This window comes from Schistocerca nitens, chromosome 7 (assembly GCF_023898315.1).
Source record: "Schistocerca nitens isolate TAMUIC-IGC-003100 chromosome 7, iqSchNite1.1, whole genome shotgun sequence".
Taxonomy (NCBI): Eukaryota; Metazoa; Arthropoda; class Insecta; order Orthoptera; family Acrididae; genus Schistocerca; species Schistocerca nitens.
The window spans coordinates 353,349,191-353,493,369 of record NC_064620.1 but is presented as its reverse complement, the minus strand read 5'-3'; the positions used below and the strand labels follow the sequence as shown (position 1 = coordinate 353,493,369).

Sequence of the window (144,179 nt, the reverse complement as noted above, 5' to 3'; positions counted from 1 at the left end):
GGGTGTAATTTGAGCCCCATCTTAGATGTTTACAGATGATGCTCTCATCTATCGTCTAGTAAAGTCAAAAAAAGGTTTAAATGGCTCTGAGCACTATGGGAGTTAACATCTGTGGTCATCAGTCCCCTAGAACTTAGAACTACTGGCAAAGTGGCATAGAGAAAATAGTTGTATTGTGCGAAAAGTGGCAGTTGAATCTAAATAATGGCAAGTGTGAGGTCATCCATAAGAGTACCGGTTGTTGTTGTTGTTGTGGTCTTCAGTCCTGAGACTGGTTTGATGCAGCTCTCCATGCTACTCTACCCGGTGCAAGCTTCTTCATCTCCCAGTACCTACTTCAACCTATATCCTTCTGAATCTGCTTAGTGTATTGATCTCTTGGTCTCCCTCTACGATTTTTATCCTCCACGCTGCCCTCCAATGCTAAATTTGTGATCCCTTGATGCCTCAGAACATGTCCTACCAACCGATCCCTTCTTCTAGTCAAGTTGTGCCACAAACTTCTCTTCTCCCCAATCCTATTCAATACCTCCTCATTAGTTACGTGATCTACCCACCTTATCTTCAGCATTCTTCTGTAGCACCACGTTTCGAAAGCTTCTATTCTCTTCTTGTCCAAACTGGTTATCGTCCATCTTTCACTTCCATACATGGCTACACTCCATACAAATACTTTCAGAAACGACTTCCTGACACTTAAATCTATACTCGATGTTAACAAATTTCTCTTCTTCAGAAACGATTTCCTTGCCATTGCCAGTCTACATTTTATATCCTCTCTACTTCGACCATCATCAGTTATTTTACTCCCTAAATAGCAAAACTCCTTTACTACTTTAAGTGTCTCATTTCCTAATCTAAATCCCTCAGCATCACCCGATTTAATTTGACTACATTCCATTATCCTCGTTTTGCTTTTGTTGATGTTCATCTTATATCCTCCTTTCAAGACACTATCGATTCCGTTCAACTGCTCTTGCAAGTCCTTTGCTGTCTCTGACAGAATTACAATGTCATCGGCGAACCTCAAAGTTTTTACTTCTTCTCCATGAATTTTAATACCTATTCCGAATTTTTCTTTTGTTTCCTTTACTGCTTGCTCAATATACAGATTGAATAACATCGAGGAGAGGCTACAACCCTGTCTCACCATTTTCCCAACCACTGCTTCCCTTTCATGCCCCTCGACTCTTATAACTGCCATCTGGTTTCTGTACAAATTGTAAATAGCCTTTCGCTCCCTGTATTTTACCCCTGCCACCTACAGAATTTGAAAGAGAGTATTCCAGTTAACGTTGTCAAAAGCTTTCTCTAAGTTTACAAATGCTAGAAACGTAGGTTTGCCTTTTCTTAATCTTTCTTCTAAGATAAGTCGTAAGGTTAGTATTGCCTCACGTGTTCCAACATTTCTACGGAATCCAAACTGATCTTCCCCGAGGTCCGCTTCTACCAGTTTTTCCATTCGTCTGTAAAGAATTCCCGTTAGTATTTTGCAGCCGTGACTTATTAAACTGATAGTTCGGTAATTTTCACATCTGTCAACACCTGCTTTCTTTGGGATCGGAATTATTATATTCTTCTTGAAGTCGGAGGGTATTTCGCCTGTCTCATACATCTTGCTCACCAGATGGTAGAGTTTTGTCATGAGTGGCTCTCCCAAGGCCATCAGTAGTTCTAATGGAATGTTGTCTACTCCCAGGGCCTTGTTTCGACTCAGGTCTTTCAGTGCTCTGTCAAACTCTTCACGCAGTATCTTATCTCCCATTTCATCTTCATCTACATCCTCTTCCATTTCCATAATATTGTCCTCAAGTACATCGCCCTTGTATAAACCCTCTACATACTCCTTCCCCCTTTCTGCCCTCCCTTCTTTGCTTAGAACTGGGTTTCCATCTGAGCTCTTGATATTCATACAAGTGGTTCTCTTCTCTCCAAAGGTCTCTTTAATTTTCCTGTAGGCAGTATCTATCTTACCCCTAGTGAGATAAGCCTCTACATCCTTAAATTTGTCCTCTAGCCATCCCTGCTTAGCCATTTTGCACTTTCTGTCGATCTCATTTTTGAGACGTTTGTATTCCCTTTTGCCTGCTTCATTTACTGCGTTTTTATATTTTCTCCTTTCATCAATTAAATTCAATATTTCTTCTGTTACCCAAGGATTTCTACTAGCCCTCGTCTTTTTACCTACTTGATCCTCTGCTGCCTTCACTACTTCATCCCTCAGAGCTAACCATTCTTCTTCTACTGTATTTCTTTCCCCCACTCCTGTCAATTGTTCCCTTATGCTCTCCCTGAAACTCTCTACAACCTCTGGTTCTTTCAGTTTATCCAGGTCCCATCTCCTTAAATTCCCACCTTTTTGCAGTTTCTTCAGTTTCAATCTGCAGTTCATAACCAATAGATTGTGGTCAGAATCCACATCTGCCCCTGGAAATGTCTTACAATTTAAAACCTGGTTCCTAAATCTCTGTCTTACCATTATATAATCTATCTGATACCTATTAGTATCTCCAGGATTCTTCCAGGTATACAACCTTCTTTTATGATTCTTGAACCAAGTGTTAGCTATGATTAACTTATGCTCTGTGCAAAATTCTACAAGGCGGCTTCCTCTTTCATTTCTTCCCCCCAATCCATATTCACCTACTATGTTCCTTCTCTCCCTTTTCCTACTGACGAATTCCAGTCACCCACGACTATTAAATTTTCGTCTTCCTTCACTACCTGAATAATTTCTTTTATCTCGTCATACATTTCATCAATTTCTTCATCATCTGCAGAGCTAGTTGGCATATAAACTTGTACTACTGTAGTAGGCATGGGCTTTGTGTCTATCTTGGCCACAATAATGCGTTCACTATGCTGTTTGTAGTAGCTAACCCGCACTCCTAATTTTTTATTCATTATTAAACCTACTCCAGCATTACCTCTATTTGATTTTGTACTTATAACCCTGAAATCACCTGACCAAAAGTCTTGTTCTTCCTGCCACTGAACTTCACTAATTCCCACTATATCTAACTTTAACCTATCCATTTCCCCTTTTAAATTTTCTAACCTACCTGCCCGATTAAGGGATCTGACATTCCACGCTCCGATCCGTAGAATGCCAGTTTTCTTTCTCCTGATAACGACGTCCTCTTGAGTAGTCCCCGCCCGGAGTACCGGTACTAAAAGGAATCCAGTCAATTTCGGTTACACGATAAATCGCACCAATATAAGGATTGTCAATTGAAGTAAATGCTTAGGAATGGAATTATGATTACGAACAGCTAAAATAGAAACGATCAGCTATATAATGTTGTGAGGGAGGGGGAGGGGGGGGGAGAAACACTGCTTGTTACTGGCAGAAAACTAGAAGATTCAAGAAGTCTACTGCTAAAGAGACTGTCTACACTACGCTTGTCGCTTGTGCGTCCTCCTCTACAGCACTGCTGTGCGATATGGGATCCTTACCAGATAGGACTGGCGGAGGAAGTCGAAAAAGTTCAAAGAAGAGAGCTAGTTTTTTACTATCGGGAAATAGAGGAAGAGTGACATGGTTATGATAGAAGGTTTGGGGTGGATATCATGAAAACCAATGCACATTTCATTGCGGCTAGATCTTTTGTCAGTTTTAATCTCAAAATTCCTCCTTCGAATGCAAAAACATTTTTTGGCGCCAATCTACATAGGGAGAAATGATCATCGTTATAAAATAAGAGAAATCGGAGCTCGTACGGAGAGATTTAAGAAGTAGCGCTCTTTGGAAGCATGAAAAATAGGTGATTTTCGTGATTTACGTAAGTAAAATAAAAAATTAATGTTAAGTTTGGTGATATAGTTTTATTTCTTATACTTTTATCTTCAAGACATCATTTTGTGTCCACATCGGAGGCCCCTGAAATGGTTGTGTCATGTGGAAGGGACCATTGCTGCCGGATGGCTTGTCATCAGCAGGAATTCCCGAAGCCCTTCTGTTCAACCTGTAACGAAATAGGATATGAAATCACCTTTCAGCCATCTAATTTCCAAACTTATTTTATTTGGCTACTAGTTTCCTCGAATTACGGACGACTTCTTCAGGCCCTGTGTACAGACAGCAACGGTATCAGTATGAAATAGATAACTAAAAATGGGGGTGGTGCAAGTTACATACAGTGGTAATATGTAAAAACATAACAATACCAAGCAGTACAGGACGTTACATAAAGTAATTTTATTTAACTTCCTGTACGTAAATAAACTTTATGTAACTTCCTGTACTGCTTGGTATTGTTATTTTATTACATATTACCACTGCTGAAAGTCGCGAGCTCTATATCTTCTTATCTCGTATTTTCTACTGAAAATCTCGTGATTGTACTCTTGTTAACTTTACTGTTACAGAGATTGCCTGAACTTTATTTTTTTAAATTGGTCCTGTGCGCAACAAATAACTTACTTGGTCTTTCTGCTGCCACTGCTCGATCTGCTGCATTCCATTATTTAACAAAAACTTAAAAAAACCTATTATTCATGCTGAGTGCAATGCATGTTCTGTATGGCGTCTCCTGCTGTTGCTGCTGCTGCTGCTTACTACAATTACATATAATTCAAGAGGAAGGGTTTGGTCAAATCTAAACTCGATAAATGATAACCCAAAAACTACATTCTGAAAGCGATTCTTTCTCATTCAATTAATAAAACGCTTCGTATGTAAATCTGCCTCCAGTGGCATTACAAATTAATCAAACTCTTGAGACAGACTGAAATACTTCTCAATTAAATACATAGTGAAACAATTCCCTGACAATTACAAAAGAAATCAGTAAGAAAAATCAATACTTAATCTATTCGCCTAACAATGGTTTCCCTTAAGAACTCAACTCCTATCATTATCAAAATTACCGTTTGCTGCTACGCACATACACAAACCCTTTTCTTTAAATTAATAAGCGTGCTGCAAATTATAAAAAAATATCAACTCAATACCGAATACTGTGTCGCTGCTGGCGGACACAACAGTACGGCAGCTCGGCGACGACCCCTCGCCCAACACACGTGTGCACCACAGCAGGCGGGCTCCTACACTGGCTTAATCCATGCGCTGCGGACCGCGACAACAATATCAGATTCCAGAGCTTGTGTATGCGCGCTGTAGCCAACCTTTAAATCCTAAGAGAGTATTGCCAACTTTCACTGTATATAAGACTTGCGCCACAACCCTTTTGTTGTTATCTATTTTATACTAGTACCACTGTTGTCTGTTCGCAGGGCCTGAAGATGGCGTAGTAAATCGCCGAAATTGGTACCCAAGAAAAAGTAAGTTTGGGAATTAGACGGCTGTAAGGTGTTTGATTTGACATCCTGTCGCGAACAGCTGAGACCCGCAACCATCTATGTCAACATACGTAGGATAACAGAAAAATATTAAGTTCTAACAAAATGGTGACGTACCCAAACAAATGTCAGTTTCTTCGCCCACGGAATGGAGACAAAAGCGTGCACAGAAAAATACACTTTTGAGGACATCGCAAAACGACCGCTTACGCGGATGGAGAACGAAATTAAGAATGTCGCAATCCAATTCCGATCAAAATAGCATGTACCGTCCTCGGGTTATGTTCCACCCCCTAGCCCCAATTTGAAAAATGAAGTTTAAAGAAAAGCACCTTTAAAGTTTTGGATTACATTTTTTGTAGTTACGTTACACATACCCCTGGTCAAAGACTCTGGACCACTCAGCTGTCCTTCCAGACCCAAAAGGAGGTCCTCCTCCATTTCCTTCGTGGCCATGGTGGTCCTGCGGCCGTTTGTGGTAGCTTCTGTCATCTGCTGCTCTGCTCCCTCGACACGCTCTTGTGCAGAAGCTGTAACAGGCTGGTCCGATCTCAAGTTCGAGCTCGTGATTAATTTCCATAATGACTGCGAGGGCGTCGTTGAAATTACATGTTGTCAATTTTTTCCTTGCTGTGACTGGTTTACAGATACACTTATCCACAAATCGGCTTTTAACTCAATAACAGTGTTCCCGGTGAAGTTAGGATGACCACTACAATGAAGTAGGCATCCCAGACAAGAATTTCATCTAAAAAAAAATATAGAGTTTAGGAAATTATCAAAGAGGACTACTGAGCCGAGGTAAAAAAATTTGCTGTTTTGAAGAGCGCGCCACAGTTCGTTGTGTGAAGCAGTCGCCCTCCGTTTCTGGCGGTGGCTCCGCTGTGGTAATCGCAGCTTTCGTGTCTCTCTCTGGTGGGAAAGCGGAAAGGTTGCCTATTCACGTGCATTTAAGGGGCGCGATGAGCTCTTTAGTGGAGATCTGGAGGGTTGGATCCCCTCCTTCGAAAGTGTCAGATTGCAAAGCCTGGGCTACTCTCAGGGTGGAATCTCCGAAGATTGTGTCTGTCTGTCAGTCGGTCGGTCTGTCTGTCTGCCCGGCCGCCCTTGCTGCTCTAGCTGTTTGTCCGTCCGCCTGCCTGCTCACTGTCCATCGCTGTCGCCGTAGCCGCTGCCGCTGTCGCCGCTGCCGCTGCCGCCGCCGCCGCCGCCGCTGCCTGCTGTCCGTCCGTCTGTTCGTCGCCGACCATCGCCGCTGCCACCGCCGCCGCCGCCGCCGCCTGCTGCCCGTCCGTCTGTCCGTCGCCATTCGTCTGCTATGAGTGCTCCCACCTCCACTGTCACCTACACCTCCCCCTCCCCCTCTCCCACAATCACTTCCTGGAGTGCCGCCCCTGGCCTCCCTCCTTACACCTCCCCTCCCCTTCCCCCACTTACCCATCCCCCTATCTCCTCCCCTGCTGTATACCCACACCTCTATACCCTTCCTCCAGCCGCCAAACCCTCAACAGCTCCCACTACTACCCCGGCCTTCATGTACGCCTCTGTTGCCGCCTCTGTTGCCACCCCTCAGGTGGTCGGCCTCCCCTCTCTCACCCACCCCATCGCTTCGTCACCTGCATCTCCTGCACGCATCGTGTTGCGCCGAGCTACCGTCGCCACCACTGAACCGGCTGCTTCTCCCGGCACCTCCACTACGCCACAGGGATCTGCCACCCACCACCTCCCTCTCCTCCCCGTCCCTCTCCCCTCCTCCCAGCCTCCAGTCTCCAAAAAACCCCAAAAGCGCGTCATTACCGACTCTGCTCCCGCCACTTCCCACAAAAAGTCAACACCAGCTCCCCCTCCTCCTGCCGTCTCCACGGACACCACCCCTCCTCCTGCCACCCATACCCCAGCCCCCACCCTCCACACCTTTGTCCTGTCAACTCCCAATCCCAAGTTCGTCGACACTCGTACCCTCACAGTGGAGATACGAAAGTACTTACCTGGTGCTCCCATCTCCCAACTCATTCCCCGCAGGGACTCAGTCCTTCTCAAGTCCCCGTCCCCGTCCTTTCACACAGACCTCCTGCGAAAGCTCCCACGAGTTATGTTTGGCCCCCACGTCTCTCTGACATCCTTCCTTTCCGCTTCCACTCCTCGTCAGCCGCAGCCTCCCCGTCGCCCCCCCCCCCCCACCTACACTGCTGTGATCACCGAGCTCAGCCCAGTGATCACAGAGGATGAAGTGTTGGCAGAACTGAACTCCCACCCGGACTTCTGCTCTGCCCGCCGTATCCACAATGCCTCTGGTCCCACCTACCTCATGCGGGTATTCTCCGAGTCCGCCCCATCCATTGACCATCTCCTCACCCAGGGTGCCCTGATATACCACCGTCGCCACCCTGTTGAATCCTCCAAATCCCCTCCCCAATCCTACCGTTGCCAGCGGTGCCTGATGTACAATGACCACCTGACTCCCAACTGCAAAACCCCCCCCACCTGTCCCCATTGCAAGGCCTCCCACTTTCTTAAGAACTGCTCCAACCTCGCTGCTCCTCCTTCCTGTAATAACTGCAATGGCCCCCATCCCACCTACTCCCACAAGTGTAAAGCTAAACCCCCTCCAGCCACCCCTGAGCTTACAGTCCCAGTTCGTCCTGTCGATCCCCCCATCCAACCCAACAATTCCTTCCGTCCACCCCCCACGGCTGAGGACATCATCCGGTTCCTTACCATTGTACTCCAAAACATTCACCCTTTTCAGCGCCCCCACACATTCAAACAAATCTCCCTTGCTGCTTGCTCCGTATTCCACCTGAACACCTTCGCCACTTACTCCCAGAACCAAGCCCACTTCACCTTCACCCACCTCGACACCCTAGTTTAAGTCTCTTCCCTTCCCTCTCTTCCCCCCCTCCTTCCCGCCATGGCGCGGTACTGGTATCGCATCCTCTTCCAGAACATTCGCTCCTTCTGCTCCAACAAATACCTCCTCATGCACACCCTCTCCCACCACCAGGTCGACATCTTCCTCTTGAACGAAACCTTTCTCCAGCCCCACCATTCTATCTGCACCTCTACCTATATCCTCCACCGCACTAACGATCCTGGTCCTCGTGTGCAGGGTGGAGTCGCGATTGGCCACCTTAAGCATATCCCCGTCCGGCCACAACCTCTCCTCAATGACCCCACTGAACACCTTATCCTTAGCGTCTTCTTCCCCTCCCTCACCATTACCTGTGCCACCATCTATGTCCGCTCCACTGCTCCTCTTCCTTATGACTTCATCTCGCACATTGACTGCACCTTCTCCACCTATGTGATTGCCGCCGACCTCAACATCCATAGCCGCACTCCTGCTGCCCTTCGGCGGTGGCATCAGTTCCTCTCCACGATCCAAGGTGACCTTGTTCCCCTTCCCCAGCACACCCGACCCGAAAATGACACCACCCCCAATGTTGTCATTGCCTCCACCAAACTTTTTGGGCGTATCGCTGTCGCCATCCTTGACCCCACAGGTAGCGATCACCTCCCTGTCCTTCTCACCATAATGTCTGCTCACCGCCCTCTGGCTCCGCACCCTGCACCCCCTCCCAAGGTCGTCCATGACTATCGCCGTGCCAACTGGGATGCCTACCGGGACTCCATCTCCACCCAGGTCGAAAGTCACCCTCTTACCTATCGCCATCCTGACGACATCATCCACGCCTCATCCTTCCTTCAGAAGGTAATTACTGACGCCGTGGAGGCACATGTTCCTACTAAAACCATCCACCCACACCGTCCCACTCTCCCTCCATAGGCAGTCCTCCTCCTCCGTGAATCCCGCCACCTCTATCGCTACTTCCTGCACACTCGTGACAGGGATACATTCCAACGCCACCGGCAAATACAACAACACGTACGGAACCTTATTACACCAACGAAACGCTGAGACTGGCGCCAGACCTGTACATGACTCAACGCCACCCTCCCTATCAACTCCTCAAAGTACTGGTCCGCCTTCCATCGCCTTACTGGTTCCCTTTCCGCTCCCCACTACCCCCTTCTTCATAACGATCGCCCCCTTCCCGCCACCTCTATCGCTACTTCCTGCACACTCGTGACAGGGATACATTCCAACGCCACCGGCAAATACAACAACACGTATGGAACCTTATTACACCAACGAAACGCTGAGACTGGCGCCAGACCTGTACATGACTCAACGCCACCCTCCCCATCAACTCCTCAAAGTACTGGTCCGCCTTCCATCGCCTTACTGGTTCCCTTTCCGCTCCCCACTACCCCCTTCTTCATAACGATCGCCTTCCTGACAATCTCAGTAAGGCCAACCACTTCGCTTCCCACCTTTCCGAGGTCTTCTCCATCCCCAAAGATCCCCACTTTGATTATTCTCTTTTCCCCACTGTCATGGAACGTGCCGATACCTCGGTCGCTCCACTTGCTCCTAGTCTCCAGTACTTGGGGCAGTTGCCCCCCTCCGACATAAACACTCCCATCACAGCACAATACATTAAACTTATCCTCCAGTCCAAACGCAACACGGCCCCTGGTCACGACTGTGTCACCTACCATCACCTTCGAGAAAGCCCCTATTTCTTCCTGACTGTCCTCGCCCATCTCTCTAATGTCATCCTCTCTACTGGCTTCTAGCCTGACCTGTGAAAGACCTCCTGCGTCCTCTTATTCCTCAAACCCAACAAACCCCCTTCTGATGCCTCTTCCTATCATCCCATCTGCCTCACTTCCGTCTTCAGTAAGGTCTTTGAATCCATCCTCTCCCACCGTATCCATCAGCACCTTGCTCAACATTACCTCCTCCCCCTTACCCAGTGTGGCTTCCGACCCTCCTTCTCTGCTGAAGACCAACTCCTCAACCTGTTCACCATCTGTCCCTCCAGCTCAACTCCCGTTGTTCCACCATTTTTGTTTCCCTTGACCTCCAAAATGCCTATGACCGTGTATGGCATCCCGGTCTCCTATTTAAACTCCAAACCTACGCCCTGCCTATCAATTTTGTCTGTCTGGTCGCTTCCTTCCTCTCGCACCGTCCTTCCTATGTCACCCTCCACAACACCAACTCCCGTATGTTTTATCCCTTGGCTGGCGTCCCCCAGGGTTCTGTCCTCTCCCCTCTCCTTTATCTCTTGTATACAGCTGATATGCCCAAGCCACCCCCACCAGTCCACCTTCTCCAGTATGCTGATAACACCGCCTTCCTGGCTCTCTATCCTACCCTTCAACGGTCCCAACATACCCCCCAAACCCACCTTAACCAATTCACCACTTGGTGTAACCAGTGGTTCCTCCGTCTCAACCCCTCCAAAACCCAGGAAATCATCATAGGCCGCACCACTCGCTCCTTTCGCCTCCATGATTTCTACCTCACCCTTTATGGTCGTCCCATCCAGCTCACCCCCACCCTGAAATACCTTGGCCTCACCCTCGACTGACACCTCACCTGGACCCCTCATCTCCAGACCGACCAGCAGAAAGCCCATTCCCGCCTCCGCCTTCTGAAACTCCTGTCTGGCCGGACATGGGGATTGCATCCTTCTACCATACTCCACACCTACAAATCCCTCATCCGTCCTATCCTCTGTTATGCCAGTGTTGCCTGGATCTCCGCCCCCACCCGCTTTTACAAGGCCCTCCATGAATGCCATGCGCTCCGCCTTGCCTTCCGTATCCGCCTTCCTTCCCCCACACGGCTCCTGTATGAACTGATCCTCTTCCCCCACCTCCTCCTGTTCCGCATCCTTTACATTATCCGCAGGTTTGATCCCCCCTGCCCTCTGGTTTCCTCCTTCCTCTCCACCCGCCGCCCGTTGCTGCGCCTCTATCGCTGTATCCCTCCCTCTCTCCACCTCCACACCCTCCATCTCCTTCATCGGGGCAATTTCCAACGCCTCCCCCTCCCGGATGACGAACTTCGCCACGACATCTACCCTTCCTTCTAACTGTAACCTGGCCTTGTTCCCCCCTCCCCCTTTTTCCTCTCCCCTCCTCTCCCGGAGCGGATTTTCCTCCTTCCCCCCCCCCCCCTGAGACCCTGCACCCCATACTTGCCTCTTTCCTCCCCACATCCCTCCCTACCTGGCCCTCTTCAGCGCGCCCCCCGCTCATCTCCCCCCTCTCTTCCCCTCCCTCCCTCCCTTCTTCCGGTCTCCCTCATCTCCTTGCGCCTGGCAGATAGTCCATTTTGATCATCGTCAGTTTGCCACATCAGTGTTGTGTTTAGTGCTGTTTCTCCTGTGCGTCAAAAGGTGTGATTTTAATTGTGTACTGCCTTGAGGTTCGCCGTCAGTGTTTGTTATGTCCTACGCTATCCATCGATACCTTTTATGCTCCAGTCATACTGTGCCTTGTGTTCTTTTAATTGTCACAGTGTATGGCTTTTTGTGTGTGCTACTTTTAAACGGGTTTTTATCTCCATTTTACAGTCACCCCGTTTTTTGTCTATAGCCTTCCATGATGTTCCCCCTTTTTTTATATCTATGTTCACCATATTCTCTCCTTTGTTATTTTTAAATGTCTTCTATTGTTTGTTCTATGTCTTTCGGCTGAAGATCAGCGCATATGCTGCTGCCAGCCTGCCCCGATGGGGAATTTAAATACAATAAAGAAAAAAAAACTCTTTAGTGGAGAGTCAGTCAGTCGAGGTGAGTCTAGTCAGTTGGTCAGCCGGCTCAGTGTGAGGCAGTCAGTGTCTGTCTGTCGTCCGGAGTGCTAGTATGTGTTAGGCCGCCAATCTCCTCGAGTTTCCTCAGGCAATGGGCATTGGCAGTTCGATTGGTCGGTTGGTTGGTCGCGCACTGAGACACAAGATGACTTGTCCGCCTTGAGCGTTGGCACATGTGAGGTCCCCACGTGAGTCCAGTGGGCAGCGCCGTATTGAAAGGGGTAGTGGCTTCGCGGTTCACAAGAGAGCTACAGGAGCGGAACCACGACATCGGGCTGGCCGGGGCGAGCTGCGACGCCGTTAGACGGAAGATCGGCCCGCCTTACTGCGTCCGTTGAAGCGGCTTTCAGCAGACGGTTAGGGAGAGCGTTGGGGGTGCTACGCCAAGTCTTCGCCAGCAATCGCAGATTATTAGAAGTTAAGTGACTGGAGATATGTTGTTTCTTTTAATTGTTAAATTCTTCTTGTTTTCTTGGTGAGGTCATTAGCCGCTTTGTTTTGAGGTCGTCCCAGCATCCTTCTCTGTTTGCCAACCCGCGGGAAAGTGGTAATTGTGAATTGGGTGGCCCTTTTATCCCCCTGTGGAATTGGGGAGGTTTAGAGCAATCTGCATTTCGGGTTGTTTAGTAAACCCCTCCCCCCCTTGTCAATCTGCCATACATTAATAGCTGCCTCTGTCATGTTTGTGCCGGCCGGTGTGGCCGTGCGGTTAAAGGCGCTTCAGTCTGGAACTGCGTGACCGCTACGGTCGCAGGTTCGAATCCTGCCTCGGGCATGGATGTGTGTGATGTCCTTAGGTTAGTTAGGTTTAATTAGTTCTAAGTTCTAGGCGACTAATGACCTCAGAAGTAAGTCGCATAGTGCTCAGAGCCATTTGAACCATTTGTCATGTTTGTAGGATTCGGTGTTAACGAATTTATCTTGCCTATCATCATGTGAGGCTGTATATGTGTACTGTAGAGCCTGTTGTACACTTGATCTAAGTCTGACTTTCATGGGTTTTATTTAAATAGTCATTTTTATAAAGCTGACACCCTTCCACCGCAAGAGACCTTTTAAAAACAACTTGCACTTTTGGTGGAAAATAAGTTCTTAGTGTGAGTGTTTGTACCATTTCCATCCCTCTTACGGGGTGCATAGTTAATGTATTTGTGCGAGTTGTAAAAAAAAATTAAGTTTAAAGTAATCTGGTGTGTTGCAGATTTGCACCAGTGTAGTTTTGCAGAGGTCGTTGTGAGCGGTCGTGACTACGGCCATGTTGAAGGGGAGCGGAAGCTTCTCAGCCCGAAGGCTCCTACTGTAAAAAAAAAAAAAATATATATATATATATATATATATATATATATATATATATATATATATTCTACCTAAATTTTAACTTGATATTTCGAGGTTGCTTTTCTGCTTATAATTTTAAAACTGTTTTGAAAAAGCTCTTAGGAATAAAATTCACATTTGTTAAATTGTAACGATATTTTGAGGGTGCTTTTCTGCTTATAAATTTTAAATCTGTTTTTGGCTTTTATAAATAAAATTTCCATTGGTTGAAATTTAATTTGTTTCCATCAGTTACTCCTTGGCAACTACTTCTATGCTCACATAGTGTGTTAATGTTCTTGATGAATCGCTAGTAAATAAAGTAAATTCTTTAAGAAAAGATTTTGAAAGTATATTTTCACGGTTAAACTACCCCCTTAAGATCTCGTTATTCGCAAGCGTCGGACGGTAGAAATATAGAGTGGAAACGGTTCGATTAACCCCCTGTCAGGCCCTTATATGTGAATTGTAGAGAAGTCATGTAGGTGTAGAACAGTTACGAACACCAATGGTAAAGAAACAGACCTGAAATTCTGAAGTAGCACCTTCTCCTCTTTTTATCCGTTTTCACCCGAACCCACACGATCGTGCGGGTTCGGTTTTTGTTATTTTACGACAAACTGAATCTCTTGCCTTGTTTCCAACCAACCTGCAACTGTCGTGCAGATTGTGCGCTACGCGTTTCTCGTGTTTGTGTTGCCAGTCGGCGCCAACAGATTGCAGCACATGTTGTTTAAGTTGATCGAGAAGTGAGCATTATGCTGGCGCCTGGTTAGTAGTTCATAATTAAGTTAAATTAGTTTTGGCGATTTGCTGGATCTGGTTATTTGTAATAGTGGGTACAACGTTGTGATACTGATAATTATTAGTAACTTCATATCTTTGCACAGTAATTGTCCGTTAAATTTGTACTAGCACAATTGTGTGGGTTAGGTGTTGACTGTGTAACTTCATCCTCGAGTGGGTGTTGTTGATTGTGTTATTGTCCTCCCTATATTACTGCTTTTCATGCAGTTTTGAATGGGAAAGTTTTTATGCACATTCCCGTTATTTTATGCAGGTTTATCAGACAATCAAGTCCGTTCTCTATTCGAGGATTGGGATTTGAGTGGCATTTCGTCAGATGAAGACGACGAGTTTGTTCCTTCTCCTTAAAATATTCAGCAGGCAGACGACTCGTCTGATAATGATTTGAGTGCCTAAGAGGTTCCTGAAGTTCCTGAAGAGCGCAGTTCACACAGTGTCACAGAAGGTGTCACACCACTGCTTTTTCGGAGATCAAATTTTGTTCAGAAGTTTCATCCACCAAACATTAATTACAGTGCTGTTGGGGTCAGTGACAAAGAGGTGCAATCTGAGTTACCTATTTCGTGCATCATTCCTATTTTCTTACAAAAATATTTTCTTTTTAATTCTAGAGTCCTTCACTAATTGGAACTCCTGCTGAATATTTCTGTGAATATTTCAGTGAAAAGTTTTTTGATGCGGCAACGAAATATACAAACATGAATAGTGTTGCAAAAACAGGGAAATCCCTGGGGACTACAGCTCATGAACTGAAGGTGTGTTTTGGGATAAATTTAATGATAGGGTGATAAGGTATCCTAGGCTACCCATGTACTGGAAGAAATCTATTTCTTTATCAGCTATTAATGACACTATGTCTAGAGACAGGTTCCTTGCACTCAGGAATAATGTGCACTTTGTTGATACTATAAAACCACCTGAAGAGGCTAAAACTAATAGGCTGTGGAAAGTCCAGTCAGTGATCGACACAGTAAGAAGAAGATGTCACAGTTTGCCTCGTACCTTTAACTACAGGGTTATTACAAATGATTGAAGCGATTTCACAGCTCTACAATAACTTTATTATTTGAGATATTTTCACAATGCTTTGCACACACATACAAAAACTCAAAAGGTTTTTTTAGGCATTCAAAAATGTTCGATATGTGCCCCTTTGGTGAGTCGTCAGACATCAAGCCGATAATCAAGTTCTTCCCACACTCGGCGCAGCATGTCCCCATCAATGAGTTCGAAAGCATCGTTGATGCGAGCTCGCAGTTCTGGCACGTTTCTTGGTAGAGGAGGTTTAAACACTGAATCTTTCACATAGAAAGAAATCGCATGGGGTTAAGTCGGGAGAGCGTGGAGGCCATGACATGAATTGCTGATCAAGATCTCCACCACGACCGATCCATCGGTTTACCAATCTCCTGTTTAAGAAATGCCAAACATCATGATGGAAGTGCGGTGGAGCACCATCCTGTTGAAAGATGAAGTCGGCACTGTCGGTCTCCAGTTGTGGCATGAGCCAATTTTCCAGCATGTCCAGATACACGTGTCCTGTAACGTTTTTTTCGCAGAAGAAAAAGGGGCCGTAAACTTTAAACCGTGAGATTGCACAAAACACGTTAACTTTTGGTGAATTGCGAATGTGCTGCACGAATGCGTGAGGATTCTTTACCGCCCAGATTCGCACATTGTGTCTGTTCACTTCACCATTAAGAAAAAATGTTGCTTCATCACTGAAAACAAGTTTCGCACTGAACGCATCCTCTTCCATGAGCTGTTGGAACCGCGCCGAAAACTCAAAGCGTTTGACTTTGTCATCGGGTGTCAGGGCTTGTAGCAATTGTAAACGGTAAGGCTTCTGCTTTAGCCTTTTGCGTAATATTTTCCAAACCGTCGGCTGTGGTACGTTTAGCTCCCTGCTTGCTTTATTCGTCGACTTCCGCGGGCTACGCGTGAAACTTGCCCGCACGCGTTCAACCGTTTCTTCGCTCACTACAGGCCGACCCGTTGATTTCCTCTTACAGAGGCATCCAGAAGCTTTAAACTGCGCATACCATCGCCGAATGGAGTTAGCAGTTGGTGGATCTTTGTTGAACTTCGTCCTGAAGTGTCGTTGCACTGTTATGACTGACTGATGTGAGTGCATTTCAAGCACGACATACGCTTTCTCGGCTCCTGTCGCCATTTTGTCTCACTGCGCTCTCGAGCGCTCTGGCGGCAGAAACCTGAAGTGCGGCTTCAGCCAAACAAAACTTTGAGTTTTTCTACGTATCTGTAGTGTGTCGTGACCATATGTCAATGAATGGAGCTACAGTGAATTTATGAAATCGCTTCAATCATTTGTAATAGCCCTGTACTACGGTATTGATGAGAAAATGATCCATTTTATTGGGCGTTGCAAACTGAAGCAATATGTTAAAGGAAAACCAAGGCCTGTAGGTCTTAAAAACTTTATCATGACCCCAGCATCAGGTATAGTGTTGGATTTTGAAATTTATCAGGGGGCTACTACACCTCTGGGTTATAAGTCATTAGGATTAGGCCCTTCTGTTATTTTACGACTAACACAGACTGTCCCACAAGGAAGTTTTGTTTATTTTGATAGGTACTTTACCACAATTCCTCTCGTAGCAAAGTGTAAGGAGAAATGAATTGAGGCTACTGGCACAATAATGGTAAACAGAATTAAGAATGTTAATTTGAAAGAGGGAAGAATGAAAAGAGGAGAGTGCCATTCATATGTTAGAGCAGATGAAGCTGTAGTAATTACTGAGTGGCAGGACAGTCAGAGGGTCGTGATAGCATCCACTTGTGCTGGCATTGAGCCATAATGTAAAGTTCAAAGGTGGTGTAAGCAGGAGGGTCCCTATCTGGATGTAGATTGCCCTTTTGTAATTCAGCAGTACAATGCCAATATGGGTGGTGTAGACATTCATGACCAGCATGTTGAGTGTTACCGAACGTGGTTCAGAACCAGAAAATGGACACTCAAGTGCTTGCTGCATTTCATAGACCTTTCAGTGGTGAACTGCTGGTTTCTCTACAGAGAGCACTGTCGTGAAAACCAGACTGCTAAAAAGAACATTATGGATATGTTGAAATTTAGAATGTCTCTAGCTCAGGCTCTTCTGTCATGTCCAGACAGAAAGAGGAGAGCTGAAGAGTTTGAAATACCGTTAGATGATACGTTAAGTACCTCCACACAGGCAAAAGTTTAGAAACCCCGTCCGAAACCAGGTTTGGGCAAGCGATATGATGGGTATGATCACTGGCCGACAGTGGATGATATTTTGTCACATCGAACATGTCAGTATGAGCGCTGCAGTTCCAGAGCAAAGACAAAGTGCATAAAATGCAATCAGTACTTATGTCTTGGAAAAGGCAAGGATTGTTTCAATTATTTCACGAAAAGTGAAGCTGTCTGAACCATGACTTTGTGTTACAAAATAGATAAAAAAAAGTTTATCATTAATGTTTTTTTGCCACAGAATATGATTTGCAATCTATGTTACATTTTTTATAATAACTAAAAATAGAAGTAATGAAGAATAATTTTTTATTCATAACTGTTCCTCAGGTAACTTATAATATCAAACAAATATCTGGAAGTCAGAGAATAATTTTGGTGAAATAAAACCTGACCCTCACGATTGTGCTAATTGTTTTCCCGCTACATTTTTTATGGAAGAGTTTTTTATTATTTTTCCCAGTGTCTACTATGCCCAAGTATACAGAGAATTCAACTTTATTCACCATTTTCAAAAAAAAAGTTGTTCAGGGTGGAAACGGTTATAAAGCGGTTTCCCTACTGCATACTTTAATCGTAAGTTACCAGATCATCTAGTGGCTGGTTGTGGTTGCCCCTGGTGCAACTATAGCGCGTTAACTCGCTCGTTCATTACCGAATGTACTTGGAATCGAGATTGTGAGCACACAGCATCAAAACGAGTTTTGCGTTCTCCATTCCAAAAGGTGCAATTCAGGTAAACTGCGATGTGTGTTTTGCTTCGAGTGTGCGACACTGCACCTTCTACAGTTCAGAGCATTCGATGGTTCTGCCAGCAGTTTGAGAACATTCTTTGTGTAAGAGATAAACTATAGATCGTTCCTTACGCTATTTCAAGGCGCATAGCGCACTCAATAGAATTCGGAACGTACTATACGGCCATGAGTTATTCAGTCGTCATGTGTCTGTTTAATGTCTTGGGGGGGGGGGGGGGGGGCGACATTCATTATTTTAACCATACAGGATTCATCGCATACAAGCCCTTCGTGAATGCATTATACGACAATGTGTGTGAATTCATTTCGGCCGTGGAGATGTAAATAACAATTTCCATTCACCTATGATTTTCAGAAATGTGGCCATGCTCCACTTAAGTGGAAAAGTGGACCGCCACAACGTAAGAACACGGGGAACATGCAGCCAAAGACCAAAGAAGAGCACGGGAGACTCTTTGCAAAGTTTCATGTGTTGTACATCATTGTCAGAGAAGCGATTTATGGCCCGTCGTTTTTTGCACAAAAGACCTTTACAGGACTCAAGTATGTGAATATGTTCTGGCGTTGTATAAAATTATGCAGAACATTCAATTTTTCAACACGGCGGAGCACCACCACACCGACGCACGGAAAAGCATTTTTAGGGATCTACATCTCAGTCGGCAGAAACGGAACCCCTACAGCATCGCTTTCTTGTCCGTCTATCTACCTATGTGCCTGTCCGACAGTTCAGAACTCTTTTCCTTAGAAAGGGAAGACGCATCAAATTTATATCACATACGAGGTCTGTTCAAAAAATACAGAACTTTGTCCACAAAATTCTTATACGCTTACCCTTTACTTATTGCGCATGGTCTCCTTCGAAATACTCTCCTCCACAATTGATACACTGCTTCCAACGCCGTTTCCAATTCCGGAAGCAGTCTTGATACGCCTCTTGCGATGCGCCGACTGCGAATTTTCTGTTATCTCGTGTATCGTTGCAAATGTTCGTCCTTTCAACGAGGTTTTCAACTCTGAAAATAAAAAAAAAAAAGACCGCAGGACCCAGGTGAGGAGAGTACGGAGGATGAGTCAGCACAATGATTTCTTTTTTTTTTACAATATTCACGTAGCAATAGAGATGAATGTGCTGGTGCGTTATCGTAATGCAAGAGCCATGACTTAATTGTCTCGCCACATTTGACGCCCTTTCCTTCTCACATTTTTTTTTGTTTTTTTCGCAGGCTTCCAAATACGTCTCAAAAGTACCATCGATTAACAGTTTGTCCCTGTGGCACGAATTCATGAAGACTTAATCGTTCGAAGTCAAGGAAAGCTACCAGCATGACTTCCACAGTTTTTTTTTTTTTTTTTTTTTTTTTTAAGATCCTTTCCCGACCCCTTGTGAAGATTGAACTTTGGTGCCAACATCATAACTGTAGACTCACTTCTCATCTCCAGTTACGGTTCTCTTAAGGAACATGTCGTTCTCATTTGCGAGATCCGAAAGCTCTTGACAGACATCGAGGCCAAGGTCCTTCTGGTCTTGACTCACGAGCCATGGGACGAATTTGGCGGAAACACAATGCACTCGAAAATGCTGTGTCAGGACTTCATAACATTATCCAACTGAAATACATTCTTCTGCAATCTCTCGGAGAGTCAGTCTTCCATTGGCACGCACAATTTCGTTGACGTTTCTGACTTGAGCGTCGTCGGTAGACGTCAAAGGGCGTCCTGAACGAAGGTCATCTTTAACTTGTGTCCGGACATTTTTAAACCGTGTGAACTATTCGTAACACAGAGTACGGCTTAACCACTCATCACCGTAGGTTTTCTGCATCATTTGGCGTGTCTGTTTAAAGGTGTTCTTGAGTTTCACGCAAAACTTAATGCAGACATACTGCTCCTCTAACTCTGCCATCTCGAAATTCCCAAACTGTACAACATACCGTTCTGCTCAATACAGCACTAGACAATAACTAACAGATACATAATAATGAAACTTTCGGCAGTTACACATGAAACGTAGGTGTGTCCAGGGATGCCACCGCATTTCGCTCCAACACACCATTGGCGCGAAATTACAAGTCTTCCGGAATTTTTTGAACAAACGTCGTACAAAGGTCCACGGTGCCTTGTTGGTGTAAAACATGAAAGCTTCTACGTCAATGCAATCAGAAGATTTTTTTTTTTTTTGTCGTCAGTCTACTGACTGGTTTGATGCGGCCCGCCACGAATTCCGTTCCTGCGCTTACCTCTTCATCTCAGAGTAGCACTTGCAACCTACGTCCTCAATTATTTGCTTGACGTATTCCAATCTCTGTCTTCCTCTACAGTTTTTGCCCTCTACAGCTCCCTCTAGTACCATGGAAGTCATTCCCTCATGTCTTAGCAGATGACCTATCATCCTTTCCCTTCTCCTTATCAGTGTTTTCCACATATTCCTTTCCTCTCCGATTCTGCATAGAACCCCCTCATTCCTTATCAGTCCACCTAATTTTCAACATTCGTCTATAGCACCACATCTGAAATGCTTCGATTCTCTTCTGTTCCGGTTTTCCCACAGTCCATGTTTCACTACCATACAATGCTGTACTCCAGATGTACATCCTCAGAAATTTCTTCCTCAAATTAAGGCCGGTATTTGATATTAGTAGACTTCTCTTTGCCAGAAATGCCTTTTTTGCCATAGCGAGTCTGTTTTTCATGTCCTCCTTGCTCCGTCCGTCATTGATTATTTTACTGCCTAGGTAGCAGAATTCCTTAACTTCATTGACTTCGTGACCGTCAATCCTGATGTTAAGTTTCTCGCTGTTCTCATTTCTACTACTTCTCATTACCTTCGTCTTTCTCCGATTTACTCTCAAACCATACTGTGTACTCATTAGACTGTTCATTCCGTTCAGCAGATCATTTAATTCTTCTTCACTTTCACACACGATAGCAATGTCATCAGCGAATCGTATCATTGATATCCTTTCACCTTGTATTTTAATTCCACTCCTGAACCCCTTACACCCTTCTTAATACGAGCACTTCGTTCTTGATCGTCCACTCTTATTATTCCCTCTTGGTTGTTGTACATATTGTATATGACCCGTCTCTCCCTATAGCTTACCCCTACTTTTTTTCAGAATCTCGAACAGCTTGCACCATTTTATATTGTCGAACGATTTTTCCAGGTCGACAAATCCTATGAAAGTGTCTTGATTTCTCTTTAGCCTTGCTTCCATTATTAGCCGTAACGTCAGAATTGCCTCTCTCGTCCCTTTACTTTTCCTAAAGCCAAACTGATCGTCACCTAGCGCATTCTCAATTTTCTTTTCCATTCTTCTGTATATTATTCTTGTAAGCAGCTTCGATGCATGAGCTGTTAAGCTCATTGTGCAATAATTCTCGCACTTGTCAGCTCTTGCCGTCTTCGGAATTGGCAGTCCCCTCCCGGAGATCCGAATGGGGGATTATTCCGGAATCTTATGCCAATGGAGAGATCATCATGACACTTCTTCAATTACAGGCTACATGTCCTGTGGATACACGTTACGTGTTTTTAATGCAGTGGTTTCCATTGCCTTCTGCATCCTCATGTCGTTGATCATTGCTGATTGGAAGAATCAGCAATGATTAGGGGCAATTTCCCACCCGTAGGACAAGAGAGTGCCCTGAACCTCTATCCGCTCCTCCGCCCTCTTTGACAAGGCCGTTGGCAGAATGAGGCTGACTTCTTATGCCGGAAGTCTTCGGCCGCCAATGCTGATTATTTATCAAAATTTAGGCAGTGGCGGGGATCGAACCCGGGACCGAAGACGTTTTGATTATGAATCAAAGACGCTACCCCTAGACCACGGGTACAGAAGATACAGCCGCTTATTTCGTATTCTGATACTCTCAAACTTACTCATCAAAATGTATAGCGTACTTTCCGCTGACTTGAAATTTGACGAGAAGCAAAATTTCACGGTACAAATCAAGAGAAAAAAATCTTAAAATTGTTGATTTTCTTATTTTATATCACAAAAAACATATTTTTTGGTCATTTGTTATCCGAGTCGAAACTAAAAATTAAAACATTCTGGAAAGTCTTGGAATTCCACGGACCGATATCTTGCCAGTATCGATAACAGACAAAAATCTTCGAAATTATCGATTTCCGGGCTGGTCGATCTGTATATGTCTGTGTTTTTACGGAACACTCGGAGAACGAGTCCTATTCGCTCCTGGCCGGTTCTGTTTAACAATGAGCTATGCCAACGATGCAGTGGTCGTAAGCTATTGTATAACGTCGTGAAATCGGCTGAGTCTTCTTGAAATTGTAGGTCACCCAAATCCCCACCAGTTCAGGACTTGCCTTACAATCTCTCATCCATCTCACTCCTACCCATTTCAACGTTTCCTGGATCTCCTCTTCTCCAAAATTTTACAAATCCCTTGCAATCTTCGGGGGACACGTACAACATTACGCATTTCGTATCCTACGGCTTTGCCCAACTGACATCCTATACCATTTAGCAGTCGTGACTTTTTCTCTTACTGAAGCGCCTTCCAACTCCAAAACGTCAGTCGGAAAATCAGTACCCAATATACTACCCTATTACCGCAAATGAAAGTATACTGCTCTGCCATTAAGCAGCACTATACCTTCTACACACCTATACGTGTTGCCCGTTTTCTCCCGTCGACACGCCAACCGTCTCCCACCCCAAAACTACGAAATCTGTCGTGAAGTACACCCTCCAAACTACTCATACTCAAGAATGCCGCCTCTTGCCACCATTCCAGCGCATTACCTCGTTTCTTGCCACCATTCCAGCCCATTTCCTCGTTTCTTGCCACCATTCGAGCCCATTTCCTCGTTTCTTGCCACCACAGTTCCGCTCCCGTTCGCAAATAACTATTAGATACATCTTAAGGTTTCTTTAAGGTCCTATTACAGCAGCTTGTCGTCTCCATCGGAAGCTTTTAACAATGTTAGAAAGAAGAAGCAGAAGTGAAAAATGGTTCAAATGGCTCTGAGCACTATGGGACTTAACATCTGAGGTCATCATTCCCCTGGAACTTAGAACTACTTAAACCTAACTAACCAAAGGACATCACACACATCCATGCCCGAGCAGGATTCGAACCTGCGAACGTAGCGGTCACGCGGTTCCAGACTGAAGCGCCTAGAACCGCTCGGACACGCTGGCCGGCAGAGGTTAGAATACATCGAGCAAAAATTGAGGGCGTAGTTTGCAATTGCTACTCAGAGATGAAAAGGTTGGCAGTGGCGAGCCGCATCAAACTAGTCAGAAGACTGATGATTCAAAAAAATATATATTTTTTCGTGATCAGATTCTGATGAGCTAAAGCCTGTACGGCGCTCCAAAAAATGTTCAAGTTAGGAGCGAAAATCTCGTGAAAGTTCGTCTAAGCAGCTTCGGAGATTAGCGGGTTCAGAGATAAACAGACAGATACGGCGGTTTTACAAACTATATTATTATATAGATGTTCAATAATGCTCCAAATATGGTTTATGCCGGTGCCGGTGTCCAGCCCGCCCACATAAAGTAGAACCGTAAAAAACAATACGGGAAAAAAGCGCAGCAAGGTTCATCTGCACAATTTTTGAAAATACTTACTTTTGAAATGTAATATTGTCCTCCCTCAGGCAGGAAAGACAGGTCTATTTGGTATTACTACAAGGTGCACCAGCTCATGCATCGTGCCTATAATTAGTGCGTTTTCAGATGCCGAGGAAACGTGCAACTTGGGTCGCTGTCCTGATTCATCCCGAGCAGCGATGGTGTGTTGACTCACCGCCTTGACACACAGCTTATCTCTCTGTCAAGTGTCGTCTGAGCCACAGTGGATATACACCGCATCATGTTCCAGAGAAACACGTAGCAGTCGAATCAAGCTTTCCACGGTTCCTCATGCCCTTACACTTCATTGAAGGGCGGGTCAGCTTTACAACAGCCACGGCTGACGTCTTCTACGCCTTTATGGTACCTACGCTGATAACAGGGTCTTGAAAGCACATCTACAGAATTTCGTGTGAATAAAAGCTGCTTCCTTGAAAGCTTACCATCTGTGGTATTAGTAGGAGCAGTAATGGGAGGAGACGAGGGGGGGGGGGAGGGGGTTCTAGTAACCTTAGTCATTCGTGGATCACTTTTACAAGGACACTGGACATGTCTGGGCATTAAAATTTAAAAATAGCTAAACAAAAATGTAATTCGTATGTACAGTCATCCAAATACTTACAGGTTTATTTTGCCAAGGACGGCACAGGAAGTCTGTCGTGGCTTCGTAACTTCACCGGAAAAAAAGTCATTCCAATGCGCACACACTGATGAATCGTTAAGCCCTTACACGTGACGCAACGATTGATTCAAAAATGGTTCAAATGGCTCTAAACACTATGGGACTTAACATCTGAGGTCATCAGTTCCCTGGAACTTAGAACTACTTAAACCTAACTAACCTAAGGACATCACACACATCCATGCCCGAGGCAGGATTCGAACCTGCGACCGTAGCGGTCTCGCGGTTACAGACTGTAGCGTCAGAACCGCTCGGCCACTCCGACCGGCTACGCAACGATTGAGACACGTGCTCAACCGTGCGCGCATTTCCTCTACGAGAGCGTAAGGCAGTAGCGATCAGAGACATTTATTTTTCAATTGGACACTGCACATAAACATGTGTAAATGTAAAGACGTTACAGAGTAGAAGAAAGGGGGCGATCATCTTTGGCTGTACCCATGGCCATGTGGTGAGTGACGTTGCTGGATTTATTGGTGGTTCGCGGCGGAATGTTCAACGAGTCTACGAGCAGTGGTGTAACAGATGTGCCCACGAAACACGACGTCGTAATTGTGGTCGGAGAAGGTCCTGACTGAAATGGACCGGAGACGCATTTCACAGCTTGTAAATCAAAAGCCCTTCGAAACTCGGCAGTATTACTGCAGGCATAGAACGGAGATCCATCCCAAATTGTTAGCGAGAGAACATTGCGACGGAAATTGCATGCAATATACGTTCGTAGTCAGTCGCCTCGGAAGAGTCCATTTCCGACACAGGCACACAGAACACGACAACAGCGAAGTTCATCGGGCTGGAAGAATATTTGGCTGGTTTTCTCAACATTGTATTGTATGGAACTGGGGACCTAGAAGCGACGGAGGGGCTTCGTTCCCGCCATAGCCCTCAGTGGTTCACAACCCCACAACAGGCTACAGCGGACCAGTCACCGCACCGCCACCCTTTGCGTGGTAGATTAATTATGGTGTACGCTTACGTGGAGAAAGTATTTGCGCAGCAATCTCTGACATAGTGTAACTGAGGCGGAATAAAAGGAACCAGCCCGCATTCGCCGAGGAAGGTGGAAAACGGCCTTAAAAACCATCCACCGATTGGCCGGCACACCAGACCTCGACACTAATCCGCCGAGTGGATTCCTGCCGGGGACCGGCACGTCTTCCCGCCAGGAACACAGTGCGTTAGACCGCACGGCTAACCGGACGGGCTTTTCTGAACATTCTCCCACCCTGTTACATTTCGACTGGCCTGCAAAATCACCTTCACAGAAAATTTTTGGGTCGTATTGGAATAGCGGGAAAACACCTACACATGCATCCGTGCAGTTTGGTGCGCGATCAAATCCTCAGCGAATTGCTTAACTTGGATGCGACGTACCTGCACAACCTTGTGAACTCATTCCTTGTGAACTCATTCAAATCCAGGCGGTTATCAAGTCCATGAGCTGCATTACGCGGTCTTAAATGATCCTTGTGATGATTTCTCTAGCTAGGGGTGACTAATTTTTTGACCAGTATGCTTAGTAGGAACGGAGCGATGTGGAGCAGTCGTTAGCACGCTGGACTCGCATTGGGAGACTCGATTCAAATCCGCGTCTGGCCATTAAGATATAGATTTTCCCCTAAATCGCTCAAGACATATTGCCGGTTCCTTTGAAAGAGCACGGCCGATGTCCTCCCTCGTCCTCCAAACATTCCGAGCGTGTGCCCCGTCTCTACTGACTTCGATGTCGATGGAACGTTAAACCCTAATATTCCTTCCTGATTCACCCAAAGGGCCGACACATTTCCATTGATCGACGCGCAAATCCCGATGGTCACGTGCCCACTGCAACCGTAACTGACGACGTTGTTGGGTCAACACGCAAACACGCTCCATGTTCAACAATGTACGATAAACGCTGTGCTCCGAAACATAGGCGAGTGCATTGTACTCTTCCGGCAGAGATGCTACAGAGCACCATCTATCCTACAAGCCTCTGAACCGCACGTTCTGTGAAGAATCGTGGACGTCCAACCATTTATCGCCTAGTGATAGCTTCACTGTCCTCCTACCTCTTTCCGTAGATGCTCATCACCGCAGCACGTGAACATTCGACTAGCTTCGCCGTTTTCGAGATGTTCACGGGCTCTGCGTAAGAATGATCTTCCCTTCGTCGAAGTCGTTTATCTCAATGGATTTCCCCATTTTCAGTCCATATCTTCTCTAGGGTGATTCCCCGTCCGTGCCTGCTCCGCTTACATACTTTCGTTACCGCGTCACGTGCCCGCAGCGTCACCAGGCGGCATCCAATGTCGTAATGCTTTGTCTCATCAGTCTATTTTCACATTAAGCTGCTCTGTGAGTTGCAGTACAGCCGCGTGTTTGATATATTTATTTCAGCGTCAGCGGAGAAACCCATCTGAATCTCTCATCACTCGCAACACCTTTAATTAGAGAGCACTATGCTGTGAAGAGAGAAGCTATAACAAATGCAATCCCAGTAAACGCCAGACTTATCGTCGACCTCCGAAATGTTAAACTAATACTTTGGCTATATCGATCTTAAAACAGACTCCCGACCTCATTAAACGACAGATGGTGTTGTGATATAATTCTATTGAATTCTCCGCACTTTTCACAGATCAATGAACGACTACGAATACTTTGTCTGTAATTAATCCATAGCTTCAGAAGAAAGGCCCTTTGTTAATCGTACTCTACACGTTCCAGTCAATGAGAGCACCCCCTATGTTCAACGTCAACATGCTCTGTGAAACCTGCCAATGCAGCGCTAAATTACGGATATTGCAGTGCAGGTAAGGGCGTTTCTCCACCAGCTGGTTTTAGTGGCGTCACACAGGACATGACTTGAAGCCGTATACTGGCATGACAGATGACCTGCTACCTCGTACAATTAGCTTTAAATTTTGCGGCAGCTTGCTTCGCAGCCCAGCAGTTCTACTTGGACACAGGGGCTACGTCACTCACGGAAACCATATGGAGCTGCCAGCAGCAGCAGTCATTAGTTTGCGTGTCCACTCCCTTAGATGTCACTCACAGATGGCAGCACTAGTAGTGGAGGGGAGGCGCAGAAAAACAGTGCAGTCGTTGTCATAAAGTGGAAACGGAGCAATCTGTCCAGAGGGGCATGATCATTGGGTTTCGACCCAAGGGTGGATGCATTTCCAAAATGGATGAGTCTGTAAACTGTTCGCGTGCAGCTCTGGTTAAAGCATACCATGCATGGCAAAAGAACTCTATCCAAAACCGGCGCCGAGGCAACAGTGGTGTACCATGGGCCATAGATGACAGGCGTGAACGGCGGATATGGAGATGTGTACGGGCAAGTAGAAGTGCAACTTTGAATGACCGACCGCCCAAATGAACCAAGGGTCTCCAACAACGCGCGTTCAGCGATCGTTGATGCGTATGGCCCTCCACAGCAGATGGCTGGTTCATGCGCCCATGCTGTCTGCTGTTCATCACCGACGAAGTCTCGAATTTCGAGGCCAGTAAAGTGACTGGACGTACACTATATGGCTACAGCTGGGCTTTCCAGACTACTCACGTTTTACGCTCCATCGGAGAGATGGCCATTGGATCATTGGAGGGGTCAAGGCCGGATCAAGGAGTGTTATGGTCTGGGGAATATTTTCGTAGCATTCCATGAGTGTTCTCGTCGTTCTGGAAGGCACAGTGGATCAAACCAATTATGCATCTATCCTTGGAGATCATGTCCAGCCACAGATGCAGATTATTTTTCCTCTCCACCGTGGCATCTACCAGTAGGACAATGCAACGTGTCATACAGCTCGCATTGGTTCGAAGAGCGCCAGTGAGCCGTGGTAAAAAAATTGCTGCTTTTGAAGAGCGCGCCGCAGCGCGTTGTGTGAAGCAGTCGCCCTCCGTTTCTGGCGGTGGCGCCGCTGTGGTAATCGCAGCTTTGGTGTACCCCTCTGGTGGGGAAACAGAAAGGTTGCCTGTTCACGTGCATTTAAGGGGCGCTATGAGCACTGTAGAGGTGAGTCGGTCAGTCGAGGCGAGTCTAGTCAGATGGTCAGCCGGCTCAGTGTGGGGCAGTCAGTGTCCGTCTGTCGTCGGAGTGCGACTATGTCTGTCGTTTGGATAAAACAAAAGCCAGAAAATGAGTCTTACCACTCCGCCAGTAACAGAACTCAGCTAGTGGTCGCCCGGTCTGGGCTGAGTTCCTGCATCTGAATCTGCGCGTTAGGCCGCCAGTCTGCTCGAGTTGCTCGGGCAACGGTCATTGGCGGTTGGATTGGTCGGTTGGTTGGTCGCGCACTGAGCCAGCGAGATGACTTGACCGCCTTGAGCGTCGTCGCATGTGAAGTCCCCACGTGAGTCCAGTGGGCAGCGCCGTATAGAAAGGGGTAGTGGCCTCGCGGTTAACACGAGAGCAACAGGAGCGGAACCACATCGGGCTGGCCGGGGCGAGATGCGACGCCGTGCGACGGGAGATCGGCGCGCCTTCCTGCTTCCGTTGAAGCAGCTGGCAGCGGACGGTTCGGGAGAGCGTTGGGGGTGCTGCGCCAGGTCTTCGCCAGCAATCGCAGTTTTTTAGAAGTTAAGTGATTCGAGACATGTTGTTTCATTTACTTGTTAAATTCTACTTTTCTTCTTGGTGTGGTCACCAGCCGCTTTGTTTTGGGGTCGCCCCAACATTCTTCTCCGTTTGCCCACCCGCGGGAAGGTGGTTATTGTGAATTGGGTGGTCCGTTTTTTCCCTTGTGGAATTGGGGAGGTTTAGAGAAAGCTACGGTTCGGGTTGTTCAGTAATCCCCCTGTCAATCTGCCATACGTTAATAGCTGCCTCTGTCATGTTTGTCGGATTCGGTGTTAACGAATTTATAGAATTAAAGTAAGGGCCGAATTCCTGAAATATGTTTTTATGTTGCCTATCATCTTGCGAGGCGGTATATGTGTAATGTAGAGCATGTTGTACACTTTATGTAAGTCTGAATTTCATGGGTTTTATTTAAATAGTCATTTTTTAAAAGTTGCCACAATTCCACCATAAGAGCCTTTTAAAAACAAATTGCACTTTTGGTGGAAAATAATTTCTTGGTGTGAGTGTTTTTACCATTTCCATCCCTCTTATGGGGTGCATAATTAATGTGTTTGTGTGAATTGTTAAATATTTTAGTTTAAAGTAATCTGGTGTGTTGCAGATTTGCACCAGTGTAGGTTTTTAAAGGTCATTGTGAGCGGTCGTGACTACGGCCGTGTTGAAGGGGAGCGGAAGCTTCTCAGCCCGAAGGCTCCTACTGTAACAAAAAAAAAAAAAAAATTTCTGCCTCTGAATATTGTAATTTGATATTTCGAGGGTGCTTTTCTGCTTATAAATTTTAAATCTGTTTTGAAAAAGCTCTTAGGAATAAAATTCACATTTGTTAAATTGTAACTTGATATTTTGAGGGTGCTTTTCTGCTTATAAATTTTAAATCTATTTTTGGCTTTTATAAATAAAATTTCCATTGGTTGAAATTTAATTTGTTTCCATCAGTTACTCCTTGGCAACTACTTCCACGCTCACATAGTGTGTTAATGTTCTTGATGAATCGCTAGTAAATAAAGTGAATTCTTAAGAAAAGATTTTGAAAGTAAATTTACACGGTTCAGCCAGGATGGGTTTACTGTTCTATCCTGGTCACCAAACGTAAACTCGATCTGGATTCTCAACCCAGAAACCTAGCACAATGTGCTACGGCGCAAGAGTCTGCGTGGCTCCTCATCCCTGTCGGTAATATTCAATACCTCACTGACTCTCTTTCTGCACGTCTCGCAGAGGTCCGTGATGCGAACTGTGATTATTCAGGCTTTAACAGATGTTTACATTAATGTGCATGCACAGTGTATCTCCTGCCTCACTAACATCAAATCATGATCACCTCATAATCCCAATGACTTTGTTGTTAACAGCTTAAGTGATCTAATCCTGCAAAAGCCTATATGAGAGCACTGCTCAAAATAATTCTTGATACTATCTTTGAACAGCATTCTATAGCAATAAGTATCGCAGTCTATGTACAAGGTCGAAATGCCTCGATATATTTTGTTTAGTAATAATTAATGAATATGTGCCACTGTGGGGCCATGTTCCAGAAAGTCGATGAGCAGCGGGCCGATGCAGCCAAAGAAAAATGTTACCATAACTTTCCTGGAGCTAGCGTGCCTGTTTTTTCGACTACACTGCAGACGTTTCGTTGGAGAAGCCCTTACTCGTCTTCCATACAGTCCCGATCCGTCCCCATGCGATTTCCAGTTTTTTGGAACCTTGAAGAAAGACATTCATGGTCCTTCTGACGAATAGTTGCACGCCTGGGTACGATCACGGTTCCTTAGGCAAATGCTAATAGATTTCAACAAAGACAGTGAACCGTCGTATTTACTTCAAAATCTTTTCTTAATGAATTTACTTTATTTACTAGTGATTAATCAAGAACATTAACACACTACGTGAGCGTGGAAGTAGTTGCCAAGGAGTAACTGATGGAAACAAATCAAATTTCAACCAATGGAAATTTTATTCCTAAAAGCTTCTTCAAAACAGTTTTAAAATTATAAGCAGAAAAGCACCCTCGAAATATCAAATTAAAATATTCAGAGGCAGAATAAAAAAAATTTTTTGTTACAGTACGAGCCTTCGGGCTGACAAGCTTCCGCTCCCTTTCAACACGGCCATAGTCACGACCGCTCACAGCGACCTCTGAAAAACTACACTGGTGCAAATCTGCAACACACAAGATTACTTTAAACTAAAAATGTTAACAACTCACACAAACACATTAACTATGCACCCCGTAAGAGGGATGGAAATGGTACAAACACTCACACCAAGAAACTATTTTCCACCAAAAGTGCAATTTGTTTTTAAAAGGCTCTTACGGTGGAAGGGTGGCAACTTTATAAAAATGACTATTTAAATAAAACCCATAAATTCAGACTTACATAAAGTGTACAACATGCTCTACATTACACATATACCGCCTCGCAAGATTATAGGCAAGATAAAAACATATTTCAGGAATTCGGCCTTTACCTTAATTCTATAAATTCGTTAACACCGAATCCAACAAACATGACAAAGGCTGCTATTAACGTATGGCAGACAGACAGACAGACAGACCGACACTAACTGCCTAACAAATGCGGACGAGAGAGAAACGAGCAAGCTGGGGGCGAGAGACTGACCAACAACACAAGTAGAACAAGTAACTGAAACAACATATCACTAATCAGTCAGCTTCTAATAATTGCGATTTCTGGAGAAGACCTGGCGCAGCACCCCCAAAACGCTCTCCGAACCGTCCGCTGACATCCGCTTCAACGGACGCAGGAAGGCGCGCCGATCTCCCGTCTCACGGCGTCGCAGCTCGCCCCGGCCAGACCGATGTCGTGGGTTGACTCTTAATGCTCTCGTGTCGGCCGCGAAGCCACTACCCCTCGCTATACGGCGCGGCCACTGGACTTACGTGGCGACCTCATATGCGTCGACGCTCCAGGCGGACAAGTCATCTTGAGTCCCAGTGTGCGACCGACCAACGAACAATCCAACCGCCAATGGCCGTTGCCCAAGCAACTCGAGCAGACTGGCGGCCTAACGCGCAGACTCAGATGCTGAAGTCAGCCCCGACCGGGCGACCACTAGCTGAGTTCTGTTACTGGCGGAGTGGCAAAACTCTCATTTTCTGGCTTTAAGGTTTCATCCAAACGACATACTAGCACTCCGAACACAGACAGACACCAACTGCCGCACAAATGCAAACGAGAGCCAGACCAGCAACTGGTGACGCGACACTCACCTAGTCTCACTCCGACTGACAAACTGCCCTGGCTGACCAACTGCCTCCGACTGACTGACTCCCCACTACAGAGTTTTTTTTTTCCTTTATTGAATTTCATTTCCCCCCGAAGGGGGGCGGGCTGGCAACAGCTTAGTATGCCGCTCTTCAGCCTACAGACTTCGTTAGAAAGATGAAGAGAATAAATAATAAAAACAGGCGATAAAATCGGAGACTTAAAGACTAACATGGCGAAAAGAAATCGTGGAACTTAAAACAAAGAACAGAGGGATGATGACGCTAAGAAAATACATACAAAGCAGACAGGTAAAACAATAGACAGACAATTAAAAAAAAACACGGCGACAGTCTGGTTTCTGTTCGCAAAAGACATAAAATTCACACCCAGCGACAGCATGGTTTCTGTTCGCAACACGAGAAAGACGAACAACACTGAACAGTCACTGGAACACTGCACTAAAAAGTTGGCAAATGTGACATACCACAGCCGAGAGCAGGTGGGGGGAAACTGGACAGATGACGGGAAAATAAAAAAGGGGGGAGCCGGGAAAGGAGCTGATGGAGGATGAGGACCCATAAGAGGGGGCACTACAGAGCTCATAGCACCCCTTAAATGCACGTGAGCAGGCAACCTTTCCCCTTTTCCACCAGTGTGTGACATCAAAGCTACGACTGCCACAGCGGCGCCACCGCCGGAAACAGGGGCGACTGCTTCACCACACAACGCGCTGCGGCGCGCTCTTCAAAACAGCAAATTTTACTACGGCTCAGACAGTGACCGTCTTGTGTCACAGTGAGATAAATGTATTAAGAGTTATGGCGATTACTTTTGAACAAATAAACAGTTTACTTACTTTTTTCCATCTGTCTCGTTTTCATTTGGCTGCCCTGTATATGAAGCCATGGACCAGCAAGATAAGAAGAATATATCTATGAAAGTTGAATTTTAGAATCTACTGATTGGGATTCTCCTGTGCCAAAACTAGGAAACGGGGAAGTCTCATTAAGTCATTTGTTCTTTCAGGGGTGAGTACAGTGGCGAGCTGCTGTCGGCGGAGCTAAAAGTATTCGGAACAGGATCCACAATGACGCGCAGGCTTTTCAACAGCAGCCGCAGCAGGAAGTAGGTGGAAGAGCGGTGAGATGGTTTGAGTGCGTGCGCATCGCAGTCGCCAGCCTACCCCAAGCAGTAGCCGAGCCGGAGGGCGTGGCGCGCAGGTTGCGGCCACCCGCCGCTAGAGGCGCCGCTGCCGACCTGCCCTCAGCTGCTTCAGCGGCGCGTCTGCCACTGTCAGTTGGTCTCCGGCAGTCGCCCGCAGAGGACTTGGATCTTGAAAAGCGTCTCGTCTGCGCAACCGAATCACCATGCGGGAGATCGTGCACTTGCAAGCTGGCCAATGCGGTAACCAGGTTGGAAGCAAGGTAAGCCGGCTCACAAACTGCTCGTTTCGCGATACGTACTGAGATTGTAGTATATTCCTGACTAAATATTGGTTGTTGGACACTTGGTTGGAAGGCTTTCGCGGGAGAGTTAGAGTCAAAGCGTAAGCCAGTCAGCGCTTGCACCATCTCACTGACGCTCTCCGTGCGTCAAACAAACCTGTGGCCGCCCGTGTTGCACTTCAGGTCACTGAGCTGCCAGTTCGTGTTCATACTATTTGCCATAGTAGAATACTGACAGCAGCAATAAAGACGACAGGGCATGATTTAGCAGAAGAGCTGCTCTCTTTTGCTCGGGCAATGGACATTGCTGCATTTATTCATTCTGCGCTCGAGATAATTCATCTCCTGATGGATGTAAATTTTGATGCTACCATATTAGTACCATCTTATATTTTTGATGATTACAGTGTACACATGATGTTAAAACTTGCTCTTTGGGCCTGAGACAGCTTATTTGCGATCGACCTGTGTAATTTAATGAAATAAACAATGCCTGCAATCTTAACATTTCGTAGGTTAAGCTAACGGCGAACCGCTGCCGCATACCTTGTAAGGATGCTAATAGTTTTTAAAAAATGAAAAGTTTCCAAGACAGTAAAGACAAACCTAAGGGTATTCCCCGGTGATAATACCGAGCGAGGTGGCGCAGTGGTTAGCACACTAGACTCCCATTTGGGAGGACAACGATTGAAACCCACGTGCTGCCATACTGATTTAGGTTTTCTGTAATTTCACTAAATGGCTTCAGTTAAATGCCGGAATGGTTCGTTTGAAAAGGGCACGGCCGACTGCCTTCTCTATCCCTCCCTGATCCGATGGGACCGATGACGTCTTTTTGTCCCCTTCCGCAAACCAACCAACCAATGGGTGTTGATTTGACCGACTGCTGTGTTATGTCGGGTTATGTGAGGTGAGACAACTCGATGTTAGGCATTAAACGTTTTCAAACTACACGAATAGTATACTATCGGGCAATTATTAGAATGTGTGCAGTTAGCTTGCTGAAGAGTCAGTATTCGAACTATTAGATACTACACTTCAGGTAAAGTTTACGGAATTAAAAGTTTGCGTGAACACAGCAGTCGTGCAGTGTCATAAAGTGCTCACTAATTTTTACGATTTTGTGGGATTTGGTGCAGTGTTTCCTTGTATTTGGATGGAGGGATTGGGATAGGCGATATAGGATTATAATTGGGAACGGTTTGTAGATTTCCATAGGTTTCCTGGCCTGCCTTGTCTTGCTTACGCTTTAACCCTGCTGTTCTGTTCGGGTCTATATGACCCGAAACGAATATGAACGTTATTTTACATTATGTAAATACCAATATATATTTATGAAACTTTGTGACTTTGTCTGAAAATGGATGAGCAGCATGTGTTTTAAAAGGTTTTAAAAAAGTTTAAGAAGTTTGGGCTTCAACTGTAATAGTTGCATATGTAATGTTCGGGTCATAATGACCCGACACAAATATGTTTAGTGTAACTCGTATTTATTTCTAAAATCTGGAAATGGCGAAAATTATTTTTGTTGTGTTGTGTGGGAATAGTGACTGCATCATTCCAACTTACTCTCAACAATCACCTAAAGCTCCATGCGTTCACAACAATGGGCTTGTTTGTTGCTTTCCCCAGGAAATAATAATTGGCAGTTCTCAATAATTGGAATGCTTTGTTTCTGCCCAGTTTGACTTGTGACACCATGGCGATGAGACCATTGAATGATCGTGAGTTGGAAGAAATAGTAAATGCCTCACCAGATGAAGGATCACTTTCTGAGTTTGAAGATCACATCAGCAATGCATCTGAAAGCGAGTGTTCCGATGACAGTTACGACAGTCCACAGCCCATACAAAATAGTGTAGAGACTTTTCTTTCTAAAAATGGGAATATAGAATGGCAGTTGCATCCACCAGCACAACATGGTCGCCTACCAGCTTCGAACATCATCAAGAGTACCCCAGGAGTTACCAGGTATGCAGTCAGCAGAATATCTGATGTAAAATGTTCATTTGAAGCAGTATTTCACACAGCGCTTCAAAATGAAATAATAGAGATGACAAATATTGAAGGGCAGCGAGTTTATGGTGAACAGTGGACAGATATTGATGGTTCTGTTTTCCATGCATACTTAGGACTCTTACTCCTAGCGGGTGTATATCGATCTCATGGGGAGTCTACAAAAAGTTTGTGGGATAAAGATACTGGGCGAAACATATTTCGAGCAACCATGTCTCATGAAACATTCTGTAAGATATCACGTGTCCTGCGATTTGACAAGAAATCTACTAGAGAGGAAAGACGACGTACTGACAAACTTGCCGCAATTCGTAGTATTTGGGAGAAGTGGGTAGAGGTCCTTCCTAAACTGTATAATCCAGGAGAAAATGTTACTGTTGACGAGCAGTTAGTAGCATTTAGAGGTCGCTGTCCATTCAAGCAGTATATCCCAAGTAAACCGGCAAAATATGGGATCAAAATATGGACCATGTGTGACAGCAAAACTTCATACGTACTGAAAGCCCAAATTTATACAGGAAAGGTGAGTGGAGCGGCACCAGAAAGAAATCAGGGAATGAGGGTGGTATCTGATCTCACTTCTGAGTTACGTGGTCAGAATATCACGTGTGACAACTTTTTTACGTCGTACAATTTGGGGCAGCTGCTTCTGAAAAGGAAATTGACTATGTTGGGAACTATACGGAAAAATAAGCCGGAGCTTCCACACAAAATGACCAACAAGGAGGTACACAGCTCTTCATTTTACTTCACAAATGACACTACTGTGGTTAATTATATTCCTAAGAGACACAAGAATGTTGTACTTATGAGCACTCTCCACCATGATGCGGAAATCAGTGACAGGGCTGATAAGAAGCCAAAAATGATTTTGGACTATAATTCAACCAAAGGTGCTGTAGACACGCTTGATCAGTTATTAGGTACATATACATGCAAACGAAAAAGTAATAGGTGGCCAATGATAGTTTTCTACAATATTCTTGATGTTTCTGCTTATAATGCATACGTTTTGTGGATTTCGGTTGACCCTAATTGGAATGCAAGCAAATTGACTAGAAGGAGAATATTCTTGGAGGAACTTGGAAAGTCACTGATAAAAGAACATATTGCATCAAGAACGCATTTCCCAAGAACAGAAGATTCTTTGAGAATGGTCACAAGCATCCAAAACCCGAATGATGTGGGTGGTGTGTCAGAATCGGTAACAACAAGAAAATCTACAAAACGTGCACGCTGTAAGTTCTGTCCATCAAGTAATGACAATAAAACAAACATGGTGTGTGGAAAATGTAGTAAACATATTTGCAAGAAACATGTAACCTACTTGTGTCCACAGTGCAAGCAGTAAGAAAAGAACTGTAGTATTTTATAAGATGATTGTATTGAAAATTCTGTTGTTTCAAATTTATGTGAATACTTGTGCCTAAACTACAATCAGTAAGAAGAGAGGATTCTAAAGTTGTAGTGCTTTCTATGTTGGAATGTAATAAAAAAACTGTAGTGTGTTCTGTACTGTAGTGTGCTCTAAGATGAATATCTGTAATGACAACTGTCTGTTGTTAGAAAATGTCAATACTTACGTCTAAACTGTCAACAATAAGAATAGAAGTATGGAAAAACTGTAGTGCTTTCTAAGTTGAATGCCTGTAATGGAAACTGTCTGTTGTTTCAAATTTATGTGCATATTTAAATGAAAAATATCCCTCAATAAAGTTGTATGCATTGTTATTATTATTATTATTACCATTATTATTATTATTATTATTATTATTATTATTACTAACAAGGTACTGGAATAGAACAACAATGTCGATAGCTAAAACTGTACCAAAATTTATGTTTCTAAAGCATTTTGATATGTCGGGTCATATTGACCCGAACAGTATATATGTCAAGTAAAAGTGAACAGAACAGCAGGGTTAATAGGATGATGCGAAAGAACAACTGTGCGTTTAGACCGGCATAATGAACCGTAAAATCAAATGTAAATCTGACCATTGAATGTTAACAGTACTGTGTTACAATTTGGGTAATTTGATGCCAAATATTAGCTTTATATCGAACAAATAGGCTTCACCTAAAGTGGAAAACTAAGGAGTCCAGATGCTAAGGAAATTTGTATTAGCTGTATTTAACAGAACGGATAACCCACTTAGTATGCAATGGGTCTGTGACCAACCATCTGAAGATATTCATCAAACCAAAACACGATAAAATAACTTCAAAATAATCAGGCGGTGAACTGTCATGAATTCTATTCCATTTAAATCTGCCGATTTTAATGCAAACATTCAGATAATTTAATAAACAAAAACGTGAAAAAATAAACCATTACTCTTGTAATATCTGTGCAAGGAATGTTGGTGAACGTACTGCAGAACCAAGAATATTTGTTGAACACACTTTTAAGTCTTTCTAATATGCGCAGTATACAGTAAAATTAACTTCACAAGCGGAAATTAACATGTATATATAGAGTATCTTGACCGGTCTTCAAATTCCCTAGCATGTCGAACTTAACGGAAAAAAGTGATTCAGTGTAAGTGGCACCTGGAGAAACTTTTTCTCAAACCGATGAAAATTCGAATATTGGGCGTCCTACAGTGCATGACAATGTTGCTGTGAATGAAACAGAAGTAACCTTTCGGTTATTCTATTAAGTACGTTCTAGAATCTCTAAAAGATTTTCAGATATTCGAAGTAAATCTGTGGTGTGTCGATGGTACTACACCGAGGCCTTGAGTCTGCATGGTAATTATCCCTATCCGTGAGAGCAGTTTCTCGTTCGGAGTAAGTTGTGCTTCTCAAGACCTTGGAAGATGGCTCTGCTGCCGATGTTACGGGTGGGCACCTTGTCTTCGTTCTGAGGCAAAGAGCACAGTTGACTGCATGTAACTGTAATAATACTAAAATTTATTTTCGCTGTAGTGTTTCACAAAGAACTGTACGTGAGGTACACACTTCTGAGAATGATGTAAGTCTGAAGACGATGGCTAGAAGCATGACGCGTTACATGTTTCATGTGACTCGTTTTTATGCATTGTGCCAGACACTTGTTAAATATTTCATATAAACTGACGTTTGCGAAGTAAGAATTGGCAGGTGCTCTGCATCATGGGTCATGTGATACTGTTAGATTTTATTAGTACACAGCCATGACATTGTTAAACTTGACTGTACTGAAAGCATGGGAGGGTAGAAGCTGTAGCGGAGAACGTGGTACAGATTTTCTCTCGGCAAAGTCAAAGCAGTAAGAGGTTCGTAAGGATACTGTTCATCGTGCAAATGAAGCTCTTATTTCCGTCCATATATTCGATTTTTCTTGTGGAATATCTCCGGATAAAAATCAGGTCTTTCTCCCTTCTCTAAGCTTTCGGTTTTTGCCGATTCCATGAAAATCGGCAATAACTTCGTTGACTGTGGTGGCTGAAGTGTGCAGATACCGCGGGCATGCTGAAAAGTAACATGAAAACTCTTGAAACTTTTTAAATAAGACAAACGTCATTAACATTCACAATCTTTTATTATCTTATATCTGCAGGCGTGTAACATGGCGGTGTGTGAGGACAGCGTGCTAGTTTATAACTCGATATTCGTCCACATAGATGAAGCACTTTTCTCCTTCAGCGTGTCACCGCCAGAGCATACACGAGCGCTAGACATCGGCAGCAATGCGACGCCTTGGCTTCAATGTCATCGGTCATCCTCCGTATAGCCCGACTTGGCCCCATCCGAGTTTCATCTGTTTCCAAATCTTAAAGAACGCCTTAAAGGCTTCACTTCGAGATAAAGTGGTGTGTACAGACGTGAGGTTGTTGCTTCGTCTACAAAGTGAAACATTTTGCAGATACAGTATCAAAAAGCCGGTTTCTCTTAGAGAAATTTGTTCGTCGCTAGGATGACTGTTGAGAAATAAGTATGTAGACATGAAGAATAAAGATGGAGAATGTTCATAACATTTGTTTCATGTAAGAAGCTTCAAGAATTTTCACTTTAAAGTTCGGAGGCACTTCGTTTCAGCACGGCATCGTGTATAAAATGGTCCACTTACTTCTTCCCTTTAATTTTCGCTATTTCTCTGCTCCAGATTGTCAAAATCACACGAAGCGGAGCGATTACGTGATAGTAGTAGTTTATCGCAAGTGTGACCGAACAAAAGTAACAGTGGTTGTTGTTGTATTTATGACCGACTTTGTTAAGCAGTCGAGGCTTCAATTAATTCAGTCGTGATCAGACTAGGTTGATGATACTTGCGATAAGTGTCGGGGTTTACGAAAAGATGTTTATTGCTGGTATATAAGCGTCAGTATTCCCGGAACGAAGTGCAACGCGGCGTTGAGCTGTGTGTGAAGGCGATACGGTATTCCTCACGGCCAAGGGCAGGAGATTCAGCTGCTTTGTGTACAGGCGGGTCCGATAAGCAGAGAGCAGCTGACGTAACCACGAGTCAACATTTGGTGCCGGGTGCCTGGACCCTCATACTACATTTCATTATTTCTTTTCCTAGAAAGACTATACCAAATCGTGTTCTGTAGACTTCTACCCACCTGTCAGCTGAAGGACGTAAGTCTTTGCCTGAGACACACACCTTACTCATGTGAAAGGCTTTTTGGACTTGCCCAATATTGGAGTGCACTTTTCAGGATGCTTCCAGACTGACATTTGAATGATTTGAGAAAATCAGCCAATCAGTTGCAGGTATAAACGTATTTTAACAACTCTTGGCCATGGTTTCAACAATTGTAAAATTGTCTTCTTCAAGAAAACATGGACCTGTTGAGGCCGGCGGAGGTTAGTCCTCCCTCGGGCATGGGTGTGTGTGTGTGTGTGTGTGTGTGTGTGTGTGTGTGTGTGTGTGTGTGTGTGTTTGTCATTAGGATAATTTAGGTTAAGTAGTGTATAAGTTTAGGGACTGATGACCTTAGCAGTTAAGTCCGATAAGCTTTCACACACATTTGAACCTACTGAGGGAATTTTATGCGCCATCTTAAAAAGAATTATCAGGGTGTAAAGGATGTACAAAACCACTGGATAAAGCGAGCGAGGTGACGCAGTCGTTAGCACACTGGACTCGCATTCGTGAGGACGACAGTACAATCCCGCGTCCTGCCATCCTGATTTAGGTTTTCCGTGATTTCCTTAAATCGCTCCATGCAAATGCCGGACTGGTTCCTTTGAAAGGGCACGGCCGACTTCCTTCCCCGTCCTTCCTAATCCGATGAGACCGATGACCTCGCTGTTTGGTCTCCTCCCTCAAAACCACCCAAACTGGATAAAAGTGTAATAAACAAAAATTACTTACACGTAAAATGACATATTGGCGGCGACAAATTAGAGCAAAGAAGCTGATTTTAAGTAACATGGCCCATGTGATATCTGTAAAACCAAATAAAATCCATTAAAAACATTCCCATTAAAGCGTAAAAGTCTTCACATTAAATTGTGTGCACGAAATAGGAAACATCGGTAGATGACGTTCCTGCTCGAATACTTACGCGCGTAGCAAACAGATAAATTGTAGATTATCAATGCCATGTTATATGGGAAAGGGACAAAGTTTTTAGGTAGAAAAATGGGGAAGGTGGCATATACGAACAAGGGGAATGGTTAAAAATGAATTCACTGTAGAAAGGTGGATAAATAGAAGAGAGAAAATATTTAATAAGAAAAATAGAAATTAGATGAGAACGATTGACAAGTGGAGGCCACCAACGGACTATAACTACCGTAAAGGGTCAGAACTACAGGCTTAAAACCGTAAAGAAACTGTCGATTCGCATGTTGCAGCTGATCATTTAACATGTTACCATCCCTGTTGAGTGTGTCTGAATTTCCAGTTAACATGAGTTTAATTTCCGTTATTTAATCTTCTTACACCGAATTACGGTTTCTCCTAGATCTTTTACAAGATTTAACATGTATAAAATTTCCTCAGTAGTTCCATATACCTCGGAAGGAGACAATTTTCAACTGTGGAAACCCTGATCAAGGTTTGTTAAACCTTCACATCTGCAACTGGTTGGCTGATTTCCTCAAATCATCTGTTTATAATCACCGTTGCTGGACAGCACTATGTTCAGAATTTGATTACATTTCTAATATTAGGTTCTGTGCTTCGAATGGTAATTCTGAAATATAACGAAGTTGACAAAGTTTGCATTCAGAGAGAAACAAGTAAAACGCTGGTATCGAGTTTTTCGTCCTAACAGTGAAATATTGTATGGATGCCCCCGCAAAATTTGTTGTCGCATCTACTTCTACGTGAAGGCTTATGTAAATCACAGCATTAGCTGGGTTTGAAAAAGCTTTAATTACATTAAATGGAATACTTAAGACGATATAATACAGAAAAGCCAACAAGATGTTTTCTGTTTGTTGACACAGCGTTTAAATACAGGGTGATTCAAAAAGAATACCACAACTTTAGGAATTTAAAACTCTGCAACGACAAAAGGCAGAGCTAAGCACTATCTGTCAGCGAATTAAGGAAGCTATAAAGTTTCATTTAGTTGTACATTTGTTCGCTTGAGGCGCTGTTGACTAGGCGTCAGCGTCAGTTGATGCTAAGATGGCGACCGCTCAACAGAAAGCTTTTTATGTTATTGAGTACGGCAGAAGTGAATCGACGACAGTTGTTCAGCGTGCATTTCGAACGAAGTATGGTGTTAAACCTCCTCATAGGTGGTGTATTAAACGTTGGTATAAACAGTTTACAGAGAATGGGTGTTTGTGCAAAGGGAAAAGTTCTGGACGGCCGAGAACGAGTGATGAAAATGTAGCACGCATCCAGCAAGCATTTGTTCGCAGCCCAGGAAAATCGACTCGCAGAGCTAGCAGATAGCTGCAAATTCCACAATCAACTGTATGGAGGGTCCACCACATTGGCACTTCTGTCCGTAACTACCTGAACGTCAACTACCCGAGGCGATGGAGCGGCCGCCAGGCAGCCCGTGACAGAGCACTTCATCACTGGCTTCCAAGAAGCCCTGATCTTACCCCCTGCGATTTTTTCTTATGGGGGTATGTTAAGGATATGGTGTTTCGGCCACCTCTCCCAGCCACCATTGATGATTTGAAACGAGAAATAACAGCAGCTATCCAAACTGTTACGCCTGATATGCTACAGAGAGTGTGGAACGAGTTGGAGTATCGGGTTGATATTGCTCGAGTGTCTGGAGGGGGCCATATTGAACATCTCTGAACTTGTTTTTGAGTGAAAAAAAAACCTTTTTAAATACTCTTTGTAATGATGTATAACAGAAGGTTATATTATGTTTCTTTCTGATGTGTCGGCAGAAGTGCCGACACCGTGTGGTTAGAGGAGACAGATATGCACGCTATAAGCTCACGCAGGATGGCGTGATGTCTGAAACAGGATACGTAATGAATGCTATAAAGAAAAGTACGTAGCTTCTGGAATACTTAACTTTAATCCATCATTTGTATACATCGTTCTTGATGAGACATGATTCATACGATAACTATCAATTGCTATGGCGCTTTGCTAGGTCGTAGCCATTGACTTAGCTGAAGGCTATTCTATCTGCTCTGCAAATGAGCGAGGCTTCGTCAGTGTACATCGCTAGCTAAGTCGTCCGTACAACTGGGGCGAGTGCTAGTCCGTCTCTCGAGACCTGCCGTGTGGTGGCGCTCGGTCTGCGATCACTGACAGTGGCGACACGTGGGTCCGACATGTACTAATGGACCGCGGCCGATTTAAAGCTACCACCTAGCAAGTGTGGTGTCTGGCGGTGACACCACATTTTCATTAAATACACGTTTTTAAAGTTGTGGTATTCTTTTTGAATCACCCTGTATATGGAGTTGAGTCGCTTGCGAAACTAAGATGAGCAGTCGACTCACTTCGGTTTCTCTTCCCGTTCGTTACTGATGTTTATGTTAGACGGAATTCAAACACATGCTCGTGTGACGCAGCTACTAACTAAAATTGGAGCATTTGCAAACTGCAGCTGAAGTGATCCACGTACACCTTAATATTTTGGTTCTATCTTTTTGACAGGCTGATTTGTTAAGCTTGAGCAGCAGTGCAAAGATAATATTTCGTTCGGGAAAAATTAGTTGCAAGGCGTGGTGTCTACAAAACACAATTCTTCATTTCCCTTGCAAATTTCTTCAATTTGAGATTGCCGTTTTTTTTCAGTAGTCTTCTACCAATTATGATTTGAAACATCAGTTCGAGAGTTTAATAGCTACTTCCGGATAGATCAGCGATACAGTCTCCACGAAAGGTTTCAAATTAGCTATTTCAAAGTATGCGGTGTGAATGCCACGGATCGTTGTTACTGCTTTCCTGGCTCACTTCAGACGTCTGATAGCGGTGCTGTTGCTGTTTGCTACGGGGGAAATTCTAGGCCGTTAAGCCGTTTACAGAAAGATTGGAGGGCAGTGTTGCTTTCACTCTCTGCGCGCAGACGCTAGAATTTGTGTGAAGTTTGTGAGCAAGCACCTGGATTTTCTGCGCGTTGTTAAAAGTATGAGTCAGGTTACAATGATACATATCTGAATGTAAACGAAAACGTTTTTTTTCCGAAGGCGAAACTTGGGATCAGTAATATCACTAATTACTGTGCTGACCGTTTTTCCCGTTGCGTTTAGGTACATACAGCAGCGGAATCAGCGGCTTAATATTGCCACAGTTCTTTAGTTCACATGCTCATCGCATTCGTCATTCTTGGTATCAGTTCCACGTTTTCCTGCTTATGTGAAACATGAAAGATATGATCTTGATACGCTGAATTACTTCACCTTCCCGTTTCTAATAATTCGAAAGTAGATAAGAAAATAGATAAAGGTAGGGAACCAGTATGAGGAAGTCTGTAGTACATCAGAGCGCTAGGTTAATGTCCAGAAAAATATTCCGTGATAACCAGAATTGTGATTAACAGTCTGTTGACACACATGGCGCAAACAGCTGCAGTTATTTGTTAGTTAGATTTAGCAAGCAGCTGGTATGCTGCAGACCACCAACGGCGCCAGATGTACAACTGTAATGACGATGAACTGGCCATGTATCTCTGAAACAGGGCATCAGATATGCACGATAGGTTTGATTCGTGACAAGTATGATCACCATACGTAACTTGCTTTTTATTATTGGTCTCTTCAGACCACTTGAGAGTTTGTCTCGTGGAATGGACTTCATTGCAATGGCTATGAAGTCTTTCTTGGGAATCTTTGGGTAAAAAGTTCTTCGGAAACTTGCCGTATAAAATGTGGATAAAACTAAAAAACTAAAATGTTTCAACGATAGTCTCTATCGCCGTCTGGGGGTATCCTCGAAAGCACGAAATTAAATACGAAAAGGTGCCGTTAAGTGCAGACATCAGTCATGAATGGATGCAGGTCGTTGGCAACTATACCGCGGTAATCGAGAGTGCATGGTATTTCCTGTGACAGCAAGTGCCCATAACATAAATAAACTACCTGCGTATGCTCTATTGGATTCGACCATGGCAGGTGAAGAGCTGTCTGACAAAGAGGGTTATAGGATTCATCTATACAGGGTCTTCCAGGAGGATTGGTCAATATTCAGAGATACAACAGAAACCACCCTTCGAAGGGAAAAACTTCATATGGACATAGGCCAAACTCTGAATGGCTTGGCCGGCGTGGGTGGCCGAGCGGTTCTAGGCGCTGCAGTCTGGAACCGCGCGACCGCTACGGTCGCAGGTTCGAATCCTGCCTCGGGCATGGATGTGTGTGATATCCTTAGGTTACTTAGGTTTAAGTAGTTCTAAGTTCTAGGGGACTGATGACCTCAGACGTTAAGTCCCATAGTGCTCAAAGCCATTTGAACCGAATGGCTTGGAACACATTTAATATACATTGTTAATTTTGGTTTTCTCCACATATTACCAGGTTTGTACATGAGAAGAGGGTGAAACCAACGTCTTAGGTTGGGCTAGAATAAAACGTCAGAGGCTGGGTGAGTAAAACACACATAGGCACGCCACTAGCCCAAAAATATACATGTGTTCTATTACGAAAGCAAATCGGAATATTAATCATAGATAAATATCTAAACAATTTTATTTAAAACATTGCATAATTAACTTTCCTATAAAAACATCTTTCTTCATGGCATATTCCTAGATTTTCTGAGCAACAAATCGTACGATAAATCGTTCTTTACTGTTTTTGTGCTCATCTCACCTAACATCCCACAATGCCAACACCCAGCAGTGACTTACCTATTTCGATGCAGTCTAATAACGCTCTTTCGTCTTGCTCTGAACTCGTTTTCCCCACGACAACAACAAACCTAAGTTACTTCCGTGGTCTGTGTACCAGGTGAGACAGTCGAGGATATTGTCAATAATGCCCAAAGCCGCACAATACTTGCAGGCACCGCACTATTTTTGGTGTAATGTGTGTAAGCGTAGATATTTCTATTGATGACTGAAGACTGTGAACTGAAAAACATTACGTGAGTATTCGTCTTTTGCAGACTAATAATTACAGCTACTAAAAGTCTACGTTTTTAGTTTAGTGAGTACCTCCAAGTATGTGCGGCATGAGTTAGCCATTAATGCTTACTTTTACCTGTGCAGGAGGTTAGGTGTTGAAATGTGGACGCAGGAATATTAGTCTAAACTGACAGTCGTTATCCTCTTAATAGTTAAATTGCGAAAGTGTGGAAACATCGGGTCGTAAAGCCGAGCGAGGTGGCGCTGTGGTTAGCACACTGGACTTGTATTCGGGAGGACGATGGTTCAAACCCGCGTGCGGCCATCCTCACTTAGATTTTCCGTGATTTCACTAAAACGCTTCAGACAAATGCCGGGCTGGGACCGATGACTTCGCTGTTTGGTCCCCCTCCCTCAAATCAACCAATCAGGCCGTAGAGTTTGTAACGTGTCGGTGGGAAGACTGTTCGACGCAGGTAAATAATATCAAACACACTGTCTGAACGTATTAAGCTACGACATGTAAAAATGTAGCTGCAAACATATTCCTCAAAGAAGACGGGGCCCGATGCCATACCTAGCGGAATTCCATTAACATCTCTCAGAACGGGGATATTTCCTGGCTTCCCAGATTCCCTGGCCTTGCAGCGTGTGATTTCATCTATGGTTATTTGAAATCTCATACCCTCCAGTGTGACCCACCTCATACTATCCAGGAACCGAAGGACCAAATTAGGAAGAAAATTAATCGAATCCCAGTTCCAGTCCTGCAAGATGTGATATCTTAACTTCCATAAAAAAGCCGAAGTGTGTGTGAAAGGAGGTTACGGTTTAAAGAGAGTAAGAGTAATCCAGTAAATTACAGACCCACATCATTAACGTCGATATGAATCAGAATTTTGGAACATCACGAATTACCTCGAAGGGAAAGGTCTATTGACACACAGCCAACACGGGTTTAGAAAACATCGTTCATGTGAAACATAACTAACTCTTTACTTTTACGAAGTGTTGGTTGGTATCGACAGGAGATTTCAAATTGATTCCATATTCTTAGATTTCCAGAAGGCTTTTGACACCGTACCTCACAAGCAGCTTGCAGTCAAGTTTGCTGCTTATGGAATATCGCCTCAGTTACGCGACTGGATTCGTGATTTCCTGACTGAGTTTACAGTTTGCAGTAACTGACGGAAAAATCATCGAATAAAATGGACAGGGTTTCTGTCGTTCCTCAAGGTAGCGCTATAGACCTTAAGCTGTTCCGTACCTACGTAAATGGCTTAGGAGACAATCTGAGGAGCCATCAATGTTATTTGCAGATGATGCTGTCGTTTATCGTCTGGTAAAGTCATTAGAAGATAAAAAAAATGCAAAAAAAATGTAGGCAAGATATCTGTATAGCACAAAAATGGGCAATTGAATCTAAATAATTAAAAGTGAGGTCATCCACAAGAGTGCCAAAAAAATATAAATTAAACTTCGGTTACTCGATAATTCTATAAAGTCTGAGAGCCGTAAATTCAGTTAAGTACCTAGGAATTACAATTTCGAGCAGTTTAAGTTTGAAAGAACACATAGGAAACGTTGTGGGGAAGACGAACCAAAGAGTGCGATTTTTGACAGAACACTTAGAAGATGCAACACACCTACTAAAGAGACTGCCTTCTCTACGCTTATCTGTCCTCTTTTTGGGGATCTGCTGCACGGTGCGGGATTCTTACCAGATAAGATTAACGGAGTACATCGAGAAAGTTCAAAGAAGGGCAGCACATTTTGCATTATCGAGAAATAGGGGAGAGAGTCGTGGACATGATGCAGGATTTGGGGTGGACATCATTCAAACAAAGGCGTTGCTCGTTGCGGCGGGATCTTCTCACGAAATTTTAATCGCAGAATTTCTCCTCCGAATGCGAAAATATCTCGTTGACGCCGACCTACTTAGGGAGAATGATCATAACATACGGGAATGGTGCATTTAAATAAAACTATTTTACTTACAAGCTCGAGGTGACCTGACATCCCACATCATGGAACGCAGGCGCGCTAGAAATCCGAGAAATTAGAGTATAACGCGGATTGAAATGAGCGAGAGAGCGAGAGATACATATTCTGTTCCTTGAAGTTCTCTGTTCTGTCCTCCTCCTCCTCCTCCTCCTCCTCCTCCTCTTCCACCACCACCGTAAGCGCTTGATGGCCTCCACTTGTAACTAAAGTGCCACACAGTGTAAATGAATTGAGACAAAAACGGGGCAATGAACTCTGTGGGAGTTGGGGAGCGGACTATCGATTCGGCGGCCAGACGGTGTCTGGCAAGTTTGCAGGGAGACAGTGGTGCAGCAGTGTGGACCCGCCAGCGGAGGTCAGGCAGATAAAAAAAGTCTGTCAGCCAGCAGGTCAGCACGTCTCGCCACCGCAGAACCCGTTCCGCAGTACCCTAGGCGGAGTAGAGCCGACTGGTCTGGGTTCGTGTTGCAGGCGGGGGAAGCTGCGCGTACAGTACTGCTCATTGGAACAGGAGCACACGGAGTAGTCTGCTGAATTACAGGCCCATACCACTAAAGTCGATTTGCAGCAGCATTTTGGAACATATGCCGTGTTCGCACATTATGAATTACCTCTAAGAAAAATATTTATTGACAAACAGCCAACACGGATTCAGAAAGTATCGTTCTCGTGAAACACAGGCAGCTTTTTATTCTCACGACGTGAGTGCTATCGATAGGAGATACAAAACAGTCAATATTTCTAGATTTCCGGAAGTATTTTGACAATGTTCCTCTCAAGCGACTTCTAATCAAACTGCGTTCCTGAGAAGTGTAGTCTCTGTTACCCGATTGTATTCGTGATTTCCTGTCAGAAAGGCTGCAGTTCGTAGTAATTGACAGTCACGAGCAAATCTAATTATATATGCCGCTTCCCAACTGAGTGTTGTAGAACCCCTGGTGTTCCTAATCTACGTAAACAGATTTGGGAGGTAATCTGAACAGACCTCTTACTAAGAACGCCAATGGTGTTTACGGCATCAGACACCCTACATGTTGTCTGTGATGCAACCACAGTATTGACTGCTAACGGCAGCAACGGGCGGGATGGAGATATACAATGATGAGTACACAATGAGGCAAAGGAGGCTAGTTGAATTCGTAGTAGACAAGTATCTCTCAACAGTGCTACAATGCTAGTGGTGTTTATAGAAAGCAGAGCAATGGCAACGATAAACAAACCAAACCTTGCATTATATCTAAAACAGCTGGCGAAGATGGCCATTCGTAGGAAAGGAATCTAAGTAATTTCTCAGTGAGCATGAAGTGGCAGATCAAATATTAGCGTTTCTGTGGAACATGAGCCAATGGAATGTGTGGTGTCCTACACGCTCGACTGTGCGGACAACGTACATGAGGAGAGCAGTGATGATACGTGCTTAACAAGTGATACTGATACAGGTGTCGAGCCATCTAGTTTGTCAGACAGGAAGCCACATTCTCATGGTCAGCCAGCCATGATAATCCTTGCCTCATATGTGGCTAATACTGTTGCCACACAATGGGCCTATTTTGTAGGACCTGGAAGAACACATTTTTGCTCATATTTCCACTCATATTGGAGCCAGGAGGCTATAAATTCCACAGTTCTGATAAACTTGAAGCCTGCTGTTTGAGCCAAATTTGGTTGCAATTGCTGCAATGGTTTGGGAGGAGATACTAATAATGTTAAGCCCATCAGCACCTCTCTTTAAATAAGAACTCTATGTATTTTACTTTGTACTCATTGTGACAATCATGTTACAAGAAGGCTTAAATAGAATACGAATTCTGTCACTTAGAAATAGCGAACAGTGGAAACTTTGACAGAAATCAACTAATTTATGTTTGTGGAAAGTAAAATGAAGATAAATTGCTGGCAGCTAAACGAATTCAAGTAACTAGCTGAAATGTGAATAATGTAGTGGGAGGGAGAAAGGAAACACCATACAACACTAGTAATGAGGGGAGAAAGTAGTGTGACAGAATCGAAAAGAGAAAACACCTATTGAAAGATGGAGCCATTTGCTTTACTGTCATACAGAGAGAACCAGCTAAATACAGAATCTGAGAACTTTTTGAGACTGAGAACTGGTTGTTTTTCTTAAACGCAGCAGGACGTTAAATTGTGTGTCCAGTGCAGGATAACTTTTCTAGAGACGGATAGTAACAACTAAGGAATTTGCTAACGGTTTTGTTTTGTTGACAGGCACAGCTACGATCCTAAGTATGCGGTATGAGATACTGGACTGCATGCACACTGAGGACCCAAGCAAGTAGACACAGTGCTTCGTCATCATCAACTTACCTGACCATCCTAATTGAGCGTATGAAACAATGACACAGAGATGTTTCAGTTACAGAATGAGAGACTGCATAAATTTATGTTGCACATCTTAAGCGATTATGTTCCCAAACTTCTGGTGGGTAAATAGGCATTCTCAAGTCTCCCAGCACATGGCAACAAGAATTTGAGGGGAAGAATAGCTGCCGGTAAACCTATATATAAAAATTACTTAAATAAAAAACTTTAATATAACCTTTTAAAGCAGTCTAAAAAGTATAAAATAATTTATGAACAGACAATCCTGAAAATTTTCTCTTGTGAATTTTTAATAGCGGTTTAAAACGGGTTACGTGGGTTACATGAGTTAGACAATAGTAAGGTGGTGAACCATTTATACATCAATTATGTACTGCGTGTGTTCCACGTTTTTCGTTCTAAGTTCTCGAAGTATTTCCATAGCTATTTCAAATTTAGAAGCACAAATTTTGAGGACTGTCTGTAAGGGGGTTAGTAATCTCTATGGGCTAGGAGAAATTTTATATTTTTTGGTCAGTTTCAAAACTTTATACTGAGAAATTTTATTCAAATAATTTTCTGCTTCTTAGTCTCGCGTGTGAGATTTTTCAATCGATTTCACAGATTTTCATAAGATTACAACAGACATTTTGTAAATTTCTGGTTACTTCTGTTTCTCTTCATGTCATTCAACCAATACGTTGCTTCCACCTACGATAATCCCGCGAAGCGACAGCGAAGACAGAAATTCGAGAGATGCGACCTTACATGGGTACTCACCAGCAACCGTTCTTACCACAAACATTCGCAAGTGAAACAGAAAAAAGGGGACATAGCAGTCGTACACGAAGTACCCTACGCCACACAACAGACACGAAAGTGGGCTAATTTTGCATTATCATAAAGTTCTCCGCTATGTTGGAAGTTTCAGGTCTCTATCTCATCGGAGTTAGTTTAACATCAATAGCAAAATTTTTACTGAATAATCAGCCAAGAAAGCGACCTAATAAAGTTTTAGAAAAGGCCAAAGGGAAATCGTAGTTGCACAAGAACGCCCCACCTGCGTTGCTCTGCCTTGGAAACCAAGCGTTGCGTGTGCACTTTCATTATTCTCCTGCTAGAGGGTGAACTTTGTGGAATAATCCACGCGAGTTCGGACTAAGATTTCTCGGTAGCTGAAGCTCTTCAACAATCCGAGGCTATTTCTCGTGTAATTCGAGGTGTATTGCCGCGTAGCAAGAAAATTCATTTTGTATTTAGTAACCTTATTTCAATTACATTTTAAAACGACCCAACAAAGTTTGACGCCTCGTTAGAAATTTCGTTATCTTATGTCTTCCAACTCTGTTGCACTGAAGTTATGCAACCATCAACTGCTTCCCCTGAAATCACTGTAATCTATGTCGCGCGCAGTTTGATGTGCATAACGTAGCTCACTATCATGCGCATCCTGTGAGTTGTATCGAGCATCCTTGAAACGCGCAGACACCAGTTTTTGTACCAAGTGCGCCTTGTCATCTCTTTCATATCCGTAGATCTTCCTTTGCAGTACACGGTTATATTGCTGCGGACTTACTGGAAATCTGTAACTTTTTTACTATGCTGCTGATGATCCTGGATGTAAGTAATTATGTTTAGTACCCACTTCTTGAACGATTGTTCTTTGTTACATTTCCTTGGAGACGGGATTTGTGGCTTCCTGGTTGGTTGGTTGGTTGGTTTGTTTAAAAGAGGGGAGGGACCAAACTGCTACGTCATCGGTCCCTCGTTCCGATTAAAATAATTCCACAAGGGTGGGAGTAAAATAATAGACATACAAAAAACAGCTGGAAGAAAGGAGAAAAACCACAAGAATGACAGAAGGGCGACAAATACTAAAATGGACAAAATCGGACAACAAAACCACACAGACGCAAGAAACATGTAGAAGAAATCGAAACATATGAGGCAAGGATAAAGTTTCCTGGTCCCTTACATGTAAGCTACCCTGCATAACAGGTGTGTTTTGAGAGTATTATTGGCCTGGGTTATATAACTATATAGCAGGGGCGGCATGTGCTGATGAGCACGGCTAAGATGGGTTGAGATGGATGGAGGAAGAGACTGACAGAGCGAGTGGGAGAAGGAATTGGACAGAGTAGAGGGAGATTCATGAGGCAGGTGGAAGGTGTTCAGGGGTGGTGGATAGGTAGAAGAGAAAGAAGGGAGGTGAAGACGGAAAGAGAGGGAGAAGAACATGATCAGAGGGAGTGGGGGAAGATACGTTCAGCGAGAAGGATGGAGGAAACGGATAGAAAGAGAGGAGAGATGAAGAGACTGTGAGGGTGGGGAGGATGGGAGGTGGGAGGGTGAGGTGGCCAGACAAAGGGAGAAAGAGGCGGACTCAGAGGGGAGGAGGTGGTGTATTTCAATACATATGCCGAACGCATATGGGGGCGAAGCTGGGGGGAAGGCTAGTAAATAAAAAATATAAAATTGGCAGTCTGTTATAACCGAACCATCGGGATACTTTCCTTCTGAAGTCAGGCAATACAGCCATGATTTAATAACGAAGGTGAATATTTTCAACGTTTCGACAACGCGATTAGTGCGTCCCCTTCCTGAGTGCCTCGAAATAGGCGAAACAAGAGGTTTAAGCTACAGCTGTAGGATGCAGGAGAAAGCGGTAATGACTGTTCCGAGAGCGATCGCAGCGGCTACCAGATTTGCATATCACGACGCTGCAGCCAAATCTCGTCCGGCCCGTCCTGCTTACTTTTTTCTTTCCTTTTATGTCAGTTTCTCCGTGAGCTGTGCTCCATAACCAGCAAAATTATTCAGACTGAACGCTGCGATATCGCTCTTTCGCAGCGGGTCTAAGAGGCCACGTTCTAAGCAGCTTCGTCTGTCAGGTTTATCTTGACGTGACTTCAGGACTGCACGGTGGATTCACTCACACCGTTTTCTCTATGCCGGTTAAAATACACCATTAAAACAATGGAGAATTTTTTATTTTTGTGGTTTTAATTTGCACTAGAAGACGATTTTTACAGCTTTTAGGAGGTAATAAAATATTTATCTTAATCCAATATTACATCATAACTTTTTAAGTATGAGGTGATAATACTCATCTACACTACGTGACCAAAAGTATCCGGACACCTGTCTGAAACTTAATTAAAAGTTCGTGGCGCCCTCCAACGGTAATGCTGGAATTCAATATTGTGTTGCCCCACCCTTAGCCTTGATGATAGCTTGCACTCTCGCAGGCATACGTTCAATCAGGTGCTGGAAGGCTTCTTGGGGAATGGCAGCCCGTTCTTGACAGAGTGCTGCACTGAGGAGGCATCCTGTCGGTCGGTGAGGCCTGGCACGAAGTCGGCGTTCCAAAGCATCCCAAAGGTGTTCTGTGGGATTCAGGTCAGGACTCTATGCAGGCCAGTCCCTTACAGGGATGTTATTGTCGTGTAACAACTCCGCCAAAGACCGTGCATTATAAACAGGTGCTCGATCGCGTTAAAAGATGCAATCGCCATCTCCGAATTGCTTTTCAACAGTCTGAAGCAAGAAGGTGCTTAAAACATCAATGTAGGCCTGTACAGTGATAGTGCCAAGCAAAACAATGGGTGCAAGCCCCATCCATAAAAAACACGACCACACCATAACACCACCGCCTCTGAATTTTATGGTTGGCACTACACACGCTGGCAGATGACTTCCACCGGGCATTCGCCATACCCACACCCTCCCATCAAAACACCACATTGTGTACCGTGATTCATCACTCCACACAACCGTTTTTCCACTGTTCAATCGACCAATGTTTACGCTCCTTACACCAAGCGAGGCGTCGTTCGGTTTTTACCGGAGTGATGTGACTTATGAGCACCCGCTCGTCCATGAAATCCGTTTTCTCACCTCCCGCCTAACTGTCATAATACTTGCAGTGAATCCTGATGCTGTTGGGAATTCCTGTGTGATGGTCTGGATAGATGTCTGCCTATTACACATAACTCTTAAACTGTCGGCGGTCTCTGTAGTCAACAGACGAGGTCGGCCTGTGCGCTATTATGCTGTACGTGCCCCTTCACGTTTCTACTTCACTATGACGTCGGGAACAGTGGACCTAGGGATGTTTAGGAGCGTGGAAATCTCGCGTACAGACGTATGACTTAAGTGACACCTAATCGCTTGACCACGTTCAAAGTCAGTGTTCCGTGGAGCTCCCCATTCTGCTCTCACGATGTCTAATGACTACTGAGGTAGCTGACGTGGAGTACCTGGCAGTAGATGGCAGCACAATGCACTTAATATGGAAAACGTATGTTTTTGGTGGTGTCCGGATACTTTTGATCACATAGTGTACTTGACTACTCTCAATTCAAACTCAAGTTCTCGCAGAGGGTTTGTCGAAACACTTTCACGCTATTTCTCTACAGCTCCACCCTCAAACAGCGCTCGGGAAGATCGAACACTTACACCTTCCTATGCGATCACTAGTTTCTATTATCACAATGTTCGTTTCTCCATTAGCAGGTGGGTGTCAACAGAAACTCACATTTGGAGTGGAGCATTGGAGAACGAAATTTCGCCGCAACGAAAACCGCGTTTGTTTTAATGATTGCCACTCCAACTAGCGTATCAGATTTGTCACCATCATACTGCAGCGTAGTCCCCCGCAGAGGACGAATAAGTGTTGCATAGCTAGTATCTACAGCAGTTATGTTGCAACTTCAAGGCGTTCTAACAATAAAATGCAGTCTTTGGAGTGCTTTGCCGACAACATGATCTCTGTGATCGCTTCCATTAGATACTAAAACGTTCTCGTAAATATTTCATGCGTCGTAGTTTCCTTAAAGGCCTGTGGAATGTTGATCTGCCGTCAGTAACTGCAACTACCGTAACTGGTAAGATTTAGCATAAATCATGCATACGAAATTCTGCTGCCTTAAATACACGGGACGGCAAAAATTTTTATTATTAGATGTTCCTAAAATTCAAAAGGGAACAAATAAGTTGCTGTTGGTTCTAAAGGCGATTTTCATGTGGTAGTCTGACTTCTGGTGCTTTGGAAAAACTCATTTTGTATAACTTCATTCGAATGGATCCTATGCAACGTATTTAAAGCTCGTGGGACTCACTCTTGATCTACATGAAATGATTCGTAGTTGCCAATACGAACAATCAGCTGTACAAGAGAATGACAACGAAAATACTTCGCGGCACTGAAATCTTATTTATCACCTGATTCCAGGCAGCGACCTCAAATTAAAATGTCCTCCCTTGTACCGTAATTACAAAATGTGTGCAAGAGTACAGGTTGTGACGCAACAACTCGATATAGGGGACTTCATGTTTGGCTGTGGGTCAGGCACGGATGGCGGGAAATCCAGGTTCGTGTACCCGTCCGGCGCAAATTTTCATTGTATTCATTCCTTTACACAGCTGATGTTTCTTCGTTTTCGCAGTTGCGAATATATTTAATGTATTTCTTAATGGCTGTAGTCGCCGCAGTGCCTGTTCCTTCGGTAATGCATGCATTTCCGAAGGAACACTGGCACTGCAATATCGCATTCTTGAGTTTTACTAGTGTGTTTGTAATGCACACCAGGTCGTATTAAAGAAAGAGAACGAAGCAGTTCAGGGGCGATCGATAGGTAAGTCGATAATTAAGGTAATTACAGAATGTTTGTCAGCTTACATGCAAATCCTTAGAGGAAATGTCCACTTTTATCGCAAATTTTGTTAATGTTCAGATAACCAGCATTTGCAACAGACTAGAACGAGTCTTCTGCTTCCACCAACTATCACGTAATGACATTAACGATACAATAAGGGAGAGGGAAACTTCCTGGCAAATTAAAAAAAAAAAAACGTACGGGACTAATACCTTTGCCTTCACGGTCATGTGCTCTACAAAGTATACTATCCGTGCTGGGATAGTCGGTAGAGCGATTAGTCACGTAAGGCAAATGTCCCAGGTTCGAATCACGATCCTGCATACAGTTTTAATCTTCCAGAAAGTTCCAGATAAAGTGCAGAGTGAAGATACACTTCGGTAAGTAGATCATTTCGTACAAAGTTTTCTTGTTTGTTCCGACTCTTAGTGCACTGAAAGTGCTTCACCAAATGTATCCGGTAGACTCGCTGATACAGCTCATCCATGACTGCTTAAGCGGCTCCAGCACCGTGGCGAGGAGGTAATCTTTTGCTGGGTACCTGGCCACGTTGGGATACAGGGTAACGACATGGCTGATAAAGCTGCCAAGGAAGCATGTTGGGATGGTGCTGTCCATCAATGTCCCATCCCGTTACATGCCATTATCTCATTTTCGGACAGATGCGTCAGTGGGAGACTGAATGGTTGCAGGTGTCGGACGACAAACTGTGGTCACTCAACCCAACCAAAAAAGCTTGGCGGACTTCGTGTCAGCCTCGCCGCTGGAAGGAGGTTTTGCTTAAAAGACTGCGCATTGGGCAGAGCCCTTTCACACATGGCTTCCTCCGCCGGGGGGAGGATCCACCACACTGTGAAGTTCGTGGCGTGCCGCTTTCAGTTAAGCATATTGTGGCTACGTGTGTCCTGTATACTGATAATAGGGCAGCCCGTGGTCTCGCTGGAGATCTGCCCACCGTCCTCGCCGATGCCGATACCAGTGTTGAGTGGTGAAATTTCGTGAACTATCCCCCCCCCCCCCCCCCCATGAGATTTCCTGTTGATTTTTCGTCAGGGCGCTGATGGCCGTGATGTCGAGCGCCTTCTCAACCCAACTCATCATATTTCGTACAGAGGAATATGGGCTATTATTTTCCGTCATTCCATTTACGTGTAGAACAGGAAATTAAGTTGAACAGTGTTCCCTCTGCTATGCACCGTACAGTGGCTTGCAAACTATTAGGTTGGTGCAAAAGTTCGTAGCGTTTTTGCATAACTGTAATAAACACAACATACACACGTAACAGAGAGTTCAGTCATCAAAAATATATTCTCGTTCAGTATTTACAAGTCTGCCAAACCCGGGATAACTTTTCGATCCCGTGACTGTAGAAATCACGTTTGAGGCGAAGAACTCGAGCCATGCTCGGAGCACGTTTTCATCCAGAAAGGAAGTTCCTTGAAAATTGTTAGATGCAGAGTGAAAAAGGCTGCAAGATCAGATGAACAAGGTGGGTGCGCAATGACTTCCCAACCCAACTCTCGTATAGTGCTTTTGTCAGACTGGCAGATTGCGTTACCGTGGAGTAGCATCACATCACGCAGTCTTCCTGGTCGTTGTTCTAGGTTTGCGTCTGCGAAGTCTCTGTTGTTGACAACAAATGTCAGCAGTGATGGCTGCACCTCGGAGAAGCAGTTGATTGTGCACCACACCATCACTGTTCCACCAGATGCATGACATTTTTAGTGGATGCTCGCAGATCCTTGTACAGGTAGCTGCTGCTTCGTTTTGGCTCAATCACTCCTTTCTTTCCCTAATGTTAGCGTAAAAACACAATTTCTCGTCATCAATCACGTTACAGGGCAATTGATAACGAGCAAACAGAACCGCACAATGTGATTTTGCTTACAGTATGAATTTTTCAGCTTCCCCGTTGTATGCAAATGTCCCACGATGGTGACATGACAGTTAATCACATTTTCCTGTTACCGAGAACACCGACGTGGATCATTGTGGATTAATACGTGTAAACTTTCTTCATGAAACTCCGAAACTCTTCCTGAACGTGGGGAGTCACTAATGTCAAAACGTTTGTCCTTAAAACGAGAAAACCATATTCTTGCCTTTATCTGTCCAATGGTATTACCTCCAGACACGACGCTAACGTTTCTGGATGGCTCTGCTCCTGTCTTCCCTCTACTGAACTAAAACGGAAGTGAACCGTGAATTTACTTTCAAAATCATTTTTTAAAGAATTTACTTGATTTAATAGCGATTCACCTAGAACATTCACACCATGTGAGCGTGGAAGTAGTTGCCAAGGAGTAACTGATGGAAACAAATTAAATTTCAACCAATGGCAATTTTATTCACAAAAGCCTTTTCAAAAACAGTTCTAAAATTTTAAGCAGAAAATCACCCTCGAAATATCAAGTTACAATTATTCAAAGGCAGAATAATTATTTTTTTTTTTTTTTCAGTAGCAGCCTTCGTTCTGAGAAGCTTCCACTCCCCTTCAACACGGCCGTAGTCACGGCCGCTCACAACGACCTCTGAAAAACTACACTGGTGCAAATCTGCAACACGCCAGATTACTTTAAACTAAAATATTTAACAACTCACACACATTAACTATGCACCCTGTAAGAGGGATGGAAATGGTACAATAACACTAAGAAATTATTTTCCACCAAAAGTGCAATTTGTTTTTAAAAGGGCTCTTACGGTGGAAGGGTGGCAACTTTATAAAAATGACTATTTAAATAAAACCCATGAAATTCAAACTTACATAAGGTGTACAACATGCTCTACATTACACATGTACTGCCTCGTAAAATGATAGGCAAGATAGAAACATATTTCAGGAATTCGACCTTTACCTTAATTCTATAAATTCGTTAACACCGAATCCGACAAACATGACAGAGGCAGCTATTAACGTATGGCAGACCGACAGACACTGACTGCCCGACACTGAGCCGGTTGTCCAACTGACTAGACTCACTCACAAACTGACCCCCTGCCGAGCTCATAGCGCCCCTTAAGTGCACCCCGAACAGGCAACTTTCTCGCCAGAGGGAGACACCAAAGCTGCGATTGCCACAGCGGCGCGACCGCCAGAAACGGCGACTGCTTCACACTACGCGCTGCGGCGCGCTCTTCAAAACAGCAAATTTTTCACCACGGCTCAAGAAGAATATTTCGGAAATGTTCCAAATTCTCCACTTGGCACTTCATTTTATAGCGTTCACAGGCCCGCTCACTGTCTCCAAACGGAAAAATGATAATACGTAAACTCAGAAAGTAACGCTGAACTACGAATAAAAAATGACAATCGATAAATAAAGCAGTAGTAACCGAAATACCAACATACAAAACAAAATCCTATAAACTGAAGCACCAATCTAATACGTATGTATATGAAGAAATGAACTTAAGGTTAGTCATCAATCTGTTTAATCGAGCTGATACAAATTTAGATCATTTACAGTCGATTGGCATAGACATAAGACGTAGTGCGATGAAACTTTCTCTCATTCGATGAACGATGAAAAGGTACAAGCAAGAAGATGGTAACCGGGGTCAAAGTTACCTCTCATTTTATCGCTGTAGGCGATACCGTGTTGAGTGCATCTGGAGCAGAAGCTTCTGAAAAACTGTATCGTGGAAGATCTCTTTGTAGTGTAGCCTCCCGGAAACAGTGCCCAAGCGCATTCTGCGAAGCGGCGACGATTGAATTGCAGTCGCTGACTTGCGCAAGTTCCCTCGCTATCGAGTTTCTCGCGAACCAAGAGAATTAGCACTCGGCTGCCTTGCGGTTTTTGCACAGAGGGGGGGATGTCAAGCAGAAGTGGTGAGTTCAAGTGTTCCGTTATCTCGTATCTCACGGACGAAGCAGTTACGCTGATGTAACTATCGAACTGACATTTAGCACTGACGGAGTCGTAACATTAACGAGATCTTCGTTCCGCGTTTAACGTCGGTCACGCTGCAGAATACAGCAGGGAATTCATTACCTGCAGGAGTGACTATTCCGTTAAGAGATACTTGGCGCACTACTTCAGTTTCCCCCATCTGCCTGTTCAGAAAGGCTGTAACAAGCCCGCCGGAGCGGCATCTGTAATTGGCTGGAGCTGAGCGGTTGAGTTCATTCCCCAGTGTCAGCACGGATGGCTTCATTACAGCGAGTCATTGCGCCACTCCTTCTTTCTGCGTTCTTTCTTGGGCCGATGAATGCAGAGAATTTCGTTTGCGTAGGAGCTGAACAAACATAAACGTTCAGCAATATGCTAACATTCAACAAACTGAATAAAAGATTAAGAATTACAGGGAGTGATAGTGAATATTCAGCGTCCAGCCACATGGTGACTACCGCCTATGTGCCAGACGGTCGCGGGAAACGGTGCAGCCGTTGTAGTAATGCGTTTATCTGATATTCTAAAGGTCACGGTTATTGCTTCCCCCGCCCCCCCCCCTCTCCTAGCCTCCCCCCCCCTCCGGGGGGGGGGGGCTCGCCACTCGTTGGTGGGTTCGTGCTTGCTACTACAGCCATTGCAGCACTTTTTCCCTTCCGTGCTGCATGTTTATCCTCTTGCTATTCTTTTTCCCCTCCCATGGGGATATGCCTTATGTATTATTTGGAATGTTCTGCGTTCTGTCAACTTTATTTTTGGCCTCCTTTTCCTTTCTTTGTTTCCCGTCTCTTCTCGTTCCTCCGCTTCGTCCTTTGAGGATCCTCTTTTTTTTCTTATTCTTCCCTGTGCGCTCCTGAAGGCCGGCCCACGCATCCATCGCTTAACAGGTTATTGGGTAACACGTAATTCCCAGCCATGGTTCAACAGTGTTCGCACATACCCCTGGTACAGGCCAGGCCCAAGGAGGGGTGACTACCTGAGCCGTAACCCTACCAAATTGCCGATTGGTCCCTCCATCAGGTGTTTGGGAGATGTGACCTGAGGTGTAAACAATCACCTAAGGTGGGTGTGTGCCCTTTTGTGAAGGGGCCCCTGTTGGAAGGAGAGCGCCATCGGGGATTCTGGCAATCATGGGGATTTCCTTGTGATGAGTTAGTCATGCTCCCCATCGATGTCTATGAAACGTAAACGTAATGAGGCTACTGATTCTCACTGCACCGCGGTTGTCTCACATACTGAAGAGGTCCTTCGCCACGGTCAATCCGTTTATTATCCAGAAAGGTGTTGATGCAGTTGCTGGCCCTGTGAAATCCTACTCTCGTTTACAGAATGGCACTTTGCTTTTGGAGACGGCTTCTGATTCTCACACAACTGTTTGCTGCCTCTATACTCCACAGCTATCCTGTTCGTGTTGAGGCACATAGAACTTTGAATTCTTCCTGTCGTATAATTTACTCCTGGCGGCTTGATGGTCTAACAGAGGCTGCAATACAATCTTACCTCTATGATCAGGAAGTCACTGCTGTCCATCGTGTAATGAAAAACGTCTATTCGTCCTTGGTGCCCACCCGCATTCTTCCCCTCAACTTTGATAGGGTGGTGCTGCTGCCCAAGATCAAACCAGGCTATGAAATTATCACAGTCCGGCCGTACATTCCGAATCCAATGCGCTGCTACCAGTGTCATCGATTCAACCACACTCGAACATGTTGTCGACACTCAGCCAAATGTGTAACCTGTGGCAGGGATGCAGTCGAGGGTGAATGTCCACCTCTGTCTCCCCACTGTATCAAATGCAATGGCGGCCATGCCGCCGCCTCCCGGGATTGTCCCGTGTGTCTAGATGAGCGGGCCGTTCAAGAGACTTGGGTAAATGAAAAAGTGCCTTACCCAGTAGCTCGCAAGTTACTGAGTAGTTGCAAACCCTGTGTTCCCCCGTCTGGCACCTATAGTTCTGTTCTTGTTGCCCCCTCGCTCCATGAAGGACTTGACCACGCAGACATGCTACCTCAAATTCGGCTCTGAGGTTGCGAAATCGTCCAGTGTCAAGGTAGTATCGCTGCCCCCCCCCCCCCCCCCCATCGTCTCACTGTGCAACAAACCGTCAAACCCTCGCCTCAAGTAGCGAAGCCACCCAATACACAACCAGCAGGCAGGAAAGGACAGAAGTACTCCCATGAAGACTTTCTACGTCCCTCCAGCTGAACAAAAGTCTTCCTCTAACCACAAGGGCTCGAAGAAGTCCACTAAAGACAAACGGTCTTATCCTGTCTCGAAGATCCTGCTCGACGGTGTCGCCACGTGGTCTCTTAGCCCTGCCGGCCTATGTCTCGTTGGTGCGCACCATCAACCTTTTCACAGTGTTTGACTCCACAGACCGACCGCACAAGCACGCTGATGCTTTTGTGGACCCCATGGAGCAGGATCCTCCTGCTTCCGTAGCCTGTAGTAGCGCCTCTAAATCAGCTGTCCCTCGGTGGCCGCCGAGTTGACACCCCCTACATCCCTTCCTCCTCATGACTGTCCTCCAGTGGAACGTTCGCGGCCTTCGGTCCCACAAAGAGAATTTACGGCTGCTTTTAGCACCGCAGCATCCCCTTGTACTCTGCTTGCAGGAAACGAAATTGTGCCCTCACGACCGCTTTGAGCTTTCACATTACTGACTGATTCGATTTGTTCTCCTGACGTTGGCATTCCATCCCATGGGCCTCACGCTGCTCATACAGGATGACCTTCATAGTCAACCCATCTCCCTGACAACCTGTCTTCAAGCTGCAGCACTTCGCCTTTTCGTCCCCTACCTGACTTTTTCCCTCCGTCATTTGCTGTAACCAGGACAGACATCCTACAGCTTATTGGGCAGCTACCACATCCCCCCTCCCCTCCCCCCCTCCCCGTTTTTGCCACTCAGTCGGTGACTTTAATGCGCATCATCTCCTTTGGGGTTCTCCCAGGGCATGTCAGAGGCCCTCTTGGCTGACCACCTTAACCAACTTAACCTCTTCTGCCTTAACACTGGAGCACCCACTTCCCTTTCAGACTCCTCGCACACCTATTTCCATTTTGACCTATCCTCTAGCACTGCCAGGCTTGCCTATTGTCTTAGGTGGTCCGTTCTTTCTGACACCTACTCGAGGACCATTTCCAGTGTGCTCTGCGTCTGCCGACTCCTACCTCATCCACATGCACGCCCAAATGGCAGCTTACTAAGGCAGACTGGGAGCTTTACTCCTTCCAGGCCATTTTCGAAGAAAAAGATTTCCCCAGGTGGACCATCTCACTAACGTTATCCTTAATCTGCAGAACGTTCCATTCCTCGCACTTCCTCTTTACCACGTCGTGTCCCAGTCCCTTGGTGGACTTAGGCATGCTGCGACGCAATTAGAGCGTGGAGTCGTGCTCTCCGCGATTTTAACCACCACCCTGTGCTGGAAAACTGCATTAGTTATAAACAGATGTGTGGAAAGAGTCGTAGAGTTCTTCGGGACAGCAAAAGAGCTAGCTGGATTTCATTCACTAGTTCTTTTAACAGTTCCACACCTTCCTCCGTCTTGTGGGCCAACTTCCGATGGCTCTTCGGAACATAGACCCATTCCCCAACTTCCGGCCTGATAGTAGCTGCCGATGTCATCGTGGACTCTATTGCTATCTCCAACACCTTGGGCCGCCATTTTGCGGAAATTTCGAGCTTTTCCCACTATCACCCTGTCTTCAACCATCGGAAACGAGTGGAGGCGGCTCGGGCGACAACTTTCTCTTCTCAGAATCGTGAGTGCTACAATGCCGCCTTTACTATGAACGAGCTAAATCATGCTCTAAAGTCATCCCGATCCTCCGCCCCAGGGCCAAAGGCCATTCACATTCAGGTGTTGCGGCACCTTTCTCTTGCGGGCAAGCACTTTCTGCTTAACACGTACAACCACATCTGGGCTGAGGGCACATTTCCTGGACGCTGGCATGAAGCCACCGTCATACCCGTTCCTAAGCCCGGTAAGGACAAAAACCTTCCTTCTAGCTACTGTCCCATCTCTCTAACAGTTTGCAAGGTGATGGAACGTATGATTCATGCCCAGCTGGGGTGTTGGCTAGTCTCACCATTGACTAACGAATGCACAGTGTGGATTTAGAGCTCGGCGTTATGCAATTGACCATCTCGCTACTTTGTACGCACATGTCTTGAATGGTTTTCTGCGGAAATCAGACTGTGGCCATGTTTTTTCGATTTGGAGAAGGCACAAGACATCTGCTGGAGAACTGGCATCCTCCGTACTACTTACATGTGGGGTTTCCGTGGGCGCCTGCTCTGTTTCCTTCGAGCATTTTTTAAGACAGTTTTCAAGGTGCATGTGGGTTCTGCCATGTTGACACCTTTATCCAGGAAAATGGTGTGCCTCAGGATTCCGTCCTGAGCGTCGTCCTCTCCGCTATCTCCATTAACCCTATAATGGCCTGTCCCCCACCAGGTATCTCCGGCTCCCTTTTTGTCGATGATTTTGCCATCTATTGCAGTTCTCGACGGACCTGCCTCACTGAGTGGCGTCTTCAGCGCTGTCTTGATCGTCTTAACTAATAGAGCATCGACAATGGGTTTCTGGAGGCACAGATATTTTCTCTCGCCATCTTTACATCTTGGGCCTGTTGCCTTTCCGTTCGTTGACACTGCCAACTTCCTGTGGCTCCTGCTAGATAGGAAACACTCTTAGTCTTCCCATGTATCTTACTTGGCAGCACGCTGCACGCGGTCTCTCAATGTCCTACGTGTCCTCAGTGGTACTTCGTGGGGTGCCGATCGAACCGCCATCCTCCATTTGTACTGGTCCCTTGTCCGAAACGCGACTATAGGTGCTTTGTTTACGCATCTGCTTATCCATCCCTCTTCCGCCATCTCAACACTATACACCGTCATAGCATCTGTTCGGCCACGGGCGCCTTTTACGCCAGCCCGGTTGAGAGTCTGTATGCTGAAGCTTCTGAACTACTACTGTCCTACCGCCGTGACTTTCTCCTCAGCAGATATGCATGCCGTTTGTCTGCCATACGTGGCCACCCGTACTATGCCTCCTTTGATGATTGCTTTGATCGTCGGTATGGAGCTCGTCCCTCTTCTGTTACCTCCTGGAGTCCGCTTTCGCCACTTGCTACAGCGGCTTGATTTCACGCTACCTGCAACCTTCCCAGTGGGTGTGAACCCTTCACCACCTTGGCTTCGTGAAGCGGTCCATGTTAACCTTGGCCTTCATTCGCTTCCTAAGGACACTAATCCAGCCTCGGTCTATCGCCTTCAGTTTAACTACCTTCGCATGGAACTTCGCGATAGTACCTTTATATACACCGTTGGCTCTCGGACTGACCGTGGGGTCGGGTGTGCCTTCGTCATTGGCACCCATATCTTTCAATATCAGCTTCCGGTACATTCCTCAGTATTTACGGCCGATCTTTTCGCCTTGCATCAGGCCACGAAGTACATCCGGTGACACAGCCTTCCCAATTGTGTCCTCTGCTAAGACTCACTTAGCGCCCTCCAAAGTAGCTGTGCGCTGTACACAGCTCATCCCTTAGTGCAATGGGTCCAGAAAAACTGTCACTTGCTCTCTCTTGGTGGAGCCAATGTCACGTTTCTGTGGGGTCCCTTGTCATGTCGGCCAGCCAGGAAACGAGGCTGCTTACGCTGTTCCCTCCGACGGTCTCAGCGTTGCCCTGTCAGGAGGTGGTGTCCCTTTTGGCATCGCCAATGGTCCTCCCTTCACAGGAAGAAGTTTAGGCTTATGCAGCCTCTCTCGGCGCCTTGGACGACCTCCTGTCGGCCCTCCCGCCGGAAGGAGATCATTTTAACTCGGCTGCGTATTGGGCACCACCTTTTTTACCCATTGACATTTTCTCAGTGGCGCTACCCCGCCACCTTGTATGCACTGCGCCCAAATTTAAATTGTTCACCACAATTTACGTTCCAGCTTGAGTTTGCCATTTTAGCGAATGACGCGCGGGCTGTAGTCAGCGTTTTACTTTTTATCCGCCGAAGCAATACGGCGAAGGCCATTTAATTTTCAGTTTTGGACCTCCATTTTTGTATGGTGTTTTTCAGCCCTTTTTCCACGCGCCTGTTTTCAGCTGTCTATTCTGTCCATTGGGACTGACATATTCTCGTTTCCCTCCTATCTGTGTTCGTGTTCTATAGCTTTGACTTGGGCACGTATGACCTCAATTGTTTCTTGTGACGTAAACCAATATCAATCAATCATTGGCGCTCAGGCCAAAGGTGGAAGCCTATCCAAAACAGGTAGATTTGTAAACTATTCGCATTTGGCCATGATTAAAGTGTACCGTTCATGGAAAAATGCTATCGAAAACCGGGGCTGAGGTAAGTGTGGTGGACCAGGGGCCATCCATGACAAGAGTGAACGACGGCTGCGCAGATGTGAACCGGCGAATAGACGTGCAATTGTCCAGCAGCTGAACGCCCATACGAACCAAGGGGCTGCCAACAGTGTTTCAGTTCAGTGTTCAGCAGACGCCTGGTTCATGCAACAATACTGGCTATTGAGTGGCGATAGGAGCCTTTCCAGATTCATGTTTTATGGTTGGTTAGTTGCTTTAAAATGGGGGAGGGGGGGACCAAACTGCTTGGTCACCTGTCCCTATTCACGTTTTATACTCAATCGGAAACAAGGCCATTGGCGTCAACGGAGTGAAACGTCTGAAACCAAACACCATGCAGTGAGATGGGAGCTTTACAATGACGGCAATGTTTTCCTGGAATTCCCGGTAACGATAGTGTCAGAATTCCTCCCAACAAATTTTCCATGCGGCTAATCTCATTAAGTAATTCCTCCAGGGATAGTAGGATGACTGTTTAAAGTGAGAACATCGATTGTTAGGGGGGTCACGGATTATAATTTATTCAAACACTCAGTAAACATAAACACTTTAGATAAAATTTACCATTTCAACCTACTTGCCGCAATTAATTACCGATCACTTCCACACTGAAACTTCAGCAACGCCTGATCCGGCACAGACAGCTATAAGAGCATTAAAATGATTGCCGACGAATGCGCTATCCATGTTCGGATCACTCCCTCCTGGTCCAGAGCCCAGCTCACACCACAACAATAACTGGTTTCCAGCGTATTGTCAACAATCAAAGGAAAACACGCTCAATGAAGAACTTCATCGATCACTATATGTATATCTAAATTATTAACATACGGAGGGTGGATAACACAAGTATGCATCTATCCTTGTGGACCATGCCCACACCTACATGCGGTATATCCTCACCATGATGGCATCTACCAGCAGGACAATAGAACGTGTAGCAAAGCTCACAGGAAAGGAGACAGAACCATGACGTTACTTCACGTGAGCCACGACGGCGTGTGGCTCAAAAAGAGAACAAGTTAACCGTACTCCCCTGGCCAACAAACTCTCCGCCTTTTAACCTAATCGAGAATCTGTGGTTGCACCTCGATCGGGCTGTTCGCGCCTTTGATCGCTAACCGAGAAACCTGGCGCATCTGCCCACAGCACTGGAGGCGGCATGGCGCCACATCCCTGTCGGTACCTTCCAGAACATCACTGACATTGTGTATCTTGAAGTTTTCCCGGCGTATTGATTGGTCCATCATATTTCGGGCTTTCAGCCGGATCACGTTGACATCTTGGCAACGTGATCCGGCTGCAAGCCCGAAATATGATGGACCAATCACTGACATTCTCTGCATGTATCGCAGCGGTCCGCACTGCAGATGGTTCTTAATCAGGCCTTCGATAGGTGGTCACGTCAACATGACTGGACAGTGTATAACACAGGATACTTATCTTGTTTGTGTGAGTATCCGCCAACTTTTGTGGGCCCGCCGATTAAACAGCTAAGAAGTTAGTCAGGTTCAGGCTTGCAAGCTGACGTCATCCGCAGCCAGAAACTACAAACAACATAAATTTTGAGAGGTCCAAGTAGGCTGTAATCTGTTTATTATCCGTGCAGTTGGCCACATTAATACATGTGAAATGAAGCGTGAAGCTTAAAATATGTTTTTGAAAATCACCTAAAAGTGAAATAGGGCAATGTCACGTATAATAAAGAGTACATCTTACATGGAGCATGTTTTTAATCTCAAAACACGTTGAGGCTGTGGAATACCATAAAAATAAAATTAAAAAAATACAATTGAATACGGTAGACATAAAGGGAGAGACTGTCTACCAAGAAAAATCACTGTCTTCCCGAAAATAGGTGGAAACGACTCATTTGAGGTTCGCACAACCACACTTTACAGACCTGTATTCAGTCGTAGTGTTAAGTGAAATATTGATAAGTGCACGCTTAGATTTTATATTGAATAAACTATGAGAATTTATTACTTTTATAGTTACTAAAAGTAATGACAATATTTCTTGGTTGTTGTGCTGAAGCGATGTACCAACAAGCACTATTATAAACAGTTTTCGTCTTTCTTCGCCGTCAGCCGTCCATGGATCATGTGAAGTAACTTCCTCATGGTTTCGTCTTCTTTCCTGATTTTTCTTCTTCACACTATTTCTTTATACGTTCACTGCGTTATTCTTTCGAGGGCCATATGATGCACGTTGACATTTTCCTGCAAATCCTCCAACTTCCTAATCCTTTTTTGGAAACTTTGGCCTATCTAAAATATCTGCTTTCGTGACACTAAATTCTGCTGAGTCCTTTTTCACTTACCTGAACCAACAAATCGGCGTTTTCAAACGTTTGTCAAAATGTTCCTTTTTGTTGACGGCTAAAGAGTCTCTGATGAAGGCATCCGGTTATATGAAAATGTATAGTGTAGGATTTATCATGAAATTAAAGCATTTATATACTTTTCAGTGCTATTCTTAAAATCGAAGTCACCTGTGTCATTTGGATGACAGCAAGCAGTAATTGCCGGGAGAGGGGAAGGGAGAGCAAACAATTGACACCCCCGACCACACAGATCTTGAACCGTGCATCCACCCCTAGGTATATCTGCGTACTAAAAATAGCAGAGTAACATGGACTGTTTACACATCCTACGTTTTGAAAGGTCTAATTCAGTTCAAATGGTTCAAATGGCTCTGAGCACTATGGGACTTAACTGCTGTGGTCATCAGTCCCCTAGAACTTAGAATTACTTAAACCTAACTAGCCTAAGGATATCACACATACCCATGCCCGAGGCAGGATTCGAACCTGCGACCGTAGCGGTCACGCGGTTCCAGACTGTAGCGCATAGAACCTCACGGCACTTCGGCCGGCTCTAATTCCAGTAAATTATTAGAAAAAGGAAGGCCTGATAAACATTGCCAGAATAGTGGATAATGTAAAGGCTTTACACAGGACGAAGAGTGGTACACCGTGTCTCGACGAAGTAGTCATGACTGTACAGGCATAGTAACTTTATAAGTCAGGTATGATCCGCAACAGCTGCATTGATTTATTCGTCGCATCAAGGCTTTCAGCGAATGGGAATATAATGGGGTTCCCGCTAGAGAGCTGACAGACTACATGGAAAGACGAACGAGCGATAGACAAATTAATGGCGGTCTGAACAGTTGATAAAGTACAGTTACAGCTGCCGGATTGGATACCGTCCGCGCTTGAGCGCAACATACTAAATAAATTTCTGAAGTGCGTTTCGATGCTTACCTGAGTGGTTACGTGTTCGTATACCATGCAGCGGACCTGGGTTCGATTCCCGGCCGAGTTGATTTTCTCCCCTAGTGGACTGGGTGCTGTGCTGTCCTCAGCATCATTTAATCATTTAATAATTGAAGCGCACGTAACCCAATGTGGCGTCACTTGAAATAATACTTGCACCCGGCTGCCGAATTTCCCCGGACGGATCCTCCAGGCCATCAATGCTGTAGTGTCCCGAGAGGGAGTGACATTGACACGAAATGGATTCAGGGGACTTACCTCAATCTATTTTCTCGAAGAATAGAAGTAGGCGCGGGCAGCTTCTGCAACTCAGCTAGAAGGAGCAAGCTAATGCTAAGTTACACAATACGGAACTCGGTGAGGAGTGATTACTGCTGCAGGGTAGAATTCATAAAAGCCCTTATAGTTTGATAACTGTGAATCCCTATTGGCACTGTCTTGCACTACTTTGTCAGTTGCGTCTCTTACTCTGGAATCTATCTCCGTGGTTGTTGCGGAGCCGAGGCTAGCGAATCGTACTAAGTTCCCACTTCTGCCGTAGAACGACACAGAGCTTGCGTCGTTATACTGAGCAGATCTCGACTGCCTATAGGGCCCTCATAACCCCATATTTATACTACCTTCGTGCGTCACGGTAAGCTTCTAGAATGTCCTGTACCTCCTCGCTGGAGGCTGACCACATGCTTCGTATATTTCCATCATCATGTGATGTGAGAAAGCTACTTTGATCCCTGTTACACATTCGGCTATAGCGTCCAGCTAGTCACGTAACGTTATTTGTCGCCTGGCGCCGCTTCGTTGCCGCTGGCTCGTATCATCGACTGTCACAATGCTTCCGTTCCGGAGTGTATGCCTAGCTGGCTCTCCCGCTGAATAAGTCCTAATACATTTAATTTGTGCTCGTCGCTGATCGAGATTCCCAACAATGCCACACGATCATTTCATATTTTTTTAATGAAGTGCGGACCAGCGTAGACTTCCCAAGACTTGCTGTGATAACACGCGAGCCAAGTTAGTCCTAGTTATGTTTGGTTCAGACGAAATGGGCCGATTGGAAAGAAGACGGGCTACAAATATGTACATAATAATACACGGCCATTTCCTGAGATAGCATACAGATAAGCTGTTACACACTGTCAGCAGTATAAAATTCGTACAGATGAGCAAAGCTACCTGACAAGTTCTCGAGTTAATTGTGTCGAGGTTACTATCCTTTCTGAAACATGTACTGAAAGTAGAACATTACAATAAATTTCAGACAATATCCAGAGCTATGAGATCCCTGTAAAACTACTGTGGGAAAATTTTAATGGAGTAACACTTCAGGTATTCAGCTCAAGGTAGTTGCTAGTTAACATACTTCAGTGATACTGCGCTGCGTGCACTCCTATCGTTTCGACAGAGCTGAAAATTGTATCTGCGGTGCAACAATCTAATCCTGGTCGTCTGCGTATCGGAAATTAGTGAATGGCAATAAGTGGTGGCGTAGCTGTGTACTGGTGCTGGATACAATTCCGCAACACTTACTGTGGTTGCCTTTCAATTAAAAGGCATAAAAAAAGCTGCGTTGGTATCAACACTGAATGGAGAACATCTTGTTCAAATAGGTATGTTGATGCAGGGCTGCTCAGAAACAGCCTGAAAAGCTTGTAAGGGTGTGGTAGGGTACGATGTGCTGACAAAGAATTCTTAAGAAAAAATTCGGCACGTCATTTTCTTCGGCCAGAAAATAAGAGACAAAAGGGAGTACTGAAGACGTCACGAAACGGCTACGTACACTAGTAGGGAATTAAGTGTAAAATTCCTTCATCAAATTCCAATCAAAATCGTATGTACCGTTCTTATGTATCCCAACAATTTGAAGAGTACGGTTTCCTAAAAAACGCGTTTAAAGCTTTGGGTTACATACAGCAGTCCTTCCAGGTCCAGGAAGAGACCCGGCCGCGCGGTATTAGCTGAGCGGTCTGAGGCGCTGCAGTCATGGACTCTGCGGCTGGTCCCGGCGGAGGAGGTTAGTCCTCCCTCTAGTGTGTGTGTGTGTGTGTGTGTGTGTGTGTGTGTGTGTGTGTGTGTGTGTGTGTGTTTGTCCTTAGGATAATTTAGGTTAAGTTCTGTGTAAGCTTAGGGACTGATGACCTTAGCAGTTAAGTCCCGTGAGATTTCACACACATTTGAACATTTTAAGAGACCTGTCGGCATCTTCTTTGTGGCGATGGCGGTCTTACGGGCCTTCGTGGCAGCCACTGTAATCTGCTCTCTGCTCGATCGATACACTTATCGTCTGCTTTTGTGCCAGAGTGGTAACAGGCTGATCTGATCTCAACTTCGAAGACTTTCACAATTTCCATAATGATTGCCAGGTTGTCATTGAAATCACGTGCTGCTACACTGGCCACGATGTCGGCTTTTTTCCGGAGACGCCATGGACAATGGTGGGACACAAACATGACAGTAGTTCGTCATACGGTCCAACAACCAGGAGTGATGGCCTGAGCGGCCATTTCATTTCATAAAAGGACTCGTTTGGTTGTCATCCGCAGCGCCCTCACAGTACAGCGGCACGTCGATGACGTTCTACGCCACGTTTCGCTGCCCTTCATTGGAAAAATATCCTGGGCTTACATTTTATGTCCTCCCGCAAACGGCGAGAGATTATATTGCTCGTGTTCGTTCTTGTCTTGCTCATAAAGATCACTAGATCTCTCGTCAACTGAGAACGTTCGGGGCGTTACGGTCAGGGCGCTCCTGTCAGCTCGGGATTTGGGCAATGTAACACGGCAGTTGGACAATTTGGCACGATATACCTCTTGAGGACATAAAACAAATGTCAGTGAATAACTGCTTATCCAAGGGCCAGAGGTGGACTAACGCGTTATTCACTTGCTCAATTTGTGAAGCTCCTTCGCTTGAATAAATCAATGTTTTCTGAAATTGTAATCACTTGTTTGTCTACACATGTCACACGTACCGATTTCCGTCCCATTTGGAAAATGCGTCATCATGAGTTGTCTTTTATTATAAAGTGTGTATATACAGCCATGCACATTTCCTTATAAACGTCCATGACGATGCGTCCCTGTAAACAAACAGCATCATAAGCGAATAATCTGATAGTGCTGCTGACCAATTTTGTCACACTATTCTCCCTCCCTCACACGTGGAATTCGAGAGGACTCGACCGAAATGGCACAAGTTGTGAGCATGTTAACCACGTAACGACAAAAAGAGTTGTCATCGAAAGAGGCAAAGTGCAGTAGGATGTCGCTGAGCCTGTACGAGCGAAAAGCTGGTCCTAACCGGGAACTAAAACACGCGAGACGGAAATAAGTCGTGGAGCTGGAGAGGCTAAACATAGGCCACCAGTGACGGCGGCGGCTGAAGTTCCGGGAGCTCCAAAAACAGATAGCTGGAACTGGAGAAGGCGGTTCAGCGCCCTCACTCAGACGCCCGGAAGCGTCGTAGATAAGTCATGCCCTCCCGTGGAGATGGCCGCCTGGTGGCTTCTGAAACACACCAGCCGCTCGCCGTCCACTGCTTTTATTTAGACCAAAGGCTTCAAAAACTTCCGGCCATGGAACTCTGTACAAACGTCCTGTCGACGGTTCCAGGGGTTTACAGAACTTACGGAGGGGAGGTGTGCTTGAAAGAAGTCACACACTATTGATCTACGCCGGAGTTAAGGATAACACAATGCAGATGCTTCACATAGGCTAAAAAAGCCTCTCCACTGGTAGGTTTAAGAAATCGGCAGCTGTTACATTCTGTGCCCAATGTATTATTGACAGAGGGAGACAAGGTCAGAAATGCCATCTTTAAGAATATGAACTACTGTTAGTGTGACTCTTGACTCTTAATAGTTGGGGAGACTAATTCTTTTCACGAATTAAAATTTGTCAAAAGTGATTCTCCGCATGGCAGTAACCCTAACTGCTCAGCTACGAAGGCAGACGTACACTACGGAAAACAGATACTTGTTTGGGAGTGGCTAGCACACTGCACTCGCATTCGGGAGGACGACGCTTCCATCCCTCGTCCGGCCAGCCTGATTTAGGTTTTCCGTGATTTCCCTAAATCGCTCCAGGCAAATGCCTGGATGGTTCCTTTGAAAGGGAACGGCCGACTTCCTTCCCCGTCCTTCCCTAACCCGATGAGACCGATGACCTCAGTGTCTGGTCTCCTTCCCCAAAACAACCCAACCCCAACTTGTTTGGGAAATTAAGTCAGACACTACTTCAGAACCGGATAACCGCTAGGGAACAGAAATTTTTAAATACAATTAGCTCAGTTATTATTTTAAGAATCGGAACTAGGTCTTTCAGTTAAAAGCTTTCCAAATATGGAACAATCGAAAAGCCTCAAGTGAGCAGAGTATTCGTATAAAATAACAGCACTACAAACAAAAAAACTGGTTCAAATGGCTCTGAGTACTATGGGACTTAACATCGGAGGTCATCAGCCCCCTAGAACTTGGAACTACTTAAACCTAACTAACCTAAAGACATCACACACATCCATGCCCGAGACAGGATTCGAACCTGCGACCGTAGCAGTCGCGCTGTTCCGGACTGAAGCGCCTAGAACCGCTCGGCCACCGCGGCCGGCAGCACTACAAACCTTGGCAATCATCTTTACCTACTAATCGAGGCTATTTACGAAGTACACTACGTTGTACCGGAAATTTGGTAATTACACAGTCCAATCGCATTAATTTGACCGTTTGTGTTACACATCAACGTGCAATAACAATTCAGATAGGCAGCACTAACACTGAATAGTGTGTGCATTGTGTCGGGGGACACGGAAAACAGTGTAGTTGTTGTCGGAACGATTTATCTGATGTCCGGAAGGAATGATCATTGGCTATCGGGCAAATGGTGAAAGCATTGCCGTAATGGCAAAGTCTGTAAACTGTTCGCGTGCCGCCGTGTCAGAGTATACTGTGCATGCCATAACAGGCGCCAAGGTAACTGTGGTGGACCATGGGCGATAGATGACGAGGGTGGAACGATGGCTGCAGAAATATGTACGAGCCAATAGACGTGCAACTGTTGAGCAATTGAATGCCCTGATGGATCAAGGGGCTACGAACTGTTTCCTCAAAAACAGTTCAGCGAACGTTGCTGTATGTGTCTCCGCAACAAGCGCCTGGTTTATGCACCCATGCTGACCGCTATTCATCGGCGGCGAAGGCTGGAGTTTGCACGCCAGTGCAGCAGCTGTATGTCCACTGAGTGGGGACAGGTGGCCTTTGCAGATGACTCACGCTTTATATTCCATCGGAAAGATGCTCTTTGGTGTGTAAGGTGAGAAACGCCTGAATGGAAACACGTTGTAACAATCGTCGGAAGACTCCAAGCCGGACAAAGGAGTGTTATGACCTGTGGTTCCGTTTTCGTGGCGTACCCTGGGTGATCTCGCCATGCTGGAATTCACAGTGGATCAACAGAAGTATGCATTCATTCTTGGGAAACATGTCCACTCCCATTCGTACTTGCAGCTTGTTCCTTCTCTCCACGGTAGCACTTACCAATACGATAATGCACGGTGTCACACAGTCGCAGTTGTGTGCATGGTTCGAAGAGTACCAGGACGAGTTTACTTTACTCCCCTGGTGTAAGTACAGAGAAGCATATCGCAGCTGGCCGATATGGCTCCACATCCCTGTACGTTCCAGAACCCCCCCCCCCTTCTCTCTCTCTCTCTCTCTCTCTCTCTCTCTCTCTCTCTCTCTCTTCCTGCAAGCCTCACAGCCGTCCTCGCACCACAAGGTGGTTATTCAGGCTTTGGACAAGTGGCCACATTAGTGTGACTGGACAGTGAATTGCACTCATTTAACGAACTTATTACTTCTGTTAATAGCTAAAGGATTTGCTCAGCCGTTCGAGCTACAGTGGATCAGGAACTGAATTTAGATGAATACATAATCTGTGTGAGTTGGTTTCGTAAACTACTTCCCACCTCTCAACCTCTCAACAAGGTTGTTTCGTATACAGGCTCTGAGCACTATGGGACTTAACATCTATGGTCATCAGTCCCCTAGAACTTAGAACTATTTAAACCTAACCAACCTAAGGACAGCACACAACACCGTCATCACGAGGCAGAGAAAATCCCTGACCCCGCCGGGAGTCGAACCCGGGAACCGGGGCGTGGGAAGCGAGAACGCTACCGCACGACCACGAGCTGCGGACTGTTTCGTATAGAAGCAAGGATGTACGTGACCGTGCTATTACCACTGTGTGTGTGTGTGTGTGTGTGTGTGTGTGTGTGTGTGTTTGAGGAACATCAAACTAATTAGTCATTGTAACATTGTTTACTATTGGTAGAACCGTTAGATTTTTATGGCGGAAGCGGCCTATTTCTTAGCGTGAGGTTGTCAAGAAATGAAGTCATTTGGTAAAAATGGTGATCCATCTAGGGTGTATTTGCTTGTAGTGTGCTATATGTATTTGTGGGACAAATTAAACCATTGAACTAATCGTGCTTGCTGTAATGGGTTGGGTGAGTGGACTTCTACGTTCATGCCCAGTAAAGAACAGTGCTTTCCGTGGCCTATAGCGACAGAACGACAAATTAAAATCTTAATCACACTAATCTGTGCCCTCGGCAGTTTCTGGTGCAGTCTTATAGAGGATGAGGCCGTTACGAAAGGCGAACCAAATTACGTGAAATTAATACTTTGCAAGTGAATTTATATGAACTGTACGCGGGGCAGCGTTCCAAACTGTGACGGAGACAAATGTTCTCGACCGTTGTAAAAGCAAAATTAAGACTGTAGAATTGAGGGGACAGTTGTTTGCCCCAAATACGTAACTATTTTTGTTGTTGTTATTAACTCTTTCAAAATGATCGATGTATGGTATTTCTATAAACACTGAACGGAAATTTTAGAGGTGTTTCGAGAAGCACTTCGTCTAATAAAATCGGCAATTCACGTCTCGCCAGTTCATCGAAACATGCTGGTCACGTGAAGTGATACTTTCCTAATCTCTCTGAGCCTAATACCAGAGGACTTCCAACGTTGATAGCTGTAAAACGACCATGGTAGAAAGTTAAGATATGTAGTTAAGTGAAAGCTATTACCCGCTAGTTTTAAATAAATACAATTCCAGTTCTAAAGGATTGTATAGTTCAGTAAACCATTGTATTTACTTCTAGTGGAAAACCAACCAAATTCAGTATTGCATGACGCTGATTACTGATCTTGACCAGTAAAGAATGCTCTAGAATCAGAAGACCGAAACAAAATTTCGTGATAACGAACAAACCGTAATTAACGCATCCGAAAGGCAGAACACTGAAGCTGACCCCTATTTAGTCACTTCAAAGTAAAGTGAAAATTCTAGTGTCTTTATTTCTGATTGGAGAACTTCATTATGGGCTGAAGTTGGGCATTAAGTTTTCTTACATTTTAAAGATTGTGCAATCTTTTCAGAGCCAACACATCAACTTGATTGTAGTGTTCGTATTCTCTCTCTCTCTCTCTCTCTCTCTCTCTCTCTCTCTCCCCCTCCCTCTCCCTTTCCCACTCACCTTCCTCCCCTCTCCCCCCCCCCCCCCCCATGTTGCGCAAGAATGTTTTCAGCCTTCGTCTGGAACCCCTAGAACTGCAGACGCAACTCAGCAGGTTTGTGAGCGGATTTCGATGCCCTTGTTGTTACCCGGTTAATTCTTGATTAACCTGTCTGGTAGGAGCTGCCCCGTAACACCGCAGGCGTACCCGAAGGGCATGACGTCCGCGATGTACTTTTAATTGCTTCTGTTTCATTCCTGTATCTTTCAAAAAGAAGTATTGATTTTTAATGTAATTTGCGCTCAGGTAATGCAGGAGAGCGCCTGTGATAGAAAAATAAGACAGAGGTACTAGCGGAAGTAAACTGTGAGGACAGGTTGAGAGCCGGGCCTTTTTAGCTGTGGGGTAAGAGGATTGTCGGCGAAAAAGTTTTGTTTTGGTCACGGTCCGGCACAACGGTTTAACCTGCCTAGAAGTTTAAATGACAGCACTCCTATGCAGAGTGAAACATTTATTCTGGAGTGTTTCATTATTTTGTAAAAAAAAATGACGCACCACGAAGGAATCATCGGAATGGGACGGAAATCGATAGATGGGCTGTGCATCTACAGATAAACAAATGACTGAATTTCAGGAAAATTGGACAATTTGTTCAATAGAAGGGGCTTCACAACGAATTGAAAAGCTATGTCTAAGGCTCAGTCTAAATGTAGTACAGGTCAGTGAAGTGAAGTGAAGTGAAGTGAAGTGAAATGGAAAGGAAGGATTTTTGGTCAGATGAGTACAGGGTAGTCTCAACAACAGGCCGGGAGAGAAGGGACGATTTTAGTTACATTACAGCTTGGTCAGATTTTGCGTTAATTATGCAAATATGGAGACTAGCACTTTCAGACCAGTCCTCGAACTGAAGAAGAAATGGAAGGCCATTGCATCACTTTTCCCCACCTTGCCAGCTTTCCAAGTCTCTCTTCAATTTCCATCACAATATTGAGTCAGCCCAGCTCGTCCTTCCACAAAGGGAAAATCCATAGCAGTAATGAGAACAGAATCCAGATAATCCGCATGTGTCGCAGGCTAAACGCTCAGCTACTTTCACGGACGTGTTGTTAACATGTTAAATCATTTTAAGTGGAACTCCTAATACATTACATTTTATCGTTTAATTAAATAGCATGCAAAGAAGTATGTCTATGCTTGAACTCGACGTGTTATTCGATGGAATAATTTATTCTTTTACAAGGAACAAAGCAAGTTCCTTAGTCCTACTTGCCTCATACTCTTCTGGCTAGATGCATGAGAGATTGCCATCTTTGTAGCTCGAAGTTATACATTAAGAATCTTGCTATTGAGTGAAAATGACTTGCTATTTATTGAATATGTATGTTAAACACCACTAATCGCCTATACATGTTTGTTACATGTTTCAGAAATTTAATTTCGGTGGGAACCTAAAGTTTGGTGATGCGACGATTACACGCTATCAACGTGCTATCATGGCATATTTACATAATTTCTCATAGAACTGCAGCCTAAATTGTTTGTAATACGTAGCCGGATTATTCTTCCTGGGTACTGCGACGTATTTTATCGCATTGTATTGCCCATTATAACACGGTCAACCGTCACCCGACTTATCGCTCTCTGCGCCTAGTTTCATCATAACCATAAAAATAAGAAAACAGCGTCATCATAACGACAAAAGTAAGAAAACAGCGCACAGTATTGGCTGCAGCGAGGAGTTCGTTCAAATCCCGTCTCAACTGCAAACTAAATATGATCATTTCCACTTCCGCTGCTGCCTTTGCCATGCACCCCATCTCAGAACAATTAGTATTTTGAGGCATCATGCCGTCCAGCACTCAGTCTTTATTTTGGTGAGATTTATGGGATAAAAAGCCAGTGTGTGCAAATGTTTCTTCACCAATGCAATAGCTAAAAGCTATGTAGTCAAATGAAGCAGACCTAAAGCCCCAAAAAATAAACGTCCTACAAACTAGCATTGTAGCTCTGAAACGTGTTGGACTTAAAAAAATAATAGATTAAAATGAAAAAATCTGGAAGAGACTACAGAAGTAAAAATATCCTGGCGTTGAAGTTACGGTCGCCGAGATCCTTTGACGAAACGTCTGTTGGTAGATAGCACTGTTTGAGAACCGCGTAAAACGGTCGTGGCCTCGCGGCTGTAACGAACGCCAGCTGCAGCCTGTTGACTCAGGATCAAGTGCGGTAGGTATGGGTACCAGCAGCGCGGAGCCGGAAGCCGCTATCTTATCTGAAGCTCTTCGCTGTGTACGGACGTGTGCATTTCGAGTGGAGAAGTGGAAATGTCTAACCGCGGGCATAATAATTGCTGGGAAGTACAGAGCTGATGGTTGAAAATCGAGAAGCGTTTCCTTGATACCAGTGTAATTACGGCAAAGGCGATCTTCAAACGACGGAGGAAGTAGAGCTGACAGCGTTAAAGAGTGTTTTGCTTTTTACTGATGCAGTCATCTCGACTCGGGACATTGTGTCTTACTTGATCTTCCGATTAGCAGTATTGTTCGTAAATGTGTTGCGTGATTGTGTCCGTAACTAATTTTTAAGTTGCAACGTTTCGTGTAATTTAGTTGTAGCTGTTCTGGAATTTTGGCACTGCTGAAAAGTAATTCACCATAGCATTTAATGTCGTAATGTGACCGTGAAATCTCTTCGGCAATACAAATTTCGCATTCGTGACGAGTAGTGACGTGACGTTTAGCTACATCTTTTGACATTACAGATATTTGTCGTTGTAGGAAAGAGAACTTTTTGAGAGACGCTGCTCCCATTGTCAGCTTAACTCGTAACCCTGCATCGTAAATCTCGCCAACAGCGATTTACACGTTATGATTTTCTAAATAATCGTGTTCTTAGGAAACGTTTCTTCTCAAAGAATCAACACATTCAAGAAAACGAGAACGACGTGAAGAAAGCTGACTTTATTAACATACGATATCTTGCAAATGGTACAGGCAAGTAAGAGTAATTCGTCTTCCAGCATTTTCCGAATGTTACTCACTGTACCACATCGCCAACAAGAAAAGGACATTCAGATACGCAATTGGATCGAATTTGTTGCTATTGGAACTCCGTTATAATGCATGGCTAATGTTATACAGAAGCGAAAAGTGATGGGAAGAACACCAGTATAGTCAGTATTGGGGAAGATGTGTGGGAACTTAAGGCTTCTTGGAAGAGTTCTGTGAAAAGTCAGCTGTCAACACAACAGGATACAAACCGCTAGTGCGACCACTTCTGGATTAATGCTTGGGCGTTTGTCTTGTCAGGTAGCTGTCACGGCAAAAAGTTAAACGGAATCGGGGATTTCTATCTAGGATGGCCAAACTGTTCACTAAATATAGAGAATAGGTTCTGAAGGAAGACACAGTTCTCCTTGCACTATTATGTATTTTACGTAAAGAGCATTTCAAAGACTAACATGGTGTGAAGTATGAATCGTCACACATTCTTTGAAAGTATAGAGATTCATGCAGAAAGGAGTGGTATGTAGCGAATGGGAATGCCTTGTGCACAGGGCTTAGACGGCTTCTGTGGCTGAGCGGTTCTAGGCGCTTCAGTCCGGAACCGCAGTGCTGCTACGGTCGCAGGTTCGAATCCTGCCTCTGGCATGGATGTGTGTGATATCCTTAGGTTAGTTAGGTTTAAGTAGTTCTAAGTCTAGGAGACTGATGACCTCAGATGTTGAGTCCCATAGTGCTTACAGCCATTTGAACCAACAATTCAGTGATGCAGGCCGATGCTACTCAAATTACATGCTTGTCATGCGGGACACGCTACACATCAGCGTTTTGAAAATCATTTTTCCCCTGCCGTATTTTGTACTTCGATCTTTTTGGAGGAGGCCACGATTTTAGAATTATTCAAGAAAAACACACAAATGTGACCTTCACAAACACACACACACACACACACACACACACACCTCCAACCCCCACTCATCACTCAGGTTTCCTTGAATATTGTTCATGGCGCTCACTGTTAACACAGACTACGTGGTTTCCGATATTCAGTCCTTTTTGCTGTCTTACTCATTGGGCTATTACGCCACTTGCATAGTTGGGTATCTCGTTAATATCAATAATTTAAAAGAAATAAAAACTTTTCTAAACGTTACGGTAAAACCAGTTACGTTGGCAATTCAATCCAAACTTATCCAGTACAAAAACAGTAACTTCGTAGTAAGGAGGCATGAGGAATACCACAAAGTAATTGTCTATTTTATGCTGTTAAAATTCACCAGGCTATTTGGTGAAATTTACACAAACGTCATTTTTACATTTTGTAAGTGCTCGACTAAGTGGGTGGTGTAATAAGGCCAGTCAATGAATACCATAAAGTTGAAATGTGGGAAATAATTCGTGCAGTCACAAATCTTTGTACCGTGGTAGGAGGGGGTGCCATGAACAACATCCAAAAATTCTGACCGGTGGGGGCTGAGTGGCTACGGAGCGTTTGAAGGCCACTTTCGCAAATTTTTCCTGAATAACTAGAAAACTACGGACCCTAGAGAAAACTTACCACAATACAAAATTTAACTACATTAAATTTCCTACAAAAAGGATCTATTCACTATTTCCATAGGACTAACAGTCGGCACGTGGAGAGCGGCAAAATGCCAATATATCAGGCGTTGTTTTTTTTGAAGGCCAGATATAACATTGTGGGTTGTATAAAATGACATCGGTAGGAGCGGCTCAGTCATCCTGTATGTATAATCTATAACGTTGGAAGTTCCATGAGGCTTTTCGTCGGTGATACTATTGAATACAGAGAACTCGTAACGCTTGAAACGTGTCGAAATGCAGAAAGACCAGCCTATCACTGACGCTTGGTTCGGGAACTGAAAGTTGACCCTCAACACAAAGTATAAGGAATTGCTCATAAATAAGCAGAAAAACCCGTTTTTTATGATTACACCATTTCAGAATAATTACTGAAAGTAGTCACGCACAAAATATCTAGATACACACATACACTGCGGTATAATGTGCAGGTATGGCAAATTCCAGACTAAGCTTAACAGGTAGAATTTTCAGCAAGTGTAGCTAGCTTACTAAACCCTGGTTTTGGCAATACTTCAATATTTATATTCAGTCTCTGATATGTATGTGACAGGATTGGTAGAGAAAATAGGTTAAACCGAAAGAACAGCAGCACGTTTCTTTAGAGGTTCGATTAAGGGCGAAATAGTCACGGAGAGGGTCAGCTAACTTCAGTGGCAGACGCTGCAAGAGATGTGACATGCGTCACTGTATGAACTACTGGTAAAACTCAGAGTACGTTCGTAGAATAGACGGTCAATATTTTGCTTGCTCCTACATATAACGCGTGAAAAAACTATGACTGTAAAGTTGGAGCTCAAACGGAGGCTTGCCAGCAATTGTTCTTTCCCTGAACCATTCGCGACTGGAACAGGAAAGGCGGAACGACAGTCGTACACGAAGTATCCTCCGCCACACTATATGGCGGCTTAGTGTAGTATAGCCATAGTAGTCTGTGACATTCTTGTCTGAAACTGAAGCTACGCAAAATCACTAGACACGATACAGGTTCTGGTCTGTAGATATGGGTACTAGATACCAGGGATTCAGCAGAACCCATAATTGTTAAATCATAGTGCGGGTTTCCCGTAAGCACATGCGTGCATCTTTATCTTCACATGCGACACCAGTACTCAGATTTAAGCCATTGCACATAAAAGAATGTGTACTCTCACCGATAATACCTTAGTAAATAGGTATAGTTCCCATCTGTACACGGTCACATTCCCGTAAGTCATTGCAGTTAGTGGCAAATATTGCATTAACTGAAGAGGAACTGCCCCTTTTTCGAAATTGACAATCCTAGCATCTATATTTGGCTGGACTTGTATGTGCTTGAGGGAGAGAGAGAGAGAGAGAGAGAGAGAGAGAGAGGGGGGGGGGTGTAGGGGAAAACGCTGTCAGGCAGTTTTTTAGCGGACGGTAATTTTCTGTGCCCTTGGGCCTGGCTACCGGGCTGATGAGCTTCAGATGGCAGCTTTTAAAGTGAAGGACGTGCTGCTGAAAATTTTCGGAATAAGACTATTAAGGTTGGAAGTAGTTCTCATGAACTGGAACAATGAAGTTGTGCGCGCGCCACACACACACACACACACACACACACACACACACACACACACACACTGTCAGGTCAACAGAGGACTTGAAAGAGTAGTTGAACGGAATGGACAAGATCTTGAAAGTATGTAAGATGAATATTAGCAATACCAAAACAAGGACAATGGAATGTAGTGGAATTAAATCAGGTGATGCCGAGGGAATCAGATTAATGTTCATGAGAACGACTTCCAATCTCAAGTTTTAATTCGAAAATTTTCATCAGCATGCAGATGAGTTTTGCTATTTGGGCAGCAAAATAAATTATGGCCGAAGTAGGAAGAATATAAAATGCAGACTGACAGTTGCAAGAAAATCGTTTCTGAAGAGAAATTTAACAGTGAATATAGATTAAAGTGTCAGGAAATCTTTTCTGAAAGTATTTGTATGGAGCGTAACGACGTATGGGAGTGCAACATGCACGATAAACAGTTTACGCAAGAAAATAGCATATGAAGTGTGGTGCTACATAAGAATGCTGAAGATTAGATGGGTACGTCACATAAATAACGAGGAGGTACTGAAAAGTTAGGGAGAAAAGAAATTTGTAGCACAATCTCACTAGAAGGAATCGGTTTACAGGACACATTCTGGGACAATAGAGCACCAGTGTATACGAGGGAAGTGGGGAAATGGGAAGTGGGGAAATGGGAAGTGGGGAAATGGGAAGTGGGGAAATGGGAAGTGGGGAAATGGGAAGTGGGGAAATGGGAAGTGGGGAAATGGGAAGTGGGGAAATGGGAAGTGGGGAAATGGGAAGTGGGGAAATGGGAAGTGGGGTGGGAGTTAATGTTTTTAAAGGGAGACCAAGAAATGAAAACATGAAGTAGATTCAGAAATATGTACGGTACAGTAGTTTTTTGGAGACGGAGGCTTGCACAGGATAACGTAATATATATACTGGAGTAAATAATCAGTGGACACAAAACGAAACGTAATGTTGATACTGCATTTCCGAAATTTGTGACGACTTTAGGAATTTGGATAACGAAGACACTATCTGGTTCAGACTGACGACAGTGTCACATTTACTGCTACGTAAACATAAATAGCGCAGTACACAGGTAGGAGACGCATTTGTTCAGAATTACGATAAATTACAGAAGAAAATGTGGTGGCATGTACTGAAAAGGAAACTAAAAGTTATTAACTGTAATAAAAAATGATACATCTCAGCTTCATTGGATTTATATTTAAGCACACATCGGTAACATTACCTTGTCTTCGTGAACAAAAATCACATTACTGTACAATATGGTATCGCTTTTCTCCTGCTGTCCGTAAGTGCTTTTGCACGCGAAATAGGTAAGGCAAAATGTACGCAGCTGCAAATGATATGTTGTGTTACACGAGACAGCACTTCCGCAGTCGTCAGTGATCATGGAATTAATGACGGCTTCAGACGTCCTTCATCTACTACTTCTTGTAGGCTATCGTTCTTGCGCTGAGGCAATAGCCACGTCCCGGACATTAAATGTGACCTATAATCACTGTTGCGTGAAGGTAATTGCCTCTGACTTATATCCCGAGGTGATATTGGGGCTGCACATGCTTCTAGAAACCGCTTGTTGTAGATCTCTTGAAGAGAGATGCTAGCTGTCCTAGAATTTTGCTGCTTTCTGGTAGGAGCTCAAACCAACACAAAGTCGTGATTCACCGAAATATCACGCCCTCTGGGCTATTTTAGGTTCTCAAACTCTTTACCTCTGGACATCCATTAGACTTGAGAGGACGTCTTTGTACCCATGCTCTTGTTTATTCTCCCCTTCAATTAAAATTTTGCCGGCCGGGGTGGCCACGCGGTTAAAGGCGCTACAGTCTGGAGCCGCGTGACCGCTACGGTCGCAGGTTCGAATCCTGCCTCGGGCATGGATATGTGTGATGTCCTTAGGTTAGTTAGGTTTAAGTAGTTCTAAGTTCTAGGGGACTGATGACCTCAGAAGCTAAGTCCCATAGTGCTCAGAGCCATTTGAACCATTTTTTGAATTAAAATTTTATTCGTATAAGATACTGACGTCTGCAGTGCTGTTTCCAAACGACATAACATATAGCAGCTTCAGAATGGAGGAATTCTATTTATTCTGTTTCTTTACAATTCATTACACAGCGTGTTAAGAGAAATGAATCTGATTTCACAAGACTAGTTCATCAGTGAACGCAAAAATTAGCTAATTTTTACTTACGAATGGAAACTAACAGTTAACTTTAGCACCAATTAAGTTGCTGGTTCATGTTACAGATAGGGGTGTCGTGGCTAGCTCATTCGTTAATTACCTGATGGTATACAGCACGGGGTCAAAAGGCGTTTTGTACCCTGCGTTTCACCAGGTGCAACTAAGATATAAATGTGAGGGGCGTGCGATCGTTGTTGAGAATATAGCATCAGCGTTGGATCGGCACTAAGAGGTGTGTGGCTCTCGCATTAAATCATTGACTCGATGTCCGCCCCCCGGTAGCTGAGTCGTGCCGGCACGGTAGCTCAGCGTGTTCGGTCAGAGGGTTAGCAGCCCTCTGTAATAAAAAAAAAACTGAGTGAACGGATCAACGAACAACCTGAACGGGTGTCTTGAGACGTCCGCCCCGAACATATACAACGAACAAATTAGAACAAAATGAGATCAACCCAAAACAAAAAAAGGTGATTAGCGTGACAGAATGTCACACCTAAGAGCCGGGCTTCTATTCCCGGCTGGGTCGCACATTTTCTCCGCTCAGGGACTGGGTGTTGAGTTCTCCTAATCATCATTTCATCCCCATCGACGAGGAAGTCGCCGAAGTGGCGTCACATCGAAATACTTGCACTAGGCCAGCGGTCTACCCGACGGGAGTTCCTGGTCACACATTATTATTATTATTATTATTATTATTATTATTGACTTGATATCACTTCATGTGCCATTTTTGTGTAGGTCTGGGAAAGACTACATCTATGTGTTTGTCCCCCCCCCCCCCCTCCCTTAACAACTTCGGATTAATTGTGACGCAGCATATCAGCAGTATTAAATGGATATAACTTTGGACATGCTTGCAAAAAAAATGGGATTAGTTTGACTATCGTCATGACATTTTACGTGCGCATGGTGCAGAGCCCATTAAATATTCGTGGAAGGTAAATCAAAACTCGGCACCTGAATGTTGTTGTAAAAGGTACCTCCTGTAAGCAAGTAAGTGGTAAAGTTCCTTGTCCTGGCCCTAGAGGGGCATCTTAGGCCCTGAGCGACCACCGTGTCATCCTCTGCCAGTGGTATCATCGGGTGCGATGCTAAAGCTGCTGCAGCTCGTTTACTTTGTCGCATGTCGATGAAATCATAAAATATGCCGTAGTTTAAATTTCGTCGCAGGCACCCAGGAGACCTGTTGACTTCGCCGCACGTAAAGGCGGTGGGCATCGATGTTAAACAGATTATCAATACACACATCAGCTGTCGGGAGTTCCCACATGTCGCTATTGCGTGGGTTCCTGCGTTTTGTGATTACAGCTGCAAGATTTTTAACACGATTGGAAAGTATCTGACCATTTGAGTCTTCATTATTGTGACCAGATGGAACTACTTTCGTCCATCTATAACTGTGGGTTCTATGTTTACTTTGGGAGAAGGCTCACCAGATTAGAACACATCTAATATTGGTTCGATTTATTACATGAATGAAGAAAAGATTTACGTAACTTTGACACGGCTTTTTGCTACAAAATTGTTTCATAATTTAAAACTAAAAGCATTAGTTGATGCACAGGTACAATGTTCAGTCTTCACTGAAGTAAAAGTGGATTAGAAACTTTAACAACGCTTTGGTCCTACATTTTAATGACACCTTCTGAAGACGTCGTGAACTGGCTTGAGCTCTTGCATGCACGACTCTCTGACCTTGCGGAAGGGCAATGGAGTGCCTCCCATTGGTTGCTGCGGGTTGCAACTGATGTTTCGATGAAATTATTCAAGTCCTTATGATTAAAAAGAAACGAAGTCTTGTGGTGCGTGAGTATAAAAATGCTACAGCCGTAGTTCTCTTCAGATTATTAGTTCACTACTCTTTATATTCCTTGGTAAGAAAACAATCGACTGAATCTCAATGTGAGCCAAAAGTCCAAACTGTTTACAAATACGTTCTTCTAGTGACAATGGAAGGTGACTTAAATAGCGTATACGGAAAATATAATTGTGCACAGTCTTTCGTGCACCAATAGAACAACAGTAGTGTGACCAACAGAGGCATTAAACATTACCGATGCGGAAAGCGAGGACTGTGCATGTGAAGTGATAACCGTTTATTAAGCTCGACTTCCTCTTGCGTACACTGTGGGTATGGTTCACGTTGGTTCAGTGGGTGCCAAGCTAGAACTTCAAAGATCAAGAGTTCACTCACCAGTCTTCCCAAAAAAATTTGTCGCCTTTCGCTACTGGCAATTATCATTAATGAAAAATGCCAAGAAGCACAGTCTATCTATGCCCGTTTTACGCTGTAGGTCCAGCTATAACTGGTTGGGTGGAACAGTTCAGTCGTCAGAGGCAGGCAAGGGTATACCATCAGCAATAGAAATATGATTAGTAATGGACTGTGGTATTCAAATCAACTTGGAGTTGGTAGAATTATTTTAGTTTCCGCATGGAAGCTGTAAGCGCTGCTGCCGGCTCACAAGTTCCTACCGCTGCTCTGTAGAATGGGGCCTGCGTGCTGCCCGTGTCTGCTGGTGGCGTGGACGGCCTTGGCCGCTTCTGAGAACTGGAAGGGCGGTCTGGTGGCTGCATCTCAACCTCTCCTGTCGTTTTTTGAACCACCACACGTCTCTCAACCAAGAGCGCGTTAATATTACAATCTAAAGACTAAACAGTAAAACCCAGTTCTGAAGAAGTGTACCTTCAAATTTCCTCTAACTTAAAAACCAAAATTAGCAAAGAAATGACAGTTGACAACAACGAGGATGAACACGACACGGCATGGCGTCTGCTGCAATTCCATTAGTGTGTAATCGTGATGTCCCAAACAAAAGCTCTTCCTCATAGTTAAACTGTTCCCGTTTCGCTACTGTGCAATATTCTGCTTCGAAACCAATCTCACCGTTCGAATGTTCTTAGAGGTCTCATGGGTCCAGTGAGAGTTAATTTGAACTGCAGTTCGCTGCTATCTACATCTACATTTATACTCCACAAGCTATCCAACGGTGTGTGGCGGAGGGCACTTTACGTGCCACTGTCATTACCTCCCTTTCAGGTTCCAGTCGCGTATGGTTCGCGGGAAGGAAGACTGCCGGAAAGCCTCCGTGCGCGCTCGTATCTCTCTAATTTTACATTCGTGATCTCCTCTGGAGGTATAAGTAGGGGGAAGCAATATATTCGATACCTCACCCAGAAACGCACCCTCTCGAAACCTGGACAGCAAGCTACACCGCGATGCAATGCGCCTCTCTTGCAGAATCTGCCGCTGGAATTCGCTAAACATCTCCGTAACGCTGTCACGGTTACCAAATAACCCTGTGACGAAACGCGCCGCTCTTCTTTGGATCTTCTCTATCTCCTCCGTCAACCCGATCTGGTACGGATCCCACACTGATGAGCAATACTCAAGTATAGGTCGAACGAGTGTTTTGTAAGCCACCTCCTTTGTTGATGGACTACATTTTCTAAGGACTCTCCCAATGAATCTCAACCTGGTACCCGTCTTACCAACAATTTTATTTGATCATACCACTACAAATCGTTCCGCACGCATATTCCCAGATATTTTACAGAAGTAACTGCTACCAGTGTTTGTTCTGCTATCATATAACCATACAATAAAGGATCCTCCTTTCTATGTATTCGCAATACATTACATTTGTCTATGTTAAGGGTCAGTTGCCACTCCTTGCACCAAGTGCCTATCCGCTGCAGATCTTCCTGCATTTCGCTACAATTTTCGAATGCTGCAACTGCTCTGTATACTACAGCATCATCCGCGAAAAGCCGCATGGAACTTCAGACGCTATCTACTAGGTCATTTATATATATTGTGAAAAGCAATGGTCCCATGACACTCCCCTGTGGCACGCCAGAGGTTACTTCAACGTCTGTAGACGTCTCTCCATTGATAACAACATGCTGTGTTCTGTTTGCTAAAAATTCTTCAATCCAGCCACACAACTGGTCTGATATTCCGTAGGTTGTTACTTTGTTTATCAGGCGACAGTGCAGAACTGTATCGAACGCCTTCCGGAAGTCAAGGAAAATAGTATCTACCTGGGAGCCTGTATCTCTTTCTGGGTTTCATGAACAAATAAAGCGAGTTAGGTCTCACACGATCGCTGTTTCCGGAATCCATGTTGATTCCTACAGATTAGATTCTGGGTTTCCAGAAACGACATGATACGTGAGCAAAAAACATGTTCTAAAATTCTAAAACAGATCGACGTCAGAGATATAGGTCTATAGTTTCGCGCATCTGCTCGACGACCCTTCTTGAAGACTGGGACTACCTGTGCTCTTTTCCAATCATTTGGAACCTTCCGTTCCTCTGGAGACTTGCGGTACACGGCTGTTAGAAGGGGGGCAAGTTCCTTCGATGGCTGTTGCTATACTCTGTGAAATGCACTGCTGCAAATTGTCCTCCTCTATGATACAGACACGGTAGTTGACTGCATGAGTACACCCACAAATCAAGAGAATGGTAGCAAATATACAGAAGAAACAAGTATTGCACATAAACGGAAGAACGAAAGAAACTGGTACGTCTGCCTAATGTCGTGTAGGGCCACTGCAAGCACGCAGAAGTGCCGTAACATGACGTGGCATGGCCTCGACTAATGTCTGAGGTAGTGCTGGAGGGAACTGACACCATGAATGCTGCAGGGCTGTCCGTAAATCCAAAAGAGTACGTGGGGGCTGAAGATCCCTCTGAACACCACGTTGCAAGACATCCCAGATATGCTCAATCATGTCTGGGGAGCTCGGTGACCAGTGGAAGTGTTTAAACTAGGAAGAGTGTTCCTGGAGCCACTCTGTAGCAATTCTGGACGAGTGGGGTGTCGCATTGTCCTGCTGGAATTACCCAAGTACGTCGGAATGCACAATGGACATGAATGGATGCAGGTGGTCAGACACGATGCTTTACATACGTGTCACCTGTTCGTCGTATCTAGAAGTATCAAGGATCTCATATCACTCAAACTGCACACGGCCCACTCCATTGAACAGCCTCCACCAGCTTGAACAGTCCCTTGCTGACATGCAGGGTCCATGGATTCATGAGGTTGTCTCCCTACCCGTACGCCTCCATCCGATCGATACAATTTGAAAACACTCGTCTGACCAGGCAACATGTTACCAGTTATCAACAATCCAGTGTCAGTGTTGCCGGGCCCAAGCGAGGCGTAAAGCTTTGTCGTGCAGTCATAAAGGGCACACGACTGGGCTTAGGCTCTGAAAGCCTATATCCATGATGTTTCGTTGAATGGTTCGCACGCTGACACGTATTGATGCTCAGCATTGAAATCTGCAGCAATTTGAGGAAGAGTTGTACTTCTGTCACGTTGAACGAATCGTTGGTTCTTGCAGGATCTTACTCCTGTCGCAACAATGTCGGAGGTGGGGTGTTTTACCGGATTCCCGATATTCACGATACACTTGTGAAATTGTCGCTATCTCGGAGATGGTGTGTCCATCGCTCGTGCGCCGACTATAGCATCAGGTTCAAATTCACTTGAATTTTAATAACCTGTCACTGTAGCAGCGGTAACCGATCAAACAACTACGCCACACATTTGTCTTGCATAGGCGTTGCTGACGGCAGCGCCGTATTATGGCTTTTTACATATTTCTGTTTTTGAATATGCAAGTCTATACCAGTTACTCTGGCGCTTTTGTGTAGCATACAGAACAAAAACGAACTGTGGTCGCATGTACGCAGTAATAATAATAAAAAACTGACGAATGTAAAAGAACAGGCATATACCATTCAGAATATCAAGAATGCAAATCAGAGTATTTAGGGATGGCGGACAGAAATTTCAATATTAGACACAAAGAACACATAAGCTGGAAGCTTGAGGATAGCTAGTGTACCTTTGCTGAAAAACATGATAAAGGACGGGAGTGGACCTACTAGTATACGAAAATTATTAGAATGAAATAGTAATTCATTAACATATCTGGAAACATTCATATAACAGACATTTTAGCCCACTGAGAATGCCTCGAAAATGAAAGAACTCGAGAAGCAAAAGGCATTTTGGTGGAACGTAATACATCAGACATCACAATTGCGAAGAAGGCATCGGACACTGCCCTCCCAAGTGACTGAATAGTCGCAAAGAAACAACGGAAAGCCGGGGCGGAGTGGCCGTGCGGTTCTAGGCGCTACAGTCTGGAACCGAGCGACCGCTACGGTCGCAGGTTCGAATCCAGCCTCGGGCATGGATTTGTGTGATGTCCTTAGGTTGGTTAGTTCTAAGTTCTAGGCGACTGATGACCTCAGAAGTTAAGTCGTATAGTGCTCAGAGCCATTTGAACCAGCCAACAACGGAAAAAAATGGCTTGAAAATATACAGCGACTCCGGCATAAACTAGTGAAAGTGATCTCAGTGGTTCTCGTCAGTGTATTTTAGTGAGCACCTGGAAAGCCTCTGCCAACTGCAAAACGCCACTTTACTTGGATCTGGACGAATTTTCCGCCCATACATGGATCACGTGATCCCGGGTTCGATTCCCGGCCGGATTGGGGAATTTCTCTGCCTGGAGACTGGGTGTTCGTGTTCTCATCATTTCATCATCATTCGTGACAATGGCTAGGTTGGACTGTGTAAAACAAATTGGGACTTTGTACGGGCGTTGATGACCGCGCAGTTTAGCGCCCCCACAAACCAAACATCATCACTTACACATCTTAGTCCTAAACGTTTGAGAAGTGTTAGGCATGTGCTGAAATACGATATCCATTTTAGTCATCTGAATTGTTCATAGCTGTAATAAAATAATAGTAATAATAGTCACTTAATTGACTAACAGCGGATATTGTTACCCTGTGAGAGAGGAGATGCGTGCTCTGACTTGGGTGAAGTTCGATCCTTACAAAGTTGTAAAATGTATAACCTGTAGCCTACCATTGTCACCGAAGGCAACACGATCCGCAGGTGGTGGAAGATTACAGCGCGCAAACCGATTAAGGCAGTCAAGCACACAGGAAGCAAGCGGCGTTAGCAGGCATTCCGCTACTTGGCGTGACGTCACGTGCACAGTATCTGCTATGTGATCGAAGGAAGGCTCCACACCCTTGTCTGTCTGGCCTGCTGATTATGAATGATGGAGCAGATTGTAGTCTGACGAGCCTATTCCATTGGCATTTTATACATTGCGGTCAGAAAAAGTCAGAAAAGCTTGTAAAGGTGTAGGGCGGGTTGCGGTGAAAAACAATGGTTGAGAAAAAAAATACTCTGCGCCTTTTCTGAGTTGATTAGCGTTAAAGTTAGCCAATTAATCTGCTGAACGCGCTAATTCAAGCGGCACACCAGATATACTGTCGTGTTCTCATATCATTGGCTAACGATAGCGCACGAGACAGCTTTCTTGATCTTTGGCTCGGGTTCTATCGTCATTGCCGTCCCATATCCAATTTCTGTACCGTTCGTGTCCATACAGGAGAGTGCCGAATCTTTCGTCTCGGGTACCATCAGTGATTAAAACATACTGCAGGGATGACAGATGTTATTGGTATACGATGTACCATCCGCCAAATACCATAGTGACTCGTGGAGTACAAATGTAGATTTAGATATGCTGGTAACAGTACGTCGTGATAAACACAAACCTTGGTGGATGTTTTCGGTGTGGCAAAGCTAGCGGACTACCTGGTACTAAAAGGGATTTGCGAATGGAAAATCAGATAGCAATTTCAAGCACGTATGCGACATTAACCATGGTATCATAGATATTATGGCCTGAACTGCGCTCCTTGTATTCATTGACAAGAAAGAATAGCGTACATTATTCGGTCGAGGTTAGTCATAACGTTTTAATTATCAACTCGAAAAAAATTCAACCACGAAACGGAGTTACGCTAGTCCCCCGGATACTCGCGTTTTTGCGGCGGCGCTTGATTGATGACTCCATATACCTCGGTTGTAAAAGTTTAAATTTAGGCTGTTCAGGAAATGTGCCACATCACCGTCAGGCTGTAAACGTCGAACACGTTTCCTCATGCAAGGAAAAGGATAGAAGTTACTCGGTGCAATGTGTGGAGAGTACGGTTCTGAGGCAAAACTTGAAAATTGGAAGAAGCAGTATATTCGACTAGCCTAGACTAAAGGAGTCCGCAGCTCGTGCTCTCGCGGTAGCGTCCTCGATTCCCGAGCACGGGGTCCCGAGTTACATTCCCGGTGGGGTTAGGGATTTTTCACCTGCCCCGAAATGACTGGGTGGTGTCATCATTCATCCCTATTAGGAAGGCAACGGCAAACTACCTCCATTAGGACCTTGCCTCGTACGGCGGTGCGGGTCTCCCGCATCGTTCGCCTACGCTCTGTCAAGAATCATGAGTCTTTATTTCCATTTCCATACTGAACGAGCTGCGAAGCGAACCCCCCACCCCACCCACCCACACCCCCCGCCCTTGGACGGTTTCCCGTGACACTTTGTTCCATCTGCCTCCTGAAACACGTGAGAATATTTGTGATGGACAGCCTCCTTACCAGCAAAATTTGTTAGTATAGTAGCGCATCATGGAAATCGTAAAATAGAAACTCAGCGCCACCTTATCCAATGATGGTCGGCACTTCTCTGAGGCTTACATTGCTGTTTTGTAATTGCGTAGACTTCAGAGGCATTTGACATAAGTTTCCTGACTATGGAACCGCATCATCATGTAGAAGTCGGGCTGAAGACGCCAGCATTTTGGCCACGGTTATCGTGGCCTTCTTAGACATCTGCGTCTTCACTCTGCAAACCACTGTGAGATGCATGGCAGAGAGTACATCCCATTGTACCAATTAGGGCTTCTTCCTGTTTCATTCACGTATGGTGCACCGGAAGAATGATTGTTTGAATGCCTCAATGTGTGCAGTAATTATTCCAATCTTATCTTCACGATCCATGTGTGAGCGATGCCTAGGGTTTGTAGTAAATTCATAGAGAAATCATTTAAAGCCGGTTCTTGAAACTTTGTTAGTAGGCTTTCTCGGGGTAGTTTACATCTCTTAAAAAGTCTTCCAGTTAAGTTTCTTCAACATCTGTGACTCTCCCACAGATTAAACAAACCAGTGACCATTCGTGCTGTCATCCTCTCTATACGTTCAACAACCCCTGTTAGTACTATGTGGTGCTGGTCCCACACACTTCAGAAATATTGTAGAAACGGTCGCACAAGTGATTCGTAAGCCATCTGCTTTATAGACCGATTGCGCTTCCTCGGTATTTTATCAAACTGATGCCTACCACCTGCTTTACCCACGACTGAATCTAAGTGATCATTCCATTTCGTATCTCTACAAAGTGTCACACCCAGGTATTTGTATGAGTTGGCCGAATCCAACAGAGACTCACTGATACTATAGTCATAGGATACTACATTTTTCGTTTTGTGAAGTGCAAAATTTTACATTCCCAGTCTCTGCACCATTTCTGGGTCTACTGGTGTTTTATCTTCGCAGAGTCACGTATATTTTGACTTACGTCTCTTCGGATTTGCTGCAGGATCCTAAAATCAACTTGACTCGATATTTCGGCGATCCAACTGGTCGCCATCTTCAGGACAATCTACATCTACATCCATACTCCGCAAGCCACCTGACGGTGTGTGGCGGAGGGTACCTTGAGTACCTCTATCGGTTCTCCCTTCTATTCCAGTCTCGTATTGCTGATTCTGCTGATGAGACCCTCTGAGAATTGACGCCAGGTAGCAAATCGACGTTCTATATAGGCCCCCGTTCACTACACGGCGCATGCTCCGCCCATCACAGTTGCTGCCTCCAAAACTGTGAGGTGGCGCCGCCCTTAGAACAACCTGGCGGCAACGATATATCGAGTCAAGGTTAGTTTAGGATCCGGCAGCAAACCCGAAGAGACTTTAAAGATTTATTACGCAGGGAAAGCCTACGAAGTCACACTTGTATTTTGTCATTACTGCTCACTGAGCGTGATGTTACGTCGCAGTTTTAAAAATGTTAGTTGTAGTTGTTCTCTTAAGGCGGAAGGATTGGGAACTTACTTGTAATAGGTCGCTACGGCTGAGGGAGTGGGATTTGCTGTTGTCTGTTGCTGTGATCGGTAGTGATCGGCGAGTGAGGCGTTGGCTCCCGTTTCCCTCCCGTTTCCCTCCTGCTGGACGCAGGCCGCAGGCTGCCCGGCGTCATTGCTCGCCGGTAGCGCTCGTGTCACGTCTTCTTGGTGCGGCATGTTGGGAGCCTGTATGGCGCAATCCTGAGTCCATCCCCTGCGTTCATGTTGTTAGGGTGTTCAGTATTTCGATGGTTTCTCTGGTCTTGGGCTTTACCAAACCTGGCTGCTCGGCAAGAACGTTGGTTTCGCGGTGTTCGGCCACTGCAGGTTTACTGTGTTTCTCTAGATGGATGTAGCGCTGGTGCTCGAATATGCGCGTTGCTACTGGCCTGCAGGCCTCACCGATGTATACTTCCGTCACACTGACATTACACCTTGTACACACCTGCATTGTGTGGGGCATCTGCCTTGTCCTTGGTGGAGCCTAGCACATCCTGGATCTTGCGGTTCCTTAGATATTACATGTGTGTACAAGGTGGAATGTCAGGCTACCAGCCCTCGGTGCTCAACAGGCCACACCAAAAAGGCGTGACGTGAGCGCTGCCGGCGAGCAACGGCCGCCGTGCGGCCTGCATCCAGCAGTACGTTACCAAAGAAGCAAGAAAACACCCGATCGCTCACTCCCTCAGCCGAACAAACAAATTCCAACCGTCCTATCCGGTTAACTAACAGACTAAAATATTTTGGACTAACCCTAAACTAGCCATTAACGTGGAAAGCTCACTTACTAACCATCCAACAGAAAGCTCACAATAGACTAAAACGTTTGATTCGTACGTCTGACATGTTGAACTTGAGGAGTACACCCCTTCATTGTTTTCACACACACACACACACACACACACACACACACACACACACACACCTGGTCTGACCCATCGTCTGCTATGCAAATCCTGCATGGATCTCTGGCCCACCAAAATTCTAGAAGTCAATCTAAACCCTTCAACACCATGCACTCCGTCTCGCTTTCAGCATCTGTTAAAATATCAAGATTCTCACACTTCCTCACCCATATCTAACAAATCTGCATCCCCTATACCATCTGCAAGCTAGAGTCCAATAACCCTATGTTATCTCCTCTGATCACCAACTCTGGTATGCTGCCGCACCTTCTCTGCACCTACATACTCTCCATATTCAATTCCAACGTAACTTCAACCAACTCCCTCTCCTGGACATGAGATCTACCCTCATACCTCTTCTATCAACTTTAACTCGTTCCCAACTATCAATCAGGGCTTCTCTCTCCTTTTCCCTCCCCATCCATCCCCATCCCTTTCCTCTTCCAACCAGTACCCTACCCCACAACACAGTATTCCCCATCCTGTCTTTATCATTCTCTGTATTGCCATTGTCCATCTCAACTCCTACCTGTCACCTCTATAGTTTTCGTATCTAACAATCCCATCTTTTTGCCCACACCCCTAACCCTATGAAACGTATTTTCTTCCACAGTACTTCTATCCACTGTAGATCCTTCAGATTTTACGCAGAAGTAACCTGTTTCAGTGTTTTTTTATAGAAGAATCTGACCACGCTGCAGTTTTTAATTGTATTTTTCGTCCTTTTTGGTGTCCGTCTTTAATCTTTTTAATTTAAAAAGCGATAAACACTCCTGTGTGTTCTCAACTTTTTTATGTATTTAAGAATGCTCTTTGCTGAAGGTCAGAGTATTTACCGTTGACCCCTGTACCACTCACTCTTATGGGTCCAGGGGGATAAAATAACAAAGAAAAAACCTATATAATGCACCAGTAGACCAAGAAGAAAACAATTTAGCCGTGGACGAACCGTTGGTTTCTCTAGTACAGTTTTCCACATTATGAGCGAGGTGGCGCAGTGGTTACACTGGACTCGCATTCAGGACGACGACGGTTCAATCTTTAGGTTTTCCGTGATTTCCCTAAATCGCTCCAGGCAAATGCCGCGATGGTTCCTTTCAAAGGGCACGGCCGACTTCCTTCCCCGTCCTTCCCTAATCCGATGAGACCGATGACCTCGCTGTCTGGTCTCCTTCCCCAAACCAACCAACCACATTATGACGCGGTTCCGTACTCAGAAAAATATTTGTTACTTTGTCCGAGGGTGATGCTGATACAGCGAGCACTCGCCCATCGCAACCAGGTGACTAAAGAAACCATTAGAATCTGGCAGGTTTCCGTAACCACCTAGGTTCGGCATGCTTTCTGAGTCGGAACCCAGCGGGCGACGTTCTCTGTCGTGTTCAAAATGTCCCGCGGGGTACTGAAAACTGGTTCATGACTGATTTTTCACTTTCGTCCGTTATCGCCTAGATTCTGAAACACTGGTTTTAGAGCACTGGGGTCTCCACTTCTTGTGATACCCGTTGCTTGATGGTGCATTGATGTCGCACACTTCCATCACCTCAGCATGGGTTGTTGCAGCGTTGATCCCCAATAAATGCAACATACGAATTACCACGCAATGTTCCAGTTTCTCGGTGGGCGGCCCTATTCTGTTTCTACCTCTAGCGGCATCCTAGGGTACTGTCTCGCGGGAATTTGTGTTCACCACGATTTGCATGTACTAGCAAACAATATATTTACATTTACTTTTTTCTTTACTTTCGAAGTGGTAATTGAATCTGAGTACCCCTCATAGACGTAAGGAAGGTATTAATTACGCGTCCAAATCGTACCTTTGCTTATACCAAGTACTACAGTTTCTTGTGTGTTGCTGTTTCAGTTCTGGGAGGTAATCTCGGAGGAGCATGGCATCGACCCCAGCGGCGTCTACCGTGGCAACTCCGACCTGCAGCTGGAACGCATCAGCGTCTACTACAACGAGGCCTCGGGTGAGTTGCCTGTTATCTTACGAGCCGACATCAGAACTAACACCATGTAAATAATAACCATTCCCTGACGGTGTAACGCAGCAGCAAGTACGCTAATGTTCAGAAAAACACCACCTTGAACGACAGGAGAGGACGTTGATATTCACAGGAAATGTGTATCTGTATGTTCTGCAAAAATAATTAGCATTTGAACCATGGCGGCCAGCGGGTTCGAGGTCAACATAACTATCGCGACGCAGCGCCACCTACCGGTAAAATGTGCCTGCGGCTTTCGTCGCTGCAAACAGAAGGTAATGCATCACTGTGAATCGAGTAGAGGTACAGGATGTCTCGCAGACGTATGCGCGAACCGTACCGTCAAATCAGCAAGGGCGAATTACTGGCATGAGAGAATGTAATGCATACATCCGGGAGAGTGTATCGGCAGTGCAACGGGTGTGTGCAGAATGGTTGATCGAAGGCCATAGAACACGACGAGGTGGGTCAATTCGCCTCTCATACCACCCGCCGAGAAAATATACCTTACCCGAATGGCTTTGCAGGGAAAATCTGCGTCCTTCTTGGCTCTGACGCGACAGTGGAATAGTGTAACACATGGTACAGTATCAGGGGTGACACTCCGTAGCCGTTTATTACGGTATGGATTACGTGCACATCGTTCACTTTTCCGTCTACCTTCGATGAATGTGCAGAAACATGCTAGACGGCAATGATACGTGGAACGACGTTGGGAACAGTAATTGTATCAGCTAGTGTTTTTGAACGAATACAGGTTCTGTTTCATTGAAAAAGACGGCCGCATTTTGGTTTGCCGCAGACAGGAGGAGCGGTATCAGAGTGACTGCATTTGCACAAAACAGACATTGTCACCTGAAGGCCTTATGTTGTGAGGTGCTATTGGGTACAACCGTAAATGTTGGTGCGTATCCAGTGTGACCTACGTGAATGACATCCTGCGACCCGTAGCCATATCCTTCTGCACAAACCAGACGCCATTTTTCAGCAAGCCTATGCACGACCACACGTTGCTGCATGAAGACGTGCCTTCTTGGTGTCACAGGATGTCAGCCTTTTTCCCTGCCCCACCACGTCACCAGACCTGACACCAATCAAAACGTGTGGGATATGGTGAAACGACGGGCGCAGCCCTGTAACCTAATGCCAACCAACACATATGAGCTTTGGAACCGAGTGAATGAAGCACGGATGGCTAAACCATAGGACGCCAATCGCGCCTTACACGTGTCGATGTCTCCACGCATGGAAAAATTTCAGGACCCATGGTCTACCCCATGCCTACTAGGCAACAGGACACATGCTGAACCGAAGTGACTGAAGTGCTAATTATTTCTGCAAAACATTATAATCTACATGTCCTGTGAATATGAACGTCCTATCTCTAGTTCAAGGAGTTATGTTTTTCTGAACATCAGCGTACTTAAAGAGAAGTTATCTGTTAATCAGCAGAAACTGAACATGTTAAGCTACAATTCTTTTAGAGAGCAAATTTTTCAGAAGGACGAACATGTTAAGCAAAGTTACTTGGGTTTTAAGTACGCTACATCAGTGCTGGAATACTAAGTAGCTTGTGAGTAAATGGGTAGAAATTTTTGATTAGGCTAATCTTATTCACATCACGATTATACTGGCTCGTGGAAAGATTTGACAAATAATGGAGCTGATAATGTGGAGAGGTATAATATTTCAATTTTGAACAGTATTTTTTTAAATATACATATTAACATACAAGCTTAGCGCCCGCTGCTTCGCTCGTGTTTGCGTAGTAATTAAAATGTAAATAATTCTATAAACATACTTTAGGCCTACTGAAAAATTAATAAAATAAGTCGTTCCTTTTTGTGTACAATTTTGACAAAGCCAATTTGTCGTATCGCCTGTCAAATAGCTTTCTTTTAGTTCACAAATTGCAGGAATTTCAAACGTTTTACGTTATTTGGTGCCGTAGAAGCATGGTCTTTTTCGAATGTATTTCTGACCAAAAAGAGATTCATGCAGGTGGAGTGGGAGAGTTTTGCTAATCCTGCCTTTTGATTTCTTGAGGTGACACTTCCGTAGAAACTTCCATCCACTAACAAAACAACAAACATAATCTTGTGCAAACCAAATGACCTACTCTCTGTATAAGCTGCCAATCTTTGCTACAACTGGTTTAATTTAGTTTCATACAGCGAACTGAAAGAAGACAAATATGGTGTTTATGTAGCTGTTAGCGCCAGTCTTACATCCGGTGCCGAATTACCTCACCTTGGGGACTGAATGTCTATAAACATTCAAATACATACCTAATTATATGTAACAGAGACGTCAAATATCAATGTTCGTAGATTTAGCTTTAAAAATGGTTTAGTAGATACTTAATACTTTATTTTCACCCACTATTTAACTACCGTAGGGTTGAGTTTCCGAAAATACTGAAGCACGTATCTTTTTATTTATGGCCGACAAAGCAAATACCAATTATCGTAGTTGTAGCTTCAAAACTTAGTTAAAAGCGACAGTTTTAAAGAGCCATTCATTATCTATTTCACCCCCTTAGTGGCGGAATTTCGAAAGATCCCTCCTTAGACGATGCCTAAAATATAAGATCGACATCTCCAAATTTCAAGTTTCTGTCCTTAACGGTTTGCGCTGGGCAGGCAGGCAGTCACTGAGGAAGTTTGTTATATATCGAGAATAAAGCCAAACGGACATTACTTCCGCGGCTATTAAGGACCTTAAAGTCCTGTCGCTGTGACAGATTCGAATAGCGTTCCCTCAGTGTCTTGCGTAACTGCAGTTTTGAGCGTCCTGTTTGCTGGGCGGGGTCAACACGGTGCACATCAGGAAAGTTGCCTGGAGATAAGGCGTAACTAAGTCCTATACGATGTGACGTCTAAACAGAGTAGCAGTTACGACCTCGAAGAAAGGTTAGAGGTTAGCTTTTAGTAGTTTGCTAGATGAAACGAGAAACTGAAATCGTAGAGTACATTTTCTGATACTTATAAAGGGAAATGGAATGATATGCAAAATTATGCGGTCTGCAGCGCTGTGGCCTGGTTGTATGGATCGGTACGGCAAATGGGATTCAGAGGCGGCTGCCGCGAGGAAGCCCTTAATCTGATACACAGCTTCCGCTGCTCGCTTTCTGGCCTTACTGTTGGTAGGCTTCTGCAGACGGTGCACCACCAGCACCGTTCAATAAGTCTGCTGCCAAAGACGTGCAAAAATTCTTCTCAACGAGAACTGAACAGTAATCGCTGGCTGTCATCTCTAGCTTTATAATCTATCTTACAGCAATATGCTTGTAGGATTGATAGCGTCAGATGGCAAGTGTCTTTTTCAGTCCTTTAATATTCACAGTATTCTGGCTTACAACGTTTCAAAAAGTTAACTATACATACGTTAGTACATACTCGATGTTATCACTTACCGCTGAAGTTTATTTTATTGGCTTTATTGAGTTGATTAGCCACCTACGTGGCAAGACATGAAGGAAATACCTGAAATAAATGGACAGTTACAATAGTTCAATAATAAACAAATACAGCAAATGTGTTAAGATTTCAGGATCATTTTTTGTGTTACGTCCTATGGGACCAAACTGCTGAAGTTATCGGTTCCTAGGCGAACCGTGGCAGGACGCCTTAGAACGCGCGGCTTCAAAATCATTGCTTCATGCTCATAAACGTCTTACGTAGCTTCTTAATACTCAGTGCATTAAAATATCTTCGTGCTGATAGTGCAGGGACAGGGGTAGGAAACTGAAGTTTCAGAAGACTGGCGTTAGTTAGTAATGCTGTTGACAGAGCTTTGAAATACAGAGCGGTTTAGGTGTTCTTCACCACAGCCACGCTGAGATAGTTTGATAAGAAAATGGTCCTTACATATTGGTAGTGATCAAACACCATGTGGGCTATAAAGATTAATAATTCCCACCAGCACCTGAGATCTTGGCCGTATATGTTATGGCCAGACGAAACAACTGGCCACTACTGTGAGTTCTTTGTGTACTCTGATGGAGATTTCATTTTTAACTCCAACAGACAGTTCTGTAATACAGGAGAGCGTCGAATATTTACAACTTTCATTGACTATGAAAGTATCACTTGATGCATACCATAACAAGTTACCCACTTGAACTAAAACATTCAACTTCAGTTAAAGTACATGTTCATATCAAACTTTGATTACTGTTCCTTAACGACGCCGTGGACTGCTGAAGATCAGGCACAAACTGTGCGATCTGTTATTGACCTCAGTGCGAGGATGCTGCAGTGCTGGGAGAGGGGTGTGATCTTCAGGAGCACTTCCCATCCACTGTTGCGGATTCAGCAGTTCTCGTTAACGATGATGGTACTGAATTGCTTTGCAGACTACGGTGTGGCACCGCGATCTCTGGATGCTACCACAGTATACTTGGTTGTGAAATGGCGTAGTGTCTCGCCCTTGTCGCCTTAGATAATCTCCACTTGTTTCTGATGAAGTGCTTTACTTTGTGAACAATGTGTCCCAACGATACTAGATCATCTCTTTAAATACCTATCTTCGCAAGAGCATCTGCTATTTCATAGTTTGTGCGCGTTCTTTTCTCTGGTTTATCCAACAGATGCGATGTGGTGTCACTTTTTAGTTAGCCAACGCACACCACTCAGAATAAATAAGTTACTGTGTGGTTTGTGTCCTTAAAGTTTTCAAGTAAGATGATTGCGTATTTGGTCGGACAGAATGACATTGTCTGTTAAATGGGCGTAGCTTGCTGCTTGAAAGATGGAAGTGAGCTTCATACTCTACATCTACATTTATACTCCGCAAGCCACCCAACGGTGTGTGGCGGAGGGCACTTTACGCGCCGCTGTCATTACCTCCCTTTCCTGTCCCAGTCGCGGGAAGAAAGACTGCCGGAAAGCCTCCGTGCGCGATCGAATCTCTCTAATTTTACATTCGTGATCTCCTCGGGAGGTATAAATAGGGGGAAGCAATATATTAGATACCTCATCCAGAAACGCACCCTCTCAAAACCTGGACAGCAAGCTACACCGCGATGCAGAGCGCCTCTTGCAGAGTCTGCTACTTGAGTTTGCTAAACATCTCCGTAACGCTATCACGCTTACCAAATAACCTTGTGACGAACGCGCTGCTCTTCTTTGGATCTTCTCTATCTCCTCCGGCAACCCGACCTGGTACGGATCCCACACTGATGAGCAATACTAAAGTATAGGTCGAACGAGTGTTTGCATCATTATTGAGTTTCTGGTTGGCTATTGGTTTTCAAAACGCGTTTGGAAGGTTTAAACCTCCATTACGTGAATACGTGTGTGTGTGTGTGTGTGTGTGTGTGTGTGTGTGTGTGTGTGTGTGTGTGTGTGTATTAATATGGCACTCGAAAGTGTTGAGTTAAGAATCTGCGGTAAACTGACGCACTGTCTAGTGGAGAAACAACACTTTCAGTACATGTCTCTGTAGAGTTCTTTGACTAATGATCGACAGTAAATGTAAATGTGGAAGCAAAATAACTAGTACAGAATACCTCCAGTGGTAACAGGCTCCTTTTCCTGTTCTGTTGTAAACAAAGATGGCACCCTGAACGTAATACTTGCAAAGGACATAAAGCAAAAACGGAAACACTACTTCGAATTTACTGAATAGGAGGAGGTAGAGAGCTTAGCCAAGATAGTTATAAAATACTATTTTCTAGGTAACCTATTTTGGTAAAACTTAAGTTACCATCTTCAGATCTGTAATAAAATGAAGACGTGCTACAAACTGTTATACAAATAATGCACCATCAACGCATAGTAGCAGCAACTGACAACGTACCTTCAAAAAGGTTATCACAAACATCTTGTACCATCTACACACAATCTTCTATTGAATTTCCAGGTACATAAAACGTGAAATGAGCGATGCGTTGGCACGTCGAAATTAAAATTACTATGTACATTACAATTCGCCAAAACCTCGTACCCATAGCATAACGCGTCATGCCTTGCAGGGCGCCACGAGACTGCCAATAACCAATGCATGAGACGAACAGAACAAAAGTAAAACAGGAGTCGCTGTAATACATAGATTCTGTAAGTAAACTTAGCTTTAAAACAGGAAAAATAATGATATAACAATGACTGATTGATAACAGCAATCAGTAAATATAACACTGCTTGACAGTTGCTACGGACCAGCCGACATTTGATACCGAACACCCGCAGGGACAGCAAACGGAAATGCAGAGGGCGGGACGTGTTAACTACGGTCTGTATACATTTGACAGTTCATACAGTAGTGTTTGACGAAGGTTCTTGTGGAACCGATTAGTGCAAGATTCCGTGTTACGGCACTATATCTTAGATATCATTTTAGAACTTAACGATGGTTGACAAGCAGTTGGATGGCTGTGTGAACAAAAGCGCCATCTTGCGATTAAAAAAGGCCGCTGAAGATGAAAATGCAATGCGTACCGCAGCAAGAGGATTGATTGATACGTAGCCCTAGTGGCGAAAATGAACGGACGTTTCACTCTTAGGCAAATCGCTGCGGACCTTGCGACCGCTATTGGCACACGTGTCTGCCAGAACCACTAAGCGGCGATTGAACCATGCTGGTTCATATACTCGGAAGCCTGTCAAATTCTGCCCACTTCAATCATGCTGTCGACAGTTCCTTGGTGTAGGGGGCACGTGGGTTGGGGTCAGCAACAGTGGTCCAGAGTGATATTCTCAGACGAATCCCGCTTCACAGTGGCAAGTGATTGTGGCCACGAGTAGTGTGGAAAAAGAAAGGAACATTTCACATATCACGGAAGATTCACGTCATCGGTATGGGATAGGCGTCACGATGCGGGCAGGCATTATGCACAATGAGCAAACACCGCTGCATATGTTTACGCAATGTACCGTACAGCACGGAAGGAGATTATTCTTGTCCGTTTGTTTAGGGGTGCGGTAGGCCCATCTTTCTGTTTATGGCCGCGCGGGATTAGGCGAGCGGTATAGGCGCTGCCTGCAGTCATCGATTGTGCGGCTGGACCCGGCGGAGGTTAGTCCTCCCTCGGGCATAGATGTGTGTGTGTGTGTGTGTGTGTGTGTGTGTGTGTGTGTGTGTGTGTGTGTGTGTGTGTATTTGTCCTTAGGATAATTTAGGTTATGTAGTGTGTAAGCATAGGTACTGATGACCTTAGCAGTTACGTCCCATAAGATCTCACACACACTTTCTGTTCATGGCCGAAAATACCCGCCCATATAGGACCGCTGAGATGTTGGACGCAGTGGCAAGTTAGGATACTGAACGTGTTGGACGACGTACGTACTCCCAACACCTCAACTCCAATACAGCAAGCCCGAGTTCCTTGGCACATCTGTTTTTCAACGGAACACCCACCTTCCCCGAATCGTGCAAGAACTGAAAACCGCCTTGAGAAAAGAGTGAGACAATATTCCCCACGGGCTTGCTAAGTTGCATTCATATAAGAGGTGTAAAATGTGCATTAATGCCCGATGAAGGCATATTCCTCTCTGAGAACAGATATGGACCTTCATGCTGTGATCGTGACCCGTGTTAACATGGACGTTATTTATGTCTGTTATCTTGTTTTCCTATATGGTGAAATCTAACTTTTTCATTAGAAATAAACAATTTCATCTGTTACGTATGTTTCATTCCTCCATTGTCCGTGATTGTTGGACAAGAATAAAGTCTCTTCCGTAGCAATTTTCAAGCTATGTACTTACGAACATATATGAACATACTATGTATCAGTACCGGTATTGGTGAATTTATATATAAAAGTTAATATGCTCCGGAATGGCATCAGAACACGTTACAATTATCTCTGAGCCTTTGTAATAACATTTTAGTACATTTAAAAAAAGTAAAAAACTAAGCATCTCCCGAACAGGCCATGAAGGCCCAACGGTACCGACCGTCCGCCGTTTCATCCTCAACCCACAGGCGTCACTGTATGCTGATACACCGTATGTCAGTTTTTGAGACCGAATTAGTACATTTAAGTCTTTATAAGTGTGTGTGTGTGTGTGTGTGTGTGTGTGTGTGTGTGTGTGTGTCGGTAACGAGTTTGTCTGCGCAGTGGCGAGCCCATCGTGCGATGGCGGCGGCAAGTACGTGCCGAGGGCCATCCTGCTCGATCTGGAGCCCGGCACGATGGACGCGGTGCGTTGCGGACCCTACGGGCAGCTCTTCCGGCCAGACAACTTCGTTTTCGGCCAGAGTGGCGCCGGCAACAACTGGGCCAAGGGACACTACACGGAGGGCGCAGAGCTCGTCGACTCTGTGCTGGACGTGGTGCGCAAGGAGGCCGAGAACTGCGATTGTCTCCAGGGGTGAGTACACGCCTCCGACGCAGCTACTGAAGTCCCTTGCATCAGTCCTCTTATCTTGTTTGACGTGACCCGCAACGACTCCCTCCCTTGCACCAATCTCTCCATCTCACAGATGCACTTGCAGCCAACGTCCTATCGTGTTCCAGCATATGTCCTACTAGCTTTGAAGGTGTGGCCTTTGTGGTGCAATCAGTACGTTGACGACACTGGGCTGAGATCTGCTAATTCACGGAGTAAGAAAGATACGGCCTCCTAGGACCGTTAGCAGGAGTATCTTGAAAAAGTTTCATATGAGCGCACACTCCGCTGCACAGTGAAAATCTCATTCTAGAGAGCAGTAGTTAGCTGGCCTCAAAGAAAGTGAACACACTTCCATATACAATTTAAGAACACTTCATTTTTCAATAATTAAATCCTACTCGGAGAAAAGTCTTACAGCGCTTTTCGCATATCAAAGATTACTCTGCCCCTCTATACGTTACACCTTTCCAATAACTCATAGTGTCTGTGCTTTCTGCTTTTTCCAACGATACACAGATAAAAGCATGGCGATGAGAGACGAATGTGAGACAGCACTCATCCCTTCCAGACAAAAAAATGTTAACTGTCCCTCGTTGCGACTCAAGCAACTAGACACCTTATTCACCTTCAGACACGAGTGTAAGACGGAACTTGTTCCTCTGCATATACTGACAAACAGAAATAATGTTATTCGTTGCTACTACTAGAAACAAATTCTACAGACTGTTTACTACAGGGTGTCCAGAAAATGACTCCCTGATTTAAAAATTAAATATCTCGAAAACAAAGATCGATAGAGGAATGCAGTAAACGGTATGTTTATTGTGAAAGCTGTAAGACGTTTTTACAGCACTTTGAAATAATAGTTACAAAAGCTGCTAACAGATGACGCTGTAATCGCCATACGTAATGCCTAGTATAGTGATCCGAAGCCCAGAGCGATCAGTTCCACTATTGAAACGTGAAAGGAGTTTAGCGTACCGAAGGAAGAGATGAAAACCATGTACTCCATTGAACAACGCGTTTTTCTGCTGCTAGAGTACCACAGGTTAGAAGAGTCCTACGGCAACAAGGCGAAGTTTTCGAGCACGATTTAATGTTCCGAAAGGACCCGATGCGAAAACCATTCGTACGCTCATCGAAAAATTTCAACGAACAGGCAGCGTAACTGATCTAGTGGGGCATGTTGGCCGCAAGCAAACCGCAGTTACGCCTGAAAATATCGCCACAGTTTCTGGAATTATTCAGCGAAATCCAATGTCATCCGTCCGTAGAATTGCATCTGAGACTGGTTTGAAGCGTTCCAGCACGCAGAAAATACTGAGAAAGAGCCTACACATGTTTCCATTCAAAATTCAAACGCACCAGGCCGTACCCGTACAAGCTGTGCAACAAAGGATTGCCTTTGCTAATCAGATGCTCACAATGATTGATAGTGAAGGATTTGGTGTTGGCTGCATCTGGATTACAGATGAAGCACACTTCCACCTGAATGGATACGTGAATAAGCAGAACTGGCGATTTTGGGGTTCCGAAAAGCCATATTGGTGTGTAGCGAAACCCCTGTATTCTCCTAAAGTTACTGTTTGGGCTGCAGTATGCAGCAGAGGCATTATTGGCCCTTTTTTCATTCGAGAAACGGTCACTGGTGCACGTTACGTTGCAATTTTGGAACAATTTGTCGCCACACGGCAAGCGTTAGAGGATCGACCAGGTACTGAATGGTTTATGCAAGATGGAGCCCGACTACATCGAACCGAACAAGTGTTTCGCTTTCTTGAGGAATACTTCGGGAATCGAGTCATTGCTTTGGAATATCCCAAATTTACTGGTGCAGGCATAGATTGGCCTCCATATTCGCCGGATTTGACTCCCTGTGACTTTTTTTGTGGGGCACAGTGAAAGACATGGTCTACCAGAAGCATCCCGCCACGCTGGACGAGCTTGAATCGGCGATCTCTGTGGCATGTGAATCCATTTCGGTTGAGACACTTAGAAATGATTGCGAATTTCATTCTTTGTTTGCGCCACCTCTGTAGTGCCAATGGTGAACATTTTGAAAACATTGTGATGTGATTGTTTGCCAATTATGTTTTCATACGATTATTTCACTTACGTATGCTGACAGGAGCTGTACAGCGTACAGCGCCATCTGTTAGCAGCTTGTGTAACTATTATTTCAAACTGCTGTATAAACTTCTTACAGCTTTCACAATAAACATACCGTTTACTGCATTCCTCTATCGATCTTTGTTTTCGAGATATTTAATTTTGAAATCAGAGAGCCTTTTTCTGGACACCATGTAGTATCGGACTCTATCGAGATTGTTCTTTACAGACAGCCAGACAGCTCAAGGTAATAAATGTGGCTTGATACGTGTCTGAAAATCAGCTGCCGCACTCGTATGTGTAGATTCCTCTCTTACTGCATCATTACCGAACGGTCACTCTACAGTGGCGGCTCCCGACGTCTCGGCTGCTCCTTGGTAATGACTGTGACTGAGACTTAAATTGCAACTGCCAACACTGACGCTTATATAACGCTTTTTCAAACTCTTGGAGGAGTCTCTCTAGCATTGTTGCCTCCCTTGCTGTTACTGGTGGTCCTTTTAATGACCGAAATCTTTCCAGAAGTTATTCAAACCTCAAATAATGTGGAAACAGCCCACCAGAGTTAGCACTACCTCGTTCTGTCCTCTTTTACATACAAATCTGATGTTCTAAGGCAGTGGCCATGGCACTCCATTCGCTTCTGCATGTGGGAATAGTTAAGTTTGCCCCCACTTCTCGGCCCCAGCCATCGTGTCTTCCCAGCTGTATGCCTATGTGTGGTGTTCAACAGTACTACTTACTCAAGTTTCCTTTATTTTCATAGATTCCAATGCACTTCTTAGATTACATTAATGAACCTTGACAGCCACATCAGTTCTCACTTATTTGTTAGATATATACCAATCTTTCTTCTCTACAGTTTCTGCCCTCTATATTTAATATGATAGTATAAACGATAAAGTCAAAAGTTCGTAATTTTGGGCGGACGCCTCTATAGACAGTGTAGGCTGCCAATATCTCCTGCACTATGACGATGGATTCCCTCCGAAGTGTGGCATCGATCCTATCGTTGCCAAAGCGACGGACAGTAGAGTGGCAAAGGGGCCAGCCATATTGCGCCGCTGCCATGACAGCAGCTTCCATAGGGCCTGGACTAGGCAACAGATAACATCGTAGCAGAGAGGACAGCCATGTTGGGCCGCTACCATGGCAATGGCGTCCATAGTACCTAGACTACAGGGCTCTGTATATACGATTACAGATAGACACAAACTTGTTAATTATTAAATAATAGAAATAGGATATGTAGGAGCACAAAGTAAATAGAATACAGACAGGAAATTGTTTCCTTCCCCTATAGTATATTACGAATGAAGATAAGGTAACATACTAACGTTCTCTTATAAGTTTGACGTCGAAAAGTTTTTCCACATACTTGTTATGTTTATTTATATAACAGTGATTTTTAAAATGAACATGGCTTCTTTAAATTGCAAACTTAACACATTGTAATTATACTTCAATTTTTAAGCCTAGACGTCTACCATTGGTCACCGCTGGAGACGTTGCTTAAGCTCACGTGCTCATCATAGCTTGCTATATAAACCCAGGAATAAGGTAAATTCTTTAGTTTCCTGCCACACCTTGGTAGACGTGACGCTACCGGCAGTCGACCAGTGGGTAAAACATTTACGTAACCCACTCTAATAAGGTAGTTATTAGTTTTGTCTAAGATATATATTGTAATTTCACAGTATGTTCGCCTTTAAGATGGCCCCTGTGATGGACTGAAACCGGTCGGCACTAAATAAATAGAAAACGCGGTTAAGACTGTTTTCTTAATACTAAACCGTCAAATCTTGTTTCCTCCTCTTTGAATTCTATCATTATTACCATCGTTCACCCATCACACCTTGTTAGGCCGTTTCTGCGTTTTTCTTCGTGTATTACTATAGCATGTTTTCCAGAATTCACGAGCTACAATTTAGCTTCGTCTTACTTAATATTGTTTCGAATATTGGACTGAATTGGGCAAATTAATTTATAGCCCTTCCAAGTTCCCTATTTAATTTCTTAGATAACGAACCTTTTGTCGTTCACTGTTGTATAAAACTATCTCTGACTTCTTGCCGCGTCAGTTGAGGTTGAAACCTCGAGCTTTCGACGTTAGCCTCCATTGTCTTCGTCAGGAGCAACTGACTGTCAAAACTGCTACCATGGCGGCCTCATATACCTCAAAGATGACTGCTGATAGGCCGCTAATTACGTCAAGAAGGGCGAGAGATATTGTCGCAATATTTACGCTATGGCGGGTTCTATGGCACCACCAGCGCAGACGTTGACACCATCTGCGACAGCATGACGTAATTACCGACCAATCAGAAGCAGTCTTTCCGCTGTATAAGGCCACCACGGCAGCAGTTTTGATAGTCATTTGCTCCTGACGAAGACTATAGAGATAATCGAAAGGTGGAGGTTTTACCCTGAGTTGAGGCAGCAAGAAGTCGGAGAATGTTTTATATAATGTTGTTCGTGATACTCGGTTTTTCCTTTCAACACATGTATACTGCATAAATTTAATTCTGCTTCAATTCTTCGGCCCATTTCTTGCGCGAGGTGTCTCGCTGGACCTGTTGCGTAAGTGTTAAAGTTATTGTAAAATTACAGCTAGTCGAAAGATGCTGACATACGAGAGCCCGTATGGAAGCTGATAGTCAGTCGATCGCTTCTCACGCGCACCATTCCTGAACGGGACAGAAAGTAATAGTACCCTCTGTCACACGCTTGACCTGCAAAGTGTGGTCGGAGGTACGTATCACGGGCACCGCGCAATGTTAGGATTGAAAAATAGTGAGATATAATCAGTCCTTGCGCAGTGGTGCCTTCCTTTCAGCGAAAAAGTGGTTACTATGCGATCAGGTCCAGATGATTATGCAACGTCAACCGCCCCATAGGCGTGCGTCATTTGGATGTGGTACGAAGAGAATTTGGTCAGCACACCGCTCCAAGTCGCTATCAGCTTTCCAGAGGTTGGAGCAGCTACTTCCCATTCAAACAGCTTCTCAACCGACATCAAGAGGACATGTACAACCCATTCTATTCTCCCGCAAAGGAAAAGCCAGTGGCAGTAACGGGAACCGAAGCCGATTCCTCCAGATGAGTCATTGTGCTACCTGCTCTGCTTCAAATGCGGACGGTCTATTCCACGTGAACACAAAAAGCTTGTTGTATCCTGAGTACCGGCATTGACCGAATGGGTCGTGTTTGTGTTGCAGATTCCAGCTGACTCATTCCCTGGGCGGTGGGACAGGTTCCGGCATGGGCACACTTCTCATCTCGAAGATCAGGGAAGAGTACCCAGATCGCATCATGAACACGTACTCCGTGATGCCGTCGCCGAAGGTGAGTAATCAAACCCTCTACTTTGCTGGTCAGAAATGAGCCTACTCTTCGTCCTCCGAACTTAAAGATCTTGTGAATAAAAATCTCTCGGTGTACATGCCGCGTCAATTCAGGATAAAACTCAAAGCTTTCGACCACTACCTCCATGCTCTTCGTCAGGGCTAAAACTGACTGTCATAAACTATTTTTTTTTCTTTACTGTGATTTCATTCCCCTGCCCCATATGGGCAGGGGAGGGCTGTCAGCGGCACAATCCGCCGCTCTTCAGCCGAGTGACACGACAACTAAAACAAGAATAAAATGATACATACATAAGGAGATAAAAAAGGGGAACATAACTGAGTAAGGGGAGAAAATGGAGGTAAAAATACTGACATGTAGACGTTCATGGGGATGTCGTAAACTAGTGAGGCTCCCACTTTTATATGAAAAGGATGGCTTCTGGTTGGCTGGAATACGTCATAACAGCGATATGGCGCGTAGTGAAATGGTGCCCTCTACTTTCATAGATGTAGTTTCTATCCCGCGTTGCTTGCAGCGCAATACCTTGAATCAGGAGGTAAAGTGCGGTAAGTTTTCCTCTGCGATTTTTCTTTATCCAGTACACTCTTCCAGGTGTTGCTAAGTGCATATCCGTTGTCTCGGTTAAAGTTACTATCGCTAAGTCTAATTTCGACTGCTTCCCGGATCACAGAGTCCCAGTAACACCTGGAAGAGTGCACTGGATAAAGAAAAATCGCAGAGGGAAACTTCCTGCACTTCACCTCCTGATTCAAGGGATGGCGCTGCAATGAACGTGGGATAGAAACTACATTTATGGAAGTAGAGGGCACCACTTCACTAAGCGCCATATCGCTGTTGCTATGACGTATTCCAGCCAATCAGAAGCCGTCCTTAGCATATAAAAGTGGGAGCCTCGCTAGTTTACGACAGTCAGTTTTAGCCCTGACGACGACCATGGAGGTAGTGGTAGACAGCTTGGAGTTTTATCCTGAATTGACGCGGCATGTACACAGAGATTTTTATTCAAGAAATAAGTCGTGAAAGACTTCGTAGCCATATTAAAGATCTTGTGAACGTTCGGTAGCTTACATAATCAGTTTTGCTATCGGTTTACATTTTAATCACGTAATTTTCAAAGACTAACTTCAGTGTTCATCTTACAATAAGCACTGCTAGTCCACTGCTATGTAATAACATTCTAAACGATTACTGTCGTAGATGTCCCAATTTTTGCAACAAGATGATGCAATGAGATAGGTTACAAAATCTTCGTTCGAATGGTCTTGAACACTACTTGTCAGTGTGGTATGTGTATGGGATAAGTTTGATACAGAAAATTGATAAGATCCAAAGAAGAGCAGCACATTTAGTTACAGGTTCATTTAGTAAGCGCGATAGCTGTACGGACATCGCAAACTCTCGTGACAGGCGTTACAAGAGATGCTTGCTGCATTGCAGTGTAGCTTAGCGTTAAATTTCAGAGAGTATAAGTTCCTAGAAGAGTCAACCAACATATTGCTTCCTGCTACGTGTGTGGTAGTTACCACTTTCGCTACTTCAGCCAGTGTACGTGGAGAGCTATTTACCGTATTGGTACTCAAACTTTATGAGAATGATGTTCAGACAGTACGCTCTATTGTTTGCGTTGTTAGTGGTATGTGTCAAGACTTCTCGTTAAACGCCGGCGCTGGTACAGCGACATAAGGCTGAAACACATGCATCAATGTGCATCACAGTTGTTGACTATCAACATGGGTCCGGGCAGTGTGAACAGGGCTTACTCGTAAAGCTGTTTCTATCAAAACAACAGAAATAGTGCTGCTACTCTTAGAGTATCTACGCATTAAAGGAATGCGGAGGGGGACCTTTCTTCGCTCAGGGGTTGAAGAATTGGCGATTTCGGAATTGCGCCTTTAAGTTATTGTTGCCATGGCTGAGAATGGTGGACGCAGTGTGCAATCTTCAGCAGTGCACGGGCTGTGTCACGGCAGCTGAACACCCCACGGTCCACCGTTGTTTCCAGCAGCAGAAGAGCAATCTCTAGTGCCGTTGCAGTCTGTCGTGTGTGAAGATGTTGCTGAATGTGACTACCGTTTTTCGTCTGGAACTTAAACATGGTACGGCAATCAACAAATCGCACCCCGGCAAGGACAGTGACTCAACTTAAAAATACACTATCTGAGATAAATCGACTTCAATAATTCCATAAAACTGAAATAGTATAAGCGTCCTTTAAATTTGAAGTAAATAATTTTGGAAGTACACTCCCTTAGTCTATACCACAGTAATGTGGACATGTATTTTGTTATCATCAAATGTGATGTGATATGAGATAATTATTTAATTCTTTGAGTTCTGACTTTCCTTGATTTTCAAAGACTATTTTGTTTTTAACACAGTTCTTGTATATTTTTGTGACTTTTCCATCCCACATTATACAATAGATCTTCCTACGTACTTTAATATTACATGACATTCAAAATTCCATCCGACAAAATTAGTACTTAAGTTAAAAAATGAAAAAGTAGTTGAAGTTGTATTAGAAACATACAAAATAAAAAATTGTAATTTAGGAAAATTAATACATCTTAATAAGGAACAACAATTACGCATTATGTAAGGAACACAATTTACTATAACATAGACCCGTAAATGGGCTTCTATAATGTAGTGATACTTTTCGCCGAGAAAAGGGATTTAGTATAAACTTTCTTTGTAGCAGATTTTTCTTCTTCTTGGACGATGCAAAGCGCGAAATTTTGTAATATTTACAACAGTTGTAGTCAGCAATACCTGTTCCTTCAGTCATGTGTGGATGGGTTTAGGACATTGTAATGTAAGATAGTCACTGTATAAACACAGACATTGTAATAATGGAATATGTTAATAATTCAATTCAATTTATATATGAAAAGTTCGACCACTCAGAATGTGCCACTCTGCTTGAATGACCCAAGCACTCCTGGCAGTAGCAACGCTTAAGTGACACTGCTCCTGCCGTGGTGCATCATGAACTAGCCTACAACAAATCTGGCAACTGCCCTGAAGTGGACAAATTGCAAGATAGAGATGTGACCTTTTTCGTTCACGCTGGAGCACTTCACACGTATTTTTTCGTGCCAAAAATTAAAGTCTTTTTTTGACGTGTATCACTTTCCTTGCCAGGGTGCTAAATATTACCCTGTTATGTGGAAATTAAAATGTTCCTTCGTTATTTTTCTTCCGCGTATCCATATAAATGTTGCTATGAAGTTTCATTGTCTTAAACAGCACTCCATTTTCACGGGACCTCCTAAAGTAGCAAAAGTCGATGGAAGTATAATTAGAGAGATCAGAGCTCCCATTACGGCGTACCAAGTCGTTCTTGCATCGCGCTATTAGCGACAGATACAGAGAAGGGAGGAAGTGATAACCAGTCATGCTTGCGAAATATAGATGGAGACGCAGAAAGACATTGGTGCGAGAGATACACATGCCAGGAGCTTCAGCTTATGTAAAATATGTCCAGCTCTTACTTCATCACCTCCACAAAAGCTGATCAGTGGAAATTGCACACAGTCCATAGGTGACACCTCGCGTTACTAGTAGATATTCCTTTCATTTATCGTGGAACCTTGCTGCTCTCGAAATATTCTAACGTACCTTCACTTCATATCATTTTCACTTGTTCGTTGCTAGTTCAACACAAGTAAAAATTGGTTACGCAAATCGGAGAAACCACAACAGGAACTGATAACCTGTAATGATAACGGAGATCCGCATTGCGGTATGCGTAGGTCTACTTCCGCATTTGTCGTTGCACCATCGGATTCTCCTTCCCACGGAAGTTAAACCGCATCCTGTCGTGTACGGTAGTGTGCGCAAAATCTGTGGTTATTTTGCCGCAGCGTCACGGATCGCACGTTGGCGTGCTGGCACATCCAATTTAACAGATGAGCCGTCCTCGCAGGTCGGCGGGAACTTACTGACAGCTACACAAAACAAAAGTCAAATTACATTTATACAAGGTATTCGAAAATTCCCGTACAAACTTCTAGGACTTGAGAAATGAGTACATAGCATTCTGAATAGGACCCAAAGCCTGGAAACCGTAAAACATGGTGCGGGGTGGTTACGTCGGATCGGCTGAAGTCTATCCTACCTTTCTGACCTGGTTAGAGCCTCGTTCACGTGTCTGTCAATGTTAGAACAAAATGAATTAGTACACGTTTGTACAATACTCCTGCATGATCCTTCTGAATGGCGTCGCTCACATTAATTGAACTGTTCGTCGCCTTTATCAAGATCTTTCTCCACAACGTCCGACGCCATCGCATACCCTTTTCACCACAATTATGCAACAGCTAGGAAAAGGAAGAAAGTACAGGAAATATTGCAAAAATTCCCAGCACAGAAATCGACCATCCAAAATGCACGAAGATTTGTTCAGCTCTGCGGGATATTGAGCCTTAAAATGATGTGAACACAGTTTACAAAGAAACCACTAACACAGATTAAATCCCACATCAGTTAATTCCATGTAGTAATCTCTCATTCAAACCACAGAGAACCTATGAACGTCCAAATCAGAAAGATGGACTCACATCATTTCATGACAAAAATGAAATTAAGTTTAAGACCTCAGATGTTCATTGGAAAGAAGACATGAATCACCAAATTTGATACTAGCAGGATCCAACCATCTGTTAAGGAAGAACGAGACAAGCACTCAAGTAATTTGCAAAAACTTAAAAGCAAATTCATCTAAACAGCTCAACCACTAATTCTTACGCAGAACGGAAAACACCACCCGTGGTGGAATGACGAATATGAATATTCCACTCAATCTCAAAAGAAACAAAGATATTACTGTGAGAACTTCAAAACTAATCTCAGAATATAAACTAGAAAGTTTCTTCAGAAAAGAAATTCGACAACTGGCTCCAAACAATAAAGGAAACTGCGAGGAACTGCTTCACTGCCCAAAAACAACACGAAGAAAAAAGAACCTGAAGACATTAATCCCAATTAATTACTGTCAAATGAAGAACAAACAGCCAGAGATGAAAACGCAAAAAACAAAGCATCGAGTGAAGACTGAATCGTAGCATAAATCATCAAACCAGTACGCTCAAACATCTTATAAAAAAAAAAAATCATGCAAGACATTTGGCAAACGGAACACTTTTCAAAAAAACTGGAAAAAGGCATTAACTCGTACAGTACACATGGAGATCCACAGAAAAGATATAAATAATTACAGGGAGGTACACAGAACAGACAAATCATTAGTGAAATCTCACCAGTATCAGTAGCATACAAAGTTATGCTCTTATCAATAGAGCACAGAAACTACAACCAAACAGTGTGTTCGTACCACAAAATTAGTAGATCTGTTGATTTCGAAAAAGCCTATGACTCAGTTGACCGAGAATCACTCTTCCAGGTATTAAAAGAAAAAGATACAGATTTGAAACAGCTAGTGATCATAATGCACGGATACAAAGTCAAAGATTAAATTTATGGGAGAAATCTCAGTAAGATAGGAATAAAACAAGGAAATGGGCTGTCTCCATTCCTTTAAACTATGTTCTTGAGAAAGTGATACAAAAATGCCGCAAACAGAAATCAATCCTCAAAATTGACCAATCACTTTAGGGAGAGGAAAGTTATATATATGTTGTCTAGCATTTGCAAACGATTTAGCGGTATTAACTCGGGACATTAAATTAGCCCAAAGACAAACCGAACTCTTGAAGTAAAAAATTGCAGAATGTCTGTCCCTAGCTATCTTTTGAAAGGACTGAGTATATGACCCGCAACAAAGAAGCATAAATATTCGTAGAGACAAAAAACGGCAAAATTAAGAGTTTCACAATCTATCTCGGTGCAACGGTTCAGGAAAATTGATCTAACCAAAACCAAACGAAAAATATTTAGAACGAAATATCTCCAAAAACACAAAATTAAGACACTGCAAATCAGTAATTAAACCTGAATGCGTCTATGGGTCAGGAACACTTACTCTGATCTGGAAAAAATATATTGAGACCATTGAGAAATAGGAACCCAAATCGTAAGAAACTCCAAGCCCAAAAACTTATAGACGAATAATACAGACGCAAAAGCAATTAGGAAATCAAACAATACACACATTGATAGTGATATGAAAAAAAACGCAAGTTACAGTTCTATGGACACATTAAAAGAATGAACTCATTGATTTACAAAACAAGTAGATTTTTTGACAATCGGAGCAAAGCCGAAAAGACTGATGAACTTGTTGGCGAGATCGAAACTGACCCGAAATCGGCAAGAATTACTCCAGAAGATATCCAGAACCGAGAAATTTTCAGATCCAAAATTCACAAATCGCAAGCTGTCAAAGAGGAAAATCCGAAAGAGACTGGGACAACATGGTCTGAAGAAAAAAAAGACCACAGGAAGAGAATGTGCGAAATAGTGGCACAAAGGAAGGCAGATGCCAGTCTGCGAGTACTTTGCGTAGTCCTAATGGATTTATAGTAAATAATAACAATAGTGATAAATAATAGGAATAGTGGAAGTGTAATAATAATGGATTGAATGGAAGGTCATTTGAGAAGACTAAAGGAAATATAGATAAAGAAAAGGCCGGATCTTCGATGACTAATGGAGCCCTGACGACGGAAACTGAAAAACAAGTCTTTTGCTGCGCAGGAATAAGCTATGAGAACTCAAAAGGCCAGAATAAAGGAATCTGCAGAGGGCCCAAAAGGTAGACTTTGCAAAGAAGCCGAGGAAACAACTGATCATATCTAGAGCTGTTTCAAAAAGATTGCCGAGAGTGATTAGGCAGAGGCACAATGACGTGGTACGAATGATCCAGTGAAACTTAGGCCAAAATTACTATCTGCTGGTCGCAAGCCAAAGGAAACTATCGAAAACGATCATACCAAATTGCTGTGGGACTTAAGATTTCAGACACATCGAATGCTGGAATATAACATCCAGCGATTGAGAAAGTGTGGATAATTGACAGTCATCACCAGTGATAGCAAAATCGAAGAGACAATTTAAAAAATTTTCATAAGCCTTGATCCAGCAGCGGGCAACTGAGCAACGATCGGTGATTACAGGGTGGGACCACTGAATATCGGATGCTCGGACGAGCGTAAAGTCAAATGCAGCTGCTTCCAGTTTCATTGATACCGGCTTCAATATGTATGTCATAATGTGTATAACGTATTCAGCTGGTAATGTAGCTACGTGCTGTTCCTGTTGCAGGTGTCAGATACTGTGGTGGAACCGTACAACGCGACCCTGTCGGTGCATCAGCTGGTGGAGAACACAGACGAAACTTACTGCATAGACAACGAGGCGCTCTACGACATCTGCTTCCGGACGCTGAAGCTGCCAAACCCCAGCTACAGCGATCTCAACCATCTCGTTTCGCTCACCATGTCTGGAGTCACAACGTGTCTCAGGTACGTCTCTTAACAGAGAGGGGGAAATGTGCATGGTTAATTGTTCTCTCATGTATAGATATTGTCGATATTGATAGCGTATTGTCGATGTATGAATACAGGGTTGTTGAGATAATTGGTTCAAATGGCTCTGAGCACTATGGGACTCAACATCTATAGTCATCAGTCCCCTAACTTAGAACTACTTAAACCTAACCAACCTAAGGACATCACACGACACCCAGTCATCACGAGGCAGAGAAAATCCCTGACCCCGCCGGGAATCGAACCCGGGAACCCAGACGCGGGAAGCGAGAACGCTACCGCACGACCACGAGCTGCGGACTGTTAATTGTATTACTATTTATAGTGGCATATGTTCCTCACATTCAACAGGAGCACCATTTGCGTCCCAACACAATTACCATCTCCTTGGTGTGCGGGAGAGACATTCCGGAGCATTTGTGGTATTATACTTGCAGCAGCTGGTCCAATATGGTGTCGAAGCGCTGCGAATGAGCTGATACGGTGTCTGCGAAACAAATATCACTCAATAAATCCCCAGTCCTCCAAGTATTTGGGTATGAGGTAGGGAGAACGTGGCGCCCAGATCTTGGATCCGTCGCGCCTAGTCCATCTTCCAAGAAAACCGCCCGTCTTTGGCATAACGGCATCGTGCTCTGCCCTGTTGCAACATTATACACACACTCGTCCTGCTTAATTTGTGATAAAAGAAACTGTTAAAGCGTATCCGGATACATTTGGCCATTGCTGAATTTTCCGCCGAAGAAGAACGGCCCAGAGATTTCTTGGTGAAAATTTCAATCCAAACATTAACTTTGGGGGACTTACGTTCGAATCCAGGTGCTCCAGTGATGGTACGTGAGCCCAGATGATGCAGCTACATCGACTAACTGTTTCATAAGTCGATAATGTTGCCTCGCCACTGAATGGCATTTGGTTGACGACGTTGAGATTTTCATATACTTCAAGCTAATCCTCACACATGTTGATAGGACCTGTCAAATCCCCGTCATGTAACTAATGGAAAATCTGCAGGTGGCCCAACGATCATGGAATGTTATGATGTTTTCAATTGAGATAATGGGTGGACTTCACTGGGCTCGTTCTTAACGGTAGCAGTGCTTACTAATTGTTGCCTTATCACTAGGTTCAGATATAAGGTACCAATGATGTAACCTCGTTCGAATTTCATCATACAAAAACCAGTGCAACCTCCACGTCACAATGGCTGTCCTCCACTGCACAGTTTACATCAGCTTATTCAGATAATGGCAGAACACATGTTTAGCGCTGCCATTAAGCTAATTCATCATTTTCAACAACAACTTTTACGTCTGCAATGCACTAGCGCGTACCAGGTGGTCAAAATTAAAGTGCAACTACTTCAGATCTCCAGTGTGGGCTGTAATTATCGTATGGAGCGAAAATTGAAGGCATTATAATGCGCTAATGCGGAACCGATCTACATTGGAAAAAAATTAATTTTAATTTTGGCCACCAGGTACAAATTCGGCGCTACGAATGCGAGAAAGATTTACAGAAATGTTTCTTATGTGATGAATTGGGAACGGCATGTTGCCCAAAAAGGTCAAACAAGTGAGAAAGGTATAATATCGAATTTAATATTCACCGCCATTTCTCTACAGCGCTACACTTGCACCTGGTGGCCAAAATTGGAACTGATTTTTTCCCCAGCTTAAATCGGTTCCCCGCTAACGTATTAGCATATCTGCCAAATTTTGCTACTTTAAAATTACAGCTCTGTGAGTGGTTTCACTTTAAGGAAACCACCCACTACATCTTACAGCTACACAACCGTTTTCTGCAAAAATATACATTTCTAGACACTTCGTACGTATGTTGTTTCTTACAAAATGTCGTTTCTTACTGGATTACATCGTTGCCACTTGTACAGGTTCCCTGGGCAGCTGAACGCGGACCTGCGTAAGCTGGCGGTGAACATGGTGCCGTTCCCGCGCCTTCACTTCTTCATGCCGGGCTTCGCACCACTGACGTCGCGCGGTTCACAGCAGTACCGCGCGCTCACAGTGCCAGAACTCACGCAGCAGATGTTCGACGCTAAGAACATGATGGCCGCCTGCGATCCCAGGCACGGCCGATATCTAACCGTCGCCGCCGTCTTCCGTGGGCGCATGTCCATGAAAGAGGTACGTTACGTCCCATCACCTGTATGTTTGTATGTATGTTAACCGGGGACCTAGAAACGACGGAGAGGCTCCGTCCCCGCTGCAGCCGCAGTGGTCCACAACCCTACGACGACTACCGCAGTCCACTTCACCCCTCCGCCGCCACACACCGAACCCAGGGTTATTGTGCGGTTCGGCCCCCAGGGAACGTCTCACACCAGACGAGTGTAACCCCAAATGTTTCCGTGGTAGAGTAATGGTGGTGTACGCGTACGTGGAGAACTTGTTTGCGCAGCAATCGCTGACATAGTGTAACTGAGGCGGAATAAGGGGAACCAGCCCGCATTCGCAGAGGCAGATGGAAAACCACCTAAAAACCATCCAGACTGGTTGGTTCACCGGACCTCGACACAAATCCGCCTGGCGGATTCGTGCAGGGGACCAGGCGCTCCTTTCCCGGAAAACCGTGCGTTAGACCGCACCTGTATGTCAACGAATGATAACGTTAACAGATCTGATACCTTTTGAAGTAGCAGGCCAATATAGTGAAGAAAAGACGCCAGACAAAATGCCTACAATTTGCGCGTAACACAATGCAGTGCTAGCCTGCGTTCTAGCGTAGCTCTGGGCCCCAGGTAATGTGCCTTCTAAGCTTCCATTCCCACTGTCCAATATTTCATGGACATTGTGTCGAAACATTTAACTGCAGGTATTGGAAATTTTAGTTGGAGGGCAGATCTCACATATACAAGGACACAGGAGACATTAAGAGTTAAGAGTGTCTGCTTGTAACCCTTCCAATGTCCCTGTTTAGATTTCGTCGTCGTCGTCGTCGTCGTCGTTGTTGTTGTCTTCAGTCCAGACACTGGTTTGATGCAGCTCTCCATGCTACTCTATTCTGTGCAAGCTTAATCATCTCGAGAGTAACTAATGCAACCTACATCCTTTTGAATCTGCTTAGTGTATTTATCTCCTGGTCTCCCTCTACGATTTTTACCCTCCACGCTTCCCTCCAAAACTAAATTTGTGATCCCTTGATGCCTGAGAATGTGTCCTACCAACCGATCTCTTCTTCTAGTTAAGTTGTGCCACAAATTCCACTTCTCTCCAATTCCATTCAGTACCTCATTAGTTAGGTGATCTACCCATCTAATCGTCAGTATTCTTCTGTAGCATCACATTACTAAAGCCTCTATTCTCTTCTTGCCTGAACTATTTGTCGTCCATGTTTCACTTTCAGACAAGGCTACACTCCATAAAATTTCTTTCAGAAAAGACTTCCTGACACTTAAAAATCTATATTCGATGTAAACAAATATTTATTCTTCAAAAACGTTTTTCTTGCCATTGGCAGTCTACATTTTACATCCTCTCTACTTCGACCATCATCAGTTATTTTACTTCCCAAACAGCAAAACTCATCTATTACTTTGTGCCTCATTTCCTAATCTAATTCCTTCAGCGTCACATGACTTAATTCGACTACATTCCATTATCCTCGTTTTGCTGTTGTTGTTCATGTTCTAGCCTCCTTTAAAGACACTGTCCATTCCGTTCAGTTGCCCTCCCAGGAGGCTCACGGTTCTTTCGTGAGTTCGTGCGTGGCGCACATGGGGCCTGAGCTATTGCAGCGCATTCTTCATTCCCTGCCTGCATTTCCTTCTCCTGCCCCCTCCCTCCCTCCCTCCCTATCCTCGCTACTTCCCCGTTGCCACCTCTTTCCCCTCTCTCGGTGTTCCGATTTAGGCCGACCTGGCTATTCCCTTGGTTTCCTGTATTGGTTGCAATAATGTGGCGCAGCAGTGCAGCTGCAAAAGTGTAGCTTACTCAAGAAATAGTTGCTAAATCTGAAGGTAGAACTTCGATAAATTACTTAAAGGGACCAAGTAGACAGTTGACATTGGACAGAGAGAACTTGAGTTGTATTAGCCCACGTTACGGAATGTAGAGTTTACATTGCTGTTTGTTTCATCTCTCAGTAATTAAAGGATTTCATATTCTTCAACATAAATTAAAACATTACTCGCAAAAATTTCAGTAAAGTAATGGTTTTGCTACAGGAAATTCACATGGAATTCTGTTCGCAGGTGGACGAGCAGATGCTGAGCGTTCAGAACAAGAACAGCAGCTACTTCGTGGAGTGGATTCCTAACAACGTGAAGACGGCCGTGTGCGACATTCCGCCCAAGGGCCTCAGCATGTCCTCCACGTTTATCGGCAACACAACAGCCATACAGGTAAGCAATAAACTGCTGGAAAGACGAGTCCAATAGAATGCTGTGAACTGTTAAATCACAATGAGGTTTAAATTAAACCAAAAAGGTAGTGGAAATGTCGTTGACTGTGGAGATTATTGAGCGCTACAGCAATACTTCGCGGTATTCCTTTATGCTTGGTCAGGGACAGGGAGCTGGTGTTTAGGTAAAGTGCTTACTTGTGGTAAACCCCGAACTGGCGTCGAAGGGGTGTCAGCGACGTAAGTAGGTTCAGTTCATAACTTGCTGTCCTTTGCAGGTGGAGCGCTTACTGACGAAAAGAACTTCATATGTCCTTGGAGGGTAATTATTAGTGGACTGTGGTACAGTTATTCCGAATGAAAAAAAGTCTACCTTAATGGATATTAATTCTTTGAACTGAATACGTATGCCGGCCGAAGTGGCCGTGCGGTTAAAGGCGCTGCAGTCTGGAACCGCAAGACCGCTACGGTCGCAGGTTCGAATCCTGCCTCGGGCATGGATGTTTGTGATGTCCTTAGGTTAGCTAGGTTTAACTAGTTCTAAGTTCTAGGGGACTAATGACCTCAGAAGTTGAGTCCCATAGTGCTCAGAGCCATTTGAACCATTTTTTTTTTTTGAATACGTATCTCGAGACTTCACCTACACCTACCATGACTTACATTAGATACATTACATTAAATTACTCTGCATTTACTTTAAAGATAATTAAGAACACAATTAATACAAGAAATTTACCTTCATTTCTTGGTCGATATATGTGGTGGTTGTCTTCTGTTCAGTATTTATCACTCTTCCTCACGGGTGCTCAAACTGCAAGCGAGTTCCGAAGTAACTAGCTTCAACCGATCTTCCCACGAGGACCATCGTCACAGCCGTAAAATCTGTTGCAACAGATGTCGTCTGTCCCAGACTCTGTGTGGGAACAGCCACTTTTTGATAGCCAGCTGTAACACTGCTCGCGTTCTGGACTTTTTAACAAGTCATTACTAACGGTTAAATGTAACATTATTTCCAATGAATTAAGACTCGCGGAATATTGGAAACAGTAATAACTCATACTTAAGCTTTTCAGAAGTATGAATATCTTCTATTATGGCGATACTGAAGCAAACGATTTGCAAATTACAATCTGCCGAAGTTGTAAGTATAGACTACTATCAAACAGGACGCCACGCCAATATGATTGTAGGGGCGGGGGTTCTCTTGACCATTTTGTTTGGTTTATTCCCAGGGTTAGAATACTAAACACAGAGCGCTTGAAACACACACTGCAGACAGTCGAGTTCTTACAATAACTGTTGGAGCTACAAAGCTCTTCTTGAACTCGGGCAGGTCTAAGAGGATTTCTTCAATAACTCTACAGAATCCATGCCTTGCAGGTGTGAAGCAGTGCTGGCGATTTGTGGTAACCATGAACTATACTAGAGAAAGTAATTTTTATTGTTGACTCTGAGATATTCCACTCTGGAGGAGAAATACATCTGTTGCCATAGACTAAAATTATAATCGACTACTAAAATATCATATTTCTTTACATTGTACATCAACTAAAATCCACCATTCTTACATATACAATTCCAAATGTAATTCTGTAACTGTTTTTGATGTAGGCCTATTTCACAACAAAGCTGTGTGCGATAAATACATTAGAATGGGAGCAAATTTGGTTCAAGGTTAACCACTACTGACTTGGAGGTGGCTTTCAAAACTTGGATTCCTGTTTGTCACTGTTTCTCCACAAAAGTATTATGCACCTAGAGTCAGGCAGCCTGTCAGAAGAGTTTTTCTTCTTAAATAAGTACCAACTCTACATTGTCACTAAACGTTTTCGTTAGGCTGTTACGCATAATAGGTCTGTAGAGAGATTTTCTCACAAATTTTTGTCTTCCTCAAAACAAACTTACTTGCCTTCAGTCCTAGCACGATAAAGCTGAAATATGCAATAAATGGCTATCAGACTATTCGTGGCTAGGACTTGATATTACTTGGTGGAAATGCAGTAAATAAAATTAATCCTGTCCTAAAAATAATGACGATAAACTTCGAAAATGGAATTAAACACTGCATAGACAAATGCTTATAGCACTGTTAATTTACGGAACGCAGATTACAACGCCATTTATTCATACAACACTGCACAATCACTTGAATCCAAACACTGCTCTGTTAAAAAGAATTGATGGAAAGTGAAATATATTCACTCACACAACTGTCAGCAAGATAACTCAGCATTCTCTCATGCTCGCCTATAAATCACTAAATATCTTGAAGTTAATCACGAGTTTTAAATGTTCAGTGAGCTGCGGAAATACAAAACTGCTGTTTAATTTCGTTTGAGTAAATTGCTCGGTACTATGTTGCATAAAATATTTTATAGTTAGAAAATTTCTATACGTTGCCAAATTGGTTATGAAACTGAAATGATCTGTATTCTTCATGGTCGCTGACTTAATTACTCAAAACAGATAAACCTAATGTGTTATTGGCGAAAATGTTTTACATAGCCAGTTCTAATAATGACACAAATAAATCCTCTGCAAGTAACTACTTAATTACAACCCACAAATTTTACTGTTTAACTACGACAGACACCACACACCTCAGGTATGAGTAGATTTGAACATTCTACCATGTACAATAGTGCCAAGAAAAGAAAATGAAATTAATCTAAAGCTGTAATCTCGGAAAACCTTGTGGATTGTGCCTGTGTGTATATATAATCATACGGTACTGAGGCAGTTATTCCATCTGTGCATAAACTGACACCTGGACCTGTTATTTCTTATGTTATTTGTCAGCTCTGTAGGAAGTTTGATGTAAGTATGAATTTGTTTCAGGAATTGTTCCGGCGAATCTCGGAGCAGTTCGCCGCCATGTTTCGGCGTAAGGCTTTCTTGCATTGGTACACTGGTGAAGGCATGGACGAAATGGAATTTACAGAGGCAGAGTCTAATATGAATGATTTGGTCAGCGAGTACCAGCAGTACCAGGTTAGTTGAGATTGTTTCATGAACCTGAAGAAGTGGCTGCTAACAAACAGCCTTTGTGTCAACTGAATGAAAGGCCAAAAACATTACTGCGTTTCAAATTTAGTAATCTATGGTGAATGATTGATTTCAGGATAAATATGTATTTGGAACAGACGTACCCTTCCTAAAACCAACTTGATATTCACTTAAATGACTGTCCAATATTGGTTCTACTGTGTTTAGTAAAATCTTTGAATGTGTTTCATATGCACTGTGGTTGTTACCATTTTGTTTAGGGCCTTACATATAAAATAGATTCACAGCAGGTACCTTCCACTCGCCACAGATTTTGTCCTGTTTTCCAGATTTCCTCAAGGATGAATTTTACTCATTTTCTGTTTTTGGCATAGACCATTCCTAAATGTTGCTGTAATAGTCTTCTCCACAAGATTTATTTTAATTACGTTGTGGTGACTACTGACACTGAACCAAACAACTTCAACAAAGGAAATGGTCATTGACTTTAGTTTACTTTGGATTATATCTGTATATGCACACGTTTGGTTGTGTGTTTGAGGTATGAATAAATGAGTTGCACAACTCATTGGGTTTTTGTCAGTCTCTGCCATGATTAGTAGCTGAAACTTCAATGTCTTTGATAGTTGGAGGTAAATCTTATGTGTGTTTTAGAATTCAACTTCTGGATTTGTTCTAGACAGTTGAGGAGCTAATAAATATTTTGCACATTTTCTGTAATTTTATGTCTTACTTAAGCTTGCCAGTTCCACACGCTTTGATTCTCATATTCCTTCAGCACGCCATTCAATGATAAAAATCATGGCCATTCTTTATTGAAAAGCCTTCCTAAATTTCTGCAAGTTTTCTCTTTTCAAAATCTCTTAGTTCTAATTATTCTTTCTGTTTCCTTGGGGTTTAAATTAATGATGGTGTTCAATTTTCCATGAGCATCTCCAGTTTTCCACTTTTTGGTTCTCTGTTACAGCTTCTGCACATTTCATTCTTTTTTTTAATGGACTGAGCCAAACGTTTTCTGTACAATATTATTGATTCCTATAGATATTTGTGTCCATTTGACGTGTTCAGCTATTTTAATTTTGTCTTGATACTTTTGAATTGATTCTTTCCTTACAAGTCTGTGTTATATTTCACTAGTTTTGGCATTTTCATTTTATTTTATTAGATAGATTTTGATTTTAGAGGGAATCATGATCAGAAGTGGTGGTGGTGGTGGTGGTGGTGGTGGTGGTGGTGGTGGTGGTATACATCAGTTTTGCTGAAGACCAAGCAGAATCAAGATTTCAAATTACAAAACTATAGTGCTATTCAATGACTGAGCTCTATTATGTTCACTCTTGCCAAAAAGACATGGCTGTCAGTAACTGGTGAAACGTCTTGTGAAGGTAACTTCAGCTGTTACAATGATAATACAGAAGTATCTGGTATGTGTCATTCGGTTTCTTGCCAAAAAGCAAACTGTACAGGTATTTATTGACTGTAATCATTGCTTTCACAAATATGAGCAAAAAATTGTTACACAAAAATTTAGATATTTGGGATAAATAAATGTGAGTAATCATACTGATGTTACTGTTGCAATATATGTGAGGTGCACCATTTTTCATGCAGGAGGCCACAGCAGATGATGACTATGAGGACCAGGAGGAGTATGAGGAAGAGGCTGCTGAGGATGCTGGTGCAGGTGGCGATTCGTATGGCATGGAGGAGACACGGGTGATGGGCTAGTCACGCCATGATGGTGTGCCTACATAAGACTGCAAAGTAGACTGTCACTCTACTCCTCTACAACACACTGCTTCCTTCTCAGTTGTTGGCTTCATACATTTCTCTGATACTGAGCTTAAAGCACCTGGAAAATGTATGGAGCACATAATGCAATTTTTGTAAGCTTTCAGTCAAATTTTTTTATACTGTGTACAGATTTATTTAAATAAAAATTTTTAAAGTAAATATTTGTTGTTTCTAAGCTATAGTAAGTCATCTAGAAAAATCTTTTATACAATGTACAGATTTATTTAAATAAATTTTATTAAACTGAAAATTTGTAGTGTCTTGTATTACAGATCATGTTCAGTTTATTAGTGATAAGAATGGAAGGCTAGTGAATTTGGTCACCTGTGTTCTATAAACAAATTTATTTGCTCTGATGTTTCAGTGACCAAAAAACTAATGAAAGAGAGAATAAGATGCTGTAAACTCGAGTTATAAAGGCCATTGTTCAGCCTCATCTTTCATAGCTATGCAAATAAATGAAAAACTTAATACTTACTGGCCAATAACATGTTGCCTAAATCAATCTATTCCCAATGTATCTAATTAGCTAAGTGGATCTAGAATGTTTCTTGCATAACACAACTTTAGACAGAGGAAACAAGGTATTGGAAATGAATGGGATTCAGAAATACATGAAACTGAATCCTCCATTTCATTTTCGTGGCAGGTGTTATCTTAATATTTCAGACACACTGATAGCAGAAATTCTAAACTCGTGCATTGGGAATTTGATTCTTCCAAGAGGTTCTTGATAATGTCACAAGACCTTTCAGTGTGTTGAACTATGTTGGTCCCTGTTGATCAGTTACACAAACTGAAGGATAATTGTAAACATTAGTCTCCAGGAACATGACTTCCAAGTTAAGCCCAAAAACCATGTATTCAGAGCTACAATTTAGTGCCATATCTACTAATCGCTGGTATTGAAGCAACAAATGCAGTTGTTGTGGGTGGTAAACACTATCTTTCATATAACAATATGCATCTTCAAATGGCTGCATTTTTGCTTTCACAGAACGGTTCATCCACTGGTTGTTTCCCACTGAACGAAGTTGTATTTGCTCTTCCACTTGTATCGAAAATGACAATGCTATACAAATATGAACAGAAGAGTTTCCACTGTACGCACACTAAGAAATAATTGGAGAATAAAGGTTATTTACCTTTTAAAAGTAGATTTTTTAAGATCAAAGGTAGTATCTAAGTCAGTAGCTCTAATTTTAGCACATGTAAATCTGCTGTTTAGACAAGTACAATAATTCATCCATGAAGTATGGAGGTGTCATCATTTACTTTTGGGGCTGGATAAGAATTTGAGATGGAACTGCAGGAATAATGGATAACATGCCATATCAATATACTGAAGGCAAATCTGCATGAATATCATAATACGTATGTTTGGTTTGAAAACATAACATGAAGTGGCCTCTGTCATGCACTGAATGGTGGCTTGCTGAATATATACTTGAAAACAATGTTTTCTTCCACCAGGACAGTAGTAATATAAACACTGCTACAAATTCTCTGTGGTTACTGTACTACACATCAGAACAGCCAAAGACATTCCACTATTTAATTTGTACATTTTGACAATTTATTCATCACCTTAGTGTTCTGCACTAAAAGGAATGATACTGAGGATGTAAGTGATATGTAGAAGTTATTTCCAGAAACTTGGTGTGAAGTGTCAAGAGTAGACGTATCTAAACAGACTGAATCGATTGATAGATAATCCTAAACAGAACTTCAGGAGAAGAAACAAGAAAACTGTTATGGTTCTTACTATTCCACAATGTACGCCAGTATTCCCCATTGGTTCCCATTTTGGATTTTCTGCTTCATCTGATTGTTGATATTTTGCCAGTGATTCATACTCCACGTAACACATTAAACTTATTTTGTGTCAGAACATTTAAGTTTTCAGATATATGTAGTGTGCTAGCTCAAGAATTATCTGCAGGAACAATTAAAGGAAAAATTAAGGCTATTTGAGCTTGTATTTTGAAGCAATGTGTCGTTTCCATGTATAAAATAAATGCATTACCTGCAATCTGCAGCTTACTTTGTTAACATAGTGATTCATATTGTAAATAACATCCAAAGCTGTCAAATAAAAATGTACATGATGGAGCTGAGGTACATAAAGAAGGAAGCATTTACTTAAGTTTCGTTCATAACACATATTTAACAAAACATCTATCCCCCACAAAATGTGTAGACCTGCACTAGTAACCTAGGAAGATGATGTAAAGGTACAAATATCAATCCTTACCTGGAAGATCGTTTTGCCTCCGTAGTGCAGTGGCAGTATTGCCACATACCACACAAGAGGGCCCGGGTTCGATTCCTGGTAGGGGACTGGGAGTTGGGTCCATTTTCATCATCGTTGACACAAGTCTCCAAAGTGGCATCAACTAAAGACTTGCAATACGGCTGCTGAACCCCTAAGAGGATATCCCAACCATTAAATGCCATACGATCATTCCATTTTCCACCTGGCAGATCGAATCTGCCCTTCCTCATCTCTGCTCCAGTGGAGGAGTATCAGTGACATGGCGCTGCCCAATACTGCAAGCAGGGCACCTGCCGATAGTTGCGATCGATCTAATCCAAACCAGCAGACCAAATGGGTCGCGGGTGCCGGATCGCGTATAAAATTGTGTAAATTGAAGATCGGGTTTACTTTCGTTATTGCATAATTAACTGATGGCGCTGCCGTAGGTCAACTGGATGTCAACTGTTTTTTAAATAGGAACTCCCAGTTTTGTTATATTCGTGTAGTACGTAAGGAATATGAATGTTTTAGATGGACCACTCTTTTTCGCTTTGTGATAGATGGCGCTGTAATAGTCACAAACAAAAAAATGGCTCTGAGCACTATGGGACTCAACTGCTGTGGTCATCAGTCCCCTAGAACTTAGAACTACTTAAACCTAACTAACCTAAGGACATCACACACATCCATGCCCGAGGCAGGATTCGAACCTGCGACCGCAGCTGTCGCACGGTTCCGGACTGCGCGTCTAGAACCGCGAGACCACCGCGGCCGGCCATAGTCACAAACATATGGCTCACAATTTTAGACGAACAGTTGGTAACAGGTAGGTATTTTAAAATAAAATACAGAACGTAGGTACGTTTGAACATTTTATTTCGGTTGTTCCGATGTGATACATGTACATTTGTGAACTTCTCACTTCTGAGAACGCATGCTGTTACAGCGTGATCACCTGCAAATACCACATTAATGCAATAAATGCTGAAAATGATGTCTGTCAACCTCAATGCATTCCGCAATACGTGTAACGACATTCCTCTCAACAGTGAGTAGTTCGCCTTCCGTAATGTTCGCATATGCATTGACAATGCGCGGACGCATGTTGTCAGGAGTTGTCGGTGGATCACTATAGCAAATATCCTTCAACTTTCCCCACAGGAGGAAATCCGGGGACGTCATCCGGTGAACGTGCGGGCCATGGTATGGTGCTTCGACGACCTATCCACATGTCACGAAATATGCTATTCAATACCGCTTCAACCGCACGCGAGCTATGTACCAGACATACATCCATGTTGGAAGTACATCGCCATTCTGTCATGCAGTGAAACATAGTAACATCGGTAGAACATTACGTAGGAAATAAGCATACATTTCACCATTTAGATTGCCATCGATAAATTCAGGGCCAATTATCCTTCCGCCGATAATGCCGCACCATACATTAACCCACCAAGGTCGTTGATGTTCCACTTGTCGCATCCTTCGTGGATTTTCCGTTGTCCAATAGTGCATATTATGCCCGTTTACGTTACCGCTGTTGGTGAATGACGCTTTGTCGCTAAACAGAACGTGTGCAAAAAATCTGTCATCGTTCCGTAATTTCTCTTGTGCCCAGTGGCAGAACTGTACACGACGTTCAAAGTCGTCGCCATGCAATGCATGGTGTATAGAAATATGGTACGGGTGCAATCGATGTTGATGTAGCATTCTCAACACCGACGTTTTTGAGGTTCCAGATTCTCGCGCAATTTGTCTGCTACTGATGTGCGGATTAGCCGCGACAGCAGCTAAAACACCTACTTGGGCATAATCATTTATCGCAGGTCGTGGTTGACGTTTCACATATGGCTGAACACTTCCTGTTTCCTTAAATAACGTAACTATCAGACGAACGGTCCGGAGACTTGGATGATGTCGTCCAGGATACCGAGCAGCATACATAGCACACGCCCGTTGGGCATTTTGATCACAATAGCCATACATCAACAAGATATTGACCTTTTCCACAATTGGTAAACGGTCCATTTTAACACGGGTAATGTATCACGAAGCAAATACCGTCCGCACTGCCGGAATGTTACGTGATACAACGTACGTATACGTTTGTGACTATTACAGCGCCATCTATCACAAAGCGAAACAATTGATTCTACTAAAACATTCATATTTCTTTACGTACTACACGAATATGTAATAAAAATGGGGGTTCCTATTTAAAAAAGCGCAGTTGATATCCGTATGACCCTTGGCAGCATCATCTAGCGGGCCAACCATAGCGCCGTGTGGTTTCCCCCTTCAAGCTAGACGAGTTTCGTTCTTTGTAGTTTCTTCGTTTGATGCTTATTCCGTGAGTCATTTGCCCCGGTCACTATCAATGGGCCACCATGTATAGGCGTTGCCGGCCGCAGCGCCGTTTTCTGCCGGTTTACATATCTCTGTAATTGAGTGCGCATGCCTGTACTAGTTTCTTTGGCGCTTCAGTGTAAAACCTGTCTTGACCAGGGATTCACTTCCTCACGTACTTAGAGGTATAACCGACCTTAGCGTCTTGCTTAATCATTGTGACTATAGTGAAGCTGCTAATGAAAATTAAGGATAGAGGGAGATATTACGCAGTGGTGATAAAAAGAATAAACTCCGATGTATTGTTACGTTGTAACCAAACTCAAGTCCAAAGTCCAAAAACAAGTCGCTAATGAGACACAGCACTTGACATTGAAAAAAGCCCAAACAGGACTGACCTCCTGGACGGACATGCACCCCAGCTCGCGGCATTACCAGTTTTCCGAGAGCAACAGCGATCTGCTGTTTCAGAAGTTCTGATTGGACTCTACTACAGCACCTAGGATCTGGATCTCGACAATGATCCTCTGTGTGGTGGAGCTGGTGGATCCCCGCAGTCTCGCGGAGATGTTACACCCTCTGCAGCATGATGGACATCGAAGGTAAACCTTGATGTCAGAGGTTCCCGATTGTTGAGTGAATCACAGGTTTCCTTGTATCTCTCACTATCAATCTGGCCTCTGAACCGTAGTAGGGCTTCATATGCAGGCTTTTGGGTTTTGTCTTTTTGCTGTAGGTTTGATCTTCGACATGGCCCAGAGTAGTTCTTCAATAACTTTGCCGATAGTCTCACCTTTCGCACAGGTACAAACATCCATTCCAAATAATGCGGGCTGTAACTCACTGGTCGGTACGTGTTGGTATAGTACTCTTTCTCCTGGGCGTCCAGGATCCACATGAGGGCTTCGGTCCTAGTAACGAAGTGTTTTATGAGTTATCCCGAGTACAGTCCAGTTGAAACGGGAATAGTTTATCCTCTGTCGATTCGACCTCGCGACCATGGGGCAGAAGACAACAGTGTCTTGCTTCGATGTTTTGTATGTGAATCTCATGACGGCCAGTGTGGTATCTCAGTCTTTCTGACATCGCCATACATCGAGATCATGTCTGCCAAAGTCCTATTAAAGCGTTCTGTGAGAACATTTTCTTTTAGGCGGTAGACAATTGTCCAGCGGCTAAAGTACTAACTGCAGTCACCCTGACACAAAATTATGTCTTCTACAAGTAACTGTGCAGTCTATAGAGTTTCGCCATTTGGCATAGCTTTCGTGACTGCGTAATGGGTGAGGCAGTCAGTGCAGAAATTATCCACTGATTCCTGTTTGTCTAGTCTGAGTGCCACTCTGATATATTGATTCTAATTCGATGGAACGGCGCTGCTGCAGTCAGGATTGGTACCAGGTGTCTTGGAGGTAATTGTGGCATGTGCTTTCATGACTGGCATTCCTTGGTATCGAGTCTAGCGGATTGGTAGGGATTTTGGCCTATGGTAACTGCTTCTCATTCTGTCTAGGGTCTTCGCGAATCCCATGTGATCAGAGGTTGGTGCATTACGGTACTACGTCATGATAGTGTGTTCCCTGCCGCCGTTGGATAAGCAGCTGCAGCAACAAGTCATATACCCCTAGCTTACTTATTTGTTACATAGTTTAATTCTTAATTTCTTTGCGTGTTTTTGGGTACTTCCATTGTTTAATTCATAAATTTCGGGCGTATTATAGTATTTGAGAGTTGTAGCATCGCGCTTTAGTGTTTACTTCGTAGATTCTTACTTAAATTGCGTGTGACTTTCGTATAGGAGGTGTAATTTAACAGATTTAGTTACTTTAATCGTAAATTCAGGCAGATTGTAGCGCAGTCGTTAGGCATTTATACAGGTTAGTTAATACATTCTTTGCGTGTTTCCCTTGCGTTATCTAGGCACGGACTCATGTTTCAGTAACTGTTGTTCAACATCGATTAGAATGGACACGGACTCTGATTGCTGTGTTCGGATGAGGGCTGAGTTGGCATCCCTTCGCTCACAGCTGCAAGCGGCGCTGACTTCGGTCGCACAGCTTGAGGCTGTTGCCAATGGGCACCACTGTGGGGAGCCGGACTTGGGTATCACTGGGATGTCAACCTCGTCCCGTCTGTCCCCAGATCGGTCTGCCGCTGTGGTTGCCCCGGTTGCTGCCCGCAGCGGGGCTGAGTCCTCGCCTGTGGTTGATTTGGAGGTCGTTCCAAGGCGTGGCAGGCAGCGAAAGACGTCCCCGGAGGCTGATCAGAAAGCCTCCCCGGTGCGTCTGACAAACAGGTTTCTGGCACTGTCTCTGGCTGAGCCAGATGCAGCTGCCTGCCCTGTTTCAGAGGATGATTCTCAGCCTTCAAGGTCCGGGCAATCACAGAGGGTGGGCTTATTGGTAGTTGGGAGCTCCAATGTTAGGCGCGTACTGGGGCCCCTTAGGGATATGGCGGCTAAGGAGGGGAAGAAATCCAGTGTGCACTCCGTGTGCATTCCGGGTGGAGTCATTCCTGATGTGGAAAGGGTCCTTCCGGATGCCATGAAGAGCACAGGGTGCAGCCAGATGCAGGTGGTGGCACATGTCGGCACTAATGACGTGTGTCGCTTTGGATCTGAGGAAATTCTCTCTGGATTCCAGCGGCTATCTGATTTGGTGAAGGCTGCCGGTCTTGCTTACGAGATGAAGGCAGAGCTCACCATCTGCAGCATCGTTGACAGAACCGACTGCGGACCTTTCGTGCAGAGCCGGGTGGAGGGTCTGAATCAGAGGTTCGGACGGTTTTGCGACTGTGTTGGGTGCAGATTCCTTGACTTGCGCCATAGGGTGGTGGGGTTTCGGGTTCCGCTGAATAGGTCAGGAGTTCACTACACTCAGCTGGCGGCTACACGGGTAGCGGAGGCTGTGTGGCGTGGACTGGGCGGGTTTTTAGGTTAGAAGGCCTCGGGAAAGTACGGGGTGGGCTGCAATCTCAAAGGGTGCATGGCAAATACACGACGTGCTTGGATCAAGGAACAGTCGGAATTGTAAATTGTTGTAGTTGTGCTGGGAAAGTCCCTGAGCTTCAAGCGCTAATGGAAAGCACAGAAGCTGAAATCGTTACAGGTACAGAAAGCTGGCTAAAGCCTGAAATAAGTTCTGCAAAAATTTTTACGAAGTCTCAGACGGTGTTCAGGAAAGATAGATTAGGTAGAATTGGTGGTGGAGTGTTTGTGTCTGTCAGTAATGGTTTATCTTGTAGTGAAGTCGAAGTAGATACTCCGTGCGAATTGGTATGGATGGAGGTTATACTTAACAGCCGAATTAAGTTAATAATTGGCTCCTTCTACCGACCCCCAGACTCCGATGATACAGTTGCCGAACAGTTCAGAGAAAATTTGAGTCTCGTAGCAAATAAATACCCCACTCATACGGTTATAGTTGGTGGGGACTTCAACCTTCCCTCGATATGTTGGCAAAAATACTTGTTCAAAACCGGTGGTAGGCAGAAAACATCTTCCGAGATTGTCCTAAATGCTTTCTCCGAAAATTATTTCGAGCAGTTAGTCCACGAACCCACGCGAATTGTAAATGGTTGCGAAAACACACATGACCTCTTAGTCACAAACAATCCAGAGCTGATAGAGAGCATCATGAATGATACAGGGATTAGTGATCACAAGGTCGTTGTAGCTAGGCTCAATACCGTTTCTTCCAAATCCATCAGAAACAAACGCAAAATAATTTTATTTAAAAAAGCGGATAAAGTGTCACTAGAAGCCTTCCTAAGAGACAATCTCCATTCCTTCCGAACTGACTATGCAAATGTAGACGAGATGTGGCTCAAATTCAAAGACATAGTAGCAACAGCAATTGAGAGATTCATACCTCATAAATTGGTAAGAGATGGAACTGATCCCCCGTGGTACACAAAACAGGTCCGAACGCTGTTGCAGAGGCAACGGAAAAAGCATGCGAAGTTCAGAAGTACGCGAAATCCCGAAGATTGGCTAAAATTTACAGACGCGCGAAATTTGGCACGGACTTCAATGCGACATGCCTTTAATAGGTTTCACAACGAAACATTGTCTCGAAATTTGGTAGAAAATCCGAAGAAATTCTGGTCGTATGTAAAGTACACAAGCGGCAAGACGCAGTCAATACCTTCGCTGCGCAGTGCCGATGGTACTGTTACCGACGACTGATCCGCTAAAACGGAGTTATTGAACGCAGTTTTCCGAAATTCCTTCACCAGGGAAGACGAATGGAATATTCCAGAATTTGAAACACGAACAGCTGCTAGCATGAGTTTCTTAGAAGTAGATACCTTAGGGGTTGCGAAGCAACTCAAATCGCTTGATACGGGCAAGTCTTCAGGTCCAGAATGTATACCGATTAGGTTCCTTCAGATTACACTGATACAATAGCTCCCTACTTAGCAATCATACACAACCGCTCGCTCACCGATAGATCTGTACCTACAGATTGGAAAATTGCGCAGGTCGCACCAGTGTTTAAGAAGGGTAGTACGAGTAATCCATCGAACTACAGACCTATATCATTGACGTCGGTTTGCAGTAGAATTTTGGAGCACATACTGTATTCAAACATTATGAATCACCTCGAAGGGAACGATCTATTGATACGTAATCAGCATGGTTTCAGAAAACATCGTTCTTGTGCAACGCAGCTAGCTCTTTATTCGCACGAAGTAATGGCCGCTATCGACAGGGGATCTCAAGTTGATTCCGTATTTCTAGATTTCCGGAAAGCTTTTGACACCGTTCCTCACAAGCGACTTGTAATCAAGCTGCGGGCCTATGGGGTATCGTCTCAGTTGTGCGACTGGATTCGTGATTTCCTGTCAGGAACGTCGCAGTTCGTAGTAATAGACGGCAAATCATCGAGTAAAACTGAAGTGGTATCAGGTGTTCCCCAGGGAAGCGTCCTAGGACCTCTGCTGTTCCTGATCTATATAAATGACCTGGGTGACAATCTGAGCAGTTCTCTTAGGTTGTTCGCAGACGATGCTGTAATTTACCGTCTAGTAAGGTCATCCAAAGACCAGTATCAGTTGCAAAGCGATTTAGAAAAGATTGCTGTATGGTGTGGCAGGTGGCAGTTGACGCTAAATAACGAAAAGTGTGAGGTGGTCCACATGAGTTCCAAAAGAAATCCGTTGGAATTAGATTACTCGATAAATAGTACAATTCTCATGGCTGTCAATTCAACTAAGTACCTGGGTGTTAAAATCATGAACAACTTCAGTTGAAAAGACCACATAGATAATATTGTGGGGAAGGCGAGCCAAAGGTTGCGTTTCATTGGCAGGACACTTAGAAGATGCAACAAGTCCACTAAAGAGACAGCTTACACTACACTCGTTCGTCCTCTGTTAGAATATTGCTGCGCGGTGTGTGATCCTTACCAGCTGGGATTGACGGAGGACATCGAAAGGGTGCAAAAAAAGGGCAGCTCGTTTTGTATTATCACGTAATAGGGGAGAGAGTGTGGCAGATATGATACGCGAGTTGGGATGGAAGTCATTAAAGCAAAGACGTTTTTCGTCGCGGCGAGATTTACGAAATTTCAGTCACCAACTTTCTCTTCCGAATGCGAAAATACTTTGTTGAGCCCAACCTACATAGGTAGGAATGATCATCAAAATAAAATAAGGGAAATCAGAGCTCGAACAGAAAGGTTTAGGTGTTCGTTTTTCCCGCGCGCTGTTCGGGAGTGGAATGGCAGAGAGATAGTATGATTGTGGTTCGATGAACCCTCTGCCAAGCACTTAAATGTGAATTGCAGAGTAGTCATGTAGATCCGCAGATGAGCTGGGATAAGGGGAATCACTTCTATCCCATGAAATCGTAGTTCCTCTTATACTGTGCTCCCTTTGTTAACAGGAATTTCTTTTGCTGGTTCCGCACCTACAGCAGTACGTGATCATCGCTCGGTTCAGCAACAACATTTAATGCAGCGTTCATTGAGATTCCATCCACACTTCTGTTTTCCATCAAACAACTCCTTAGAAAGCAGTCAGCGTCCTTGTGTTCGAGTCCATTATTGTATACCTCTGTGATGTCGTGCTCCTAAAGCACCATGGCTCATCCCGCTAGACAGCCTGATGGATCCTCTAGGCTAGTCAGCCAGCATAGGAAATGTTGATCCATCACAACACTGAATAGTTGCCAAATAAATATGTCCAGATCAGCATGATGGCCCAAACAAATGCAAGCTGTGGCACACACTAATACCAGGGGTGGAGACGCCAGCCCAGCTTTCGATAGTTGCATACCGGAACGAGCTTCATGAACTGCCCATTGCCCATTCCCCCCACATGGGCCCAGTCGACCTAATGAAATTCAGCGACTTTCTGCCGACAAAGGAAGTCACAGAGACGCTCTCAGAGGCACACCATTCAATATAGCGAGCACAGGGCCGCTGCCTCGTGCACATTGTTCGACTATACTCGTTACACAGATGCGAAAAAGCAACAGAAAAATGAAATAATGTCTCATAGAGATATGTGACAGTAACGTCACATTGTGTCAGTAACGTCGCATAACGTAATATCAATCGTCCTCGTTCAGGCACTTCGCTACATCGCGTAGCAATGGGTCCATCGCGCCTCTTATTTTCGCGTTTGCAGGTCTTGCTCTGGTGCGTAACTTGCCTCGCTGTCCTGATTCACCTCAAGTCGCGCTGCCGTGTTGACTCACAGCCATGAGTCTAAGCTTATCGCCCTGTCAAGCTGTCATCCGAGCAACAGCAGGTGTACACCCCATTGTGTTCCGCAGAACTCACACGTAACAGTCAAATCAGCTGTTTCACGTTTCCTCGCTTCACATACCACACTTCAGTGAAGAGTGGGTCAAGTTTGCAACAATGATTACTGACTTCTTCTACGCCTTTATGGTGGCGAAATTCGTGCGCATAACCACTGCTTCCCCGAAATTATATCACTGGCAGTATTCAATATTTAATATGCGCTAGACGAACATAACGACTTTGTCTCCTTGACGTTAGGTCCATTAGGAACGAAGTCCTGGTTCTGTTGACGGCGGCTGGCGTTATATGATGTAGTGTAGTTGTTTTCAAGGAAGCAGCTTTTCATTCGCCTGATATCTCTCTAGAAAACTACGCATTAACTCATACTTTCTGGATGTACATTTCAAACATACTCGTTTAGAACACGATTCCAAGGTCTTTATCATTGCTGCACGTCGCACAGGAGATATACACTCCTGGAAATTGAAATAAGAACACCGTGAATTCATTGTCCCAGGAAGGGGAAACTTTATTGACACATTCGTGGGGTCAGATACATCACATGATCACACTGACAGAACCACAGGCACATAGACACAGGCAACAGAGCATGCACAATGTCGGCACTAGTACAGTGTATATCCACCTTTCGCAGCAATGCAGGCTGCTATTCTCCCATGGAGACGATCGTAGAGATGCTGGATGTAGTCCTGTGGAACGGCTTGCCATGTCATTTCCACCTGGCGCCTCAGTTGGACCAGCGTTCGTGCTGGACGTGCAGACCGCGTGAGACGACGCTTCATCCAGTCCCAAACATGCTCAATGGGGGACAGATCCGGAGATCTTGCTGGCCAGGGTAGTTGACTTACACCTTCTAGAGCACGTTGGGTGGCACGGGATACATGCGGACGTGCATTGTCCTGTTGGAACAGCAAGTTCCCTTGCCGGTCTAGGAATGGTAGAACGATGGGTTCTATGACGGTTTGGATGTACCGTGCACTATTCAGTGTCCCCTCGACGATCACCAGTGGTGTACGGCCAGTGTAGGAGATCGCTCCCCACACCATGATGCCGGGTGTTGGCCCTGTGTGCCTCGGTCGTATGCAGTCCTGATTGTGGCGCTCACCTGCACGGCGCCAAACACGCATACGACCATCATTGGCACCAAGGCAGAAGCGACTCTCATCGCTGAAGACGACACGTCTCCATTCGTCCCTCCATTCACGCCTGTCGCGACACCACTGGAGGCGGGCTGCACGATGTTGGGGCGTGAGCGGAAGACGGCCTAACGGTGTGCGGGACCGTAGCCCAGCTTCATGGAGACGGTTGCGAATGGTCCTCGCCGATACCCCAGGAGCAACAGTGTCCCTAATTTGCTGGGAAGTGGCGGTGCGGTCCCCTACGGCACTGCGTAGGATCCTACGGTCTTGGCGTGCATCCGTGCGTCGCTGCGGTCCGGTCCCAGGTCGACGGGCACGTGCACCTTCCGCCGACCACTGGCGACAACATCGATGTACTGTGGAGACCTCAAGCCCCACGTGTTGAGCAATTCGGCGATACGTCCACCCGGCCTCCCGCATGCCCACTATACGCCCTCGCTCAAAGTCCGTCAACTGCACATACGGTTCACGTAAACGCTGTCGCGGCATGCTACCAGTGTTAAAGACTGCGATGGAGCTCCGTATGCCACGGCAAACTGGCTGACACTGACGGCGGCGGTGCACAAATGCTGCGCAGCTAGCGCCATTCGACGGCCAACACCGCGGTTCCTGGTGTGTCCGCTGTGCCGTGCGTGTGATCATTACTTGTACAGCCCTCTCGCAGTGTCCGGAGCAAGTATGGTGGGTCTGACACACCGGTGTCAATGTGTTCTTTTTTCCATTTCCAGGAGTGTATGTTTACCTCACGGGAGAGTAGCTGCAAAGTATTAAACTCTCGTAATATTCTGGGCCAGTTCCTACTGCACAAAACGAAATTGCGACACCAAGGCAAATGCGGTCGTGTGTGCGCTTAGATTTACAAAGAGCGAGCAATGAAAGAATAAGCCCAAAGAAAAAAAGAGCTGTGAAATAAAATAAAAAGCAGTTTGTTCGGAAGTGCACATCTATGAAGTGAACGCTGCTGGTCAGCATTTCAAAGAGATATCTCTCTAGAAAACTACTTATTAACTCATACTTTCTGGACGTACATTTAAAACATACTCGTTTAGAAGACGATTCCAATGTCTATACCATTGCTGCACGTCGCACAGTAGAGATATGTTTACCTCACGTGAGAGTAGCTGGAAAGTACTAAACTCTCGTAATATTCTTGGCCAGTTCCTACTGCACAAAGCAAAATTGTGACACCAAGACAAATGCGATCGTGTGTGCGCTTAGATTTACAAAGAGCAAGCAATGAAAGAATAAGCCGAAAAAAAGAGCTGTGAAATAAAAAAAAAAAAGCAGTTTGTTCGAACAAAATAAAAGCAGTGTGTTCGGAAGTGCACATCTATGAAATGAACATCTGCTGCTGGTCAGCATTCCAAATAGCACTGTTCCGTCCCGTGCATTGTGACATGCCTAATTTCCTTTTTTCATGGCTCAAGTCTGTCGCAATCTTCGAAGGTAGCCCTCCCGGGATCATCCAATGTACGAGGCGGGTACCTGTAACGACACATTAAAGTTTCAACTGGCCCCAAGCATGCTCAATCGAGTTTGTCAGCAGCTGCTGCAGGTGATTCCATTAGGTCGATTCTTGCCCTTCTGGGAGAAGTGTGTACTATGTAAGTGCATGTATTCGTGCATTGTCACCTTTAAAAACGGATCCAACGAAGAGACATTGTGGGGTTGGGTAATATCTTGCAGTACCCAGTCCCGATAATGCACATCCTTCAAATTACCCTTGAATGTGACAGAGGCATCAGTGTGACTGCATCCCTAAGACGTCCATTGATACCAGATCTTTTCTAATCCCTTCTACGACGATCATCAGCCACGACACTTATAATATACTCTTCAGTGAAGACAGTCGATATTACTGATCCATGTTTTATTTCAGATGTTTCCTTACAAATCATCTTCTCAGATTACGGTTCTGAGATGGAGGATGGGGGGAGCGAGAGTGTATTATCCCAAAATAATGGACGGTTAGAAACCAAATTAACCATATGGAGAGAGTTGCATACTTTCTTTGTCCATACAGTCCTCCTGTTCCCCTTCCCCAATTCACCTGTAAGCAGCAGTTACCAGCTGGTGTGGTTGACTGTTGGCAACCTCAATGAAGGAGATAATTTTCAAAGTTTTGTGTTTCACAATAGCTGTCTGACATTCGAATGATGTCACTGTACTATACGCCGGTTCGACAGGCAACTTTCCTTTCTGACAACTATTCTTGCCGTCAAGTGACAATGGGCTCACAGTCTAAGCTTGAAGTGAACCTTAAAGGTATGTTAACTGACTCATCGGTTTCCCAGGCGACATTGTCCCGTTCATGATTGAAGACATTGTGCGTTCTATTGAACTGCGAACGGCCGCCTTAGACGTGGATGTCTGGAGGACATCGAACAGTAGACTGTATAACACGGACACTGCAAATAGTACAGGATGTCCCACTCGAAAGAGGCCCCACAAACAGACATTTGCTTGAATTACACTTACGGGGTTAAATGAACATGTCATACCCTGTTCATGCCCGGATTTCACGGATGATGTTCTCATCTTCCAGGTTGTGAGGTTTGCTCCTGTAGACATTGCCGTTTAGGCCACCTCAGAGGGAAAAGTCAGGTGCTGTAAAATCAGATGACAGCCATGGTCATTCGAGACGTGTGCCATGTGGCGCCATTCTGTTGGTATCAGCTGAAGGTAAGTACGTTAACGACCAACTGGTTCACAAATTCCCTAAGCATTTTGATGTAAACTGCACTTGATACAGTAACTTGCAAAATGTTGGTCCCATGATGCGACACTGTGATAGTGCACAGAACACGTCAATCTTTTGCAAATGCAGGAGGTGCTGGACCAATTCATGTGGATTTTTATTGCACAACAATAGCGT

The 144,179-nt window shown here is 44.3% G+C and overlaps 1 protein-coding gene across 1 annotated transcript; it reads left to right on the top strand.

The window, feature by feature from the left end:
- Positions 1-33,440: 33,440 nt before the first annotated feature.
- LOC126195053 (tubulin beta chain-like) lies at positions 33,441-128,945 on the top strand. Its single transcript, XM_049933500.1, has 9 exons — positions 33,441-33,597; positions 98,236-98,344; positions 106,425-106,677; positions 112,026-112,152; positions 119,401-119,600; positions 121,519-121,771; positions 123,838-123,987; positions 126,825-126,977; positions 128,604-128,945. The coding sequence occupies exons 1-9, from the start codon at positions 33,541-33,543 to the stop codon at positions 128,718-128,720; spliced, it is 1,419 nt and encodes a 472-aa protein (XP_049789457.1). The 5' UTR covers positions 33,441-33,540; the 3' UTR covers positions 128,721-128,945.
- The last annotated feature ends 15,234 nt before the right edge of the window (positions 128,946-144,179 follow it).

What these genes read in the sequence shown, in the direction of transcription:
- LOC126195053 (XM_049933500.1), top strand. Translation starts at nt 33,541, where the DNA reads ATGCGGGAGATCGTGCACTTGCAAGCTGGCCAATGCGGTAACCAGGTT. An exon ending in GGAGTCACAACGTGTCTCAG is followed by an intron (nt 119,601 to 121,518) that starts GTACGTCTCTTA and finishes CCACTTGTACAG; the next exon opens with GTTCCCTGGGCAGCTGAACG. An exon ending in GCAACACAACAGCCATACAG is followed by an intron (nt 123,988 to 126,824) that starts GTAAGCAATAAA and finishes AATTTGTTTCAG; the next exon opens with GAATTGTTCCGGCGAATCTC.